The 118,675-nt window shown below is 45.9% G+C and overlaps 2 protein-coding genes and 1 long non-coding RNA gene across 3 annotated transcripts; all 3 read left to right on the forward strand.

Annotated features, from left to right (window-relative positions):
* Positions 1-30,678: 30,678 nt before the first annotated feature.
* On the forward strand, positions 30,679-72,208 carry LOC144098408 (cell adhesion molecule Dscam1-like). Its single transcript, XM_077631018.1, has 15 exons — positions 30,679-31,498; positions 40,176-40,463; positions 46,896-47,015; positions 49,450-49,617; positions 51,007-51,154; positions 52,610-52,758; positions 56,047-56,169; positions 58,025-58,189; positions 60,506-60,576; positions 61,480-61,708; positions 62,009-62,107; positions 62,912-63,097; positions 66,371-66,526; positions 68,172-68,347; positions 68,728-72,208. Exons 1-15 carry the CDS (start codon positions 31,360-31,362, stop codon positions 68,818-68,820), a joined length of 2,310 nt encoding a protein of 769 aa, XP_077487144.1. The 5' UTR covers positions 30,679-31,359; the 3' UTR covers positions 68,821-72,208.
* Positions 72,209-74,059: 1,851 nt separating this feature from the next.
* Positions 74,060-89,392, forward strand: LOC144098410 (uncharacterized). Its single transcript, XR_013307182.1, has 3 exons — positions 74,060-74,196; positions 79,152-79,228; positions 89,256-89,392. It is a non-coding gene; the product is annotated as an uncharacterized LOC144098410 (long non-coding RNA).
* A 10-nt stretch (positions 89,393-89,402) lies between these two features.
* LOC144098409 (cell adhesion molecule Dscam1-like) lies at positions 89,403-116,739 on the forward strand. Its single transcript, XM_077631019.1, has 15 exons — positions 89,403-89,787; positions 93,226-93,510; positions 94,586-94,705; positions 94,861-95,028; positions 97,283-97,430; positions 98,618-98,766; positions 99,259-99,381; positions 99,723-99,887; positions 100,348-100,418; positions 102,279-102,513; positions 103,534-103,626; positions 105,752-105,937; positions 107,192-107,338; positions 111,032-111,189; positions 111,881-116,739. Exons 1-15 carry the CDS (start codon positions 89,676-89,678, stop codon positions 112,016-112,018), a joined length of 2,298 nt encoding a protein of 765 aa, XP_077487145.1. The 5' UTR covers positions 89,403-89,675; the 3' UTR covers positions 112,019-116,739.
* The last annotated feature ends 1,936 nt before the right edge of the window (positions 116,740-118,675 follow it).

A 118,675-nucleotide genomic window follows, 5' to 3' on the forward strand; every position in this document is an offset into this window, starting at 1 on the left:
ATTCTCGCCAAAGCACGCGTCCGCTGTCCACCACTCCGTATTCACGCCAACCGTTTTCACACAACAAATCAACGATTTCCTACTTTCCGTTACTTTAGTCATTTAACGTCGTCCAGAAACAAATGGCTGAATCTACAAACAATCGCGAGTTTATCGTGCAATGTTAGAATCACGAAGCTACCTAGGCTGCGCAAAGAAGGAGTCCTCAGCAGCTGGCAATAGTGAACTGAGGCGTCCGCTCTCAGTTGTGGAAATCTCCTATAGACTTTATTTCTGCAGGAAAAGCTTATGGTATGGTGCGCACAATACACCTCTCAATCGAAAAATTGCAATATTTCTATGAAGATCACGCCTAAGAATACGAAAGAGCAAGTATAGTCAGCGTTTGTCGCCTCTTGAAGCGCTGGCCGACCCAAAGATCCGAGGCTCCCCACAGGCCCTATTTCTATAGAGTCTTGCACCATATCAACAATAGCGAACGGCTCTGAACTTTGTACGTTTCGACATTTTGAAAGAGGCTGTACTTTACAACTGAATTTTTTTCTCAAATGACTCAGCAACGTTTCAGTTATGACAAGAGGCCCTGTTGACGGATGTCATCAAAATCGTTCACATCGCTGGAGCTGTTGAGTAGTGCAAGTTTTCAACATTTGTAATCTATTTCAGTCTAGTTAAAAGGAGGCACGATTATGGCTTGACTTATCAGGCACACACAAACTATATCTCATCGGTGCTATCTCCGTCTCTGTTCTGCTAACTTTAGCTGGTTGGTCGCCGTCTCTTTTGCTTAATCCAGGCGTCTTTCCTCGACTGTATTGATGTTGCACATATACATCGCTCGAGTAGAAGGAATGAAACGAAACTTAATGGAAATGTACAGCGCAAATACAGACAAGGACACAAGAAAGAATGACATGGAACACACGAGCGCTGACTTGCAACAGGTTTATTTCGAAATTCGGACCAGTATTTATAGCAAAACCAGGCAATCATCACGCATGCGCAGTAAGAGTCAAATATTGTCTCAAATATAACAGCTCTTTGTTAGTTAGAGCAATAGATGACTTGGCCACGCAGGACTCACCCAACCGGTCTATCAATTCAGCCTCTACTATCTCTCGAGTTAGTTGGCAACTTCAACTTCGGCAGCTTCGGCGAGCCCTCCCTGAGAAGCGCTCAGTGTCACCTGGTACTGTCCATGACCTTGAACAGATCAGCTTGCCTCAGGATGTACAGAAGGCGCTCGCACTGGGACAAAAGTTCGCGGTCCAAGAGAAGAGGTCAGCCCCGGAGCTTGTGTCCTTGGTCAGACGGGTGGCCCGGTGTGCCTCCGCAGAGGAGTCCCTGCGCTGTGTGTCGGACGGCATGGACGCGTTGCATCACTGCAAGCAGCCTGTCCCGAAGGTACCTGTCAAGCGCGTTTTGTCCTTTCTGAAAGAACGCGCCCTTTGTGTTCTACCCGCTGACAAGGAGGGGGGCTTTGCTGTGCTGTCTCATGGGTTTTTTAAGGTCAAGGCCTTAGAGGCAGTTTCAAATGCCTTTAATCCCTGCAAGAACTTAGCTATGTCAAAGGTAAAAACTAAAGCAAAACAGCTCTGTAATAATAAGTTAGGAGTTAGTAAGAGTATAGATGCAAGTCGCCGTGATTTTCTTGAGGTCTTTTTTAGCGTAAAAGCACATAAGGTTGACACTCCTTTCAGGACAATTGTCTCAGAAAATGGCACTTGGCAAAAGTCCATTGCCATGTTTCTTCAGAAAAAGCTCGATCTTTTACGCATCGAAGAACCTTTCCAAGTCAAGAACTCTGAGGCCGTCTTGAATTACCTCGAGTGTTCACCGCATAGGAACCTCAGGGCGTTCTCTGTAGACATAAAGTATCTTTTCTATTCGTTGCCACAGTCAGGCTTGCTATCTTGTGTCCAGGACTGTATTGATATATTCGGAAACGTAGCCTTCATGAATGAAACAGGAATGTCATGCAGTGGCTTCTTAGAACTTCTTAGCTTTTATCTTCGGTCAACTTTTATCCAATGGGAAGGGCATCCATATCTGCAGAAGGAGGGAATTTGTATCGGCTCCTGTATCGCCCCGGTTCTTAGTGATTTATTTTTAGCTCATCTTGACAGAGCCCTTTGTAGCTGCCTACCAGATTTTAATGTTACCAAAATTTTTAGGTATGTTGATGATTTTCTAATATTCCCTGACTGCAGTTCGGACTCTTTTGAAGTACTAGCTACTAACACACTGACCTTCTTACGTGCAGACTTATCGTCTCTAGAATTAACGCATGAGATGCCTTTTGACGACAGTATTCGATTTCTGGACGTCAGGCTTTTATTTCGTAACGCACAGATTTACTAGAAGTACAAGCCACGCGCTAACAAGCCACTGCTTCCATTCGGCTTCGCGCATTCCAAATTGGTGAAGAGGGGAATTGTAAGACTATGCTTCAAAAATGCGCTTTGTAAATCTAGTTCTGAGCTAATGGCTGCTAGCTTCAGTGAACAGATCCTTCGTCTCAGAGCAGCGGGTTATCCCACTCATGTTTTGATCAGTGTCGCGGAAACCCTCCTTAAGCGCCTGTGCTCAACAGAGCCTCGTACGTCACTATCGCCTTCAACAAAACGGATTGCTGTGATCCCGTACATTCATGGCCTGTCCCATCGCCTTAAAAAGATCGGTGACCGGGGGAACGTAAAAGTTCTTTTCTCTGCACCCGATAAGCTACAAAAATTGTGCAGACTGTCCAGGCCCACTGATTCAAAAAATCAGAACTGCAAAAAGAAGCACCGAACTAAGTTCGTTGAATGTACGCAGTCCATCGTCTACAGCATCATTTTGAAATGTGAAAAGAGTTATGTAGGGCAAAGCGGTAGATGTTTGAATGACCGCCTCCGAGAACACTGCAATAATGTGTCTGAACGGCGAGGAGAGTTCCTGGACGCTCACTGCAGAAAATGTAAGAACGGTAATGATGACAGCGATTCTGATGAAGATTTTGTGTGTCGGCCTGTGTACAAAGATTGTTCTGTGATTGCCAAACACCGTTGCCAACTAACTCGAGAGATAGTAGAGGCTGAATTGATAGACCGGTTGGGTGAGTCCTGCGTGGCCAAGTCATCTTTTGCTCTAAATAACAAAGAGCTGTTATATTTGAGATATTTGACTCCTACTGCTCATGCGTGATGATTGCCTGGTTTTGCTATAAATACCGGTCCGAATTTCGAAATAAACCTGTTGCAAGTCAGCGCTCGTGTGTTCCATGTCATTCTTTCTTGTGTCCTTGTCTGCATTTGCGCTGTACATTTCCATTATGAATCACCAACATGCCCAGTCTGCCACCTTAGGAAACGAAACTGTTCTGCTGAAAATTTTTTTCCGGCCTTTTTTCTGTTTATTGCCGGTCAGGAGGGTGTTGGACTAGGGTACAGTCATACTTGAATTCTAAAGACGTAACGATGTGGCTTTTGGTTGGTGATTTACGGAATTAATAGTCAACCGCTATTCCCGTTGGCTGTTAGCGTGTTGTCCTATTCCGGGCCTGCCAAAATTTTTTCGTGTTAGGCAAAAGAACGCTGGAACGCAGAGCCCGCGTGATGTTCTGTACAGGGGCCAACGGCAGAAGCAACCGGTTTTGCTGTCAGCAGTGCACGCTCTGTGGCACGTTGAAAGAGCTGATAGCAGTGCAACTCTCCGCAGCTGCTGCTCTGGAACTGCTTGAAGACTTTGGTTCTTGGACATCCCGGAGAGCAGAGAAGTCATCAACATCAAAAATGAAACAAATAAAGTCTTCATCATGATCATCAGCCTGACTACGCCCACTGCAGGGCACAGGCCTCTCCCATGTCTCTCCAATTAACCCTCTCCTTTGCCAGCTGCGGCCACCCTATGGCAGCAAGCTTTCTAACCTCATCCGCCAACCTAACTTTCTGCCGCCCCCTGCTACACTTGCCTCCTCTTGGAACCCAGTCCGTTACCCTTAAGTACCGGCGGTTTTCATGCCTTCGGATTACATGCCCTGCTCAAGCCCATTTCTTCTTCTTGATTTCGACTAGGATGTCATTAACCCTCAGAAGATGGCAAATACGGGCTGGTTGGTACATGTTTTACGAATTGGAAAAAACAGCGCAATCAAAGACGACACACAAGAGGAGCACAAAACACCAGCGCTGTCTAACAACCAAATGGTTTATTGCTACAGGTGAGGCAGCATATAAATGAAATGGCACGAGTAACAACACAAAATAAGCATGAGAGAAAGATACCGCACAACCACACAACTTGACTAAAAAAAGGGGGACGTCACTGATTAAGATACGCAAGTTCCTTTGATAGTAGATTTATCGATGGGCTGCTGATACGGGTGTTGCCGAGCTTTCTGATATGGCAAGCCTCCGAAATGAGCCTTGTGGTCTCATCTTTATAACGGGCGATGATAGTGGTCCTATTGAGGTGCGCTTCGCACTCATCACACTCAGCACAGTGCACAGCAAGATGGTTTCTGCGAGACTTGTTCTCTATATCTTTTGCATGTTCACGCAGTCTGTCATTGATGCATCGTCCCGTCTCACCGATGTAGAAACTGCCACAAGAGGTCGGGATCTTGTAGACGACACCAACACGACACTGAACGAACATCCGCTTATGCTTCTTCTGGCAGCCTTTTCTGCTTCTATCTTCATTAACACACTTGCACAATCCGCAAGTTTATTCCTGGCTGAAAAAACCAGCCTGATGCCTCCTTTGCTCACTATCTTCTTTAGATTGTGCGAAACTTTGTGCACATACGGGATGCACACTGTTCTTTTTCTTTCTGCCAGACCCGCATCGGTGCCCTTGATCTTTCGCAGACTACATTCTGCAAGCAGGGACTCAGCAACAAGCAGGGACTCAGCGCTGGTGTTTTGTGCTTCTCTTGTGTCTCGTCTTTGATTGCGCTGTTTTTTCCAATTCGTAAATCATTAACCCGCGTTTGTTCCCTCGCCCACTCTGCCCTCCTTCTGTCTCTTAACGTTCCATCTGTAATTTACCTATCTGTGGCTGAAGGCTTTGTCCTTAACTTGTCATTAATTACAGAGGTGTTGCTGAAAAGTAAAAATGTGCAATTTTTCTGTGAAGGGTCAGAAAACGGCTGGCAACTTAATGTAATATTGATTAAGAAAGGAAAGTTCTGATTAGTGCAATCGGGAGGACGTCAAAGAAATAACTTGGGACGGCGACGGCCAGAAGTTTTAGGTTTGAAGGAAGTTTTCGTCTTAACTCTTAAAATTTGTTATGGTCGTGCATTTGAAACTACAGTTGTTTTGTTTCTGTTTCTGCACCACGTTTTCGTCAACACATCCAATTATCTGGCAAAGCACAGCGAAGTTGTTGAGTTAATTTTGGCTGTAAATCTTTGTTCTTTGTTTATATTACTTCAGATTCACAAGACAAAATTCCTGATTTTTGTTCTTTGTTTATATTACTTTAGATTCACAAGAGAACTTCTAAAAACTCTTCATTGCAACGAACGAAAAAGTTATCTGCGAGTGAGCACAATGTTGCTTGCTGGCTGTAAAAAAAAAATCGCACTCATGCCCGCAAGATGTCGCTACCCTTAAAGGGCGCTGCAAAAAACAAACAGACCAAGAAGAATACAGGATCCACTACTGTGATTTTCTGATGGATACATTATACGCCCCCACATTCTCCACAGTGCCACTGACGGACTGAGCAGACAACAAGCGTCACACAGTGTCTGAACCACGAAACAACAGGCTGAGAACGCTCCGCGAAGATCAGACCTCAATGCGATCGATTATAATTATTTTTTTTCTGAGGGAGGCGGCGGTTTATTTGAACTTTCTACTCCCAGATGGCACCACTACCGTGGTTTTTATATGAAGAACTGTTGCGAATAGGTGGCTCGGGTGTCTGCCTTATAATGGAGTTATTGGAATACTGACTCTAAGTTATACATCCATAGAATCTGCAGGTCAATCCTGTCAGTGAGCACGGCACAGATTATCGAATTGACTGCCAAGTCAAACATGCAGACAGAAATGTGTCGAATCATGTGCGTCTTGTGTTTACATCTAAATGCCTTGCAGTTTGTGATACTAGACACAAGTCCTTGTGCAAGATTGCCACGATAGATGGCGCCAGCTCCTCCCCTTAGTAAGAGGGGATTTTATACCCAGTCAATTCGAATGGAGGAGCTTTAATTTACGGATAAATCTATGTACGCCAAGACGAAATGCTAGAGGCGAGAGTTTAAACATAATTACAATGTTTACAACGATTACGAAGATACCCTGCGCAAGACAAGAAAAGGCCACAGTGTATTTCAGTGTCCTGATTATTTATAAAGGAAGAATGCCTGGAAATTCTAGAAGCTCTGTGTTCAAAGGCATTCTGCTTCGATAAGTGATGTGACGAAAACAGCTCTTGTTATTTTCACACAATACGCGCAGAGTCGTTTCACACTCAGAACATTGAATATGCCGTTCTGTTGTTGTTTTCTTGTTTGCCGCGACAGGATCCACATGATGGCAGGTCTGAGACCTGTCTATCATGAACTGGTCCACATCAATGTTCCGCTCTGTGCTGTCAAAGTACAGACAGACAGACTTCAGGTTGAGGTCGGTAGAAGAATACCTCGCCCACGCCAGTAATCTATCACGGGCGATGAAAAAAAATCTAATTAACAATAAAAATATATGGTAGAAACACTTAAAATTGCTTATGTGCGGAAATGCGAAAGCATTACTGTCTTTGCGTGCATTGCATACGCTTAATGCGTGCTTGCATACGCGTTCAAGTTCTTTTCTAAGAGTTTGTGAAATCCACAGCTCCGTACAGCGTTCCGGGTGGTGTCAAAGGGCGTATGACACCTACCAGATAGCTGTACGATAAACGGTTGCGTCACAATTTTGGTACGAATGTCGGGAAAACTAGCACCACATTGAGGCCGGTCATTGGGGAATATATATAGACGAACGACATGCATAGGATTGTCTGAAGTGGCGGTATTCGGCTTCCTGTGTGCGCCATACGGCCGTTTGATGACGTCACCCTATTTTTCTTATTATCACTCGGATTTTCTGTACCATCTGCGAACGCACATACACGTTCACGCCGTCGGCTTTTCGCGTAATGGGACTAGTAATGCTTTCACATTAAACGAAAGGGCACAATACCAATAAGGAAAATAAAAAGCAATAGTTTCTTGTAAATATGAAAAGGGGAAAGAGGTCAAGGGGATGCAAGTAGGCGAGAGGTATAAGGTTAGGCAACCATCACAGCCCCTCACCAGTAGTGCGGGACGGCCCCATGGCCGTCTTCTTCTTCTTCTTCTTCTTCTTCTTCTTCTTCTTCTTCTTCTTCTTCTTCTTCTTCTTCTTCTTCTGTCTTCTTCTTCTTCTTCTCTTCTTCTTCTTCTTCTTCTTCTTCTTCTTCTTCTTCTTCTTCTTCTTCTTCTTCTTCTTCTCTTCTTCTTCTTCTTCTTCTTCTTCTTCTTCTTCTCTTCTTCTTCTTCTTCTTCTTCTTCTTCTTCTTCTTCTTCTTCTTCTTCTTCTTCTTCTTCTTCTTCTTCTTCTTCTTCTTCTTCTTCTTCTTCTTCTTCTTCTTCTTCTTCTTCTTCTTCTTCTCTTCTTCTTCTTCACCCCAGGTATATGGCACATACCCACGCGGGGGCATTGGCCAAGGTGTAGTAGAATAAACAAAGAAGTTTCCATGGAAGATGACGACAAAATTGTAGCACCAATCGTGAATTTTGAAAAATCAATGAATAAAAACAATCAATGAATTAATGGCCGTCTAGAAACAATTTTTTCTTCTTTATTTCTCCTTTTCCCCCTCTTCCGTTGTTGAATTGTCGTTGATACGTAAGATGCCAGATGAATAGAATCCCGGATGTAGCTTGGTCTTTGTTAGGTGTCGTCTAGCTGGTTATAATCGAGTATCGCATCTCTGATTTGCTTTTCTGTATGTGCTGTAGGTATTTGCTTGGTTTTCTTGATCTACTGGTTTTTGCCTGAACGTTTGTGGCAGTATGTGGTATTTCATGGCCTTTTCTTGAAATGTGATATGCTAATGATGCATGTGGTGGGTAGATGTCAGCCGATTGCGCTGTACTGAGATTATGTTGTTTGGCGGTGCTGCACAGGTGGATGCATGCTAGCCCCCTGCCTTGCGGTCACACAGTTAGATGAGAATGAAAGGGTGACATTATATGATATTCAATAAAACTACAACATCGATGATGCCACTAACGACGCAGCGAAGAGACGAGGATAGCTAGCACTTCTTCCCTAACAAATGAAAAATCTTGCTTGTGTTCTTTCGCGTTTGTATGAAACAAGTAGTAGCCACTTCTGGGTGATCTTTCTCGTAGCAGAGCTCTCATGTTAAATGCGACGAGTATCCTCGACGCTGTTGTTTGCTCACTTCACTGAAGTGTCCTGGACAAAGACCTTTTTCTCCAAGCACATCACCTTGTATCACCCCTGAAGAGCCGGAGAATGCCTGTACACATGCGCACAAAAAATATTCAGAACACTTGAGCCCCGAAAAACGTGAATTCCTGCCCAGAGGCGCAGGGACGGGTGCATGGTGCTGGTTGCGCGGATAAGTGCAAAGCAGACCCTTTAGTTTGTGGCTGGCTGCTTAGACTGCCCGGCAATTACGCTTTCTTGTAACGTTTGTTTCCACCTGCTCTTATCTGAAAACTAGTAGGTGCTCAGTTGCACTGCAGATTGAACCCCGCACCTTTCATATGCGAGGCGGATTCTCTGCCACTATAGGCCACCGCTGGGGTTCTATGGTAACAACCAGGCGGAAAAAGGAGGATGGGGGCGACCTGAAGGTGGTTACCGTGGAAGGAGGAGGAGGAAGGTAGAGAGAGAGTGCGGCGGGAACGCAGGGGGAATGCGCAGCCGGAAAGTGATTACCATGAGAACCGCCCGGAAGGAGGAGAGTATGGCGAAAGCGTAGGAAGGCTTAACCACGAGGTGGTTACGATGAGAACCACCCGGATTGTTTTAAAGAAAGAAGAGGTGTGACGAGATCGGAGGAATGCGCCATCCCTCGTGGTGGTTATCATGGGAGGTGGTTACTGTGAAAGGAGAAAGGTATGGTTACAGTGGAGGAATGGATAACCGGATGGCGGTATGCAAGGTAATCATCCGGATGGCGGTTTTCGTGTGAGGAGGAGGAAGGGCATACTGTATGGCGGTCCCAAGATATATTCGCACAAGCACCGGATATTCGCAAATATATTCAATTCGCATGTGTTTCGGGCCTGCCACTATTCTATTTGTATCCATTCGCTGTCTGCCTACATTATTCCTATTCGATTTGATCTCGAAAAATTAACTTTTGCAACCCCTACTTATGACCTTCTTTTGCTTTGTACATCGGTGTCAGCGGAGCAGGCGATCATTGTCAGTTTTCCTGTTTTTGTACTCAGTTCGAAAATTTATCAACACGTGATTTAAAAAGAGCGAAGTAAGTCACTGAAGTAGAATGGAAAGTTGGGCTACTTGGGCTACGTTCATTTTACAGGAAAAATACAGCGCGAACAGAGACGACGGACGAAGAGGTGCACAACACAAGCGCTGCCTACGTATCGCCTGTGGCAAAGAAGGTGATAACCGGAGTCAAGCATGAGCTTCTAGAGACTGGACGAAGACTGCGGAACAGACCATCGAGTTCCTGTGGGCTTCTGCACGCCCCACCTCCCGAGGAAGAATCGGGCGGCAAATGCCAGCCAGGACGTCCTTCTGCTGGGAGGTGCCCAGATTCCACAGCAGCAGAGGGAATTGCTGAAGCTTGGTCCCAAGTACTCCCTTTGAACCAGTGTTGTCTCCGCCGGAAAAGGTGGCTCTGGTGAAGAACATTACTCGCCGCGTTACCGAGGAAGACCGTCATCGCTGTGTGGTGGAGTGCGTCGACGCATTGACGAAAACTGTAGGTAGGCCACGGAACCTGCGACCTTTGGCTACGTTCCTCAGTGAGAATGAATTGCGCCTTATGGTGTCGGATAAGGAAGGTTTTTTCGTTGTGCGCCCCGAGGCATCATACTCGCAGGAAGCCAGAGCGGCAATTGATAAGAACTTTAAACATGTTAAGGTGAAGTGTGAACGAGTAAGGGTTTTAAAACGGAACAGCGCGCACTTTGACAGGGACCACAGGAAGACGCGACACAGACGAGCGCTGACTTGCAACTGATGTTTATTGCTTGGAACGAAGCATATATACAGTTACAACAAAAAGAAGAAAGCACACTACCATTCATAGATTCAAGTCATCTACACATGCTGCACTGAACAAGGACGATAACTAAGATCATCATTTCCCCCCGCTAAAAATGCCAGTTCTTTGGAACCAATCGATAAAGAGGGGTTGCTGACGCAGGCGTCTTTTGACCAGGCGATGTGCGCTGCATCAATTATTTCACGTGTTAGTTGGTTACTGTGCTTGCTTAAAAACTTGTGTGCGATTGGATTCAGGGTGGCAAGTTTTGGTGTCACAGTCTCTACAGTGGATGCCGAGATGCCCTTTTACAGTGTTATGCACATTGTTGTTGTGCTCCTTCAGACGTTCGTTGAGGCATCTCCCCGTCTAACCCACATAAAGCTTGCCACATGACAAGGAAATGGCATAAACTACAGCTTCTTCGCAGGGTACGAATTGATTTTCATGTATGATGTCGCACTCTCTAGGAACGAAATCGGTATTAATCATTTTGCACATCTTCCCAAGCTTATCCGGAGCCGAAAAAATGACTTTTACACGTGCTCTATTTGCTATCTTTTTTAACCTGTGGGAGAAATGATGAATGTAAGGCACAGGCACAACAGTGGTTTTTTTTTTCTTTTTCCTTTCGCGTCAATGAGTCTACCCGTCCCCCTTTTCTGTTTTTGCTCGAACGACTGAGAATAGATTCTGACGCTGACACTAGCAGCTGCTTGGGATAACCAGGCCTTTATGAGCCGAACAGTTTGATGAAAGAAGCTATCTTGCATGGAAAGCATGCAAGATTTGTTAAGCGCATCGTGAAAGCATGATTTCGCCACGGCACGTTTAACCAGCTTAGAATGAGATGACATAAAGGGGAGCAATGGCTTGCTGCTTCGTGGCTCGTGACCAACACGTGTGAAGATGCATTAATCTGAGTTTGATATCTAAAAATCGGATGACATGATTCTCTGGCCCTTCAGTAGTTAGTATAAGGGGATGGAGGCGCTGAACAAAGATAGCTTTGATCTGCGTAAAGACTGCGTCAAATTTTTCCACACTTGTGTCCATAAGAACAAGAAAGTCATCAACATAGCGAAAACAAACCGGGCGCTGCTTAAATATCCGCCTAAAAGAACACGAACAAGCATCGTCAGATCTATCTAAACATTTCGCGCTGTGCGAAGATAAAGAGAACTGCAAGGCGATATTTGAGATTACCAAGGTACTGTACCGGCACCGGTGCCCAGCGTACCAGGAGATTATGGAAGCGTTTTTCATGAAGAAGAAAACTAGCGCGTGCATCAGCCAACCCTCTATCACATTATTTGATGCGGAGATACGGTTCTTGGACCATACCTGGTTTGCCATGGGTCATGGAAAAAAAAAGGCGCCCCGCGCTATCTTTTCAGTTTTTGAGTTTGTTCCTTGGGTTGATTGCCTCATGTGATCGCTGACTTCGCCGTTTTTTCGGTCGCTTTTATATGTGTTTTCCTCCTGAATAAAATTTTAGTTGCGAGCAGCGCTTGTGTTGTGCACCTCTTCTTCGTCCGTCGTCTCTGTTCGCGCTGTATTATTCCTGTAAAATCATTGAAACATCGCAATAGAAGAAACCGCAAGGCAGAAAAGGAGGAACCCATGTCGGGGTGCGTTACCTCTTTTAACACTTAAAGGGGCATTGAGAGAAATTGAAGTTAGCCCATATGGATGAATACCGGCTCGTAACCAAGAAAAAGAGAAACACTCTTACCGGGAACGAAGCTCTGGCAATGCAAAAAATAGCAAGAACTGAAATGCAGCTACCGCTACCACAGGCCAATCTCGCAAGTACAAGCGCGATGTCGAAATACCCGAGAAAACTCACGAACTCTGAGGCTTACAAATGTGCATGAAGGTTACGCGTCTGAATATTGAAGTGAGTTTAGTTTTGAAATCGTAGTGCACTGTTATCACACGAAGAAAAAGAAAAAAAATGACAACCTGAGTGCTGGAAGCCCAAGAAAACGTATACTCGGCGGTGCAGCCAGCTGAGTTTCGGCATGTTTTGCCGCTTCGCGGCTATGCGCTTTGAGTTCTCGAGTGGTTTTGTTTGTGACGTGCCTCGATTTAAAAGTGCGGAGCAGCACATGAACTCCAAGCGCCCCTCTATGTGCTCCTCGAAAGAAGTTCGTGCCTCAGCACGCTCCTGCGACCAGAAAAACACCTGTGGCTACGTTATGTTGCACGGGCTTCCAGTTAGGTGGTAAAAAAAAGAGGGTTATTTCGAATAGAACTCAATCGCGAGTCTGCGCTTCTTCTGCACCTTTAACGCCCCTGTTTGTGTTTGCGCAGTCATCTACGCGATTATGAACGACTGACTCGCCCAACAACATGTTCGCTTAAACACCGCAGCTAATCTCATTCGTACCACTCGATTCTAGGAAACTAGGAAGACCTATTTAAGTTGTAGAACTGTACTGTTGGACTAGTTCCGCTAATTATAACACCTTTCTAGGTTTTAAACAATAACTGGGCAGCTTATTTTCCTCCTGGTGGCGGTCGTCGGTCTGTCATAGGGCCACTGGATTTTTAACCAGTGCGTTTTTACCAGTGCGTTTTTACCAATGCGAGAGTGCGAGATACTGTTGACTGCGGAACGCTAATTTTTACAATTAAATTTGTGGGCTGCAGCCCTGTAACTCTAGAAGGCAATTCACGGTCGCCGCTCGAGCTATGCCACCCGAATGCGTGTGCGGCTTAGTGTGAAACGGTAGTGTTTTACAAGACGCGAGATGATAATCGCCCGTATAAGCGCCTCCTGCATTACTAATGTTTGTCATGTAAACCGAAAATGTCAAATCAAATACTTCCATGCCCCTTCGTACTGCCTTTCCCGGTTCATTTTATTTTCTGCCTATCACTTCTCAGGTTGTCCACGAAAGGTGGCGCCGGACTGCCTCGCGTCGCGTAAGCTGTGGGGAGCGTTGCGTTGTGCCTCACGTGTCTCGGATTACATCACCCCTCTGAGTAATTATTTTTATGATTAAACAGATGATTCTTGAGTCCGCAGTACTTCTGAAGATAAGGAATGGAATAGAGTGGCAGCTGCGTATGAAGGCGTAGAAAAGAACAAATTGTTTAATGGTGCAAACTAATATGCTTTGTCTAGCTGTTTTTTTTTCTAAATGACTATAAAATATTTTTCCTCGCATGGGAAAATTATCTAAGCCAAAAGGACACTTTCCGATGCCCAGTTCAGATTCAAGTACGCCCGTTCTACCGGCACAGCACTATGAACTTGGAAAGAATATCTGCTACAGAATATAGAAAAATATTTTTTTTTCACTCTCAGTCTGTTTATAGACTTTTCGAAGCTTTCTGTTACCTCGATCGCAATACTTTAGCCTACGACCTCCATGTGGATGGAGTTCGCGGAAATAGCTTTATGTTACTAGCATCCTGTCTGAAAAATCTGCTCTAATCTGTACTTATAAGTAACCACCAGTTCTCACTAATAACCTCAACGAACGGCGTCAGTTTGGAAAACGCCTTGGGCAAATTTCTTTATAATATTTATATAAATGATGTAGGCATTGATGAAAGAGCAACATTTGTAATATACGCATGCGACCGTAACCTGGTCATATCAGTCTCGGACGCTTCTGCTGTTATAGAAAAGTGCAACAAAGTTCTTAAGAAACTGCATCACTGGTGGTTCGTAAATCATATGAAGACTAATTCTAGTAAAAACAAAGCAACAATCTTCCAACCCAAAAATATGTAAGTTGTGCTTGATATTGTCATTAACTGTGTCACAGAATAAATCCAAATTATCAGTGAACGTGATGTTCCAGGGATTACCTCTTCGTTCTCACTGCTTTGAAATAATCCTGTCGAGCAGGTTTGGAAAAAAACTTTCTTTGGTAACTGCAGCTGTACCTTGTTTTCTTCGCATCACATGTCAATTAGTGCATTTTAGTTTGGGCTATCACTGCAAATCCTCACACAGAGACTCTGTGATCGAACACAAACTAATACAATATACTGTAAATTTCGATTACTTTGATAGGCCGAGGCATATCGCACGTAATATAACATTCTTAAAATTAACTACTTGTATGAATATAGCATTTTACGCTGGTTTCATACCTCACTAAGTGCTCTTAAAATTCTTTGGTGACAACGGCATGCTTAAAGTCCCAAATTTATGCCTTTAAGACGAGCAGCCTTGACTATTGGTTAATTCCTAGGTTGCGAAATAACTATAAAATGTCTTTAGAGCAAAACTTGCCATCTGCGCTTATCAATACAGATCAATTTCATTTCCAATTAAGGCACTTAACATACCTTTGTAAGCCTGCAGTAACAGATTAGCCATCGTGTAAACCTGCAATGCTTTATTTTTCAACATCGTTTTGTATTAACATATCTGTGTTACGATATTCTATGTGGCGCCCGTACAAATAATTTTCGTCATATTTTTTGTAATAGCGCTGTATAGTTTTCTCTGCCTGATTGATTATTTTATCAGTTCACAACATCCCCTTTGAATAGGCATGTAAGGTGTTTTGTACCACTTCTATGCAGGTCATTGCTGTTTGCATTCTCAGTCTGCGATGGTTTCCTATCTTGGTGCTGTGCCCTGCAAGCGGTCGCTTGGACATGTTTGTTAAAATACGTGTGTTAAAGTGTTTGTTAAAATATGTTAAAATGTGTGCTTGTTTAAAATACAAATGCGTAAAAAATAAACGACCAGAAATAAGGAAATATCTAGAAAGGAGTAAGATCTGGAGCATTTTCCGCTTGAATTAGCTCCCGAGGAATACACGCCTTGTACCCATTGCTCCTATGTGCACTCGATAAAGGAAATATGTATAAAGCATAGAATTCAGCCGCTGTATCCATCTGTAGTGAATAGATGAAAGTTTAACAAGGCAGGAGTTCTTTGGTAAGCTTTTTTCGTTCATTTGGACTGAATATATGCCTAACTCAAGCCTGTCATTTCGAACTCCCTACTTTCTGTTAGTTATCAGAACATGTCACTGATAACACTCAAGCCAGCCACTTAACTGCCTCGCAGGACCACAAAGCTAAATAGGCATCAAAGTCCTTCTTGAAGAGCAGATATCCCTTTTAGCTGCTTTCTGATGCAATGAGGCGTTAGAAAATTAGATCTCACTATCGCCTGACGTGAAGGGAGAATGACTTTTTTTTTCGTTCTTTCAGTGCGAGGAAACAACCGTTCGACCCCACTGGATGCTGTGCTATAGACACGTGTTCACTCCGTACCAGAAAAGAGCCAATCGCCCTCCACGACAAGAGTTCTCCTGAAAGAGAAATGCTGCGGTTACTCGGTGCTTTTAATATTAAAGGACCTCGCTTCTGGTCTTCCGGAAGAAATTAAGCCCATTCGAAGCAATATGTCGAGGTATCTGCCACTTCTTCTGGAACGCACGGAAGAAAAGAAAGTAGAGATGACTGCACTTATCGTCTGGGCACAAGACGAGAGTCGGCGAAGAAAGACGGAGCAAGAAATGAAGGAGAGGAGAGCCTTCATTATAATGCCATCTCGGACATAATAGATTAGCCGATTCCTCGGCTCATACCCGGTCGGACATGCCGGTATATGGTGAAGTCAAAAAAGAAAGGAAGGAACAAAGTCGAGATCTTCCCAGAAGCCGCATAATTTGCCTCCTTGAGCAGGCAGGGCCAGCGCATCCTTTCGAGTAATATTAGGGTGCCGCAGGAGAGAAGCGGCGAAGGAGAAGCGATCAGTGGGGCCAGGGATCGATATCAATTTTGGACCACACGGTGCCCGTCGAAACTCGAGGTAAAAAAATAAAAAAAAAACAAAAGAAAGGGAAGCGCGGACCACAGAAAAGAGAGAGCGGGAAAAAGCTCGTCCCCAACTACCGCCACCTAGCACATCGGGAAGGAGGAAAGCGCACTCACCAGAAAGCGGATAGAATGAAAACACGCGGCCGAGCAACATCCCGGTGGTGTCCGCGCACACACGCACGCACACACGCACGCACGCGCACGAACACGTGCGCTACTCGCTTTCGCAGCTCGTGTGTGTACTGGCATCATCGATTGAAAAGAAGGCGAGGAGAAGGGAGAAAAGGGATGAGTTGCACGACTCATCTTTTCCCTTCACCCCTTTCTCCATCTCCCTGCCTCTCCCTCTTTCCTGGACCCGCGGGCTTTTCGGACGCGCTTCTGGTTACACGGCTGCCTTCTAGCACACCGGTACATTTGCCTGCCAGCGCCCCCGGCACGTCCTCGCACGCGCATCGCATACCGGAGCTGCGAGCAGCGGCTGCTGCCGTCCTTTCCCCGCACAGGCCGCGGGGTGACCGTAATGGAATCAATTCTTTCAGCGGCTTTTGTGAGTGGACACAGTTGTTTAATACTGTTGTTGCTTTATACCGGGAAATATTTACTTATGCGCTAAGAGAACGGAGGCCGTGGAATGATTATAACGGTGATGAGGAAGCGAAGCACGGACGACACAGCGCTTATTAGAAAGATATCCTTCTCGCTCAGACGAAACCACTTTCATACATTTTACTCTCTCCAGGGGTGAAAGACAGACCGAACCGACTGCGGCGGCCATGATGTTTGTAGTTGATCTCTGCTAAGAGAAATGTTTAGGCATCCGATGATATTGACACTACTGGCCTTTCGGAACACATTGTTCTTGGTAACAGAGTGATTTTGCATCTTGTCACCGTTCCTAACCCACTTTGTTTCGGCAAGTTTCGGGAGGCTGCTGTTTAAGAAATGGATTCAGTAAGCCTCAGGCACATTATTTTGGAGGACCTGAATGGAGCACTAGTCGACACACACAATTCCTCTATCTGAACACTAAAATTTCTTCGCAAACAATATGTTATCTCCACAGGTAATGTTTTACAGAGCAACAAACGACGGACGTACACACAGACAGCAGACAGGATGGACGCTGTCCTGTTCGTTGTCTTTCCGTGCGTCCGTCTTCACTTGCGCTGTAAAGCTTTAACTTTATAAACACGAACCAATTAATCCCTGCTCAGCTAGTTTTAAGGATACTTGGAAATGCCCCGTCGAGGAAAATTGGACCGACTGCCTATTTGGGATTGTGCTTCAAACATATGTTGCTATTTGGCCCCCGAAGAAAAAATACAGTTGCCGACATTCACTAGGGGCATTTTCATTCGTTTCACTGCCTTCAGACAGGCCCTACTTCCCTCCCGCAAAGGCCAAGTCCTTCTCCATCCGATGAAATACAGCCCTATCATCGGTCCAGTCAAGTGTGAAGCCAACCAATTTCTGCTTACAACGGCAGGCTAGGAGGAATGCGCTGCGAAACGAAAGAAGGTCTTCTTATGCAGATGTCATTGCAAAATATCGCAGCGTATGAAATCTTCAGGAGCCCAGAGACGGCGGAATTAGTGCGACGCGCGATAGCACAAATAAGTCATCCTCATCATCATTTATTGATCCCTTAAGGACCCTTCACAGGCTATTACATTGGGGGGGGGGGGGGGGGGCGACGTATGTAGGAAAATACAAGAACAAAGCCAAAGAGGTTGAAAAAAAAGAAAAACAAATCTAGAAAACATATATATAAACATACAATGAGGACAATTAGGACAACGAATACAATAAGTAACATCAAATGAGAACACAATTAAAACAGTTACAAAAAAAACCAATCGAGTAGAGAAGGGGATTTACAAACGAGTTGCTCAAGCACGCGAAACTAAGGGCGAGAAAAGAAATATAGACAAATTTAATATTCAAGCACAGACAGTAACTGGTCTTTGAATTTGACAGGGTCACTTTCTATGACAGTAGAATCTGGCAATTCATTCCATTCCTGTATTGCAATTGGTAGAAATGACTTATTAAAAGCAGATGTTGATCCATGCAGGCGCTGTATACTTAAGCTATTGAATAAGCGTCGATATGAACGGGCTGGTGGGTGAAGAAAAGATTGGCGCAGATGCGTGAAATAATAGAATATCTTGCGAAAGAGGCATAGTCGTGATATCTTGCGGCGAAAGACCAATGAGGGGAGATCCAGTGATGATTTTATACTGCTGATACTGATTTTGTAGTCGTATTTTGAAGATATAAAGCGAGCGGCGCGGTTCTGCACAGATTGTAAAAATTTGATGAGATAAGTCTGATGTGGACACCAGATTGCGCATGGGTATTCGAGTTTGGATCGTACGAAAGTTTCATATGCCAGTGACGGTGAGTTCCTCAATGCCTAATGAGAGAACGACTCAACGTAAAAGCCTGGGCATTTTCTTCGTTTTTTGTTTACTCTCTACTCTCTCGCGTGTAATTCTACTACCGTCCGACTTTTACCTGAACACAAGCCCACAAAATCTGGACAAGCGCTTGTAGTTTGCGCGGATGTCACCATATGCTGCATGGCGCTGAACGCAAAAACTATCGCGAGAATTTCTCGTGTGTGGTACACCCTATTCATTTCCTATGACCGTCAGAACTAGTCAGTGCAAGTGCTCGTAAGTCAGATTCTGCACCGCATAGAAATGACAAGTCATCAGTATCAACATCTTCTCGAACCATCTGAACAAGTGAAAATATTTCCACTCAGTTACGTGGTGTTCGCTACATGCGGCTAACAGGTGGCGCTTGTTTCTGATGTTCAGAGGAAGCCGGGAATAGGACGCCTGGAGCCGTAAAGGAGGCCCGCACTTCTTTTTAGCTTCATTGCGTTTTAATCACCGCATTCCTCTATAATTTACACGGCAATATATTTATGCTGCACCGGCCGAGATAGCGATGCGTGTTCTTGTTTTTTTTCGAAAGCCAAGTTTTTTCCCACTAGAAAGCAGTTGCGAAATACAGTTGTCCCTATATTTTGGCATTCAAGGGAAGTATGTACACATACGGCTTCTGCCGTTTATTTTTGAATGCGCTAGTTCCGTGATAATGTTCTGCGCTACACAGTCACACTTTATTGTTTCTTAAAAATGAGGAACACTGTTCTCATCGAGCTCCAGGCTTAGTCATTCCTGGCAAAATGATCCTCCTGAGTTAAAAATGTCCATGACAGTTACCAGCTCAGACTTTGATCCGGACTCTCATCGTTTGATTCGATAATTTTCGCTGGATCCATAATGAACTACAGCGTTTAGCATCAGTTGAAACACACCCGACACACGTTTCTATGCTTGTAAACACGACAGCTTGACTGACTTTCAAATGCACGGTATAAGAGCGGGGAAAAAAAAACTTGTTCTTTGCCAAGCGCTCGCGTACAACAGCTCACAGCCCTGTACACAATTCACGCCCGTAGGAAGAACAATCCGCAGCCCCAGTAGCTACAAACGCGCGTTATAGGTCGAATAAAACGGTAGCAGCAGCGTTCTCTTCACGTGCCTCCCGTTTGCCTTTCGTCGACACGCTCGCATCGACGTTCCCATTTGGCGACGAAGAAGGCGCAGGAATGCGTGTACGACGCGCCGCGCTGTTTTCCGTCTTCCGCCTCGACTCCTGGCAGCCAGCGGCGCTTGAGGAGATTATCGTCTAACATTGTTAGGGTGGCGACACGGACACGCCGGCGCGACGCACGCTCAGCCGTCGCCGCATTCCCGTCCGCCGTGAGCGTGAGCGATGGCTTCCTCACAAGCTGCCCTCCGTGCTCCGCGAAGCGGTGTGCACGTGAATAGAGCGAGGGAAACGCCAAGCTTGAAGATCAGTGGCGCGTGCGGTCGAGAAAGTTAGCCCACGAAGAGCGCATGCTTTGGAAATATGCAGAGATGAGACGACGTCAGTCCTTCCTGCACTTGAGGGAGATGAGCTGTCCCCATTCTGGCAGAGGCTACCGCAGCATGAGTGCGGTAAATTGAAGTGGGGAGGAAAATGCGAGGGGCCTGTTTTGAGGGGCAAGGGAGATGGGAAAGCAGTTAAAGAGCTGGGCGGAGGGAACAAAGGAGGGCTGGAAAAGAGCTGAACGAAGCTGGGCTGCTATGCGACTGCTCCCTGTAGTAGGGACCACAGAAGGACTGCAGGCTGTGTGCCCGGGTTTGTCTTGTAGCAAGACACGGTGGGACTGGTGGCATTCAGTGTCAGACTGCGAGAGAGGCATTGCGCTTTTCAACCTGCAGGCGGGTCGAAAATAAAGGGAAAGAAGAGCCTTGCGACACGTGCGCAGCGCAAATAGTGCTGTTCTAAGACTCGGCCTGTGACGGAGTGTGGCAACGTCTCTTGTCACGGTAGAACGACTGTTTGTGGTACTTTTTGCAGTATTATTTGTATACGAGGGAATAATGGGCACGCCCTACGCCTTCTCTTCATTATTTAGAAGCACAGCGAAAAAAAACTTAGATTTAAAGATCAAATAACCTCAGAAGTAAATATGTTAGAGAAGACTTGTGTTATCATTTCTGCTGTTATTTTTATTCTCTCTCGATTGGTTACAGTATTAACATATATAACATGCTTGGTGTTTAATGTTGAGCACCTGATTACCTTTAGAAGCTCTGCGATCGTTTGTTTACATAACAAATAAAAACATTTCGAGCTTGGGAACCAAGTCTGCATTATACGGTATTGTTGAACTTAAAGCTGCTGAGTGAACTAAATCGCTAAAGGCAACTAGAGAGCATGTTTTCTTTCCTGAGCACATCGAAAAAAATAACCACTTTAATAGTTGCGAAAACTTGAAATTTGCTGCCTTTCGATCAGACAACATTCCTTACTTGCGAATTGCCCATACAATTTATTCATCCACTGACTCTTCGAAGCGCCGTGCATATGTGAATTCATGCTAACGTCCCTCACCACCAAAAAAAAAAAAAAACTTGGAGCCCGCATTCTCAAGAGTTGGCTGCACGTGAAAAAAGACGAAACGAAATAGCCAAAAAGCTTTCCCAGTTTGCGGGATTTCGGGAGCCAAATCAGAGCTATGGCTATGAAAATTAGAACAAAAACATTTTTGGTGCCCGCATCATTAAAGTGTAATTGATATCAAAATGCCCTAGCAAGCATAATACAAAAAAACCCTGGCTTTTTCACTACTTCGACCGATCCCCTCGTCATTCATTCATAAGGGTTGCCTTCCGCGCTAACCGCTTTACTGTTCCTGTGGTCGTTGTGACAAGAAAGAACAAACGATAATGCCGAAAGCACTGACGGCAACGCGATATACAAATCATTTTGATATGCAGCTAATATAAAGTAAGATAAGTGTTATGTGTAATTAACAAAGAAGAAGTAATCAGCTGGTCAGCTGGTCAGCTATCGCAAATGGGCAATAGTAAGTTGCATTTCCGGTTGAGAAGCACTGAAAAAGTTATAAGGCATTACAGACTGCATCTTCTATTACATAACAAGGGAGTAATTACTCATTGCCATCCACTCAAGCGCATTCATAGGGCTGCAAAGGAAAGCTATACAGATTCCACAGAAACTTCGTAGTTGAAAAACTGGTCCTGGTACAGGGTTCGAACTTGAGACCACCGCCTTAACTCAGATTGGTTCAGAGGGCAGCGATAAGTGCTTGTTATATACGATGCATTTTTTAGTGTCTCACACTAAAAAATGAAGCATCAAAGCATGAAACTTAACTTTACTAACTATTCTATACTGTCCAAAGACCCTTCATGAAGTTTAAATGGATAGAGTCGTGTCATTGAAAAACAAATAAAACACAAGTTTTGTAATCGCCGCCACTGCGTCGCTACAACAGCGCTCCCTAGGTGCCGCTCCTACAGTCTCTTAGACCGCACCGATAGACTAAGAACGTACGCAGAGTTTCACCACCGCATTTCCAGCTTGTCACATGCACAATCAACCAAACAGCTCGCCTTAGTGTGGTCGCCTGTAAAGTTAGCTTTTTTGCACAATTGCTATTATTGGGAAAAAGCACGCTTTACAGGCACAAACGCTGGTTAAAAGTGAGGCTGAGGATAATTCGACTCGGTGGTTACCGCTTGACTTTTTGCCACCCGATAATTACAACGTATCGTGCCTCATGGACTTTGTTGATTTTTATATTATTTAGTTTTTCATTTTTTAATTAACATGTTTGCTTCTTAACTCTAACACGCCGATGTGCTTTTACGCTTGAATTTGTATTACTCTGCACTCTTTACGTAAACCTGTGTTATTTTCCTCGCGTTTGCTTTATTTTTACTATGCTGTCTAACATATAAATTTATATATATCTGCGTTATAACAGGGGGTGCCCCTGAAAGTCTAACTTTGGTACTTCCCTCTGTACTGTTTATCTCCTATGTAACATGTATGTAGTTGTAAATAAACCTCAAATATGCCCCTTTCACTAAATACGGGGCTGTCTATAAGCTAGCAAAGTAAAAATAAACAAATTCGAGGATCGCCACCACCAGCCGTTTTAGCAAGCAAACAAAGCTGACGTAAGGTCATTCGAAGCGGATCTCTGAGGCTAGGCCGCACCGGAATTCACTTGCAAAGGCTGATTACGGAGCCTTCTCTGTCTTGACATCACGAGTCGATTGACCGAAAAAGAGCTCCATTTTCAAGTGCAATTTCGTCAGAAATAGACGCTGTCATATTCAGAAAGAATCACGCAAATAACTTAAAAAATATTAAATGGCAATGTCCTCAGTACCGCCTTAAGCACAAGCTGACTTGGTGTTTCTTTCTTTTATGGCAGCCAAACAAGAAAAAAGATATCGTTAGGATTCTAAGTAATGCATTAAATCGCTCCATTACATGTAGAACTACTATAATTTTAATACAATGTAAATGAGTTCAACCAGTTCGGTAGGACGTGAAGGTTAAAAAAACATAGGCATGCATCGCTTGTTGGAGAAAATTTGATTGAAACTACATTCTAAAGATCATTCGTCATTTTGAAAAACACTTGTGTTCGCCTATTAGAAGGGCAGCTCACACGATCTAACAAGTAGACGTTACAGTGAAATGGAAAAGTATTAATTCGGATAACCTGGTTTTATACATTTACACGGTGCAGTCATTCCTCATCTTCGTGTCGCCTTACGGGTAAGCAGGGCGAAGAGGTTGAAGTGCAACCGCTGTTCAGTTGACGTTGAGACCAATCTGCGCATGTGCTAGCTGTTCTTAGGTCAACAACAACAACAACAACAACAACAACAACAACAACAACAACAACAACAACAACAACAACAACAACAACAACAACAACAACAACAACAACAACAACAACAACAACAACAACAACAACAACAACAACAACAACAACAACAACAACAACAACAACAACAACAACAACAACAACAACAACAACAACAACAACAACAACAACAACAACAACAACAACAACAACAACAACAACAACAACAACAACAACAACAACAACAACAACAACAACAACAACAACAACAACAACAACAACAACAACATTAATAAAGTAATAATAATAATAATAATAATAATAATAATAATAATAATAATAATAATAATAATAATAATAATAATAATAATAATAATAATAATAATAATGCTTGTTTCGGAAAAAAATTGCCATGATTTTACGAGTGCTGTTGGAGCGAGAGAAACCTTTCCTGTTTTTGTATGTTGCTTTTCTTAGTGTTATACACAAGGAGTTTAAACGCCGATGTTAAGCTACCAAAAGGAGTATTAAAGCTTCTCTTGCGCAACTATCATCATGAAATTCTTACCGCAGGTGGCGAATAAATACTTGCAACGAACCCAAACACATGTTACCCACCACGCGAAAGTGTCGCTTGCTATAACGTGGCGGTCTGCTTGTGGCATCAGAACTCGCTTAATTAAAGCGGGATGCTGTCGGTCGCCGCCGGCTCGCGCGATGGGGTCACTCAACCCCAGCATCCGTGCCATCGCCTTTCGACCGTGTTTCGAAATGATATGCGAGCAACCGAACCGACGCGCGAAGCCCGGAGCTGCCGAGGAAACAAACCGACAGAGCAGCTGCCGCGCACTTCCGCGATGCATTCAAATCATAACCGCGGCCGGCGACCGCGCGCGTCCCGCTGGGAACGACGCCACACAAACTGCCGGCCAGGCAGCGCACCATCCTTCTCTTCCGATGTGTTTCCGCAAACATTTCAATAACGACAGCGTTGTCCCTAGTGTCCGTTCCGTCCCCCTCCCCCTTTTTTTTTGTTTTCCCATTTCCTCTTCCTGCTTTCGCGCCATGTCCGGAGACCTCAGCCTCGTTTGCTTTGCTAATGATGCTATCGGAGGCGGCGAATTAAAGGGCGCCAATTAGGGCTCAGCCAGGGAGTTCGGAGTGGCGCAAAAGGGCGAGGCAGGGGAAGCAGTGTTTGCACGAGTTGGTAGCGGAAATCCCTAGCGCAAACGATGTAGCCGGGAAAGAAGGCAGATAAAAAGGAGTAACGTGGAAAGATGAAAATGACTCCTGGATGGAAGGAGGAGCGTGTATGTACACAGGAATAAAGGACCGCCTAGCGTTATGCATCGTATCGGGTGGCCCTGATTTTATTTTTTTCTTTCTGACACTGCATATCCCTTATTTGTTGGGCAACTGGTGCTTCCTATTCCAAGGTGTCAAATTGCGCGAAGCAAATATTTTAGAGGTGTATGCGTGGTGACGAGCTGTCCTAGCTTTCGAAGTACGCAGTTTAGTGAGGCAGCGAAAACTTGGGCGTGTTAGTTACAAAACAGTCGCACACGCTGAATTTCTCCTGTTCAAGGAAGTGAAGGGTTTTTGTGTACTTAAACACTACGTTCTAAATACAAAAATCAAACAATAGAGACACGAGGACACTTTTGCTATTCATAAAATTTCATTTGATGTGCATACTTACTAATACTTACTACTCTAAGCACTCCATTATATATCCTATAATATCAGCCGCCGTGGTGGCTTCGTGGTTATGGTGCTCGCGGCTGCTGACCCAAAGGACGCGGGTTCGATCCCGGCCGTGGCGGTCGCATTTCGATAGAGGCGAAATTCTATAGGTCCGTGCGCTGTGCGATGCAAGTGTACTTTACAAAAAACCCAGGCAGTAAAAATTATCCGGAGCCCTCCACTACGGCGTCCCTCATACCTCGAGTCCTTTTGGACGTTAAACACCATGAAACCAAACTTATACTGCAAGAATAAAAACAGGAAAAAGCAGGGTGAACAAGAGCGGTGCTGCATCAGTTCAACGTTTAGACGAGTCTTATTTTATGAAGGTACTTCAATCAATGAATAAAGGAATCAGCTAATTAAGTAATTAATTAATATTTACCCTGTTCAAATGTTGGCTTCTGGTCAAAGTTTCACAATTCAGTTTCATACCTTAAGTTAAAGCGAGATCTGTTAAATTGACAGTTTTCATATATCCAAAACAAGAATTCCCGTTATGAATAAATGAATACCCGCCTATCCATGTGCACCTTACAAGAATTCTGATATTGCTTCAACTTTCTGTCGAGGAAAAACTCATTTCCTAAAAAAGCGCGAACAATAATAACGCGCGTAGTGAAATTATCACTATAAATTACAGCGCTGAAATATTAGACCGTCACGTTTCGCAAAATTTGCAAGTTTAAACACAGAAAATGAGGTTGTGTTAACCGAGATTTAAGGAATAGTGAAATGAAAATTCGACTTTTTTGTAAAATCGCTGAAGTTTCAATCTGAAGGCACGGTTATACAAAGGTGCAGTGTTTAGTAATTCGTTCAGTGTTTGGACATTTGTAATCCGTTCTATCACGAATGCTGCGACCATGTTCCCCCTCATTATTGAATTTGGCAAATAACAATTTCTGTGCATTCAGAAATTGAACGCCGCTTCTGAGTTTGCCTTCAGCAGTCATTTGAAATAAGAGTGTAAATGCTGATTAGCACCCATGTATAGGTGCATTATTTCAAGCGTATTCCTGTTCGAGAAATTTTTCCTAACACATTACACTATGACCAGTCCTTTTTTAATCCATTATTTCACAAGCGCCCAAACTCCAGTTGCCCCGCTCGCAGAATTAAGTAGGTAACAATTTATATTTAATGGCAAATTCAAGAGCTCTTTCTTGAGCGTCCCCTCATTAGCGGGAGACGCCGCTTTCCCTCTCAGCCTCGGGTTGACCGTAGACGCACGGTCAACAGCACTCCTGCGGGGTCGAGGTGCGCGTCTTCACGGGCTTAGCGCGGTGATCCAGCCGAGACGCCGGAATAACACCCCATCTCGGAGGCTAACGAGGTCTCGCATCTGCGATACGGGCCTCGGGTTCCACGCGCCGACGAGGCGGCAGTGCCCGCATCCCTGCCGTGCGCAGCTGCTGCACTGAGATTGAGAGCGGCTTGGAAACGGAAAGCACCCCCCCCCCCATTACGAACAGTGCGCCGTTCGTCTTGCGCGGAAACCCCCCATGCCACTACTTTTTCACAACATTGCCGGCCCGGGTCTCCGAAGCTGGTGGCGGCACCTTCTGGGAACATATGCCCAAGATCAGTTGCCGCTTCACAGCTGTTCTTGAAACGTGTGCCCGCAAACTCGTGACCACCGCGCGAAGATTTCTGCGTATTTGTGATATTTTTTTTTGCGTCCTATTTCAACAACCGCGTTCCGGTTCTCGACGGGTGCAGGGCTTTGCAACTTCCCGGTAAAGTTGGCTACGGGCGAGGCCAAGCAAAATCATCTTTAATGTGTACTTAAAGGTATTTAAAAAAAATCAATCTTTTCATAGATAGGTACGTTAATAGACAATCGCTTTAACTGCCTAGTACTGTATCAATATTTCAATATCATAATATCATTCTAATATTCTCGATTAATACACTGAAGAAAATCCATCACCCTTCCGGCAGCTTTATACTCGCCGCTGTAATATTCCCTCAATTTTAACGGGTTACCAGAATAAATTTCGCAGATATACTTCGCAAGTGCAAAAGTGGGGACATTATTTTCAGCTGTTTACAAGCCAGTTAACAGATGGGTGATTAATAGCTATTTATTTACATGCGGTGGTCACAGTAGTCGCCTATAGCTATTAATATAAATTCTAACTTGCGTTGTTTCAATTCATCATGCCAATGTTCTCTTTTTTTCCTAATTAATCTACCCTGTCACTCTCCTGGGGAAAAAATTAGTTTTTTATTGCTTACTTTCACGTCCTGAATGCTGACTACACCCCGGCTGTTTTTTACTCCAAAGCACGTTGTATCTTCACAGCCATCGTACATTGAGACAGCAGAACTTTACGTACACTGCATAACAAGATGATTTCTTTATTTTCCCCAAAGTTTGCACGCAACATACACCGTGCCATAAAATTTCTGGAGTTAGCATTACTCCCTCAAACATCCACACCAATGTTTCGTTAAGTGAATTCAACGCGTTTCTTATAGAATTTCCTCCAAAGATTTTCGTTTTACTCTTTCAGCCGCGAGGCGCTGGAGTCACCTTTTTTTTCTGTTTTATTTCCCCAATGATTATTTTTTGAAAAGCACGTTTTCTGTTTCAAGTTTATCCCAGTACCTTGTTATTCAATATCACATTTATATTAGCTTGTGAGCGACAGAGTTTGAGCAAAGCTTCATACTGGCCCCTAACCTTCATTAGAGCGCTGATTGTGCACCCGGCCCCTGCAGACTATGTATCGGACTAAGAAAGTCTATTAATTACTTGCATGTTCGTCTCAGGAAGAATTGAGACTTACAGACTATATGCTGAGTGTAGACTACAGTGCGTAAAATCCGGTATTTAAAACTATAGTCAGTTTTCTCTTATAAATATTTTGTTTGTTTCATGCAGGCTCATACCTTCAAACTGGCAGCAAATAAGTAATCATTGGATTTTCATTAATATATCTTATTGTCGGGCAGATACTTTCTGTATGTGATGTCTTTACAGACAAAAACTGCGTATTTAGTTCAAAACAGAGTTGAGATCAGTGCTTTTCTTTAGTTTTCATGTTTTTGCAGGCGACGAACGCGCCGTATAAAAGAGAAAACGTGTGCAAAGTCAACTAAGTCGAAAATGCGGCTGAACAAATGAAAGGTTTGAGATGCCGTTTAAACACAAAAAAATAGTTGTGAGTAATAAACAAAGACCATGCAAAGCAGACACCATATTCGCTCACTCGGAGGTGGAAACCAGCCCGGCCTGTTTTGTTTGTGATTGTAGTTCGGAAATATCACATTACTCATGATCTGCCCAAAGCCGCGCTCTTTGGCCCCACTCACTTCGTCACTGATCGAATGTTGAGCGCATTGTACTCTGATACGCGCTAATACGCAATACTTCGCGTCGGGCGAACTCAAAATGGCAAAAAGTGAGCGAATATATAGTTCGAAACGAATTTATCCGGACTCCTATTCAGGCGCCAGCAGATCCTTTTGCTTTCCCATATGTACATAATACACTACACCATCTCGGGCCTTCATTCCAACGCGGAATAGGCTCCGGTGACAGTGACGGTAACGCCCCTGCGTATATATCTTACGCGTCGCGAATCACTTCAATCACGCCCAGATCGATATGGACGGCCTTCAGTGTGCGGAAAGGAGGCAGCATACAGCTCCGGTTCACCTGCGTAGAAAGCGAGAGCTCCGAACGAACTGCGCGAGACAGATATCTCTTTGTCGTAGATAGAGAGAAAGGGAAGGTTTGCTCACTGTCACCGACTGGCCTGCCTCGCTCTATCGCTCACGCAACGTGGATGGAGGGAAGGTTGTCCTGACGCGCGACTGCGCTACGCCCAAGCGCACTTCCCGTCACGATATCGCTCTGACAGGTGCACAGCGAAGAAGGGTCGCGGCTTTGCGGATCTATACCGGAAGAGAGAGATGGCGAAGCGGAAGTTTCTTATCGCCCCGTGCCGCGGACCGTCATTCTTCCTAAATTCGAATCCTACGGGCGGAGGAAGGCTCACTCACCAAGCCGAGCAAGTCTAGCGATGGCGGCAGGCTTTGGCCTGGTTACCTTTTATGCGCGTGCCTGTGTGTGGTGAGTTTCTTTTTCCCCACTTCTGAAAATTCCTAAAAGAGAGCAAAACTGCTTTCAAGCACGACGTCAGGAAATGTCAGGAGCGTGGAGACAACAAACAAAATAACGTAACAAAAAGCAATCCGTCATGAATTCACGGCGACCGGAAGTCGAGCGCCCCCACTTTGTCGGGATCTTTTCGGTCGCGCTAAAAGCGGCCGTCTAGCGCGTGTTAACACAAACAGGCTTAATGGAGCGGAAAGATTTAATTTTCGAGCCGGGGCTAGGAACAAGCGCGGGCACTGAAGTTAAAAAACTCAAGAAAATTGACTCGCTGTACGCATTAGTCTACGTCCGTGCTGTTCTCGTTTCAAGGAGACCTAGAGAAATAAAGATAGAAAGAAGCACGATGTGATGCGGGAAACTAGAAACGTGAAAGTCACTCGGAAGAGCGGCGCGAAACATCTTGGCTGTCATATGCAGGCCCGACATGCAAGCGGCGCGCCCTAAAAAGATCGAGCGCACCGACTGCACTTGCAGGGTTTCTCCTCCTTCGACATAAGCATAAAAATCGAAAGCAAGTGGAGCAGGGCTTCGGAAAAGCACGCGAGGGACACGAACAAAAGGCTTCCGCGTTCGAATCCATCCGTCCGACAAAAGACGCGCGGCGCAGGGGCCTCGAGCGAAATCACAGGGCTCGAGCTCGAAGGCCCGGCGAAAAACACTAAGCGCAATAATGATAAAGGAGAAAGGAAAGGAGCGGTGAAGGGGCCGGCAACCTTCTTCCATCCATATTTTTCGCGGCGCCCTGCGATTTGGGAAGCCTTTTTGCTCCGCGGAACCCCAAGGATCAGGCCGCCGGTGCTGCATCGCGTGTAGTGAGTGCGGCGAAGCGCGCGCTCCCACCGCCCCGAGACCTGCCGAGTAAAGCACGCTCAGGCACGCAGGAAGGCCTCAAACGGCCGAGGCCTTCCTTCCTGAGCAACACGCAAAAAAAGGATGGGGCAGTGGTTTGGGGGGAGGGGGTGGAGGGGTGCACCGACTAATGCAAGGTGGAGCTGGGAGGGGACTTTGTGCAGCCATTCTGGTTTATTTCGTGCTCTTCCGGGCAGTTTTCTTGGCGTCCGCATTCTCAGGTTCCTTTTTTTCATTCTACCCCTCCCTTTCCTCACTGTGTTCTCGTGATTTTCCTCCTCTCTCAGTGTGCCAGGACAGCAACCAGCGCTCGTTCCAAGGTGTATACGCCCCGCCAACGCCGCGGCGAGCCGATGGAAATCTCTCCTGCGGCAGCAGCCAGCCGCCACCGTCGCCACACGCACGCGAACACAGCCGCCGGACGACCAAGGCGCGCCGAACGCACGAACAGCCTCCGCCGCGCGATCCTCCCCATTAATATTCCTACGCCGAAAAAAAAATGAAAAACCTCCTCTCCGCCGCCTTCATTATCTTCCCGCCGTCTCCCCAACTTCCCAACGCGCGCCTCAACTCCCTCCCTCTGCATCCCTCCGACGTCGCTCCGCCGCATCTTCCCTCCCTCTCCGCCCGACAGGCAGCTCCCTCCCCCTCTCCACTCGGCAGCGGCCAAGCGCGCAGCGCCGCCCCAGCCGTCCAGCGCCGTACAGCGCCGGATTCCCGCGCGTGCACTTCCCAAGCCGCGAACCGTTCGCTCCGGTTCCGTCTCCCCGCCACGGGACGACGAAGGGCGACGCCAGTTGCTCCTCCCGCGAGCGCGCAGTCGCCTGCTCGCCCAATCTAATTTCCGCCGCGTTTCTCCGACCCCGCGCTGCCCCCGACCCTGCGAATTTCCACTCCTTTAACTTCATTTATTCTAGCAAGTATCGAGACAGAAGTGGAGGCACCTCGTCACTCCCTTCTTTATGTTTTTCTACAACTTCCGCCTTCATCGGCCGCAGGTAGCTCGACGTTTCATTTAATAGAGTTATCCCCGTTCCTCTCTCACCTCTTTTAAGAGCATGGATAGGTTTTAAAGAGGCAAAAAAAAAGAATTTCCCTAAAGGAAAGAACGCGATATTAATGTACGGGAGTAGATAAAACGGGACATAGGGAGGAGATGCAAGAATTGTGGCCAGCAGCGAGCGCCGCGTCGCACGGCGAAGAGAACCGCGTGTCTGGCGGCAGCGACGGGATGTGAGGAGAGACCCCTGTCGCCGCGGGAGACGCATCGCAGTGTCGACGTCCGCTAGCATCACCACGAGCGGCCCCAGACAGCTGAGGAGAAGAAGAGGCAGGGGTGACGATGCCCGACGACAACACGGCGGCGGTGAGGAGAATGTTCCTCGCTCGCGCCGAAGCAACTGGTGGGGGAACGACAGGCGCGCTACTCGGTGTCGGCTCCCTGCTGCTACTCGCTGTGGCTGCATTCGCCGCCGGATTGGGTAAGTGGCCCGTCACTTATCCCCAACCGCCGCCACTCGCACATCCACCAGCCTTGCTGCGGATGCCCTGCGGCTTTGCGCTGGATTCATTATGTTAGCAGCTGCAGCGCAAGCTGCTCGCCAGACCTTCCCGCGGGTGTACCCGTTGCTCGTTATCGGCCGTGCGCAGACAGGCGCGTGTTTCGCATCACTCTATCGAATTTTAGTAGGCGGTGGTGCGCTGCTGGATGTCTGGCCAGTGTTACGGTTGGCTTTTCAGCGTCGAAACCTATATCCTTCGCTCACTATGGGAACACTCTCTCGGCCACAGCACAGCGCACCAGAGAGATCTGCATTGTCTGGATAAGAAGGGTGCAGATTACCGAAAAAGGAATGAGACTCTGATACAGAAACTTTTTCGGGGAAATTGCAGGCACGATAAGCGAAGTAAATACTAACTTTGCAAAGGGCATTCGAAGATAGGCTTTTTCTTAAAAGAGAAAAGCCGCATTATAAGGTTATAAAGCACGCCTTACTGCGTACTGTGGGAACCAGGGAGTCAATTCTGGGCAGTGCTTTGCTACTGGCTTTCTAAAAAATTTCATCACTAACTTACTTTTGTTTAAATGCGCAAGAAAGGGCGATCCAACTAAATCTGATTTTTAAGCTAAATTTTCCAATGCGACCTATTTGTATGCTCTTCTCTCACGCTTTCTCTTTGCCTTAAAGTGCAGGAGGCTGCGCGTACTGTTCAAGTAAAGGCAAATATTTGTAAAATACTTACTGCGCACAAACTAGATGATTAAACAGTGTGGGAAATATCATGTAGCTGCACTTCTCTGCAAGCGAAACGAGCACATTTTCTTAAAGTTGGTGTACCTGAGGTACTTTATCCAATGAGTAATCCAACGCAACAAGATCCTTGAAACACTGAGCGGACAGCCAAAAAGTGGCAGTAGTCATACCCAACTTGAAAAAGGCATAGGCGCGTACGCAAGACAGAGGTGTTTCATAGGGGCAGTACTTTCTCGATACCTCTGCCTTGTGTGCGCATCCTTTTGTTCCCGCTGGTACCCCTTTTTCAACTGGCTCAAGAGCTAACGTTTTGGCTGTAGTCGCATGTCCTCGAGTACACTTGGTAGTTACATACAGCCAGCTAGCAATCGCATTAGCAGTCATGAAACGTTCCGCAGATAGTCAGAAAGATTGAACACACAAGTGTCATGTATCCAAGTATGCAAGACAAGATGAGCACACACACTTTAACAAGCGAGGTATTATTTGCTCTCGTTATTCTTGGCTGTTGTTGCTCCTGAAGAAAACGAAATAATAGAAAATAAGCTGGTGATCAAGGATTGACATCTCCGCAGCATTTTTTTGAAAATGAGAAAAATGTGGGTCTAAGTCGAGAGTGCCTGCGTGCAACTGCTGAGGTCCGATTGGTCCAAACACTTGTCTTTCGGTTAGGACAAATAAATTAGACGCTCGCCGACTTCGCTAGAAACTGCAGCATAGTAACATAGATGCATAGTTTTGCAATACAATAGAGTCAATGCTGCGGGGCTATTGTATAAGCATTCCGCGTTTAAGACTTGGATGAAGATTATTTTACATGCATGGACTTAAGTGCCCAAGACACACCAAAGAAATAAGGTTTCAAAGAAATCAATACCCAATAATGTTTAATTTACTAACAACACAGACCATTTTTACGCAGACATTTGAACCGACAGACAATGACGCTATCAGCAGTTTAATAAAATACTTGACATACAGATAGACCATTAAGGGTGCATTTAGAAGAAGTTAAATCTTGCTTGGATAAAAAAAAAAATGTCGCTTGCATGGAGGCTCTAAATTGCAAACCTGCTTTGTTTAAATTGGTAACGGGTTCCAACCTTTTGTTCTAAGCTCTTCCATTTATATTTCTTGGTACACGTTGCAACTCACTGAAAAATTTAAGTTACCATTACCGGTACTTATCCCTCTCACACCAATGGCGGTAAAATATAACCCCTAGGTAAAAAAAACACTCCGGACACCATTGCAGTCAGTTTTAATTATTATCAAGAAATATGACTCAAGTTTTTTTTTTGGTGTTCAAAACTGTCCAATTAGCTTCAAACACCGAAACGAAGCAAATCTTAGCGATGTGCAGTACGCCTCAAAGTGCGCTCATTTTAAGACATGGAATAGAAACTTGACGACGCCAGAATATGTACATCTTCGGTCGAATAAAAACATTGCTTTCATTAACGAGGGCATTCAGCAACCATCGTTCCGGTGTTAGTAACCCCTACAGATTTAACTGATAGTGTAATACTGAAAATTAAACTGACAAAAATGAAGAGGGGCGGGGTGGGGGTCTTCCAACGAGGCCCAAGCTTCCTCTTCCTGATTCTATTCTAACGAAACCTGTTGCCTAAGACTTTATTTTTATCTTATCTCTTACGGCCACTTTTAACGGTAAGGGATAATTCTCTAATCTAGTATATCTAACTAGTCTTTTTTTCGGTATTTTCAACTTGTATAGGCTTCGTATGGAGCCACTAACGCAGACCAGTCGGAATAAGTGGGCGTCGCTTATAGCAGAAACTGCTACGTTCGCCCTTCTCCAAAGGCCTAGCCATCTTCGCCGGCGGTTGGAGGCGCTCCTTTCCGCGAGTCTTCCACTCTTCTTAAGCCTGCCCTATCACAGCCGCCAGGGCGAACTCTTGGGGCGCACACTCTGGCGCCTGACAGATTGACCTCTCACGCAGCGCAGACACGGCCGCAGCGGAGGCGGCTGGGGAAGGGCGCAGCGCCGAGGGGAAGAGTGCTGTGCGGAGGAGGAGAGAGGCGCGAACATCCTACAGCCGCCGGGGCGCTGAAAGGACGTAATTATTTGGAATGACGACGTGCAAACACTTCCCTCATCCCCGTGGCCGCGCCGCGCCGCGATGGCCTACGTGCCTCGGCGGAATTAAAGCCCCCTGGGAATTGGAAAGCGGACTCCCGTGCGCTGCAGCAGAGCGTGCGGCGAAGCCCAACACGTAGGAGTACACGTACGAGTACAAAGGCGCTCCACTCGCTTCGGTAGCGTGGTGCACTCCGGCTGAAACTGGGCGACGCTGGGGGACCTGGAGGGCGAAATCGCCGGGCTGCGAGCGAATGAAAAACAAAGTGCGGGACGATCAGACATCTGAAGCGACAGTTCTGCGAAAGCAGTTGGATTCACCCTGGATGATTACTTCGATGCTAGTGAATGTTTTTACTGTAAGCCGAGGGTTCACACACGGGGTGGAATTTTTTCGAAGGGTGAAGCTGGGTCGAAGGTGGAGGGGGAGAGGGAGAAGATGGCTGGTGGGTAGTGTTTCTGGAGGGAAGATGGCTTTCCCTCTGTTTGTGAATTCGATTTTGCCGTCATTTTTTTTTATTCCGCTGCTATCAGGATATCTATGGGTGGAGGTGTTGTGGATAATGGAGGTAAGTGGGTTGGCGACGGGTGGCGTTCTTGGATTCGTACTAAAATAGAGATTTTTCTATTCTTCGTGAGGTAGTACATAGTAACCTGGTAATACTGAGCAATTATACCCTGCTGTAGTGGAAAAGTGTAGACGTGATGCAGTAGACGCTCAGCTTTCAGCAGTAGACGCTCAGCTGCCTGAAACAGCCGACGCTCCGATGGACTGATTACTGGCAGGACTTTGCAAAGCAAGAACAGCGTGTCACGTACCAACAACCTACTTTTGTCTTTTCCGCTATAAAAGAGTAGAAAACGTCGTGTCTTAACCTGCCCCAGTTCCATACGCATTGGCTTCAGAAAAATTAGAAAACGTCTAAACAAGGACGTGTTAAAAAAAAAAAATTGGGAATTGTGAAAGCAAGTGCATTCAGTGCACTGTGCTCTTTCGTAGCGCACGCATCCAAGCTGATACGTGAAGTTCGTTCCCCAAAACTGCAGACGACGATGATCAACGAACATGCTGTGAATTTTGCGAATTCTGTCGCCAGCGTTAAGCAGCAGACGCGTCGTCCAGTGAGCTTGGTCGAAAGCGTGGGCACTGTTCCTCGCCCTCTCAGCCCGCCTTGTTGATTCCACAGCACTGCACGGTTTTCGCAAACACAGCGTGCAGACAGGGGGAGAGAATTTCGGTGAGGGTGGAGAAGTTAGAGCGAGAAATGCGATAAGGGGTAAAGGAGGATGTGCTCGTGCAAAAAGAGGGAGAGAGGGGAGACACTGCGCCACTACAGCGTGCGTTATTGCCACCAGCGTATATGCGAACCAGTTCGTTTTTTTCCGCTCCACCCTTTCGCTTGCCGACCGCCTTTCGTCCAAGGGGTATGCGCGTGGTAGGTGTGCGCGACGCCCCGGCGCAGCTGGCCGCGCAGTCCCCGATGATGAAGAATTCGCGAAAGTGTTTGAGGTGGCCTCCACAATGGACGCACAGAGAAGGACTGCCTCAGCGATGCCGCCTTCGCTTGCGTTGCCGGACGCCAATGCCAAAGTGTATGCGTAGTTCTCTCTAAAATTGCCTGCTCCTCTCAAGGCCGGCAGTGGCGGCCACATTCGCCTCGCGTCTTCCGGGCGCCGTCTAAGATGCTGGCGTCAGCTTGCGAGGGATTGTGATGGCCTCCGAAGGAGGCGGCCAACTTCTGTGCGTTCGAGAACGCTAGATGCGGAAAGCGTCGTGTCCGCCATATTCACTTGACAGCGAGTGCTGAGGCCGTAAGTGTTTGCCGTGGACATTTCGCACATTTGCGTCCCAAGCGATGATGTTACGCGTAAAAGTAGCATCGCTTTCTCTTATATAGGTCAACATACGATAAAGTATCCTCGAAATTATATTTTCTGTGCACTATATATGCCTTACGTTAGCACGAAATATCTCGTTGCTCCGGCTAATATTCACTGGTTATTGTTATTATTACGTAGCGGCAGAGCCGCCGTAGTCAATTGTACGTCAAGAGAAAGGGCGAAAGTCACAAAGTTTATTTTTTCTCCAGTCAACGAAAGCGACCGCTCATTAAATGCCTCCAGCGATGCACACTGACAGTTCATAGCACGCCGGAGAACATCATGCTGTAAAAACATGCTGATTGTCTGTTTGCAGCGCTAGCAAAGCAGATTTCATCAATAAAGGCGCCGATTGAAAAGGAAGATATTTCAACACCTGCACTCATAAAATAACAGGTGGATATAACGTGATTGAAAGAACTGAGTTCCTCTTTCTCGCAGATTCTGCAGAGAAGTTTTAAAATTTTCAAAATGACAGTCTATTATATATTAGCTGCCCTTTGCTGTTTGTGTCGATACTCTAACCAAATCAAGCATCAAATATTTATCTCACCTTGTATGCACTACATGTAAGAATATCAAACGGATAGTCATCCTGACAGGTGTGTGTGCCATTGAAAGCTCCTAATTATTAGAGACTGGCAAAAAGTTCAAGCGACATAGCCTAACAGTCGACAGTATGATCCCGGACTTCTTTCAAAACGATAAAGTCTATGGTATATTAGCTGTCCTTTGCTCTTTGTTTCAATATCCTAACCAAATCAAGCATCAAATATTTATCTGAACTAGTACGCACTACGTGCAGAAATGGGTCGTGGCGTTGGTGATGGTGGTGTTAATATAATTAGCCTTACAGTAATTAGCCTTACAGTGGCCTGTCGGCAATTTCTCCGCCTGAGTCACTGATTTGAAGTGATTGCGTCTCTGCCACTGTTCCAAAAGGCCAGCGTCCTCTAAACACGTTAGTAGTGATCGTGACACTAATCGCCGCTCAGTTATGGAGCGGTCAGGGTACACGATGCGTGAGAGGTCGAACATGGGAACGTTTAGACTCCTGAGGTTCCCCAGGAGTGTCTCACGCTCGGCACAAAAACGCGGGCACGCTAAGACGAAATGGTTCACACCACCCCCACAACATCACAGTGTGCGCACATAGGTGAATCCTGTATACAGGCAGAGTTCGTGCGCGGTCGATTCAAGAGAGGGACTCTGTCGTGCGACAAGCCTCGCGTAACGCAAAGGTGGCCGAAGTGCAGAAAAGTGTTGCACCATTAGCTATCTTGCAAAGTTCTCGTCCTTTGGGCAGCCACTAAAGGCGAATACGACCGGACTTCTTGAGCAAGAAAGTATGCCGCCGTGTTACCAACAACTCCAGTGTGATATTGTGTATCGATATTGGAAGCAAACTGTAAATCCTTTCAACTGTATCTTCATCAGCAAATGAGAGCACTGAGGCAAAATTAATCTTTGGGAATCTCTCTTTACAGGCGCTATAGTGCAGATTTGGAGTCAGACAGAATGGCGACTCCCTGTGGTCTGCAGAAAGATTGTAACCATGTCATGTGTATGTGCTATTTAGAGCTTTTAACTATCAAAGATTGCCAAAAATTTTAAACGTTATAGCCTAATTAACGACAATATGATCCCGGAATTTTCAGCTTTAAACGTTCGAAAAGATGCAAACGCAATGCAGTCAAAAATGCATTCGTTAGTTGAGGTTAAGATAGTTAATGCACGTGAGAAAGGAAGACTGAAGGCTCTTAGCCACACAGTAATAGATGGCTCCGAATGAGTTTTCACCACATGAATTTCTTGAACTTGGTTATAGAACTCTATATACAAGGGTGTTCTTTCATATGCTTGTAGAATTTATTTACTACTCTCAGTCGTCGGTGTTTAAAACTATTCATCACAAAATCTCGCTTCATCCTTTCGCCGAGTTGAAGCGGAAGTTCACGCTGTTGTTGCGCAAAGTTTCAGCGAAGCGAGACACCGCAATCCAGCGACTACGACTACACAGTTACCCCGTAAGCTACAACGTTGGCGAACCTCTCTCATCGTGGCACTGAAAAGTGACGAATGACAAACAAACGTGAGCACAGCTGCGAACGAATTTCCGCTCGTTCTCGGGGTAAAAGCTCTGGCGATGATGCTCTGCCAACATCCTTGCCAAGAAGACACGCGTCCGCTCGCGTTTCACGTCGACAACTTTTGAAGCGACGAGCGCGAGCGCTTGTCGGCGCCTCGCTTAACACGCCTCTTCTGCACCAACTGCGTCTCTCTACCCTTGTGTGGAGCTCAGAAACTTCTCAAAGCTGGCGGCCAGCAGGCAGCTTTTTCTCATTTTTATTTCAGGAACTCTGCTTGGAACGTGTTAAAACTTTCGACTTAAGCAGCCGTTCGCTGCTTTCTGCAGACAGCAGCCATGTTAGTTACCCCTAATGCGCTCCTCCGCATCGTCAGCTCGCAGCGCCAACGCGACGTGCACCTCGGCTCAGATAACGGAGGCGCAAATTAATTCTGGAACGCTAAATGCAAAAAAGAACTATGCGCGAACTACGTGTACTGCGATTGAAGCGTTTGATGCGGGACTACGTGCTCGGCTATAATTAGGAAGTGAGGACAGCGGAACACGGCTTAAACGTCCTTACAGCAAAAAAGCGGTGTGAAGGCTGAGCTGAATACACCACGCTTAACCATTTACCAGCAAAGTTTAAGCGCTTTCATCTAAAAAAACACACAAGAATAAAACATAGTGCACGCCGTCCGTAATTATCTTACAAATCAGTTTCACGAAATACCGCGCGTCGTAAGTGTTTCAAAACTCTTGTGAGCCCTATCAAGGTTTGAAAACATGATGGTGCGAGCGCAGTCGACTGCAGTCTAATTATTTTCGTAAAAAAATTATTTATGTATTTTATAAGGATTTCGACAAGTTGGAAATACAACATAGAAATAGTAAAAAGTACACTGCTTTTAATGTAGATGACACAACGTCGTTATTAAAAAAAACATTCTGTGAAAGAAAAAAAACAGGCATATTTGAGTTTGTAACTAAGTAAACTTTATTTCCTGTGTGACTTGATGTCACTGGGTTTGTGATGACTTTATTTCGTGTCATGCCGGCCCATGACATCACAAAGCTAATTTGCACGTGTTCGTGTCCGCGACTTGCCAGCACCCATGCAATGGCCACTAATGGCAGCAAATGACTTCTTAAGCAAAAGGCTTGTAAAATCCCAATCTCGTCCAAAGCTTCGTGAACCGCAGCTTGATCGGAATTTGGTACTAGCCACAAGTAAATTGACTTTCCCCTTTATACTTGGGCAATATGTGGCTATCTGAATTCTACTGAGAAACTCAAGCTTTCAAATTGAAACAACCTATTAATAGGAAGAAGTCAAATCTTTCCTCAAGTAAACAGTGGAGAAAAGGCTAATAATTAAGGGGACAAACTTTGATAATCAAAATCAGTCTTCACCGAAAATAGAAAAAATTATTTTTGAACCCAGTGCCTTTCGTCGTTACTGTTAGATTTTCTGATATCCCGTGGTCATTGTCAGGCAGTATTGTCAGTTTTTTCTTGACTTCTTGCTTGGAAAGATCCAGCTATTGTTATTTGGCTTGATAATATTATTTGGCAATATATATATTGATGTATTGTTTTGTATGATTTGTAGAATTCTTTTTTTTTCGTTTTGTAGCGGCAAAGCGCCTTTGTTACCTTTGTTTTTAAATAAGTTTCTTTTCTATATTCAAATAATTCATCGAAGATAGCATGCTAATCTTGGACACGCTGCTTTTTATCAATTGTTTTGTTTTCTTGGAAATAGTGGAGTGACGCAGAAATAGTTCTCCTTCCCGTTCCCCCCTTTTCGCTCTAACTATTCCCTACTGCGTATTTCTCGCCGCCGCCCGCAGAGTCCCCCGAGGTGCACGTCCTGATACCGAGCAACCTGAGGCGGGGCGACACGGCCGAGATCTTCTGCTCGCTGCGGCGCGGTTCGCTGCCAGTCGCCTTCCAGTGGCTGCACAACGGCAGGCCCATCACGGCCGACGGGGCAGAGACGCTGTGGAAGGTGGACCACCGCGACCGGAGGTCCGAGCTGCTCATCGAGAACATCGGCGCGCGCCAGATCGGAAACTACACCTGCATAGCCAGCAACGCGGCGGGGAAGACCAGCTTCACGGCAAGCATGCTGGTCGAAGGTGAGCCAATGCTCTGTTTGGCCTCGTAGTTAAAGTGCAGGGAATCAATTAACTAATTCATCAGGGCGCTTTCGTAAAAGTTCAAATGTGTTGCTACCAGCCTCTGTGGACCATTTAATTGTCAGATGAACGATCAGGACAGACTGTGAGTCGAAATGGAGCCGATATAGCATTCAAGCGCTCCGACGGTTGCTGCTGGCGCAGGGCAGGGTTTATCGGAGACTAATGGTGAGAGACATTCGTCTTACAATGAACGTAACTGAAAAGATGATGATTATGATGATGATGATGATGATGATGATGCTGATGACGACTACAATTCATGCTAAATTCGTTGACCCTGAGACCATAAATTCATGAAAAATTGCTCATGGCCTAGCTCTGTTAGGCCACGATATACGTAGCGAAAGCGCGGCAATTTCTGGGTCAGAAAAGCTAATATATGAAACCCGTGCATTCACTAGATGCGCCTATACTCATGATTGAACCTTAAGCCGTCGTGGCGGAGTGGCAGCGTCTCCGCTTCAAACGCCGAAGGCCCTGGTTCGATTGCCAGCCTCGACGCAGTTTTTTTTTTATTCAGTGGGTGTGCGGGGTTCAGTGGCTCCCATAAATGCCGCTACCGAATGCGTTGGTTAAGGACGGGTAAGGGTGGCTCCGCGGCGAGGCGCGCGGTGTGACGTCATGGCAGATGGCGCGGCGAGCGCCCAGCTGAGGCGGTTGCTAGGCAACGGCTCAAGGTCTGTCTCTGTGCCTCCTCGAAGCACCGCCATGGCGAAATCACAAGTTCGGGGCCACTGTAGCTTTCGCGACAAAAAATTGACAGACGATTACTATAGGAGGTAGTTCGAGGCTTGAGCGCAGTTCTTCACACGCTACCCGCTACCGCTGGCAGGTGGCGTGTTCCACTGCTAGCCGTCCTCCGGGACCTTCCCGTTGCAGCCACCTTCCGGCTGTTCATTCCTCACCGTGGCAGGTGGTGTTTCGCTCTGCAACCACCTGCCAACACGTCACCTGTCGCACGCCGTAACACGCCACCTGACAGGCGGCGTGTTACGCTGCTAACCGCTCACCGGGAATTTCCCTGGCAGCCATCTTCCAGGTGGCGCTTCGCTCTGCTACTTGGACAACCAGTTACGCCGACAACGGCGACGACTAAGCCGACGCCGAATACGGCGCGGAACGCAGGAACGTGCGCCTGAGAGCTCCGCTCTAAAACAATGAAAAGTAGCCTATACAAGTAATTCGTTAGTAACAGAAAAATACAACCGCAAGGCAGTCCTGTACAAGTCTACAGTACAAGCACAAGGCTGTATATTAGTATATATTACAACGCTACAAGTAAAGAAAGGGGTGCCATGGCTGTGAACAGATGTAAGACCGGTTGTTCATCTGAAGCACACAAAGCATGCAATGTTACAAAAAACAGTAAAACATTTTAAAATCAAAGAAAGGTTTCTTTCACGCAGCCCCACTGGAAGTTACTTACCTTTCGTTGATATACTCTACCTCATTCTTGCAACTTATCTTAACACTCTAGAATCATTTAGAACACTCCACCAATCGTACGACATCGTTTGTCTAAAAGCACTTCTCAATTCCGTGAACGCTTCACCGCGTCTACGTGCCACCACTCCAAATAAACTAAAAGAATATTGAGCGGCTTCCAGAGCACAATAATTAAATTCCAGCAACTCGAGGCCACCTTAGCAGAGTGCATTTGTTAACGGTGAAGGATGCAGCGGGTTTGAAATTCTCCTTGGAGAACTGAAGCATGCCCAGAATCTGCAGCAAGATGGTCAGGAACATCGCCGCAACTGGGAGCATCTGCTTCAGCCCGCAACGCGATGCAGTTTGAAAACCGAAAGAGAACAGTAACGGAAACAAAACTGACATGCACCCAAGTTCCCGTACCTCCTTCGAGCTTTGAAACTTCTCAACGTCCAGCGTCAGTTGAGAGCTATGAAGCAAAAATAGAAAATTTGGAATTTTACAAAAACAACAAAAACAACGCAAGGCGGCATCTGGCTGCGTCCACAAACCAGCAGGGTGTGCCATGTCAGCCTAATTTTGTTTGTGCGTTAGCTTTTTTCCCCTCTCATACGTTCATCGAAAGAATGAAAGCAATGAAAAGAAACCAACACGCGCGTCGAATTCTTGAGCGGAGTTTCTTCCCGGGTCTAGAAGCGAAGAAGCTGCGCAGACAAAAACTAAAACGGAAGCAGACAACTCCTTAGAATTGCATCGATTGTTCGCATCCCGACCATTCTCGGGGCCGTCCTTTTTCTTCGTCCCTCACCTGTGTCGTGCAAACTTGGCGCATTTTTGGCTTGTCTTTTTTCCCCCACTGAGCCGTGGGTTAAGTGAAAATCCATACATACCGCTGAACCGAGATCACAACACGTGGCAGACTAGCAAAGAGCCAAGCGATGAGATAAGCAAAACAACAACGGCAAAAAGAAATTGGAAAGCAAAAAAGTAGAAGGACGGTGGCTTCCCAACGGAGGGGGTATTAGCCCCAGGGTTGGTATAAGTTTAGCGCCGAGCCAGCAGCGGCGGCGGCGGCGAACCGAGCGAGGCGTAAAAAGGCGTCATTAGAATAAGCGCTGTAGCCCTCAGAGGCGATGATGTAGAAAGGACGGCTGGTATCAGCCGAGGAGCTCCACGAAGCGTGCGCCGAGAAGGAAGGAGCGCTTACCTTCCAATAGAAGAAGGGGGCGAACAGAGTGAAAGGGGGGAGGCCCCTATCGAATGTCTGCACACGATGGGTGAGGGAAGAAGAAGAAGAAAGGAATCATCGCGCCACACAACGTGGTTTCGATTCTGTTATTCTTCATTCAGCTCGTGTGTGCGGAAACGATTTAGCCCGGCATTTAGGTGGTGTATGAATGGTCCTATCCGATACGAGCCTATTGGTGATTGTGCTTGCTGCAGCCAAAGGGTTTTTTATGCGTGTTTATTTTTTTAGCAAACGAGGTAGAAAGTTACAGAACGCCGAGAAGAATATTCAACGTAGGTTTCTGCGTGGAATAACACACGCAGAATTCAGTTTTGAACAGAAAATTAGCCAAAGTTGCGCTAATTACTCAGAAGACGATAAACCCGCTTTCAATTTGATCTTAGCCCAGCGCATTTAGAAGATTCTCATGAAATCTATTAAATTTATAAGTGATTAAAATCCTCTATCGCTCTCTCCTCAAGTGGGTGTTACCTCTTACTTGTAACTGTTTTTTTCTTGAAGACGATCTTCTGTCAGTGACACGGTGCCGTCTGATGCTACCATTGCAGTGCAGTCGTATTCTTGCCCTGTTTCAGTGAATTATGGCAAAGTCGTTTCGACTAGCTCAGATGAAAACAAAAAGATCAGGCTAGTTTTGACGGCTGTGTTAAATGCGCCTGCTATGACTGCAGCCGCAGAAAACCTGGTTACTCGCTTATTTTTGTTCTATATTTACAAAAGCACCTACAAAAGTTTGCGCGAACTCAAAATGGTTCCAGGAGAAGTGGTTTGGTTTGGTTTATAAGGGTTTAACGTCCCAAAGCGACTCAGGCTATGAGGGACGCCGTAGTGAAGGGCTCCGGAAATTTCGGCCACCTGGGGTTCTTTAACGTGCACTGACATCGCACAGTACACGGGCCTCTAGAATTTCGCCTCCATCGAAATTCGACCGCCGCGGCCGGGATCGAACCCGCGTCTTTCGGGCCAGCAGCCGAGCGCCATAACCACTCAGCCACCGCGGTGGCTCCAGGAGAAGTGGGCCTTTATCGAGAAGTTCCGCCCGGCGAGGATTGTTTAATGAGAGCACTTCCTGAGCGCGCATCGCACGCAAGATTGTGTGACTGCGTACGAACGCGCGAAGACTCAGCACTCTCTGAGCGTGATGGCAAATGCATCTCCGCCTACCACGCGCAAGATGCAAAGGGTGATAAACGTTTTCTTGTCTATTTTGCTTTGAACCTCTCGCAATCAAAATTTTCGGAGCTGCATTTTCTCACTTCATAAAACGATTCAGACAGGAACGTAGATCAAGCGAAAAGGAAATAAGCAATATTTTCAGCGTCCAGCCCGAAACACAAAAAAACCGCGCACATCAGGAGAGCATTGTGAACGCGCCGTTGGTTTGAGAACATTGCTTGTTCACTGCACTTAAGGAGATGGGTTCCGGTCTTGGGAAGAAAGCGGGAAAAAAAAGCAACAAGAAAAAAAAAGTTGGCATCGGAGTGCACGGTCTCGCGGCTGCAGCTAACATCACGGCCTGCGCTTCCGTAAGCAAACCGGGCGCTCGCGAGCAGCAGCAATCTCGGGGAAAACCCAGTAAATTGCGTTACTCCGCTCCCAGAGCCCCGTGGAGGAGGGGAAAAAGATGGGAAGGAGGAGCCACGCGTTCCGCCCAACAAAACGGAGAAGCGCTGAACCATGTTCTATGCTGCAAACAAAAATGCTGGCACGTGTACGTAGCAAATATCCTACATGTGCAGCAGTGTGACCGCTACGAACAAAGCTTCCTTTTTTGGCCACTCAAACATGCAGCGAACGCCGGAACGTCTCTCTAAATAAGAAAAAGTTGGAGGTAATATTACATTCATCCAAATTTATATTAGTTGTTACCATCCATCGGGTGGAGCAGTATAGTGCTCTGTTACGTGTGTTGGAAGTTTGTTTCGTTGTGTTTGTCGCAAGACACGGACGATGCTCATGCATTCATGAGAGCCCGCTGGAATAGCCACTTGGACAAAGCAACGTCCCAGGAAAGCAGGACAAAGAAAAAAATGGAATATACATGAGTCGTGCGTCAGAGAAAGAAAAAATTACGGAAAAAGCAAGATCTGAGCTGGAAGTAACAACATCAAAAAACACTGTTTCTAGGTGCATTCTCGCCTCGCCAGTTTCATATTTTTTGACACTGTTAAACAACATACGAGGAAGGCAAAGAGCAGAAATATTAAAGAAATATGACTACCGCCACATTTTGTGACGCCGCTGCAGAATCTCTCACGCAAACAATCTTTCCGCGTGACTGTAGTAAATTTTGAATAAGCAAACTTATTAACCATGCTTAATGTACAGGTCGCAACGTTTGATCGTTCAAAAGTAACAAGAGAAAACAACTAGATCTAATACTTCTGGTTATTTATCTTTTTTTGTGTCGGAATTTTGTTTGCTGTATTTTTATTTTTACGCGTGGGAGTTCCCGTGGCAAAAACTAAATAAATTTTTGTTTCAAACTAGGTCGAGCATTTTTTTGACAAATTTATTTCTATGAACAACAATAGTTTGTTCTGCGTAGCATCAATAATTTGCGTCTAGTTACGAAAAATAAAACACTCTCGTTTGATGCAAAGCAGAAATCGGCTCCATTTATATGTTTTTAAAGGCGAAAGTGGAAAATTTCACTCAACATTCCGCAACTCATAACCTTGTAAAAGTCTATGTCTTGCCGGGTGAAAAGCACTGTTGGAAAGAAATTGACATTTTTCTAACGCGCATCGCAGTGAGATAATAGTTTGATGACTTCATGACTGGCATTTTTAATATGCGACGGTTTCCACGCACGTATTAAATAATAAATTTAATATTTAAATATTAAATTTAATATGTGCGTGCAAATAACATGGTCAGCGTCCTTATCTTCCGGGTGTTACCAATGGCATTATGAAACTGTAGAATAGATCACCTATTTAAAGGCGACCTCTGATTTAAGGTGATCAGTGACTACTCCAAACAACCTTTCGGCTGGCATCAATTTTTTCACCATTTACTAGTTTTTTTTCTTATTATTATGCTGTGTATTGGCTATACAAAAGACACGAGATATGACTCATTGGCTCACTAGCAGGCTCAGAGACACGCCCATTGTAATTGCACGCAGAATGAACTTTTTTACCGACATCCGTTTTGCAGCGCTTAATGGACAAGCTCACTTCAAAAAAAAAAAAGCTTCGTGGTACACGCATAAGCGTTTTGTCCAAGATGCGATTGTCAACGCCCAACCACGAACACAAATCAATCCGCAGATGCAGCTGTCAGAATCGGTCAGTGATCCCACTTGTAAAATGAAAAATAAAGAAAGCAAAAGATTCGAAACGGGTTTTTTTTTTTAGTCTAAAGCGTCATTTGTACTGTGAAGAAAAGGCAAAGAAGCACACCGCCAAAAAAAAAAAATCGGGATCACTTCCAGAAGTTTTCAATATTTTCGTTTAGTTTCAGTGCTTTTTGGGGAGCAACCAAGCGACGTCAGGAGCGGGCAGATTCAATCTGCCGCCCGTCTCGTTAACAAGCTGCCCTCATTCTTACTTGTCCCCCCTCCCCCTCTCTTTCTCTGGGCCTTAAGAAAAAAAAAAGGAAAGTGTGGCACTGTCTTACGGACTAATAACTACACATCGCTGCTCTACAAACACGACTCTCCGCGCTCTCTGTATTGGCGTTCGCAGTTCCGCCGACTTGGCTGCACATGCCCGGGGACCAGGCAGCTGTCGTCGGCAGCTCGCTGACCATCGACTGCGCCGCCCTGGGCCACCCGACGCCCGTGACCAAATGGACACGAAGCCAATGTAATTCCCCCTCCTCCTCGCGCCATTCTCGGGTTCGTTGTCGCGCTGCTTCCCGCTCCTTTACGTTCTCGCTTGCTTGGTTCCCTCGCCCTGCCCTCGAGTCACATACCACCGGTCCCTTTCTCTCCGCTCGACCCTGTACTACACACGCGCTCCCCACGCAGCCGCGGAGAGTCCAGGCCCGCGGGTCCCAAACCCACGGCGCACTTGTTCCAATCTTCTCCGCGTCCTACGCTTCTTCTTCCCTGCGCGGCCCGCGTTGGTTGGACAACGACGAGCCTTTTGTGCTGTTGGAGTGTGCGTGCGCGTGTGTGTACCATTGCGAGATGGACCCTTGTTGCACGCTTTGTTTCCCGGATGTGTCCGGTCGTGCGTCCTTCTTTGCACGCCTCCCCAGGCTGCCTCTCTTTTCCCTTTCTTCCCCTTTCCTCTCGTCCTCCCCAGCGCTGCAGCGTACGCATTCTGCGTGCGTCTTTCCCTTCCGTGTCCGTGCACGGCTTTTATAGCTGGAACGTTGTTTGCGCTTCCTCTCTTTGCAAGTGCGTGTCAGATGTCCACTTGGCATGTGCGTGCATCTGTTCGTGCGTGGGCGCCTTCTCGTTGCCCGGCACTTCCTTCGTCTGTCAATGAGTGCTGGGCTTCTAATAGAGCGTGTTTGTACGTTTATGCTTGCGAGTCGCAGCTCCCTTTCTAGCCGCTTGTGCGTTCAGCTAGCGTGTGTGTTTGCGCCTGTACTTCGGAAATGGCCTTCCGTGCATGGGCGCCCTGTCGGACCGCTATGACGACAGGGGCGTGTGTGCTTGGGCTTGCGTTCGCGCGAGCCGCCGCCTCCTGCCTGTGTTCTCGGCAGTGTCGACACGCCAGAGGGAGCGGGGGTCCGGCTATATAAGCCTGTTTTATGACTTCATAGATGGCCGCTGGGCGCGCTCGGTAGCGCAGGAAAATGAGCGTCGTTCCTTCCAGCTGATGCACACGCCGGACTTTGGGCCGGAGCCGCGCGTCGCTGTTGGCTCCAGCCCGAAGGCGCTACGTGGGTGCCTATTATTGATCCGCGCGCCACCCGTAAACGGTTCGATCTACGGCCTGCCGGCGCGCGTCTATGTACGCCTGAGCAAACTGCGATGCCGAGTTCGCCGAGCGACTTACGGCGCCCGCTTTTCTCTCCTTGGTTGCGAAGCCCACGGGAAGCAGCCGCGGGGCGAGAAAACACGGCGCGGCGACGTTGGCGCGAGGGGTTGCTTTCTACTTTATCGGCATGCCAGCTAAGCAAAAATGTGCGCTCATGCGATGCGAAGGTCATTCACCTGAAAGTTACGAGCTGACTTTGTTGTCCCTTCATTTTTCTTTCCTCTTCGTCTGGAAGTTGGCGGATCAAGTTATGCGTACCGTGTGAAGCTGAGATCTTTCGGTGTGACACATCACTCACCCCAGACGTTCCTTTTAGGCTTGGAAGGGGAGTGAGGAAAACTCTAGTGAGCTTTCGTTCCTAGTAAACGATGCTTGTTTGGCTTCGGCTTGCGTTTATGTTCGTCCGGCAGCAAATAGGCGCATCTATTGCTGTGAAAATAACGCTTAAAAATTTTTCATCACCCTATTAAAACTCCTGAAGTCTACTCCAAAAAAGACTGTGGTCGCCGTTTTTAAGCGAATGGCTGTGTGCCCCGGCCTCTGGGATCCACGTAAGAAGGAGTGTGTCTACGCACCGCAGTTTCCTTTCGAAATCGTTTAGAGGTGGCGACACTGTATTTCACTTTTTGGGTCTTTTTTAGCAGGTAGAAGCTTCGTTTTCAGTGAAACTAGCGTCATTGTCGTAAGAATGCGGTAATCTATCGATACAAGCGAACTTCAATTTCTCCCCAATGTCGCTTTAAGGAACTTGACAGCGGTCAGTATGCCCCATGACAAAGTTTCAGTGATTCCACTGAACAGAACAGAAGGAAAGCCTAAAAAACAAACAAAAAAGAATCTGTTGTTGATTTGAACATGGATTCACGTATGGCGCTGTTCTTTATTTTAATGCCAAGAATGATGGTTTATGGTTTATGGGCCTTTAACGTTCCAAAGGGACCCAGGCTATGAGGGGCGGCGTAGTGAGGGGCTCCGGAAATTTCGACCAACTGGGGTTCTTTAACGTGCACTGACATCGCCCAGTACACGGGCCTCTAGAATTTCGCCTCCATCGAAATTAAAATGCCAAGAGTGAATTTTACTTGAAAACTATCTTGAGGTTATCCGAAATACATACGGAAGTGACTGCGTCTTATTTTCGCTTACGAGTTAGATAGCCTAAATTTAGATATGGACTGGCAGCATATGCCAGAAGTGCTACTTTCGGAGGAGAACTTAGGAGGACGTGCCACGATTTCGCGCGTGTTATAAAAAACCCCGTGCATGCATACTGCCAGGAGTGTGAACTGCTGCCTCTGCGTTCCAGACCCTTCCGAAACGCTGGTAGGAAATAAGGACGAGCACACAAGTGTCCTTGCGAACGGCAGTCTGGTCATCTCCGGCGTGAGATCCTCGGACTCCGGCCTGTACCGGTGCGACGTTGAGAACGGCGTCGGTACGCTGATAACGAAGACCATCAATCTCACAGTAAGTGGTAAGTTTGCTCCCCGCTTCGAACCAATCACTCTTGTCGCGTGAACTGTCGGGCGACCCTTTAGATTGGGCGACACGTGTCAGGGCGCCCTTCCAACTCCGCTCATTAACGGCCGCAGGACGAGAGAGGGACGCACTTTGCTCTCTCTCTCTCTCGGGCCGCCGCTTCAAAGAGTCTCGTTGCAATACACATTAAGAAGCGAATGCAGCCGAGAGTTTCCAGGGTGCCCAATAACCTAGACGGTTTAGCTGGCACGCGTTTAAAAAGAGGAGACGGGGTGTACACATAGCGAGGAAAGGATACAGCCACGTAGTGAACGGAGTTTTGCCTCTTAAAAAGAAAAAAAGGAACATTCATTTTGGCAGGCATTGCCGACGCCGAGACTTATCACGTCTTCTTCGCATCAAGTTTAGCACTGATTAGAAAGTTAATAGGACCGAAACAAATTCCCCTGGTTAAATAAGAAATTCATTTAAGTCACATCTAGTCGAGCATGAAATTATTTACCAGGTTTATAAGGATCTGTTACATGTTCCTTTATAACAGTGTCGAAGACACAAATTAGCTCGTGCTATCTGGGAACGCTTAGTCCAGATTTGTGAAGTTTTATCTAGAATAAACTACGTTTAACCTAGCTGTGGGCGTGCCTAGACTGGTTTGTTCACATCTTTATTTTAAGGGCTAGTAGAAACCGCAATGCCTAAACCCTTCCACAAACTTCGCACATGTCGGCGCGCCAAAATGTATTTTGACCTATAACAAAAAATGAAGAATTATACGTTGCCGTGCTAAAGGCAGACAAATCCTGACTCGATGGAATAGCTTCTGGTAGAGTAATGGCAATGTCTGATAGTCTTATTTAAATAAGCTGTAAACTGCGGAAGTTAATTGCAATTTAAGGTAACAAATAAATAAAATAGTTTAAGACCAAGCTTCAAATTGCAAGATTCAGTGGCGTGTAAGACCGATCCATGATTCGTCAACCGTTGACTCGCTCCCTTTTGTTACGTGTTCAGGCCAATAATAGTTCTACATTCGAGTGGCTTTTTTCTTTTTCTCAGTACTTTTGTACACCATGTCCTTGTCACTGCAATCTAGCTTATCTTTGATGTCAACTCTCATTTGCTGGCATTTTTCCAGCTGTCTTTTCTAAGAAGTAAGACATTCTATATTTACGGGTTATAGGCCAATCTTCAGCAAATCTTTGTGGACACATATTTTGCCAAGAAACTACAACACTCCTTTATTTCGTTAATTGAAGCCCACTGCTCTTTCTGCTCCTCTCTTCGAGAAAAAAAAGAAAATAAAGAAGCAGTATTTCATACTCTATTTCCACGAAATTCGTTATGCGAGCTGATGTTTGCCTGACTTAAGCTCATTCCATTGCAGTGCCACCGTTGATACGAAAGCTGCACGAAACCATCAAAGTACGCCTCGGAAACATTGTGACACTCCACTGCGGGGCCTCAGGCGAAGAGCCACTGCAGATAGCGTGGATGAAAGATAGCAAGTCAATCGAGAAGTCTCTCAAAGAGCGGTGAGTTCTGCACTGTTCCGTTTACTGTGCAGTGTAACGACGAAGCCGGCACTGTGAGACAAAGATAAAGTGACTGAAAGTGCCCACAACAAAGCCGAGACTATAAAACACACGAATGACTGTCAATCTCACAAGTTTCGTTTTTTACTTTTATATTTTTTACTGCGAAACTTTCTCGCCTAAGGCAAATTTTTTAGTAAACTACCGCACAGTTCGTGACAATGTCGATGGAACCGACTGCATTTAAAAGAGAGGCTGGAGATAAGAAGTGGGATATAAACTACATAGACCAGTAATGAGAAATTGCTACAGCACTTAGAGATTTGCATGATAAATCTAAGTATCGTATCGAAAGAAACAAAAGTAGTGAACAAATGGGCTCGAGCACACACGCACTTTCTCGCTTCTGTTAACCTGAACCAGGCCGCGCAATGATCATTTGCTTGTGACACGTAGTATATGTAACTTAAATTTTGACACAGGTCACGAGTTTTCCGTCAAGGATCTGCAATACGTTGACGGTACTCAATTATTTCTGTTTTTTTAGAACCTCATTTAAACCGCGGCATTCATTCGCTCAGAGCGCCTTTTATAGAGTACGGTGTGAATTTACCTGGCAACACTCTAGCCAGCGTATTGCGTGCAGAGGCTAGTGAATTTTATGCTAAGATTATTTGTTGTGCTAGATCACTGTTCTTTTTACGCTAAAACAGCACGCTTGGTCTATGCTTGACGAAAATTACAACTCTGATGTTCGAATGTAGCTTGTAATTTACTAAATAAAACGTTAAACAACGCACTGTGTTTCCGGGCCGAACTTTGAACCTTCGTCGTCATCAGTCACTGATATTAAACGCGCCTATCAAAATTCTTTTAAGGAAACAAAAAGAAAGCAGATGCTATTGTCACTGAGGGCCCATTCTGCTTCAGCTCCAAATTAAAATCGACTATAGAAACAAGCACAGCCCTAAACTAAATATATTTAAAGTGTTAATACGAGGTTACAGCAGATGAGAGGAGATATTTAAGAATGATTAATGTGCATTACACCTTAATGAACTGCGCTCTACGTTCTTCTTGGTGTATTCATTGTTTTCTTCGCTGTACTGCGATGTGTCATCAATCACTTCGTTCTTTCGAATTTAATTAAGCAACGATTAAGAGTTACCTTTTTACGTACAGCTGTCTAGATGCTCGAAGTGGCTCTGCAGTGGCGTAGTCGAACTAAAAAAAAAAACAACTCCACTACGACCTATTTTTCACCTTCATGACTGGAAATACAAAAACGTGAAACGTCTAATTTCGAAGGTACAGAAACAAACACCAAATGTGTTTCTTGAACGGTCCTTACTTAAAAACATAATATGAAGCGATCAAAGACTATTCCTCTTCCAAAAAGACATAATACCCCAACGCAACGAAGCAACAGCATGAGTCGCTTTGCCAACGCCTTAGGTACGACGTCATCGACCGCTCCTTCCCGGGAGGCATCGCTTCCGACCTGCTCATCCACAAGAGCACGCTAGACGACACCGGAGAATTTGCCTGTCACGTCACGAACAGGTTCGGCACCGCCGCTGCCATGCGATCGCTTTTCGTACTCGGTGAGTGGGGCCATTACACGTTCTTCCCTACCTCCTCTCTCTCCCCTTTCCCCCAGAGCCCGTATTCATTACGTGCTGTTTTTTTTTTTGTTCCTATTATTCGCACCGCGTTTCACTTGCAGCGCCCCGTGTTTCGCCCCATCCGCGGGGCAAATTGTTATAACCCTGCCCTTACCGTCGTAACGACTCGCCTCGGCGACCGGGGAGTGAGTGCGAGTAATTTGGTGCCTTAACGTTATACGATCCCCGGAGGGTACGCGCTGCGCCAGCCGGGGCACGCGGAATCTTGGAGTTAATCTTTGATGCCGCGGAGTTAGGCAAACGTCTCATAATTATTAATGCTCGGCTATCAGTCTGAGACGCTGCTCCCCAACGCCTTGGAAAGCGAGGAAGTAGAAAAATGGGAGGAAGAAAAATGCTGTGCAAGATAATTACCTACGGTGGAATATGATAGTTGCGGTTACTACCCGGCTTAAAGGCTCGTCGCGGGGTAGAAAGAACGGGCTTTCTGGCGCGGTTCGTAATGTGCGCTGTCATCGTTAGTTTTCGTACCTTGTTTTAGATTGAACTTCTGAGTACATGTTTTCCCAGCCGATGAGCATATACTAAGTAATATAAGGAGGGTTTTTCTGAAGCGTATTGAATATTGTCACGTAGCAGTTTGGGCAGGGAACACGAGGCTTCTAACAGGCGTGACGCAGCTAGATGGCCGAGGAGAACGCCAGCAGCACCACGAAGCGGCCAGATCGGACCTTCAGCCTTTTCACCAAAATACTAGTGTAACCATCAGCAGAGACCTGAAGTCGTCAATGCTGTCCGGATGAAGCCCTATTAGACATACGTATTTAGTGGCTAAGTGCCGGACGCTAGCCATTTGCGTGCGTTTTTTCTGATCAATAGTTTCTTCTTAACGCATCGGTCCGATGCTTTTTCCTTGCGGGAGGGTAATGCCGCGTCTGGAACAATAGCTGCTAGGCTTCTACCTGGCACGATTCTCGAGCGCCATCAGCAAAAATTGATTCTCTGACTCTTTTTGGCTACGTTGACGTTTTTTTTTTTTTGGCAGAATGAGATGAGTTTATCGGCGAGAAAATAGGATTTAAATATTTTCCCGCCAGTCGAATCCAAATCGTGACATCCTTACCGAAGTGCCACGTACCGTTCTGAAGTCAATGACGGTGTGGCGTAGCCTCCGGGATCCTCGCAGAAAAGTCGGTGTTGACGCAGGCATTTTAATTAAGAAATCAGCCGGTGGTGGCCACACATGTGTTCGTTTTTCTTGGTCCTTTCTAGCTTATAAAAACTCTCTTTTTTTTTGGTGAGACAGGTACGCGATACCGCATCGATACAGGCGAACTTATATTTGTCCTGAGTGTTCCTCTGATGGACCGAACATGCATTTTCTCTTTAGCAGCAGCGAGCTACTGTTTCGATGTTCTTGTGTTCGTGATCGTGCTTTGTGTGGCGCTCTAAGTACGTACCACCCGTGGTGTGCGTGTGTGCACGCATACTATCACTGCCTCATGCCGCTATCACCACCTCGTGCGGACATATTTAATAGGTTGGGGCAACCAAGAAGATTGAAAAATAATGGACTCCTGCCTGCACCACATGATGCACAACGGGCTTAATCCAATTTGATGATAAACGAAGATGCCCAAGGGCGATGATAATGTTACCACCCGTAGGTGGGGAGAAAGAGAAAAAAGAGAAAGGAATTGAAATTGAGAGGAAGAAAGAGCTCAGAAGCGCGCCACAGCCGCCTGCGCATAAGCGACGACGACAGCTGCGACCCCCGGCCTGTGGTGGGGCTTACAAAACAGCTCGTTTTGGAAAGAAAAAATTGGCAATTGGTTTTGAGAAAATAAAAGGGCGCAGTATCTCTTTTCTCGAATTTAGCCCACAAAGCTCAACCGCGCTGTGAGGGAAGGGCGGAAAGACGGAGTTAAAGAAGGAAGAGAGAAAGAGGCGCCGTATTGGAGGGCGTCGGATAAATTTCTACTACCTGAAATTCTGAACGTGTTCAGTGGTCACTCGCGCGCGGTCATAATTCGGATAGTGCCTGGACACTCGCGCGCGAGCGGAGCAAGCTTGCTCACCTTTTTCTTATATATTTTTGCAAATAACATGTATAAAGCTCTCCCGTGTCCTTTCTAACGTGCACTGACATTGCACAGTGCACGGACTTCTCGCCTTCTGCCTCCTTCGCAACGCGGCCGCGGCATTCGTTTTGTAAAGCACCGCAGGTATGTGCCACCACGCGCAGTCGGTGGGCACAAACAGTGGCATTGGACCAACCCACGTGCACCCGGTCGGTCGGGTGGCGTCGCATCGCACCACACCCCCGCACACTGCCGGCACCTCTGCGGCCAATTCTCCAGCTCTTGCGAAACAGCCGGCCAAGTTGCCGTCTGCATGGCATTATTCCCTCGTTCAACTGTGCCACCTGACCGACCGCTTTAGATATTCCAGCGATATGTGCAATTAACTCATACTGACCAAAAAGCGCGGCTGCTTACTAAGTTTTTGCGAAACCAGCGCTTTGCCTAAAGTGGTGTTCTATTGGTAGTAGGCTTTGTGTAGGCTTGAATAAAGCAGTAATATTGCAGAGTGAATGGCCTTTCTGTGATCGAGGTGTCGCACCCGTATAGTAAGAATGACTGCTTTGCAGTGCCCACAGCTTGTGCTAGAATTAAAGGGCTACCTTGTTGGCGTCTAGGCATTACTGTGAGCTCTCCTTTCCGTGCCATTATTTACGACAGATTTCGACTGAAATAGTAAAAGCTAAAAGAATAATGCCCATTTTAAAACGCTTTGTGTGAGGTATCTTTGTTTTGTCGCGGTTTTATAACCGTACATTTACTCCCCCGGAGTGAAGCAGGATTTATATGCACCATTAGCGACGTATGGAGATTCAAATAACTAACAATACTGCACATTTCTGAGGCGAGCTAATCTTGAACATCCCATCACGGAGGAAAACGCTCCAATTTATTTAAAAATATTAGTTTCGCTCATGAATCAAGATTGCAACAAATTAATTAATTCAACAATATATTAAGCAAATTATTCATTATACAAACGACAATAATAATAAAGTAAACAACATTGTGCGCCAACTGGAGGGGGTTACTTTTTGAACCGAGAGCTGCTTCCTTCGCGCCGCGCCTCGGCCCCAAAAAGGAATGGGAGGCGATGAAAGTGGAACAAGAGGGTCGAATGGCTGATGCATCTAACGTCGCCGTTATCTCCGCCGGCGCTAATAAAATAAAACACCCCTGGACGCAGAGCTGCCGTCACCGCCCATCGGGGTCAAAGTGGACGACATCGGCAAGAGGTCGGTGCGGGTCTCGTGGAAAAAGCCATTCGCCGAGGTCACCCACTTCCTCCTGCGCTACTGGAGAGAGAACGGTGGGTGCTCTGCCTTCGCCCCCAATGTCCCGCCGTCTCTTTCCTGCTTCCTATCTGGCCCTGCCCGACGCATACATTGCTTTTCCCATGTCGGCCGGAGAAGGTACGTTTTCCCGAGCCCGTAACGGCCTTCGAAATCGCCGTCGGATTGCCGGCGTCATTAAAACAGAGAGAGATGTCGTGATAGGCGTCGAGAGGAAATACTGAGACAGTCCGCTCTTCTTCTTTTCGCCGCATGTGCGTTGGTGCTGTGTGCGTATCGTGAGACGGGTACAGCCTATAGCGACATATGCGTTGCCAGATACCATCTAGTGTTCACATGAACGTTTCCTGACATCGTGCATTACTCGCATTTCAAAGACAACTCTGGTGTTATGTCGTAAAGCTACATTCCTCCCAACTGTTGAAGGAAGTTGATGATTACTTACTCTGGAGGGTGAGCACGTCCTTGAAACCCAATGTTTAAACAGCAGGCAAAACTGGCCCACTTTATGTTCCTCTTACATAAAACTGAGCGCTCTACAAGAGATACTTAGTACCATCAAATTGGTTTATCTCTCTAACTGGTACACACGGTTTTTTGGAACATGTGGACGTTTCATTTTTCTATTCTTTAACCTTCAATATGCAAGGTTCCTGAATGAAAACGGCCGATGGGTATTGCGAGGTACGATAGCGCGTATTGCAGCATTGATATCTTTTTCCCACAGAGCACAAAAATCTGAAATAAATAATCTAAGTTATTGCCTCTGACTGCGCTAGTAAATTGATCTAGTCAGGCTTTCGTTTCAAGTTCTCTAGCACTTATGTTGGCGTCACACTGCAATCGGCTTAATTATGATAGCTGAAATTTTCGGCCACCATCTAGTGAAAAACAAGTACACGCTGTTGCTCAAAATCACTTATTTCTTGAAACAGGGCCATTCTCCTTTTTTTCTTTTGGCCGTTTTAAACTAGAGCAGCTGAGTTCCGAACAAATCGATTGTGATTTCTGCGTTGTCCGGTGTGTTCGCCGGCGGTCAATATATACTTCAAGCTTTTGCTTTGTCTTATCTCTCCCCAAAATCACGAAGAATGAGTGAGCGATAAAGCGTTGCTATGAAAGAGTCGACCTCAAAGCGGAAGACTAAACATGAACGTTCGTCCAGTGAGGGACGTGGGCTTTCCTGTCGAGGCGCTACTGGACGTTAGACTTCCATCATGAAAGTGCGACGGGTAGACCCTATAAGTGCTAAACCTTGATACTCTAGTCAGTTTATCTTCCTAGATTATTTAGTTTTTATCACCGCATAAAACACCACAGGACTGGTTGCGAACGGGCTTTTACAGGCGCTTAAAATTACGCCACAGAAAGCGTCACATCGCTCATCGCGTGCTCGCAGCCACCAGGACCAAAAGCAAACAGAGACCCCAAAACCAATCGAGAGAGCCCGACGCTCACTTGGCAAGCCCGTGCGTCCCTTTGCATGCTTATAGTCAAAGCTTGGCTCGTATTTGTCTTTCCGCTTCCCACTTCCTTTGCCGGGCCCTCCGAAGGCAACCGCATTCCACCCACGTTTAACCTTTGTGTGCCCCCATCCTTCCCTCTTCCTTTCCTTTGCCTCCCGTCATCCTGTCCCTCGGTATTTATTCATCCCCTCCCTTCGTCCCGAACGGCCAAGATCAATCATCCACAAGACCGTGTCCCCCGAACAGCAAACTTTTCCCATTTCTTTTTCTTCCTTTCTCCCATCACCTCTTGTCTGGCGAAGTTTCTGTGTTCTCGCGCGCGGACCCTCCGCATCCGCTCAGCGTCCACAAAGGAGGCAGCGGCGGTAAACGAATCAATTTCCCGTCTCTGCATCCGCGGTGACAGGCAGGGGCCGGAAGCTGTCCAGCGCCACCGTTGCGGGCACCGAGACGTCCACGTACCTCCAGGACCTGCAGCCGGGCACCGAGTACTCTGGACACCTCGTCTCGCAGAACGACGTCGGCCTCAGCGGGCCGTCGGTAGCCATGCACTTCGTCACCAGCGAGGAAGGTGCGTGCGCAACCGTTTCTCGCTTCGTTCTCGACCGCGTCGCCCCACAAGACCGCACCCCCACCCTCTGCTGCCCACCAACAAAACGAAATTGCCTCCCCGCTGTGCGATCTCGGGTTTCTGCTCTGTGTGTGTTTGCTGGACTCGGAAATTGCCAGCTCAGATCGAAAAAGATGGACGCCGCTACTGCGCGATAGAAGACGCATTTGTGTGTGCATGGTCATTTCGGTATATTGCTGTTCGCGTGCGTTCTTCGCTGCGTTCTCTCCTTTTTCCTAGCACAATGCCTCAGTTTCCCATCCGCCCCTTCGATGTCTCCCCGGTAGCCTGAAGCCATCCCGTGGCGCCTCGAGTACCTGTTTTGCTCGCGTGTTTTTTCCCAACCAGCATTGTTTCTAAATCACCGCCCGCAACCACGCACACAGTGTACCATCGTTTTCTTTCGCGCCGCAAAATCCTAGCTATCCATTGTCTCGCTCAGCCCCATGGCTATGCTTTGCTCGCAAAAGTCTGGTTGGCATGCATTCCTGATTCAAGCACCAGACGAAATAACGCGACCAGAGGACACTACAAGAAACGAGCGCTCGTGGTGTGCCGTTGTTTCTGGTTTTTGATCATTTCGCGGTGCTATTCCAATTATGTACGTGGAATCATCTGCAATGCTCGATTGTGTTTACACTGATGCGCGCGTGCTTTGCTCGCTTTTTTTTTTCCTTTTCTTTCATTTCGAGAATAAGTAGAGCGCGACCAAAAATTGCAGCATTCCGGTTCGCAGAACTAAACAATGACAGGACCACTATGAAGCCGAATTGATTAACCAATACTGCGAAAATTTTGGTCAGAACGGTATAACGCAGAAAAACAATACACCCCCGAGCGGGATTCAAACCAGCCGGGGCAAAAGCCTGGCTGCTTCGTATCCAGATATTTTGGGCCACTCGGCCATCGCCGCAGCTTCTCGCGCTACGTATTGTAACTGGTAGCCGCCCCCGCTCTGTGTCTAAACTTGTCGTCTTCGAAGTAAAGCGTTTCGTTCGCCCTAGAGATTTCTGCGCAGCAAAAGTACGCAATCCACTGCTTACGTCGGCGGCAGTCACCAAATGGTGCTGGTGCAGCACGGCTGTATATAGTGCTGGAAGGGCAGTCGAAATCTCCCGCCGCCCTGCTCCACAGAGTTTTCCGGTATTACCCAGACGAAGAGCAGTCAGCGTTGCACTTCATCCACCATGGAAAAGCGCAGGAATGCCGGGAAGACAAGGTTGCGAATTTGGCTTGGGTATTTCTGGGCATAAAATGTGGATTAAGCCTTAACAATACTGCTCTTCTCGAGGTAAACATCGCAGATAAGCTGTGAAAGTTTCCATAACAGCATAACACTTGTGATAAATTTATTGAGGAGATGAAAAATACAGTATTGAAATTACACAGAGCAAAGCATCACGACACAGCTACTGATTGCGAGGCAGAATCTGCGTTTACGGCCCTACATTAGCCAAGCCAATCAAGAAACCTTGTCTTGTCGGAGTCCCCGCGGAGGATATGAAGTGATCTTTAAGGAACTCGCATGGACGGTGGCACCAGCTTTCCCTGGGGTTAATATTGAGAATCTCTTTGGTTCTGCTCGACATGAGAAAAAAAGAAGCTTGACGAAGCATTAGTCACATGGCCTGGCCAGACGAGCTACCTGACCACGAAAGTAGTACTCTGTGTTCTTCTAACAAATGCTGCCTCAACTTGCATGCATTGTTCCGCAAGTTAGACTACCTGGCAGTCATGGTAATCAGCGACTACTGATCATCTTTGGGAAGCTTGCACCGACCCGTGTATGAGATTACCTCTGCAGATTGAAGGCCGAAACTAGTGCTACATCCTAAGCATGACAGTTACGGCCGTATGCCTGGGCTTATAGCTGCACTACGTGTTCACCGACCATCGTTGCTGGAATAACTTATGAAAAAAAAAGTTTACGGTTATTTTCTTGCGCCTGAAATACGGCTGTATTTTACTCACGACTATCTTTTAGACGAAGAATATATAGCACTAAAGTTTCCTTCAAAGTTTGCGCGTGTCTTATTTTAAGAATTAGCTCTTTTAGCCCGCTCTTTCTTCGCGCTGTGTTTCTGCGCCTTAATGTTTTCTTTTCTTTCAACTCAGCAAAACAATCTGTGCCTTAAAGAGATATCGGGCACGCAGTCACGTTCGAAGCGTTACGTTGACCGCAACCAGAAGCCACGTCGAACGTAATCAAGAGTCTCGAAATGTTGTGACGCGCTGTGCAGAAAAAGTGCCTCACTCACAGCCCTGCTTTTATTGCAGCTCCGTCAGCGCCACCGACAGACGTGCATTCGACTCCACTCGGAGAAAAAGAGCTGATGGTGACGTGGAAGGTTTGTGCCCTTTCTTTCTTCATTATCCTAAACTAGCACATTTGCTGCACTCTGATTATAGCTACGGGATAGCTGTGGGGGCTGCAAATTTTACCGTACATTTCATCGGCTTTTTTTTTTCATGCTTAACCTGGCACCTATATGCTTTTAAATCGAAATAAAATCTGCGAGTGATCCAAGAGAAAAAATTTTCGCGTAAACACTTCAAGTTTTCTTTAAAAATTTGCTCTCCCTTATTAATATCAACAATCACCCGGATGAGAGGAACCACATGAAAAGCTCCAAGCGCTGTGCATGACCATAGGACGAAAGGGGATTCTAAATGACTGTATTTTAAACGACAGGCCTTTTATGCGAAGATTGAAAGAAGTCGTGTCATACCAAACCGTAACTCTTCAAGTGGTTCCAATCTGTTCAAGGAACACCCATCGTGCAATCTATTTATTATCTTATAGCGGAAGCTTTTTTTTTACAAACACACGCTAGCCATTAGCGTCATTCAAATAAACTTAGCTCACTAGCGGGTTGAAATGAAAATGTGTCTTTCAACAGAAGCACAAGAAACCAAGGCTAAGACCATATATAAATTATTTTTTTTCCGCCACAGCACAATAAATCGAAGTATAAATTAACGAAAAAATTCGTAAGGAGAAATCGGCGCTTTTTTCACGATTGATGAATGAAGACGAACAAAGGGCGGCTAATGGCATTACAGACCTGGCGTAATTACGAATCCATTCAACTAAGCGTTCGATCAATGCGAGCTTAATGATACTGCTGCTGCTGTGCTGTTCCTACCTCCCCTTAAGCGCACACAGACTTTTCCCTCCTCCTCTGCCCCCTCATCGTCTCGGTTGGGAATCGCTTCAACTTGCATCCCGCTCATTACCTTTACGAAAAAAGGGACCTCCCGCCGAGCACCGGAACGGGCAGATCCAGGGCTACTACGTCGGCTACAAGGCGTACGACTCGAACCTGCCCTACAGTTACCAGACCGTCACGGGCGGCGCAGAGTCGGCGGTGCTCAAGGAGCTCAAGCCCAGCACGGCTTACTCCATAATCGTGCAGGCCTTCAACAGAGCCGGACAAAGCCCTTCGTCGCACCAAATCGCGGTGCACCCCTTCGCGGCCGGTAAGCCCCCCTCCCGGTGCCTTCCTTTTAACTGGCGTTCGCATGCGAGGCCAATAATCCTTCCCGCTCGATCTCGGGCACCAAGTCTGCCGTGATTTCTTTCCACCTTCTTTCTTTCATTCCTGTACATCGCTCTCTCCCTCGCGCTGCGCTAACCCTACCTCCGGCAGTCGGTGTACGCGCGGTTCGGGGCAGCTGGAATCAAAGAGGCCAGCCTCGTGTTTCCATAATTGAGTGGCGAGGGCGGGGCGCGCAGACACTGACTGGGCTCGTTCGTTTCTGTCCCCGTCGACCCGACAGGGATGCCGGGGCCGCCGAGTTTCTTCACCAGCGAGGTGACCTGCTGTTCGGTGCTGCTGACCGTCACTTCCAAGCACAAGCCGACGGACGGTGTGACGCGTGAGTTTCAATGGGCTAGGTCTATAGGGACGGTGAAGTTTAGGAATGGAGCTTGCTGCCAAATTAAAAAGCAGGGGCTGTCTTCGGGTCCCTAACAATACTCTTATTTAGCAGCGTACATAGTAAATTACGATGACCTAATATTGTTCTCCCCCTGGCAGAAATATAATGAACGTTGACAATAAATACAAATTACAAAATGCTTCGCGAAATGAGACTGCTTTTTTTCTCTCGCATTTTCACAAGACAGCACCTGCGTAGCTGAGATATTTATGTTTTTATTTTGCTCACTTTAATTATTGCAGTGCAGTAACGCACTAACAGAATTTCCTAAAAGGAAAAGAGAGGCCATCGTCTATGCAAGTTTCTTAAGGAGCTCTTCATCCTCCACGGAAACGCTCAGAAGAGCGAACTTCATACTTGGCTGGGCTAGTGTTTGGTTCGAAAATGTGGGTTCGACTTCTGAAACATAGTTGCGCCCAGAAGGATAGACAAAACGTTTATACACTCCCACAGAATGAAGTTTTTTAATGGCACATTTTTTCCTGCTGTATTAATGTTGTTGACGGTAAATTAGGAGCGTATGGAAATTACCAAAGGTTTTTTCTCGTAAGAAGATTCCCTCGAGAAGAGCCTTACTCTGATGGAACCCAATCCTCGTTTTCGGCTGTTCGCCAGCCAAACGGCAATCAGATGGCACGTTCATGCACTGCTGCAGCAGTTACACGTGCGTGGTAACGGGTTGAGTAGAGTTGAGTAGCGCAGCGCCACATCGCACGCGCACGGTCTGGTGCCGCGACGCAGAGTACCTGGTGATGTACAAGACCCCCGAGGGCACCTGGCGCTCGGTGTACTTTCCGCCGCACGCGCGTCGGATGCTGCTGCGTGGCCTCCAGAGGGACACGCAGTACGAGGTGCGCCTGGCCGCCTACAACCTCGAAGGGCGGGGACAGCTCTCCGGGCCAGCCTCGTTCACCACGCTGGGACGCGGTGAGTCCCTGCCGTCCGCAGCTCAACGGACACCGTTTTCGACGACAAAATGCTTCAGCACACAAATTGAGCGACTGTTACCGTGAGTGCCAGCAGTAACTGGCACCGTCAGTGCACTGGCATGCTTTGTGCCCTCCAGCACCGATAAGAGTTGCAGCAGTGTGTGAGACAAGAGTCATTTCGAACATTTTGATTTCTGTTAAAGTTTTCCCCCGAGCAAGTTAGTCTTCTTGCATTGTATAGGAAATAGGCCAGAAAACACTTTTTCTTTCCAGAGACCAAGACAGTGCGGTGGTCTGGGCTGCTTGTTTCTTGCCTTGGTCACTGGAAAGAAGTGTTTTTATCCGTAGTGTCGCCTCAAGCTATTTCCTTCAATTTCGTCTGCTACCTGGATAGCCTCCACGAATTTATCCAGAAGGTTTATGGTTTATGGGAGTTTTAACCTCCCAAAGCGACTCAGGCTACGAGGGACGCCGTAGTGAAGGGCTCCGGAAATTTCCACCACCTTGGATTCCTTAACATGCACTGACATCGCACAGTACACGGGCCTCTAGAATTTCGTCTCCATCGAAATTCGACCGCCGCGGCCGGGATCGAACCCGCGTCTTTCGGGCCAGCAGCCGAGCGCCATAACCAATGAGCCACCGCGGCGGCCTTTTTCTAGAAGGTAGCTATAGTGTCAACACCTGTTACAGTTATCTGTATTTGAGATTTCCAGCTGCTGAAATGTCAGCCATCTGTGATTGGCTAGAGAAGAGAGTAGTTAAGCCACTGGGCGCGCAGAAAGTTTCAGTGAAGACGTGTATGCGTATTGGAACTGACGCAGGGAGACAGCGGACCCGAAGTTTTCAAACCACTTTGATTCAAAATGAACGAGCTTGTCGTTGCTCTGTTCGCTACTACGCTCCAACTACGAAAGCGCTGATGCGCTCTTCAAGGCGTCTGTGCAGTTCCTAAAAAAATCAACAAAAAAAATTATCGATGCTCCAAGACAGCTTGGAGGTCAGCCGCGGCTGGTCAGCTGCCACTTTTCAAATCACGCACTTCAACACTGCCTAATTATTTTCGAAACTCAAAGTCTCCAAGCGCACGAAATCTGCGAGCTAAGCCAATGGCTTCTAGCTGGACGGTCCCAATCTTAAGCCGTCGGAATCCGGCCATGGGCGCCAGTAATGAAGCCGGTATAAACATCCACAGCCCGCTAATATCCCATACCCTAGCTCTCATCTATCATCCTCTCTCTCTCTTCTGACTCCGTCTTTTGTTTTCCGGATTTTTCCCTTTCTCTCGAAACCCCGTCGATGCGTGGCCGAAGGCAGGGAAAGCAGCGAGCGAAACTGGCTGCGCGTGGTTCAGATATCGCTGCTGAATAACGCGTTGCTATGACGACGTATGCCTCTCACGCATGACGCCCGGAGAAGCAGTCTCGCCGAAACTAAACTTCCTATTCCCTCAGCCCTTTCCGCCATCGCGCTGCTTTTATTTTGGAGCTTTCTTTTTGCACCCCCCCCCCCTCTCTCGGTTTACTTCTTCCGGTAGCAGCTGCAGGTGTTTCTTCCCGGTCGCCAGGCTCGAACAATATTGACGTTCTGCGTGTGTTTTCTTGAAGCAACTTGTTTTATTTTCTTCTATTTACGTTTTTTTTTATTCCCGCGTATCGAAGGATCGCCCGTTTTGATGCCGTTCGAGTCTCCGGTTGCTTTTCTTTCCCTCGCTCTCACTTCGAAGCTATCCCATCACACTTGGCTTTTCACGCGAGTGCGTAAAATATGAGGCCGACTACGCAACACGCGGCCAGATTTCAATGGAATTGCCCCCGAGCGCCTGAGTTATTCTGTAGCGCGCCCGTTCCCTCGCCATCTGCGGAATCTTTCACTGGGCATCTGCGCTGAGTTTGCGTAAGCGCATTCAAGATCCTCTGCAGCGGCCCAGCCTTTTCTCCCTTTTAGAGATCATGTTGCCTCGAGGCTGTTTGCCCGCGTCGTTGGGGCGCCGTTCATTCATGGCGCGGTCACGATTCAAAAGAGCGCAGGGAGAAAGTTGATTCCACTCGTGCGAGGCGCAGAAACTCCGCTGCTTTCGTTGTGTCTACAGTTACTCCCGCTGCTTCAAAAACGGAGCGCCTTGAATGCCAGTTTAGCCTAATCTCCGCTCACTGCTCGCTACTCTGACGCACGTGACGGACGAGACTTTCACTCACGAAGTGCGATGGGTGCCTGTCCGCGTTTCTGTGTTTTCCGTCGTTTGTCAGAGTACACAGCGCGCAGTGAGCAAAAGTGGGGGGTCATTCGGGGCAAGTACGGTTTCAAGCGGTCATGTGATATTCATCTTATTCAGCACCTCTCTTAAAATGGCGCAAATATCCGCTACGTTCTTGGGTGATTACAGCATGTTGGAAAGCCTTGTCTTCTGTGTTACGTCACTAGCTGCGTAGATCTAAGAGTAAAGAAAGCACAGTTCGCGCCTTTTTTAATAGATTCAACTTACGACTTCATTTGAGATAATTTTTACAAAATAGATTGCTGGAATAGCTAGTTATAACAAGTAATAAATAAACCCCTGCCCCCTTATTTATTTCTTTTCTTTATTTATTTATTTGAAAATACTGCAGCCCCATTCCAGGGGCTATAGCAGGAGTGGTTACATATATCATGCGGTACAGTTGCGCGCATAAAGGGGTGCATGGCAAAATGTGAAACAAACGCTGCATACAACATCATATAATGCTACGTCTCAATTTCGGACGCAAAATCAGACACAGAAAAGGCACGTATATTTCCATTTAAGAGTTCCAACTCTCCACGGTACGCGAAAAAAAAAAACTGTATTTGAAGGCGTTAGTACGGGCAAAAAAGGGTTGGATATGAGTGGTTTCCAACGGCAACGTGATTTTCTTTTTCTTTTTATACCATACCACTGGCCATACGAATGCCTCGTATGATTCGTATGCTGGTATAGAGTTTCCTTGTTGCCTGCATGCCGTTCGCTTGTAGCCACAGCACAAAACATGGTGGACAGCTCAACTGTTAGGTTGCAGTGGGTTTATTTTGACCACTTGGACCCCTGAGACGGTCTATATTTTCCTTGTCTGCCTGTGCGCGATTGTCGCGTCTATTATAATTAAACCCTAGGTTTATAACTGCGGCGATCGCTAAAAATCGCACTGACGATCTCGCGTTCGTGACTCGAGCACCTATAGGGTGATGAGCGAGCGCGGTGGAGGCAACACGAAAGGCATTGCAGACGTCACCTGACTCTGACCGTGAACCGCAGGCTCGTGGGACGAGGACGGAGAGGCGGTGGAAGCGGCGCAGGTGCCTTTCTACCTGCGCGCCCAAGTCCTGGTGCCCGTGGCGGTGTCCTTCGGCATCATCGTCATCTCGGTGGTGGCCGCGCTCGCCTACTACAGGCGGACGCTGGGCGGACACGGTAAGCGCGCTGGGCGAGATTTCATTGAAGAGATATATTCGAGCATGTCGTGCGCACTAATTTTCTGTCTTTTTTGTTTGTTAACAAATAATAGCAAGTGCGACAGCGACGGAAGCTGTCATGCCTGACAACGAGGGTTTACAAGGTGTTCCAGCAAAGATCGTCAAGCTTTCTAAAAAAGTGCTACGTATGTCGCAATCAAACTCGAACCGTGTCTTTAGAAATTGTTACAGACATGCAGAACCATTCCCGTTAGTACTAATAACTACAAAAAACAACAACCAATCAACCGGAGAAAATACACCGAAAGAAGCAGCAGTTGCCAAAGTTTCGTACCGCTAACGCTTTTGGAAAATTGTTTTCAGCACTCGAAAAAAAAAAAAACGTGCTATATCATTTGGTGCAGAAGTGCGTGTTGGACGTATTTTTCGCCTGACAGCGCTCTTTTAGTGGCCCTTGATTGGACGATTTCAGGCTTGCACAGCCGCGCTCCCTGAGAGATCGCTTCAGCAACCGCGGTTTTGTTGTCCTCGTCGTTAGGGATTTCGCGTTCAGAGCAGCTCCGAATAAACATCAAAACTAAAACTTCCATTTAATTCGTCATTTATGGTTTCGTTCGATGGTGCTAGACTTTAAATTACGATCTTGGCGTATCTCTACAGCTTCAAGAATTTTTCAGTTATTGTGCGGTAATTACTCAAAACAGGCCCAAAGTAAAAAAAAAAAATATGCCGCCACCGTCTGGAAGACGAAGTAACGAACGTTAGCTGTTTGGTAGCGCAATCTGTGGTCCATGCGATGTATTACCACGTGATTAGGCAACTTTTCTATACCTCACGGCGAGCGGGCGCCTACCGCCTTGTGAGCTACGAATATGACATCAATTAGATCATGCCATCATCGGGTAATTAATTATAAGCAACTAAACTTAAGCTTAATCATAAATAAATATTAACTTCATTAGTAATATTGGTATCTAACGTGTCCTACTCACCCAGAGGATTCCAAATATCTGATTCGTTTTATGATGACATCATTAACTACTGGGTCATAAGCGATTAAGTATAGTCACGTGACTAGTTAATTATTAAGTCACAAAATCAGTGACGTCACCAGTCAATCACCAATTCGATATACTAATGAGGTCACCAGTCAATCACCAATTGGATTTACTATGGGGGCCGCCATCTTGAATTCTGAAAATTTCATGCCGAAGGGAGCTGGCAGCAGAGCCCAGGAAATCGAGAAACGTGATGAATAGGAGCTCACGCTCTTAAAAGTATGCCTGTTTGCTCTCGGCGGCTACCAATAAGATTGTTTCACTCCCACTGCTGCAGTCCCAACGGAGACTTTTTCGTAACCCTTGACTTAAATTACCTGGGAGGCCTCGCATCTGTCCTGGTCTGGAGTGCTAAGCCATCTCCAGTTCTGCGCTAATAAAACAGAACGAATGCAATCCCCCAAGTTATATAGTCTTCAGGCGTTCAGCCGTTCCGGCCACTTCCAGCATTAGTTGCCAAGTCATGCCACTATGCAGGCTGATGCGCTATGACGCTATCGACTACACATTCACGTATTTTTACAAGTTGTTGTTTTGGAATCCATGCGCCTTCTTCTTCGTCATCGTTGCTCCTCTTCGTCGCAGGGAGCCACGTCAAGTACGAGAGTTGTGTGCAGAGCCGTAACAGCGGCCACTGGCAGGGCGCGGCCGGCGCTGCGTCGAGGTCGTCGTACGCGAGACGCAGTGTGGCCGAGTCCACCGTGTACGACACGCCGTGGGACGCACAGGCTGCGCTGGCCGCTGCCAACCAGACGGTGTCCGTAAGTGCGGCACCCTGGGCGAAGACGCACAGAAGCCTTCTGGTCCCGCCGCTCACTCTTGCTCTGAAAGCTCCGTTTTGGCCGATTGTTTGTTTGTATGCTCACTTTTATGTTAGCTGTTTGCAGAGAAAAAAAAAAAGGCGAGATGGAAGGTCCCCTATATGCCCTCAATGTAGTCTTGTGAACCACAAAGTCTGAGGATGTCTTGCGGCTTCCAGAGTGCATTGCGTTCAGTTTCTGAAGGAAAACAACAGTTGTCTGTTCTGATTGCTTAACTATATGGGTTCGTCCTTAATCTCAACGCATCCTCTGTCGTGCTTAACTTCAGTGCATGCTCTTTCGCGCTGATCGTACGACAACGATTCTGTCTTTTTCCCCAGATATACGACGGCAACTACTCACGACTCAAGGGACGTGGTTCCAACTCCCACCTCGCTCTCGACGCGTCTTCCTCCACTGACAAAAATCTGTGACGCCACTTAGCACGATGCCGTGATTTTATAACGTCGCACCTGTCTTCCTCTTTATAATACGCAGTGAGCGTTTGCGCATGCGCAAGTTTAACAAGAAGGAACGGGTTCCTTCAAGCTTACTTGATGCCGCTGAGATACATTTTTAGCACATTTACGTCCTCTTTCAACAGGTTTTGCGCCGCAAAACGCCCTTGTTTATATTTGATACTTTGCTTTGCTTTTTCCAGAGCAAGAATTTTTTACCACTCCAGAAAACTCACTGGAATGAATCTGCCTGCCGGCTTAAGCTCGTTTATTTCTTGCAAGATTTTTTTTTCTTTTGCGACAGGCCGAAACACATTATATGTATACCCTCTCAAGCTGCACTGTGCGCACGATATTCCTTTCCCCGACAATAGCTAATACCACTGGTAATGCCTATAAATTTTGCGCACGAGCCAAAGAGTGATAATTAGTACACAAAATGTTCATCGCAACCAACGTACGTGCGCTAAGTTAGAGAAAAGTCGTCGTGATACACTTTAAGCCTCCGAACGGAATTAAGAGCTTGGCTTGCCCGTTAATTTAAATAAAGCACATCTCCGTGTATATATGCCGAATTACTAAATTATACATAGCCGAACTGTTATGTATTTAATTATTTTGTGTCCGTGCTGTAAACATATCGATAGCCTGTTGATATTGTTCAAACGTGCGCGGTGTATTGAGCCTGCTTACAATGTTTGGAGAAAGTTAGACGTAAATTCTTGAGTCTTTGTACGTGTTCTATGCAAGAAAACTGTGTCTTGTGATGCGTGCCCTAGGTGTTTTTGTACGCACGTTTCCACTTTTTTAACGACTTAGCTACTTTTTCACAAAAATAAGCGCTTAAGCATTCCAAACATATCAGCTTGCACCGAAATTATCAAGCATTAAAGCCTTTCATTCATGCTGTTTTTTTAAACATATCGAAGTTCCTTCCTGCTATGTAGAGTTTGTGTCTTGTATGTTAAAGGGTTAACCCACGTGTTATGAGAAACTAGCAAAATCTATGTCCATAATTGATGCACTGGTGTAATCGTTTTGTGCGTGATAGCGTTAATTGTTTCAAACCTGACAAAAAAGTGCAGAAGTCTTGCTTCAGGGTAGGCTGAACACCATATAGAGAGGTTTCCTGTTAAGTAAGCATTTCGAAGCTAGCTGAAAAGTTAAACCAACTGCCGTCATTTCCTGCAAGAGCAGAAATCCTTGCTGAACCTCCCAAATAAGCCTGGAGGCAGTGGTATATCAGATGGCTAGAATTTCCGGCCTTTTGGGCTCTGAGTACCTCCGTAAGTTTTAAGACAAACTGTTAACTCTCTACGGAGGGCAATTTAAAACCTGAATGGTACACGTGCGTTAAGATGTTAACGACGAAGGCTGAAAACCTAGTGAGATCACTCCCTCCTTTATCCCTTCCCTTACGCGCAGTTCAGGTGTCTGACGATATGTATGACAGATATCGCGCTATTTCCTTTCCCCCCAAACCAATTTTCAATTTTCAATCAACAGATAAGCCTCCTTGCATTAGTCGAACTTTAATATTAAAAAATACACAGCTTGTTACGCTGTTCTGCAAATATAATGACGATGCCACCACTGTTAATATTTTCAGGGAGCGGAGTTTCTGCACAGCGTTGCAGACAAGACTGTTTGTTTCACACAGTTGTTTAACGACATAAAAAGTTTATACCGCAATAAATAGGGTTGTGGTAGAAGCTACAGCCAACGACAACCTAAAACAGAGACTGAAAGAACAAAATATAGCTTAAAGCGCTATGTCCGGTGATATGGCTGCGATGTTATGAAGCCAGATGTCCAGGGAACGTTACAGAATATCACGATGCCTCTCCTGTTGGATAAAAATGTGCTCCGCAAAGAATATTGAGCCATATGCCTCCAGTGTCGCCATAGAACTGTTTCTGACGTGTTTCAGTAGAATAACACGAGTCTGCCGTTTCCACTTAACCTAGAGCAGTGGGAATGGACCAGGAGAGTATTAAAAAGGTTTAGACATAGAGACGGCCGCCGTGAATTACTTAACACAAAAATCGCAGCTATTTTTAGATAACGATTCGTGCTGGGCTAACAAATGCAGACATTTAGTTTCAAAAGAAAACATTCGACGCCGGAGAATATTAACCGCTCCCTCGGAACACTTCCTCCCTTTACATCCACGATCTGCGGTCAGAGAACAGGCGGCTAACTATACGAGGGCTTAAGAAAGACAAGCTGCAACTCGCTCGCAGTCACATCTCATTAAGTAACCGAGTAGGTTCCGAAAAGTCGTGTTGTTTCATTTTTTTTGCGTTCTTCTCTAACTTAAATTAGACATTTAGTTTTTTCAAGAGGCCCGTTCGTAGCTTAGGCTACTGAAAACTTTCTTGTCCATTTCTAACGGAATAGGTTTTTGCGGGATTAGTCTCGTGTCCACCATTGAGCACAGCTATGCTACGGCAAATAGCTTCCTCAGCCATGACATAAGGCAGAGAGTCGTCGTATGGCTGGGATATATAAAGGACTGCTTCGCATGAAGCATCCCTTAAATCCACCGTTCCAGCTACTAATCCCCATAGCGAATAGCCAGCTCTTCGGATAGCGACAATATGCAACACTTCATTAGACAAACTTATGTCGGCGGCGACCGCAAAGACATGTGCATCTTCCATAAGGTTGTGATGCAATTCATTTACTGAAATAGCTAGGCCATGGTAATATATTTGAAAGCTAGGCCGTGACATATTTGAAACATGGGGGACCTTTGAGATGGCACCTTCATGTTATACGCAGAATTTGTAATTCAGACCTTCACGTTGTAATGCAGGTTGAGCTCAGTTAATACCGCCGCTCGAACTTGTAACGTTTTTAACTGGTCATGGCGTTCATTTCCGCTTGAAGTAGTCTTAAATCTTCAGTCAGATTAATCGTTACAAATATTTTAAGAATAGCCCGAATTAGCTTCAGAAAAGGTATCCTTATATAGGTAGGGTAACGACAAATTACGTTGAATTTAAACGCACAGCTATGTGACGCGCATTCATTTACATGTGGGCCTCGGCTATCGGACTCCATCGTTTTGCTCTCAATTTAGAACATATTACGGTTCGCCGTACCAGCAACTTCGTGCGAAAGCATCGAGTTCGCTCGTTAACATCAGCGCATTGAACTTCTTGAATCAATCCAGCTTGAAATTCTCCCCTCTTGCAAACGACGCACGCCTAGAGATGGAGCCCCGGGGAAATCAACTCCTAAAGGAGATAGATATCGTGTGAATTCAGAGGAACCGCTGCAAAAGGGCCACATTCCCTCGTCACGCAAACACATTCGAGTGGCAGCTCGACGATCGCGCTTCGGCCGAGTGCACACACACAAAAAAGAAAGAATTCGAATAGACACAGTCATTTGCGGTTGCCCTGTCTGAATAACGACATCGCATCCATCGTCCCCTCCACAAAGAAGTTTCTTTTTTACAATGCTGAGAGGGCCGTCGCCGCCCGAATTTGAAGAAGAAACGTCTGACTTGCTACCGATAAGAGCGGCCTCTGACAGAGTGAAGTGAAGGAAAATATAAAGAAAACAATATAAGCGGAAGCTGAAACAGCGTGGTTTAGAGTCGAATTCAAAAGGACCCCGGGAACAAATTCTGCTCACAGATATTTTTTTCCCTCTCTTCTCGCTTTCGCATATAAAACGTTGGAGACTGGAAGAGGCGGGAAGAAGGAAGGAAATATATCAGAGAGGAAAGAAAAGTTACAAGGGCTGCAGAGACAAGGTCCGGACGGCTCTTGTACCCTTTCTAGATTCGCTGTTTCTATTCCTCGAGTGCTATGTGAAAAAAAAAGTCGGATAAAAAACAACAAGGAGGGAACCACAGACACACTTTGCAGAGCGTCGTATGGCGCACTTCTCTATGTCCAAGCAAACCTCCACACGGGCGCCTCTACACTCACACAAGAAGCGCCGGAAGTGCAGAGCGCTTTCCTTCAAGCGTGGCCCATACATGCGCTGTGCCCGAGAATCTTGCCAATCTCAAGTTTTCAACTTGGAGCCCCATCTTGAACCGCTCTTTTTTGCGCTTTTCAATATGCCGCACTTTTTCGTTTCAATCAGACTGTAGCGCTTTTCTTTCCTTTATAATGTATTTGTGGCTCTTCTATGCCGGTGCGTAATGGCGATCGTGGTCTGTTATTTGCTACTTTATGTCTGTTCTTGGAAAGAAACCTTGCACTGGGCGTCGTTCCTCAAACGACAACGCTGTGAAAAAACATGAAATGGGCCGCTTCCACTTCCCACCCAATTTCTGTAGCCTTCACGAATCTGCTTTCTGTCGTCTCTCTCATACTTTTTTCTTTGGTTTTTAGCACAAACACTGGGCTTCTACAGTGTGCACTTATTTTTGTCTCAACTACATCCCGCTTCGTATTCTTTCAATGCTACTTATCATTTGTAACGAGCTGCTTTATTTCTTTAAGAAATGAGTTTCGTGTCCTGAGTCACTCTTTTAGGAAAAAAGGAGAATATTTTTTTTTCATTTTGCGCTTTCTTTTATCTAGTCCTCTCCTCTTCCTCGAGAGGCGCTAAGTTCTTCAAGCGTAACTGCATGGCTTTCTTTGTACGAGCTGTCAGCGATTCTTGGCGAAAGGACGTCTCTATTCAGTCTGGTGTACGTACTTATTTGCAACCGGGAGAAAAAACAAGCCGACTTTCATGTCTGCATTACTCTCAATGTCTGTTGTACGAAAAATAAAGTCGTCACCCAAGTGTAAATGTGAGCTCTCTGGACTCTCGGGCCGAACGTTAAAAAAAAAAAAGAGCAGAAACTACGTAACATAGATAATACGTTAGAAACCCAACTTTTTTTTTTTCCAAGTAAGCCTCACAGAAAGTAACTGTGAATAAAGACGAAAATTCGTTTTTTGTGCAATGGTCAGACGGCGGGTTTAATCTACAAAGCACAGCACAGATGCGGTCGAGTGCACGCAAAGAGCATTATCTTCCTTTCTTCGTCGAGACTCACCAAGACCTCAAGACTCAGACGCCATAGGGCGCAACCAGCGAATTTCTTTATTTGGCTTTGAAGGCTTTGCCTCCACCTTGCCTAAGCGAAGCTCCTTTTTGCAAAGCGCTAAATGGCGTCTTCTCGTGAGGCAGAGGCATTATCTCGAGCTTATCACCCGAGCCGAACATTGGCCTCCAGCAAAGTTTTTCACAAAGAGCAAACTCGGAAAACAAACGCAAAGGCAGCCAGATTTAAAACAGAGGAAGAACCGACGAGCGGAGTGGGAGTTTGGCTTCGACGTCGCGAGGACAAGCTGCTTTCGCAGGGAGCTTGGAGGCACTTCGCATCGTCCACGAAACGTAAGCCCCTCTCCTTGTACTGCCGCGAGCCATTTCGCCGCTGATCAGGTGTTTACTGTTAAGGGCTTTTGCGTGGGCTTTCTCTCTCAGTGCTCGTCGTGATCCTGAGTACAGAAATATATGACAGTTTAAGGACGTAGTTCCGTCGGGTGGTCGCAACTGTGTATGTTTTCCTGCACACTGATGCACAACTGTAAGGACGCCCCGCACGTACGCTGAGTGTGCATGTTGAAGAAAGGGATGCAAGAATCTAGGTAGGACGCAAAAAAAAAAAAGACGCGAACGGGACGAGCTAAATTTGCGCATTCCTTCCTTAAACGTGAGTGGCCAACTGGCCCAATGGTCTACCCTTCCGAATGCGCAGCTTGCCTGTAGTACGAATGAGAACACTGACATCCATTTACGTGCTACTGCCCCTCTCAGTTTTCTAGGGCTGTGCACTTTAAAGAGTAGTAATTGTTTCTGCTTAGTTCTTGTTTCACTTCGTTGAATGCAGACCCGTCCCACGAGAGTGAAATAACTCGGAGAATCAGAACTGGGCTGGGTGCTTATTCCAGGTACTCTCATGTAGTGAATGGCAGTTTACAAATACCCCTCAATAGAAAGATATGAAAAAGCTATCTCTTACCGGTATTTCCCTATGGCGCATAAACGTGTTTATAAGTTAAAAAAGTAGAACTTGAATTGAGGACAACGCAGCGAGCTATGGAAAGAAAATTGTTTATCGTAATCCTAATAGACGGGAAGCGGGCAGAGTGGTTCAGCGAACAAACACGAGTTAATGCAATTCTAGTCGAAATCAAGAAATGGGCGAGTTAATGCAATTCTAGTCGAAATCAAGAAATGGGCTTGGCCAGGGCTGCCAAGGCGCCCGTGTGCTGTGCGATGTCAGTGCACGTTAAAGATCCCCAGGTGGTCGAAATTATTCCGGAGCCCTCCACTACGACACCTATTCTTCCTTTCTTCTTTCACTCCCTCCTTTATCCCTTCCCTTACGGCGCGGTTCAGGTGTCCAAAGATATATGAGACAGATACTGCACCATTTCCTTTCCCCAAAAAACCAATTAATATTATTATTATTGGCCAGGGCATATAATGCGAAGGGAAGTTGCAACAGAGGACAAGTGCAGCAGGGACGGCAGAAAGTCAGGTGGGTGGGTGCATAATATTTGGAAGTTTGTGGGGATAGGGTTGCCACAGTTGGCGAATAGTGGGCGTAGGTATGGCGCTGCTGATCATGATGATGAGGTTGATGATGGCTTTTGACTCTCAAGCTTAGCAGAGCTCTCGAAATCTCTGTTCGCTTTAAAATTTCGTACCCTACGGGTCACTATAACAGGGTCGTCAATATCTTCCACGAAAAAAAGGTGTCACAAAAACAGATCGCAATATACGGGCGCAGTGGGAAAAATTGAAGTTGTAGCGAACAGATCATTTGTGTTCAAGAACTGCAAATAATTACAAGGAGGGCCGAGAGTTGTAGCTGGCCTAACCGCTTGGCATACTTCAAGACATCGCTTCATCTAGAAGGTTGACTTCCTTTTGTTCAGAACTCGACAGCGCCCCTGCTATAGCTAAGGATGACAAAACAATACAACTGGTAGAGGTCATTAGAGAGATTTTCACCCAGGAAGCACTGTATACCGGGAAGTGTGAATTTTATTTCGTTGTCCAAACTTTGCTTGCAGAAGATCCACTTAATGAAGTGCACGCGGTGTCCCAAAAGTTTAGATGGCTCACATACATTCAATTTCACACTATATAGCAATGCCAACTCCCTCATCGTGAATTAAGTGTTTTGATTGTCAAAGTTAATTACGAAGGATTAAAAACAATCGCTTTCGTCGCATTAACCCTGTTCCGTCACAGTTAATCCACTTAAAATAAGAATTCATTTATTTTTAAGCGAACAGTTTTTGATGATGGCTCTGAAGGAATAAAATATTCACAGCTTCTTGCCCGATTTGTTAAACCAAAGTGAAATTTAAATCTTTTTAAAACTTCGACCGGAGCTGCGCGAAGATCCTCAAATAACGCGCGCGAAAAAAAAGAAAAAAGGAAACAGAACAGCTGCAGCCCTGGTTCGCGTGCTTGGCTCGTTAGTGCCGCCATCGATTTATTGACTCACATGGGTGCGGAGAGCGTCGTACAGCCGGCACGCATGCCTCCAGTTGACAAACTTCTCTCCAAATTGCTCCCCACTTGATTTGTTTTGCTCCAAGTAGGGTTGAGGAGAGCGGATAGACCGCAGCAGCTATGTAAGTATCTACAAACGCATTGACCATACGGCATAAAAACATTGACATAAATATGCCCAAGCTAGATACAAGCAGCGAGTAACTGTCAAATAACGTGTTAAAATCTAGTAAAGTTCATAAACGTGAAAAATGTGCAAATAATATAACCAGAACATGCTAGATAGCATGCTTTCAAATGTGTACGAATCAGGAACAGTTGCGACTCAATCGAAAACGTGTGACTGTTTTTGGAAATTAGTTACGGTAGAGGCTTATCGGTTCGGCTTATTAGTTTCTCATTTTTCATTCAGACTGCAAAAGACTGGAATGATCTTCCCCCTGCTGCCATGCTCCACTCCAGTCCAAAGCATTTCAAAAGTTATATCGTCAAAATAATTACATGACAAAATGTTAACTAATATACTGCCTGGATGTTGTAGTGTTATCCTTCATGTAATAACCCATACCTGGGGCCCTTGGGGTGTATTCTAAATAAATAAACAAGCAGGAACACAAGTCTTCATGGTTTGGTGGGGGCTCAGAGCAAGAGAAACGAGGACACGAGAGGGGCACAAGACGAGCTCTAACTTGCAGCTGAAAGAATTGGAACCGAAATGACGGACTCCAAGAATCAGACGCCCCCTCCAAATCATGGTTTAGCAATTAGCGGAAACTTCCACTTCACACAGCCCTTCTTCAAGTCGTCATGTAAGGACAAAACGCATGGCCGTTGAGATTCATCATCACCATCATCATTATCAGTCTGACTACGCCCATTGCAGGGCAAATGCCTCTCTCATGTCTCGCCAATTAACCCTGTCCTTTGCCAGCTGCGGCCACCGTAACCCCGCAAAATTCTTAATCTCATCCGCCTGCCTAACTTTCTGCCGCCCTCTGCTACGCTTGCCTTCTCTTGGAATCCACTCCGTTACCCTTAATGACCAGCGGTTATCTTGCCTTCGCATTACATGCCCTGCCCAAGCCCATTTCTTTCTCTTGATTTCGACTAGGATGTCATTAACCCGTGTTTGTTCCCTCACCCACTCTGCCCACTTCCGGTCTCTTACCACTACGCCTATCATTTTTCTTTCCATGGCTTGCTGCGTTGACCTTAACTTGAGTTGAACCCTTTTTCGTTAGCCTCCACGTTTCTGCCCCGTAGGTGAGTACCGGTAAGATACAGCTGTTGGGTACTTTTCTCTTGAGGGATAGTGGTAAATTGCCATTCATGATATGAGAAAACCTAACAAATGAACTCCAGCCCATTCTTATCCTTCTAGCTATTTCCCTCTCATGATCCGGATGAGATTTCCTAGATATAACGAAGGGAAATATTTTGATAATTCGCATGGTACTGAAGCTTTGCCCTGTCTGTCTGCAATGATATTAGAGCTGTTGAAGTTTGAGCAGGATAGACTCAGTCAAAGAGCTGCTGTTTTAAAAAAAAAAACAACTTTCGGCGTATAGCTCGATAGTTAACAGGTCCCAGCAGTCACGATAGGTATCGTTATGATGATCCGGACGCCGGATGTATTTCTGAAATTCCGCATTGCATTGGGTGAAACAAAGAACTACAAAAGAACCGTTTCTCGCAAAGCTTAAAGATTAAGACAATGGTCACAAATGCGCACTGGTAACAATCACTGTCTTTAAATTGGCACCATAAATATTCGACCAATAGGCACAAACAGTAAATAAAATACAAACCTCCTTCTTTTCAAAGTATTTCCTTGTGAAAGAAAAAAAAATGAAAAATTCGCACAGTAAAAGAACGGAATAAGCACGACTCAGCCTTCGAAAACGATGACATGTACTGTTTTAAATCCAAATAAAAATTTCAATAATAGGTTTTTAAGAGAAAAATTAAGATACCTCGCCGCAGCATTGCTCTTGCCTACAGTGAGGATTAATACGAAAGGAAACATTTTTTGGCTTAACTAGTCGGCATAAAACACTCTAATAAGATTATGTTCGCAAGAATGCCTGAGAAAATACATAAGACCATTGCATCTTCTCTTCAATACGGACACTTTTCCTGGAAAGGAAGCCACTGTCAAAAAAAAAATATCATTAGTTTTATTCACTTGACGCGAAGCGACTCGATTTTTCATTGATTCTAACATGATAAATGGACAGCTTATTCTAAAATTACTGCAGCCTCTCACGACCCGTTTAGGCGACCGGAAGACAAGCAGTACAAAGGCTTCTCTGCTTACTATTCTCCGCATTCGCGTGATGAAAACATTTAAGTCGGCGCACTTTTTTGGATGTTATTCAAATTACCATCTGTTGGAAATTTCTCTCTTATTTTGTTAAAGAAAACGATAACATATTTTTGCAGCTTAATAATTGGCAGGGAAGTTAAGATCCATGAAGTCAACCATACACTGAACTATAATCCACCGCATTTCTTCTTCAAACACGCATATGCTCATTTGAAATGCATAAACGCCCGCTGCCTGCTTCCGGAACTTGATCGGTCGAAGTGCCGCAACATAAACAAGGCACCGCTAGCTTTAATCAAAGTGCGAAACAGAGTCGCCAAGTGTGCTCACACGTGCACCACACTAAGCAAGCTGAGAGAGGGGGGAGGGGAGAAGCAGAGAGAGGAACGAGAGGGGATGCTCTGCGCTCGAATAGCCAAGCAGCAGCGATAGTGGGTGTGGCCTCCTGTCCCTAGATCCCGTTAGCTCAATCCCCCCCTTATCTCTTCCCCAGGGAAAACCCGGAAATCGGATTGCGCTGGCGGATGCTAATGTACGCGGCCAGCCGAGAACGCCGGCGTCGCTCAACAGGTAAGCGCTCCCGGAAGAGAAATTGTTCTTCTTCCGCTTTCTTCGTTCGCTCATGAGAAAGAAAGCGGAAGAGGAGAAGAGTTCAAAATAATTCGCTTTCTCGTTTCTTTCTTCCTTCCAGCGCACTTACTTTTACGCGACGCGTTAGGCTCCTCACTATCATCTTAAGCGTGCAAACTTCGTCGGTTCTTCCCCGGGACCTTGTTCAGTATCGTCTCATTCTCCCCCTCCTTCTTCCCTTCTGTCTTGAATTCGGTTTTATGGCGTCCGTGTAGTTTTGATCCTTACGCCTCCCGGCGGCTCTCCGTGTCTTTTTCTGGTTATACCTTTTGCCGCCCTGTGGGCTTTAACTTCCTCCTTCCTCTCTTTTTTCTCTCTCTCTCTCTCTCCCTGCTGTCTTATGGTCTGAGCCAGCACGATAGTCCTGCGGGTGTTTAGCCGCTGCCTCCGGGCCCATTGCCGGCCTCAGCATGCGTGCGAGATACCACGCGCAAACGGCGTCGTTTTGCGGCTTTACGAGAGTCGGGGGAGGAGGCGGCAAAACGAGCGTCGGCGGCGGTGACATCGATTTTTCTCGCGTCCGTCTCCAAGACGACAGAGGGAGAGACAGAAGCGACAAAGCTGCTGCTGCTGCTGCTGATTCTGCTGTACAGTGTCAAAAAAAAAAAACAAGGAGGAAAGGGGAAAACCAAGATAGAAAATGGGAAGAGCGCGTAACAGCAAACTGTAAAAGAAGGAAAAATTGAAAAAACAAAAACAGGGCGTATATAAGCCGAGCTGCTCGGAACACGAGAATGGAGCGAGGGCATAATCACGTCTCGCGAAATAAATTTCGGGCTCTCGAAAGAAAAACAAGGCATCCGGGTGGGCGGCTCAGCACGAGCGTCGGTAAAGCTGGAGCAGCAGCAATCCTACATGCGCATTTCAACGCGCGCCTTCGCAAAGACAAATTGGCGTCCTCTCTTTTTCTCTCCGTTTTCTTCGCGCTTCCTTTTTTTTGCTTATTTATTCCACTTTCTTTCGCGCTTGTCTTTTCTTCTTTCCAGCGCCGAGCCGCCAAGGAGTTCCCTCTTTTGTTTGGATTGAGTTAAACGAGCCCCCCTCACCTTAGTCCCTAAACGGCCGACTTCTCCCTTTTGAGCCTCGTCCCCACGTCCCTCACTCTGTCGTGAAAAAGAATTCTCCGTGTTCGGTTCTCCGTGCTTTCCCGGGGCTCCGTTATTTATGGAGCCAAATTCCTCCTGAGAGATGTCCGTCCGAGTAGTGTTCCGTGTTCCACGAGCTCTTCTCCTTTTCCAACTCCCGCTGCTGCTGCTGCAGCTGAGACAACGGAAGGCACCAGAGGAGAACCACGCACGCTCCACCCTTAACTGCCATTTCCTTCGTGCGCGAGCGTCGCCTGGCGAGTTTCCTGCTCTTTGCTGCTTGTCACCGTGTTGTACAGTCCTGGTCACCTCTCTATTCCTTGCTTCTGCCTTTCAACTCCGCTCCCGTCTTGTGCGCGGTTTTACGCGCTTTCTTGTCCTAGTGTGACTCGTAACTTCCAGCACTGAGTTCATTTCCTCCTTGCTCCCGGTGGCCTGTCTTATCGCGGCCTCCACTTTTTCTCGCTTTTTCTTACCCTATCTTCAGGGCGCAGTTCAATTGAATTCAGCCTGGCGTTTCAGTAGTTTCCTTTATTTTATATCGTTTTTTTTTCGTTTTATTTCGTAGACTCGCAGGCGGAGTGACTTGTAAAGCTTGCTTTGAACTGCTCCTCCCCGCAGCGTTGTCACTTCCAATTCTTCCGGTCGGCAAACCGGGGTCAAGTATATAAACACAACATGCGGCTGCGCGGCAGATGTCGCGACCGCTATACACGGCTCAGATGGGTTAGGCTAATCCAATCTAAAGTTTCGTTTTCGACCTCTTTCTTCCTTTTCATTTTATTTTCTCCACTCGCCGCCGTCGATGCCTCTCCAGGCATGGTTCTCGTCGACATTACCCACACACAACGCGCCGTGCACTCAGTGTCGGTATATAAGAAATTCGGCGTCTACTTCGTTCTTCCGGCTTCACGCTTCTTGTCTTTCCCGCTCCGCGATCCACTTTCTCTCCCTCTTCAAGCAGAAAACTCCTCCAAGCAAAGATCAATGTCACCGCCGAAAGCGGTAATTCGATGTCCCGGCCAAACGTGCACGAACGGACGGACAGAAGGCGAAGAAGTCAAGAAATGAACAGAACAGAAATTTTGATAACTTGACAAAAAAGTGACAAGAGGCACATCGCAAAGCCCGCATCGAGACAAGTATAAAATGCGCATGAACGCAGATAGCCGTGTCGCTTGGCGGACAATGACTCGTTGCTTCCGATAAGAAAAAGGGAAGAATTAAAGAAAAGGTACAATTCGGGGGAAGGAAATAAGGGAAAAGAGGAGCGACGAACAAGGCTCTAGACAAAAAAGAGAAAGATGCGAAAGAATATATAACTTTGGAAGATTGAGCCGCGGAAGTTTAACGCTGGGCGTTCGTTCGAACTGCCGGCGCGATTCGATTCCCAATTTCGTGCCGGCTCAGTGGCTCCGAAGAGAAAATGAGCAGAGTGGATACGACGACGTTGGATGGCGACGGGCACCCGCCACAGACCGCAGTGCGCGGGCGACGATCCGACCCGGGCTGGGGAAGAGAGGGAGAAAGGCGAGGAAGCGACTGAAAACGTAATTTTAAAGGTCCTCGCCATCGTCGCCTTGCGCGTCACGCCCGCCCTCTTTCCCTCCTCGTAGCGCACTTCTCCGACAGTACGCGCACAGGTCCTTGATAAGTTTTTCGAAAGCTCGCGGCTTTCACGGTTGGTGAACGGTTTCGGGGCCCGGGTTTGAAACGTATATGTAGGTACATCGAACCAACCGAAATGAGTGCTCGCGAGGAATCGTTCATGGTCGCCAGCCATACATTCAAATTATCGCCGCCCGTGACGTATACGCCCATCGAGCGAACTTAGTGGGAAAAGAGGAGAGCGATGAGGAGGAGGAGGAGGGTGGGCCTCCAATAACGCGCTGTGTATTAGGGGCATATTTCTCCTCGGCTGACAGTCGTATTCGAGGTCGCGCGCCGCCCGGTCGTTCGCTCATCGGGTGCTCTGCCTCGTGCAAAGAAAAAAAAATCAGGAAATGAAACAAACAGAAATTATTACAATTCTTTTTTTCATATATACTCCGCAGAGACAGGGTGCATCTATCTTCATATCAGGAATCACTTTATATGCCGTTATTTGCCCCTTTAATATTGTTATCTCCTCTCTTCAATTCGTTACTTTATGATATTTTTCATTCGCGAGAAAACGAAAGAATAAAAGCGAATAACAGCGTCGGGGCAAAAGCATTAACCTTATTGCAGTGCGAAGCGTGGGGTGCTTTCGTAGAATAATATATGTCAACGTAGCAGGAATTGAAAAGCTGCAGAGTTCTGGCTTTTTTTCATCAAACTCAACTTAAGATCAACATAGCGCTCATAACTTCATGAGCGACCAGGCAAATAAAGTTATTAGCAAAAATCTTAAGGCGGAATATGCGACGTTTTCATCTCGATTCAATTACGAGGACTTCATAAAAACTGATATGCTTCTGTACTCATTCGCATGAGACGTACTTCGAAAAGTCAGCACTATTTACCAAGCGGGAGTGAGCCCCTTGTAATAGCGATCATTTCGGACTTGAGATCGCCGCGTCGTGATCCATATCGTAATGATAATAAACTGTACATAATAAATAGATATAATATTATAGTAGAGAACATTTTGTGTTCGTAGTATCACGTGCTTCGATTTTTTTTCCTGATTAATCATAGCTCTCATTGGGATCGGTCAGGATATGCTATCAGCGCAATAGTTAATAACCCAAGGAACAAAGAGTGATTTTCCATGACATAACCGAAAAATTTCTTAAATAGACACAAAATGCCTTTTTTCTGCACATTTTCCCCTGCAGCAGTTTGGAAACGCCAGCAATATGGAAAGAACGAGAAACATTAGGTTCCTACACCTTCCTAGTAATTACTAAAAATTGTGAAAATCCATGAGAATTTATTACAATTCTCTGAAAAAAAGAGAAAAAGTACCCCGTATATCACGTCCCTGGAAACGGGGGGCTCTTTTATTGACTTTCGTGACACGGTGAAAGCGTAGTTTATTATCACTTTTATGCCCCTCGCTGACTCGATCCACCTCATGTAAATAATATAACTACCGAAGGCAAGATAACTGCATAAAATAATCGCAACAATTAAGGGAGCAATTATTCAGTAGCATCCATCGAAGCGCAGCCATACGGCTACAAAGGGAGCGTATACAGCTTCCAGAGAAACTTCATACCTGAGGAAGAATTCATCCTGACTCAGGACCACAGCCTGTCCTGGGCAGTCGCTCTACAAATTAATTTCTTAACGAAGTCATTTGCGTCGCAGGATAAAATGTGTGAAATGCAGGCTTCAGAAAATTGCACGGGAGTGGCGCTAATTTTCTGTTGTGGGGCTCTGCCTGCAGAAAAAAAAAAAATTCTACGTGCTGTCATAAAAGCCACATCGGCACAGTTATCATCATATGCAGTACTACATCTGTAGTCGCCTTTATAAGGCCTAACCAGCTTTGGTCTGCTATGTGTCATATTTAGATTATTTTCAATGAACTTACAGCTCTCGCTGAAGCTCTCGCTGAAGCTATTGTCGATCGAACCTCTTCGTTATAGCAATCCCCTTTTTGTTTCTTTTCCTGAAACTGAGTATTATGTAATGGCAGTCCTAAGCCTCACTTTCCTTTCCTTAGAAACTTAGTTGCGTTTGCAAGGCATTGCTTTTTCTTTTCAGAATTTATTGTTTGAGAAGCCAAGAATCAAACATTGAATCAAAAATAAAGATATTGTCAGCAACGAGAACTAGCCTTTGCGGTAAAGTGACTGAGTGCGCATATTCTTCCATGCAAGCAAGTAGCTACTGTTCCTGCAGCTAAACGAGTGAATCCGTCGTCTGCTATACGACTAAAAAAATAGAAGCGATTGGTCAGAAAGCCCAGAAGCTTCCAGCCAGGAGAGCAATTTAACAATAATCGCAATTCGATATAAGCCAGAAATATAAAAGTTGAGAGAACAGTGGTAGAGTGACCCACCAAAAAAACCAGCTACTTGGCCAAATTATTGTCTTTCATGGATAGAACAGGAGTTTCCAGGCAGAAGCGGAGACTCGCGCAGACACAATAAGCCGTGAAGCGTTTTGTACGGTTTTCACGACGCGCAACCACAACGGGCCGCAAAAGGAGTCGGCCAAGCGCAGCAGAAGCCCATTCGCGAAGCCTACCACGGCACCACTCGCGTCCCTTATCTGCACTTTCACCGCTGCATTGCTTCTGCTCCCATTCACCGCTCCCTATCGCCCCTATCTCACCCGCGCCACGCTGCGGCCACGCCCGCTCGGGACCATAACTCAGGGCCTCGCCGCGAGATGACGGCACCTTCCCGGCGCTGCTCCCGTTTCTCTCCTCCCTTCTTCCTTTCCACTTCCCTCCCTTGTTTCCCTATCTGGTTTCATTCGCATCCGTTCTGTGTTATTCACTTGCCTCGGCGCTTCCATCCAGGCAGGGCGTAGGCGGTGGATTTCTTTGGCCGCTTGGAGTGGAAGGCTCTCTTTTGAACTATTTTATGCTCTGCACTTCAAGATCTTTTTAGATTGATAAGAATATATCATAATCTGTCCAGTAACTCCTTGACTATCAAAGGGACAGCAAACTGAATTTTAAACATCCTATATATATATATATATATATATATATATATATATATATATATATATATATATATATATATATATATATATATATATATATATATATATATATATATATATATATATATATATATATATATGTGTGTGTGTGTGTGTGTTTTAACCACAACGGAAAGCTTGCTGTCTAATGTGCTGGAGTCCGCAACGGTTCTGTTGGAAACTAGAAAAAATTTGGCAAGAATTTTAGGATCAGTGCATACGCTTGTTTTTATGTATCCCGATGCTGGAAACCATGCTCATTGAGCACGATGGCGATTGCGCGTCGGAAAAAAGTGCTGTACGAAAAACTAATATAAATTTCACCCGCAAGACAGTAATCGGACATTTTTTAGTATAGAGTAACGTCCATTTTAGTTTTCACACCTAAATCCGTTACCGCACAATGATGCACGCCTCATCGACGAAAGTTTTAGTGGACCGTGGATGCCGCTCTAAGAAGTGCAAAACACTGTGACGCCATCTAGTAACAAAACCTAAAAGCACATGATCGACGATGCAAAGGGAGCGTTTGCTTTTTACCAAAGGGCGCGCTGGTGAGAAAGTAAACTATAACAAAACATGACGAACACTAGTGAAATAAAAAAAAATGCTGCGCAGTTAAAACAAATAAGCAATATATTACAGAGATGTGGTCACGTGGCGGGATACGCCGATAATGGCGTCTTTCACCGCACGATACCTTTTTAAGCGCTTTTCAATGAGAAACTAACATTATAAATTATTGTTTATTCGATTTTGTAGAGCTCAATTCTTACAATGTGAGGCACGGTCTTTTCATTTCCTCCATAATCTCAAGACACGTTTTCGTCAGTGGTCGGTCCCTTTTACACTTTTCACTTTTTTTTTACGTATAGAATTTACTTGACAGAATGCATTTGTGTCCTCTCAAAGAGAACAATATTTATTTTAATACGCAGTACTACGTTAGTGGTGTGACAGCTAACAGTGAACAAAACTTTCCTGTAACCGTTCACATTGTTTACCAACACGTGCGGTTCCATGACCCGTCTAGATTTGATTGGGTTGTAAATTTGTCTAACAGATGTAGGGAACGCTTCAGCCTTTCCACCGGCTTCGGCCAAACGGACGGTCATGAGTTGAATACCCGGATCGGAGCTGAGGAATAAGGTCTCCCACTGGTTTTAAGACTTTATGCTTCTTCCCGTATAGAAAAAATATTCACACCTGTTTCGTACTTTCATGAAAGCGTAATAAATTAAGGCTTCCCGATTTGTGACACACTCATTTGAAGCAAAACAATTGTCCGCAATGTTTCCGTAATTTGCTCGAGTTTAACTGCAAAGCGCGGAGATTTACAAGTCGTGGAATTTATACCCCTGCCACACGGCAAATCTAATGTCATTCCCATCGAATGACATTTGTTCGACTTAATGTCATTTATTCTGCGTGCTGCTACACGGCCAAAAGTAATGCCATTTGCAAATGATGGCGATTGCGATGGAGAAAAAGTGCAGCATAAAAACATTTCGATCTATGCTCAATATGTTTCGAAAAGTATTGTTTTGCGAATGGAAACCGATTTCAAAATTTTAATCCTCGTTTCAATAACGCGTTGATCACTGCTATCCACCAGGAGTCCAAGCCAAGCCAAAGTTCAGCCAGCGGCGGCAGACAAATGGCGGACGTCACTACGTCGCTTTGTGCAATGGATTCGCGGCAGCGGAATGCGATCGCTGCGAGTCTATGCTTGCGAGCACAAAGACGCAGCAGGCTGGCCCTGTACAAAGGCAGATTAGCGCAGCTGAGGGTAGCCATCCTGCCACACTTTGATTAGAGCGTAAGTCTCCGACTCTGTCCACTGAGCTCGGTTTTTTGCTCCACCCTCGGCCATCGCGGATCCAGCAAGAATAAATAACAAACAACTCCGAGCGCACAACTACCGCAGCAATTGACACAGCCAGCACTCCGGACTCCGGCAACACAACGCACGCGCCTGCCGCTGGCTCATGGGCTGGCTACGGCTGGCTTTGGGCCACGCTACACAAAAAAGCCAAAAAACATGCCTGCTCGTCCATTCCGGTTGGCTGGTAGCGAGAGTGACAGTTTTATTTTTTTCTGGTGCTATTCGGTATTATTATATAAATAAATGAACGACCACAGAATTGTACGGGCGTTGAAATATTATAATGCTTGTGTCGCGTTTGAAATTTATGTTCGGTGCATATTCTCACCAAGTCTGGTGTCGAGGGAACACATTAGCTCGGAGTTTGCTGGCGAATGAGTTCCCCAAACTCATTCGGTACCTAATGTCGTTTTCATCAAATGTCATTATATTTTCTCGTGTGGCAGCAAACTAATGTCGTTTTGAACGAATGTCATTCGATGGAAATGACATTAAATTTGCCGTGTGGCAGGGTATAGTAATACATCGAAGTAAAACTGTACACATTGCTCGTTTTCAGCGAAACATTAACGCTTAGAGATGCGGCAGGGCCATTTTTGTGCAGCTTTTGACTTTGTTTAACACTGAGGTATGTTTCGTAGAATCAAAAGTTTACCACAGCGAAAAAGTAAAGAGACAGAGGTTCTCAGTGAAATTTGGTTCTGTGGCTCTTCCGGCTTTATTCTGCGACGTCACTCTGGCATCAAAAGGCAGATTTATACACGAGAAAATTGCATTTAAAAATGTTCCCTGCCAGTCGATTCACGGTTTCAAAGTGAACGGCGGTTTAGCGCAGCCTCTGACGTGTTCGAGAACTGTGGAATATTGTAAGGTACTGTTATGGAAAGATTGAAGGTAATCGTCCATTCTTCCGACGCGTAGAAAATCTCTTTTAAAGTTTGCCCATCTCTCGCATCGAGTTGTTAAGACTGTTATAGAGAACAAATGAGGAAATTTTTTGACACTAGCAAACGTTAAAAACAAAATGTAAGCCTGCTTAGGTGAGATCTGCGGATATATTGAGTGTTAAAGTGAATACTTACACGATATATGAAACAATTGCGTTCACAAACTATTTCCCGTTGAAAAATGCGCTTGTCCACAATTTATGTGTATGGTGTCTTCCTGTCTACATTTTCTATCTGCCTTCCGTGCGTTCTTCTCCCCTGTTCGCTACGGTGCCTCTAGTTTCTTTGCTTCACATGTTGCCCATCTAACTAACAGTCTAACTTAGGCTTTCAGCACTCTTTAAGCCTGGACTCCATGTACGCGAAAACTCACGCGAACGCGAAGGCGACGGCGGCGGCGACGGCTGGCGTTCGCTCTGTCGCTTGTGGGCAACCTCCATGCAAGCGAAGGCGGCAGGCGACGCGAACCCGCGACGTGCGCAGCGGATTCCGTGCTTTGCGCACTCAAGCTTAGAAACACGCCCGTAACCTGTTCTCTCTCTTAAAATTTTGTGAGTGTGCCTCATAGTCAGGGCCAAAGGAATATTTCCTCTACGGCAGCGGTGTAGCGGCAGTGGAGATAGCCAAAGGCGTGCTTGCGGAGACGAAGTCACATCACGGGTTCACGGGGGAGGTGTGCTTTCGTTCGGTGCCTGTGCACTCCGGCTTAGTAAAAACACTCCCATGAACTGTCACCGCAACCTGACTGTAAGTGAGCAAACTATAATATACCACTGAGAATGCGCGCCGCGAGTGTTTCTGCACAGTTGGAGCGCAGCGGCACGGTGGATCGAGCGCCGGTACCCGCGGGTCGACACGCATCTCTCCCTGCAGTACGCCCGCTCGCGTAGCCCGCTCCAAATGCTGTTAGCCCTCCGCACCCAACAAGTAGATTGTTTTAATTATTTAAATCGTGCGGGTCTGCCTCTCAGCTACAAAACCAAATATTTTCTCGACGGTGGCGATGACCAAGACGACGGGCTGGTTTCGTGAGATGTACCCGTGAGAAACCATGGACAAACCGGAAACGGCTTTGGGGGGCTCTGATTGGCCAGTCGCGTGGGGGACTTCCGGGCGACGAGCGAAATTTTCTGTGGGTGCAGATCCGAGCGACACGGCAAGCGACACATGCATTTTGCTTCGCGCGACGGCGTCGCTCGTCGCTTGCCGCCGTCGCCTTCGCGTTCGCGTGAGTTTTCGCGTACATGGAGTCCAGGCTTTAAACGGACCAGTACTGGTCACTCTTTACTGAAGCCACACAAGCAGCACTCTCCGGCTCGCTTGGCACATATATACAAGTACGTTCCCTCCAGAACAATGGCCTAAACGCGCAACCGTATTCTCTTTCCCGCCCTCCCTGCCACCAGTGCCAATCTACGCGGGCCGTGCTGAGCCAAGCCAGAGCCAAGCCGAGCCTGCAACCCGGCATCGCCCCGGATCGAAGTCCAGCGAACCCGGAATGCCGCCACGAGCACCGCAGCCCGCTCTTCCTCCTTCCCCTCTACTGCCTTTTCATCCCGCAGCCTGTGAGTCACGCTTTCCCGCAAGCCGGGAGGGACCGCTCCAAAACAAGCCCGCAGACAGCAGCAGCAGCGGGAGCGGCGGCAGCCGTAGCAGCAGTAGCATCAGTCTCGCGGCAGCGTCTTCTTCCCGAGGAAGGAGGCGAGGAGACGCCGACGGGAAAATAAGGAAAGAGGGAAGACGCGGTCCCCCGGCGGCTGCAGCATCCGGCGTCGCTGGATCGTTTTGCGGAGGCGTGTGGACTGTGTGCTGGCGACGGCGGCGTTATGGGTGTGGTGGTGCGTGAAGCCACGCGGCCGGTGTCGAAACGCTCGGTCGTGCTACAACTGACTGCGCTGTTCTTCGTAGGCGTCCTGGATGACATATGTCACGCTCTGGGTGAGTCATTTCGCTGACGTCACCTAAACACAGCATCCCGGAATAGCTCTTTGGGTATGCTTGATCTCCGCTGGCTAATTAGGTACTGAACTTATTAAGTGTGTGGTTCAGCGCATGCTGTTCAACTGAAACAAATATGCAGTAATAAACTTGCCATGCTTCTCCTTACGTTGTTATTCTCTAGTGAATGAAAACATCAAAAAATCCACATGTATCGTAGTTGGCACGCCGAGGCAGGGGAAAAAATGTTTTACGAGTAGTTGCAGCTGCACCCGTGCTAGTTTTCTGGTGTTTTCCCGGACAGCTTTACTTACAGATTTCATGCGAATCATGGAAGAATTATAAAGCTAAAGCTGCGCTGCAAACCTTCTTGGTTCGTTAACAAAGAACCCGGCGTGTACACCCAGTACAAAAACTACGCAAAGTCTTCCGCTTGATTTCATTTTGTTCTATTTTAACAGAATGTGCACAGTGCGACCATTTTGTACAAATTACAGGCGCCGTACCTGAAATGTAACATAAACGTTGCCAACAGCCCTGCCTAGTCAGTCCGAACAGACCGAGCTCTACAAACGAAGGCTAGGCGCCATGTTTATCGATCCGTGGCCTTCGGAGCCGAAACGTCTCTCCAGGAAACTATGCCTGATTTTTTTTTTCTCACATCCACGCACGTACAAAGTGCTCTCAAGAGATTTTTACAACAGTTACCAGTATAAGAACGCACGGTGATTGCACAAGAAACTCAGATGCCTCAGGGATCTCAGTTTATAGTAATCGCGTTAAAATGCTCTAAAATTCGAAACGAGGGCACTGTGAAAGAAGTATTGTGCGGCTCTTAACTGCGTAGACGTCGCCTTTCGCTCAGGTGCTGTTCGATAGTTGTCTCTTTTCCGCCACACTAGAGGACGCCACGTGCATGTTCTTCTGTCTGTAGTCGATAAGTAGAAAAAAAAAACAGTGCTCTGCGGTCTTGCCTATATGTAGAGATTTAAGCTGAGTTAATGATGCCCACGTCCGCGGCGTCGTATGTTGTAGCAAAAAAAGCCCGCGTTCGCCTGCAGGTCAATTAGGATGTTTATCAGCTTTTTTTTTTCAGCTGAAGAGCGTATAGCGAATTTCAGGCACCGGCCTGAGGCTCTGAGCTTTAGGTGCAACTTTTTACGGGGCTTGAACGGAAACTATAAGTGGTCCCCTCTTTAACCCTTTAGTTATTTTGATTTAAAACAATCATTTTTCTCTCTAAATAGCACATCAAGGCTTCAAGAATACCAGTCTCTTACAGGCATATACAAAATTTCGTACAAAGTGCCACGACGGCTGAACATTGCATTCAGATAAACATACGAAGACTCGTGGAATCAGTTTCTTTTGGGGAGATACGCATGACGCTTGAAATTTTGAAGAAAATATATATATATATATATATATATATATATATATATATATATATATATATATATATATATATATATATATATATATATATATATATATATATATATGTTTACTATGACAAAATCAGTCTGCATGAAAATGGCGGGGGCTCTGCTACCAAAGCAGATTTTTTTCTCAAATATTATTTGCTGCATCCGCTAGCTGGCACAAAGCACTATCCTATTTGCGACATGAAGGATACATAATTCATCCGAAACAAAGAAATCACTGCTTCGTGCAGCACAATTTCAGAAAAAGCTGCGAGTTCGCTGTGTGCTCATTCGCGCACACGCTAATAGTGATCTGCGAGTTGTTTGGATTTGCAATTGCCGCGGAAAATCGCACTGTTCATAATTAAAGCAATATGGAATACTGACACACACCTCTATGAGCACGCGATGCCAATAAATTGTCGTTGCTCTCGCGCAAGCATGTGTGGCGACATGCGGTGGGAGCACTGTGTTGCCGGCGGTAAACCTTGTCAGCTGCGGAGCTCAGGATAGGTTCTACTTGTCGGAGCGTTTATTCTGAAGAAATTGCAAGTCAGCATTTCCTCAGAATATAGACCGTTAGACTTGGGTTCACGCTTAAAAGTATTTTCGCATAAAGTAGGCACTTGTTATTAATGTCCAGACGGCAGTTACAAAAAACAAAATCAGTATGCATGTGCTAATAAGCTGTAGACAGGTTCTTTTGTTTCTACTCAAAAGCAAAAACCTTGCAATAAATTCTGCATTAAAATCAGCAAGCTTCACTGTCACCAGCACTTATCGCAATTCCGCATTCTGATAAATGGGTTCGAACCCGACCGCGGCGGCTGCGTTTTTATGGAGGAAAAACGCTAAGGCACCCGTGTGCTGTGCGATGTCAGTGCACGTTAAAGATCCCCAGGTGGTCGAAATTATTCCGGAGCCCTCCACTACGGCACCTCTTTCTTCCTTTCTTCTTTCACTGCCTTCTTTCTTCCCTTCCCTTACGGCGCGGTTCAGGTGTCCAACGATATATGAGACAGATACTGCGCCATTTCCTTTCCCCAAAAACCAATTATATTATAAAAACACTCATACCGTCATTTTTATGTTTTTACGGAATTCTGTCTGGTCAGGTTCTGAACAATGAACCTGTGCAGGTTCCGAAGCGTCAACCCCTGTTTTTTACATGGTCAGTGACCAGAGACTCTTTCTACATATTGATATTTGTATAAATAGCCAGTGGATGTTTTTTCTTGGTTTTATAACGTGACTGCCAGACATTCTTTTTTTCTCCAAAAATACTGACTTCGCTTTTAACCACACTCTTATCCTTTTTCATTCATGGAGAAAAGAATTATTATGTTTCTTCTAAAAAATTTATGCGCAAGAAGAGTGTCATGGAAAACTAACAGGCGATCTTACAATGTGATGCGGCATTTCTGCGCCAGCAGTAGGCTTTTAATATTCGCCTTTGAAATTGCGTCCTAATTACTCCGACGCGAGGGCTAGTTCCTCTATTTTCCGTTAGAGGCGCTATTGCAGAGCGTCTCCTCATATCCATCTCACCTCGCCCTCTCTCATTTGTTTGCTCTGCGCTCCGCTCGCACAACTCTCGGGTCATAAAGCCCACAACGAAGTTTCACATAAAAAGGCTGCCAAGGCAGTCAAAAGAAATGCCTCTTTTATATTCTCTAGTAGACCTGCCGTTCATTATGGTTAAAACCACCGCCGCGGTGGCTCAGTGGTTATGGCGCTCACCTGCTGACCCGGAAGACCGGTGTTCGATCTCGGCCGCGGTGGTATAATTTCGAAGGAGGCGGAATTATAGAGGCCCGTGTACTGTGCGATGTCCGTGCACGTTAAGGAACCACAGGTGGCCGAAATTTCCGGAGCCCTTCACTACGGCGTCTCTCATAGCATGAGTCGTTTTGGGACGTTAAACCCCCGTAAACAATCATTAAGGTTAAAGTATCACTGCACGCTCAAGCTGAACAAACTGTCTACTGTTCGCCGTCTTGCTCGCCAATCGCAGAGGCTCCCGAGATGCACAAGATGTACGTGGACTCGAACTTGAAGCTGGGCGACGGGGTGGACCTCATGTGCTCGCTCAAGAGGGGCTCCGCTCCGGTCCACTTCTCGTGGTACCACAACGGCCGCGAGATCCGCGCCGAGGACAAGCTGGGTGACGTGGTCAGCCTCCAGGGCAAGTCCATCCTCGTGGTCCGACAGATCACGCGGGACCACATCGGCAACTACACCTGCTCTGTCCGCAACCCGGCCGGATCGGACAGCTACACCGTCAAGCTCTACGTGGACGGTGAGTGAGAGCGGCGGGCCCGGATTAATGTTCCGCTCAAAGAACCGACTCTTGAAAGTTTTATCTAGCCGGCAAAATAGCGTAGGAGATGGTATGGTGACGTCACTGTGTGATAACAACGGTTACTGTATATACGAATGACGTCAGAAGTAAACGCAGCAGTGTTCTGATAACCGAGAGTGATGAAGCGCTACGCTGCGGCAGAGGCTATGCTTAGGTTAGAGCGTGCGCCAACATGGCTGTGCGCCAACATAGTGCGGTTCAGAACACGAGCGCGCGTACTGAGACCACGAAGCCCCGCACTGTTTCCATATCGACTCAACTAGGCTTTCCCTTTGTTGGTAAAATGTAGCTGACACTTCACATTACCGCCATTCGGCAAGTAATGTCGCCAACATATTTCGCTTGGCGTTAAAATGTTGCCGAAATTTTCATAAAATGGCGGTGTCTATAAAAAGCGGAATTTTCTTTTCTCACTGAGCGCATGTAGCGATGCAAGGTGCTAATGTCAGTTAAGTCAGGTGACCTAGGCGGCAAGTGAGCCAGCTGCTTTTCCGCTCACAACGCCGCCGAGGACGACGGTATTGTTGATCACACCGTGCTCGCGCACACATTCGCATTTGGCCTAACTGCGCAAATCGGCTGCCATTCTTTTCATGCTTCGCAGCATGGCCACCGCTTTCACCCTGTTGCTGCTTCAACACTGCTCCAAGAAACCACACAACCGTTGGAGCTGTACCGCAGCTGATCTGCACGTAAAACACGAGACTCTACCTGCATCAAATCGGGATCAGATAGATGCCAAGCGCACCTCAGTACAGCCTATTATTTCCATTAAACGAGAACGCCTTGATTATGTGAAGAGCAGTCGGCAACCCCGGCCGCGTCTACACGTGTAAAGCGCTGTAGTTTTAGGTGCAAGCTCACAAGTGCAGGTAAATCTTCGAGCAGCAGAACTTTCACAGTTCCATTGCCTAAAAATTGCGGCTCTAAAGGGTTCAGTTTTGCACTATCGAAAATTGCATTTCAACAATTCGACAAACGTTTCCTTTAGCTCGCCTTCATTTTCTTGCAGTGAAACCCGTGTGGATAAAAGAGCCGGAGGATGCTTCAGCGTCGACTGGCTCAAGCGTTGTCATTCACTGCAATGCCTTCGGTTATCCTGTTCCAATTGTTCAGTGGAGCAAAGAGAGAGGTACGTAAACTTCATACGCATGCCTGGTACTAGCAAACTGCATTTTTGAACGAGACAAAGTGCACCTATTCGCGACGGCTTCTGTCCCCGCAAGTATAAGTAAAAGCGACCCCCCCCCCCCCCCCCCCCATGCGCTCTTCACGCTTCCCCACCAGACGACAGAGACTTCGAACTCGTCCGGATGGGTGACAGATTCAACATGGCGCCGAACGGAAGTTTGCAGATCCGCTCGGTGAAGGCCGAAGATGCCGGCCACTACCGGTGTGACGCGGGCAACGGACTCGGAAATGGGCTTTCCAAGATCATCAACCTCATCATAAGTAGTAAGCAAATAATGTTCCACCGCCTTCTTAAGCATGTTTGCAGGTTCGTGCTATTCAGGTGAGAAATTCGGGTCAGATTAAAGTTCTTGAAGAGGTAGCGAAGCCTGCACGGAAGTAAATCTTAACAGATTACTGATAGGAATGACGCTTGCTTTCATGCACCCTGCTCTCGTGCTAGCTATGCTGATAAGATAAAGCAGGTTTGCGACTCTGCATCTCCCCTGCAGCATGCGTAATCCCAATCAATGTAATAATATTCACAGGCCTCGGTAGGTGCTAAAAACTATTTTGCTTAACTTGCTTTTAATACTGAGCTATTCGTGATAAAAATTTTCTCTGCACAAGCTTTGAATACAGAAAACAAATTGTGCATCCAAAATAAAAGAAAGGAGGGACGCCTATAAGTAGGGCGCCTAGAATTTTTCGAGCATGTACTACTGAAATAGGTTGCAAGCCTTTTTTTTCTGTTTCTATCTTCAACGCCGTATTCAACGAGCGTACCTCTCGAAGCGCGCTCAGTTTGTGAATGTCAATGGCCATGCCTCCAATGTGTTACCGGTTTCGTCCGGAGTGCTTCAAGGGAGCGTACTGGGACCAATTCTTTTCTTAATCTATGTTAATGATATAACTAGTGCCGTTCATCCTCATGTTAACATCAGGTTGTTCGCGGATGATTGTCTGCTCTTTAAACAGGTCACAGGTCGTGACGATCAACTTCAGTTACACAATAGTTTAGCCACACTTAATGAATGGTGCACGGCTTGGTTTGTGACCCTAAACACTAAATAAACGGTCTTACTTCGCGTCACGAACAAAAAATGGGCAATTTCATTTTCATATTGCATCAATAAAACTCAAATAAAGGAAGTCACAGAATACAAATATCTAGGCGTAACGTTTACAAACACTCTTTCGTGGTCCAAACACATTGATAAGATTTGCGCATCCGCTTCCCGAAAACTCGGCTTTCTGCGTCATAAGCTGAAAACAGCACCTCCTGATTTGAAAATGCTAGCCTACAGAACTTACGTATTGCCGAAATTAGAGTATGCAGCCATAGTATGGGATCCCTTTCATCTAAAGCATAAGCATAAACTTGAAATGGTTCAGAGGCGAGCAGTGAGGTTCATTTTCAACAAGTTCGGGCCCACTGATTTCCCATCACAACTCATCGCTGACAACCATATATCTACCTTAGAATTGCGAAGAACTATAGCACGGCTGAAATTTCTTTTCACGATGTAGGACAAGTCGCTAGAATTTAATGGACGGTCATACATTCAGCGTTACCTGCCACGCGTGTCAAGGCACCGTCACGCTCACGATTTGCTTCCTTTCCATGCCCGTACTAACTTGTATAAATATTCTTTTTTTCGTCGTACAGTTAGTCAGTGGAATGGTCTCCCTCTGAAATTTTTTCCACTAATGATTTTGACCATGCGCTGCTGCTGTATTTTGCGTCGTGACATTCTGTGACTTTTTTCCCGTAATTTTATCAGGTTATTATTCTGAGGGGTAGCGTATGCAAGTCGATTTCTGTTAGATTATGTAAAAATCATTCTACATAACTGAAGTGCGTGCTTGTTGACTTTTGTTATCTTCCCATGTTTTGTTCGCTTTCACATGTTAAACGCAAGAGCTTATTTATAATTGATGTTAATCGGGAGAAAATGTATGACATGCCCACCTGCTTGGTCTCGTTGAGACCGCAGTATTTGTAAGTAAATAAATAAATAAATAAATAAATAAATAAATAAATAAATAAATAAATAAATAAATAAATAAATAAATAAATAAATAAACATGTGCCGGGCGTGTGATTTGAACGTTAGCATGATTACCTGCCCATTTGGAAGCTTTCATAATTATCTGCCATTTGTTATCACTTGATCTCACTACTAACAGGGGCGAACGGTTGGCCTTTGAGACGTATTGTATTCAGAATGCAATATGTTCGCACCCGAGAAATTTATGCACTGTCATGGACAAACGTAACCAAATGCCGTGACTTCGGTAAGTAGGGCTCCAATATTGCTGCGGCTCGGGTTTACTGGCAATAGGGGGCCAGTGGTGAAATGTAACCGTCCCAGTATGCCGCTTTATCTACTACGCTTTTCCTATTTATGTCTCCCCATTTAAATTTGTTCCTCACTTTTGCATTCGGTCGTGGCGGTATACCCTTGTATGCAGAAAGTAATCGCGATTGAGCGGTGCTTTCTTCATTACCAGCCCTTTTTTTTCTTTTCTTGTGTAGCTCCACCAAGAATTCTGGAAAGAGTGGAGGAGACGACAGTCAGGAGAAGCCACAGTGTTCGCCTGAAGTGCGAGGCGACGGGAGACCGACCTCTGTCGGTTCGCTGGTTTAAGGACCAGAGGCCGTACGAAGCAACGCTGCGCGACGGGTGGGCATTTTTTTCAGCAACACGCGGGACATCCTAGACAGTGTGTTCAAAACGTCTATGCTTGTCTCTGCGCATCCCATACCAAAACCACGAACTCTCCCTGCCCAATGTCCACTGCAGCACATTACTCGCGGTGAAAGTATTGATTATTTCGCTCCTCAAGTTCTTAACTGATGTGTACAAACGGGTTTTACTAAACGTAGGCGTTTTGAAAAAAACAAAAAATTGGATTTTGGGGAAAGGAAATGGCTCAATATCTGTCGCACATATCTGCGCACACCTGAAACAAGCCGAAAAAAAAGAGATAAAGGAGAGAGTGAAAGAAGGGAGGAAAAAAGAGGTGCCGTAGTGGAGGGCTCCGGAATAATTTCGACCACCTGGGGATCATTAACGTACACTGACATCGCACAGCGAACGGGCGCCTTCACGCTTCTTCTTAATCGAAACGCTGCCGCCGTGGTCAGGTTCGAACCTGGGTACTCCGGATCAGTAGCCGAGCGCTCTAACGACTGAGCCACCACGGCGGGTACGTGCTGAACCGAAAGACGTAGGTTCGATTCCGGCCGCGGCGGTCGAATTTCGATGTAGGCGAAATTCTAGAGGCCCGTGTACTGTGCGATGTCAGTGCACGTTAAAGAACCCCAGGAGATCGAAATTTCCGGAGCCCTCCACTACGGCGTCCCTCATAGCTTAATCGCTTTTGGACGTTAAACCCCCATAAACCGAACCAAACCAGACTTCCTTATGGCATCTACTTTCGAAAGAAATACGTTCAGGAAAACCTGCGTGTCTTAGCGCCCACCATTATATCAAGAAGAGAAAAATATAGCTTCGACGCGAGGCATGTAAGTCATGTGAAAGATGTTTACTAAAATGTATTGTGCTCCATTATATATTCCTGCAACCACTGCTAGGTTGGAACCATTAGCCTTCGAGTTCGAATGAAGCGCTACCAATATTGTCTTGCTCTTAGAGTACAGTTCAAGAAAAATGGGTGACTGAAGTCCATACTTCATGTGTCACTTACCGCCAAGCTAGAATTGTTATCGAGTCACAGAAAATTAGATAATCTTAACATATTTTATGGATCTGAGAAAAAGAACGCTAAGTTTTGGCATTGATTTTCGGCCTGAGAAACAACCAGCGTTCCAAAATACTTCAGCTAAGTGACTATGCGATTTCCTCAGGTTCGACATCATCGAGCGCAACCTTCCAGGCGGCGTCATCTCTGAGCTCCTCATTCAGAATAGCTCCACCGCTGACACGGGTGCCTACGTCTGCAAGGTTTCCAACAAGTTTGGCAACGTGACGTCACTCACGAAGCTCTACGTACTAGGTACTTTGCTACTAGCGCTCCCTCTACGTCTGTCCAGTTTTCCAATATGTTGCACGTACGGCATGCATACATGTCTCTTCGCTTGCTTGCTTCGAACTCCGCGAAAAAACTGAAACCGAGCTGCTAGTCCAGTGAATTAATTTAGATATACTAGGAGGCAGAAAACTCTCATCCGAGTTGTTTTCTTCAGAGCTTAGGCATAAATGCCCCGCTGAATTCCTCAAAATTTTTTCGTGTGTCCATTTCTTGACTAATTTCTATAATATCCTTACGCATTCTGTCGTAGGAAGGTATACGCTGTTATGAAGTTTTACCACGCAGCAGTGTGATACCTAAATTTTTGGCTTGAACATTGAGAAAAAAGAAAATGAAGACAGCCCACGTGATGCTTACAGCTTTCCACCGCAATTGCTACCTCTGTTCTCGCGGAATAATGTAACGTCACACAGCTGTACACCTTCTTCACAGCTAATTTTCTTTCTTTTTCGACAGAGCCACCATCGCCCCCTGTCGGCATTAAAGTGTCGGACATCAGAAGCCGTACTGTGCGACTGACGTGGCAAGCCCCATACTCCGAGGTGTCCACGTTTCACGTTCGCTTCTGGAAGGAAAACTGTGAGTTGCAAGTATTCCGCATTTCCAGAGCTTTTGATATACAGTGTATTAGTATTGATGTTAGATACTGTTTGTGTAAAACATTACTGCATCAGCAAATTCGAGTTGCCTCGACATTTCTAGTCCTGTCCTTCTCTATTCACTTGTTCAACGGTGAACGGTAGGTGGCGACCTGAGTTACTTCATTAATGCCTTGCTCATGACACCAAGTAAAGTAATGCGCGTGAGCCTAAGCGCACTTTGCTGCAAGAAAAAAACATGCTTAACAACGATGTCTGTGGCCAAGCTACTACGTTAAGCTCGGCATAATGACCGAAAATATATTTTCTCGCACCGCGCAGCCCAAAGTCGCAAGCTTACACTGATCACAGTGTCTGGATCGGAGACCTCCGTCTACCTCAGCGACCTCCTGCCTGGCACCGCATACGGCGGCTACCTGCTGTCTGAGAACAGGGTCGGCATGAGCTCTCCCTCCACGTCAATCCACTTCTCCACGAGTGAAGAAGGTGAAAACACCACTCAACAGTATGGACGTATTAATGAGAGTTCACGTCGCTTCTTACAATGTTTGTGTAGCATGTGTTTATTTCCTTCGCAAAACTGCAGACATACCTTAAGGTTCGTTTAGTGCCACTTCTTAGGAGAGTTATAGAAGCTATAGCACTAGTTTAGAATGAAACCAAAACACAAAACTACTAATGAAACGCGACGCACGCCCTCAAGATTCAAAACGGTGCTGTGCGCACCAAGTGTAAGGTTTTGATCAATTTCGGCTTTTCGTCGTGTTCTTGTTTGTGTAGGCAAAATGTCATTCAAGCCAAGAACAAAATGTGCAAACCGTGCAATGAAACCTGTTGCGACGAAATCACTACAGAACTGCACCATGTGTTACTTCGTTATGGCCCACATCTTTGTTTCTTTAAAGGTGAATTCAAGAAAGTGTTGTGTCGCTTCTTGTTCGTGTAGCTCCAACTGCGCCTCCGCTGGACATCCGGGTTGTTGGATTAGGAAGCACGCACGTCAAAGTTCAATGGAAGGTGAGCACCCAAAAAGTACTTCAAAAAGTATTTTGAATCTTACTGGAGTATAACTAAAAAGTGGTAGTCAAGTCTGCACCTTGCGTTTCGTTTGGGAACGTCGAGTTTTGTTTTTCTTAATGTACTTAGAATTTTAGAAATATACATATTACACAAGCAAGAGCATAATTTAGTAAGAATCATCGGGTCTTTATTCTTCCTGAAAACAGCTCCACAACAGTCAATCCTTTGACTTCAAGTACGTCAGAATAAATCCTATGGCAGGGCATCATTCTGAACCACTCAGTGACAGATAAAACAAGAGCAGTAATGGAGGCTCCATTACGGCTTCATTACATTCACCCAAATGCCCGTCCTGTCCATGCTCGTGTCCTCCCGTCCAGTTAATTTCATCTGCTTTAACAGAGAGACTAGGGCGAATAGCAGTGGTTTGAACACTATTAAAAAAAAAAGTCACTCGGAATGTTTTTCAGCACAGGAGGTTTCTTTGCAAAAGCAAGGTGGTCTGCTCCCTCGCCACCGAGTATAGTAATATCCAGTAACGTCGAACGTCTGACATTCACACTCGTTATCGGAAAGGCTTGAGGTCATCGCCAGCTTTTTAGAAAAAAATTAAAATAATATCATACTTTAACATTTAGGCATGCTGCAACATACAAATGCAAATAACGCCGCAACACGCAAAAAATTCACAGGAGCGCTTAAGTCCTTTATATCTTGGCAATGCGGCAGCATTAACAGACGTTGACACCTTTTCAGGAAACGATGTCACTTCTGGTGAAATGGAATCACTTCCCTTTACGCAATGGGCGAATTTATGACCTATGGCGCATTTTGGCCCCATGGTGCTTCTAACGTTATCGCATTAATAAGTGCGTACAATGCCAGTCCACTCCATTGGTAGCTCCATTAGAAGCTTAATAGGGTTGTAGGGCAAAGCTGATGACTTGTAGAGACGAGCAGCCTTTAAACTCAGTGAACGCATGGAGTCTATTGGTCAGAATCTTTATACAGGGTGATCTTTTTAACCTTATATATTTTATTTTGAAAACTGTGAGAGATACGTCGGTGCGGTCTGTTGAGCTGGATTGTGCAGCAAGGCGGTCATTATGTACTTTATATTAATCAATACTTAGACGAATAATTAATCTTTATTAACTAGGAAACTTTTATTTTTGATTTTATGGGCCAAGTTTGTATTGCTATGTCGACGGCCGTCAACATCGAACTTCAGCCCTGTTTTTAAATTTTCTTAATCGTGAATGTCGAAATACCCCACGTCAAAAATACGTAATTTAAATTTTGTTGAATTCGCTTTCCCACATTATCTAATTAAAAAATGGCGTCGTTCCGCCTGGTATTATCGCCGAGATCAAGTTAACTTCTTCTACACCATCGAATACCCCAAAGCGCCTGCATCTGATGGATAATAAGATCGAGAGGCGCCATTTATAAATATGCAATGCGAGAAAGCCAACTCAAAGAGCTTTCAAATGCGTATTTTTTGACGTTTGATATTTCGAAACACATTGTAATTTCAGAAAATTTAAAACAGAGCTCATCTTCGGTTATGTTGACGGCCATCAATTTCGCTTATAACCTTACCCCCTGAAATCAAATAAAAAAGTGGTTCATTTAATTTAGTTTAATATTCGTCTAATTACTGATTCACATAAGGTACATAATGTCCGCCTTGTTGTAAAATCGAGCTCAAGAGATTCCACACGTATCTGTCAGTTTTTAAAACCAAATCAAAATGTGTAAAGATTAAAAAAAATTACCTCGTATAGTACCACTTATAGAGGTGTTATTAACTGTTAGGAAGGATAAACGCCAGAGCGCTTGTTTTTCCATGTCAAGGCCCCGCCCAAAGAGCATCAGAACGGCAAGATCCAGGGTTACAACATCGGACACCGCGTCTACGACTCCCCCATGCTACCGTACACGTACCAGACTGTGTCGGGGGCCGAAGCTACCCAAGCCTTCATCCGAGTCCTCCGTCCGAGCACCCGATACTCGGCCGTCGTGCAGACATTCAACTCGGCTGGACCGAGCCCTTCTTCTCATCAGCTGGATTTTACCACACTCGAGGAAGGCAAGCCTAACCTCGCCTTAATGTCATGTGCATGGAGGGAGAGCTTTGCCGGATATGAGACTTCCTAGGTGTAGAAGCTGCCGTACATTTCCTGTACATACGAATAATGGGGGCACGACAGACCAAGGAGACATGAAAGTTCCATCTAAAACTTGCACATTACTCTTGTAAAGCTATCGTTCAGTTTAAAATCTGCTAGTACTTAAATTACAAAAGTTGACTGTAAGTACTTAAATTACAAAAGTTGACTGTATTACCATGCATAGAACGCACATTATTGAAATCCAATGCTTACCGAAGAATAGAGGCCTGATTTACAACTTCTGCGTTTCATGAAACGATGTGCAAGCAAAGATAGATCACTCATGCCTACTTCTACACAAAAAGGTGGTGACGGATAAACGTGTAGAAAAAACGCTGTTGGAAAAATCTACTAGAGAAGAGAAGAACGTCATTTGTTTCGTTCATCATGTGGAATTTTTGCCGGCGTAGTAGCCTTTCGAAAATGCGCAGGAAATGGTGATTAATTAAAGGATAAGGGGCAGAAAGTAGAAAGGTTAGGTTTGTATAGAACCCACCCAAAACTTAAGCAGCGTAAACTAAGTACCAACTTCAACCGCGAAGATTAGTAGGGCTTTTTTGCGCATAGGAATACGAGCAAACCTTTTGCTGGGTAAAAGGCAAGTAGCTCGTATTTTTGTGAGATATACCTTGTTGATACTGTGCCATGAATAATTTGTTTATTGCACCAAATACAACAAAAATATACCTGTTTAAACACTTCAAAAACATACCTGATTCCAAGCACACCTCTGAAACGCGTTTCAGTTTCACGCGAATCGCGCGTTGCGGTCCCGTGCGGCACGGGGAAGCATCGTGTAGAGGACGATGCCAGTGATATTCGCTATGTGTAAACATTGTGACTCAATCCCTCGTATCATACGCCCATTCAATCGATTTTGCCTCTGTTTATTTTGAAAGCAACGCAATGTGATCTTGCACCGTGCTCTCTCTTCCTAGATCTGCCAGGAGCGCCTGCCTTCGCCGTCAGCAGCGTCACATGCTGTTCGGCAACATTCACCATAAAGGAGAGAAAACGAAGAAGTGTAACTCGTAAGTATTTTTGCTGCTTCCAGTACGTCCAGCAAATGTCGCCCACACCGCCGAATCAGGAAGAAGTATACTTCGAACTGACATATTCCGCTTCTTTGTTAAGCATAACGGCTTCTACTACACCCTGATCATATTGACATCATTTACCATAATCATTGACCTTATTCCTTAAAGATAAGAACAGTCTTAATTAGGCATGGTTTAAATCTAGATGAAGCATTTTCACTAGAGCTTTACAGCAGTATATTGAAGTAGGACATGAAGTTGGGCTTCGCGCAGTTTTTATTCGCATCAACTTTACAGCAGCACGAGGCGCACTTATCACTGACGTCGTCAGTGTAACTTCGATCTGAAAAACTACGGTCTTCGAACATTGTGTTCAATGCAGAGAAAACGTCAGAGTGCCCATGCGTAGGGACTTTTCAAATGGCGGGTATCAAGGGATTATCTTGCGGTTCAGTCCCCTCTAAATAAATGTTCAGCGGTTTATAATTTATCCCAATGCTCTCCCCTTTAACGGCGGGTTACAAGTACACTATAAACACGAAAAGTGTAAAAGTGAAGTAGGCTCTCACCTTGCGCACTCCCTTTTCTGCGCTAGAGTACAGCTTACTCACATATAGGCGTACTCGTGTTTAAAGTGTATACTATTCTCATCGTTGCGCTGCTATCATCTGCAACATCACATGACACAGCATTATGACGCTGCTTCATCACTTCCTGGGGAGTGAAACCTGCGCTTACTGCAGAGTTTTTAACACCACTACAAGCAACACATGCCATGTTTTCATTTAGCCCAAGTTCATTACTTACGCTGTATTTGTTTCTCTTGTTTTCGTGCTGGAATATATGTGAACAGCATAAATTCATGTTAGTACAAATTAATTCTATATAGAGCTATATCATCCACGTGTAGATCACTTTTCGTACGTACAAGCGCGTCCATAATGACCGCAAGCCGGCTGAAATGTTTAGCTCCACTGACACATTAGCCAGCTCAAAAACGAAAATTTGTCGTGTTTAACGCCACCGCCGACACTGACGCACATATGCATAACTATCAGCCCATAGAAACTGAATGCATGATTAGTAATCATTTCGTAATGTAGCACCGCAACAAAGACGCCGCTACATTTAGGCACGCCGCAGATTCTACTTTGAAGCGCCAAACTTTTTAAACCTATTTCGACATAATTTCGAAATATATTGGTGATTTCTCTTTCTCATTTCGTTACCCCATTATAAAAATAACTTACTCTTCTTCTTATCTCGGCTGAGTACAAATGTCAAGGGGCTAAAAGTGCAAGGACGAGTGTTTTCTTGCACACCATCAACCGCGCATGCTTTAACCCCACAATACTGACGACTAAGGCACACAGCTTGCCCTAGCCTAGTGTACTAGACAGCGACATTTATATCTGCCTTGTTCTGTGACAGGCCAATATTTCGACAGGTCTACCTCTCACGCATTACAGTCGATATTATATTACAAAAACTGCGATGTCAGTGCACGTTAAAGATCTTCAGGTGGTCGAAATTACTCCGGCGACCTCCACTACGGCACCTATTTTTTCGCTTCTTCTTTCACTCCCTCCTTTATCCCTTCCCTTACGGCGCGACTCAGGTGTCCCCCGAGTTATGTGAGACAGATACTACGCTATTTCCTTTCCCCAAAAACCAATTTATTATTATTGTAAGGGAAGACTTCACGGGAGACATTTATTCTCACCCGCTGGCAGAGACGAACTCTCAGCGAACAGCGCCAAGCGATGACGATGGGAATTTACAGGTGATAAGAGAATGAAGTCGCAGCCAGAGAGGCGACGACGACGAAGGCGCATAAAGTGCTCACATTATTTATTTTACAAGCAGAAATACAGTAGATTCTTTTGCCTTTCTTCCTGTCCGTATGTTTTGGCTGTTTAAACTTTAGAGGTGTCAAGCCAGTCGGGACAACTTTCAACCCACTGGAATAATTTACGTTCCCCAAACCAAAAAGAAGGCTCGTGTTTTTCTGTGGTAACTTATTTAGTCTCATTTAGTGCGTGAGAAGAGAATGGTGGTCACTTTAGGCTTTTTTTTCCTCCAACGCTAGTATATAACTCGGCGCCTTTTTCTGCCCCAGAGTACGTGCTGGACTACCGGGAGCGGGGCGGCTACTGGCGCTCCGTCTACTTCCCGTCGCACACGCACACGCTGTCGCTGGACAGCCTGAGCCGCATGACGCCCTACGAGGTGGTCCTGTCCGCGTACAACATGTACGGCCGCGGGGACCCCTCCGACCCCGTCCTCTTCGAGACCACCGGAGAGCGTGAGTGGACTCCCCTGCGGTGCACTCGCAGAGAGTACGCTGTGCAAACATCGCTCACGATGCGCGCTCTGCTGTATGTCACGCGCAATACCACCTGCAGCGACTTTCGAGTGTTAGTTCAGTATACGTGAGCGGATGTGCTTAACTCGGCTTCGCCTTGCTAGACAAAGAAAGCGCAGGCCTCCGCTCAGAGCTACCGCTTGCTTCGGGGCGCATATCAGAGCGCATTATACACAAACAAAGCGAAACGAGCGATGCATGCCACAATGTACGCAACTACGCACAGTCAGTGTGGTGTGCAATATGAGCGTCGAGGGCTTTGTTACTCGTATTTAATTTTTAAAGCTTTTCGGCGTTCATTTTCTTTTGCAATGTTCGCGAGAAGCGGCCAGAGTAGTCAACTAGATCACTCCCGCTTGATCACAGAATATTTCTCTCTCTCTGCGTGTTCGAATAAAAGTTGTCAGTTAAAATAGGGCAAAGACCTGCTCAAAGTTCATTAGCTGTTGAGAAAAGAAGTTGAAAGGTCTTGTTTTTTTGCGTCCTTTTAATTTACCAGCCTACGTCCGATGACATGCAAATACTAACTCTTATCTATAAGAAGGAAGTCAAATATTGCAGCAAATAAAGACTCTTTGCGAGAACAGTTGGAGAACCGTATCTTCCTTTCGGTTTATTCCATCGCCTCTGCAGATATAACGAAACAAAAACAAATAACTACAAAGTAAACACAATTTACATCCTTCGGGGTGTTACACCCCTGAAGGCGCCCTTTGCACCCTTTAATTTTTATTATAATTGTAGCGCCATTGCTGTTAACTGCCCCGTGAGCCTTTTAAGGGTGCAGGAGCGCAAGGGTGCATGGGTGTTGCAGCTGTAGCTGCAGCTTCATGCGTTGCAAGGGTACGTAAAGGTGTACGGGTGTACGGAACACGTAGAGGTGTACGAAAATCAATTTCAGATAAGTACAGTTGAATTATCTTTTGATAATTTGAAGGCCTATGTAAGCATGGATTTTCTGATCGAATTGTTTTTCTTGCAAACATGGACGAAGCCAGAAAGGTTGATGGAAACTAACCAGCAGTACACGTAATATGTACCCTACCGCGCCCTGTCCTGATGTGCCCGACACACCCGGGGCTAAGACTTCGTGCAAAGTGAAAATCTCCCTGAAATGATCGTGGGAACAGCTTTTAGCGTTCGGTTTCCACAGCATAGGATAATGCTCCGATTTAACTGTCGACACCTCCGCAGAGCCCTTGCCACAAAGGACGGATAAGGACGCCAGCTACCTGCTAAACGCCCGAGTCATCGGCCCCGTGTTGGCGTCCTTGGTGATCATTTTCTCTTCCATCGCCGTGGCTTGGATATTCTACAGGAAAATCACATCCCCCGAAAAAGGTAAGCCGGACTAAAGGCTAAGGAATACGCTTTCGCTATTCTGCTGAATGCGAATTTTTGTATTCCAGTTGTAACACAAATATCCTGTCGCCCACAATCCGTTTGCAGGTGCTCTTGATGCAGGTCGATGGTGTCGGCGCTTGAAATTTAACGACTGTCGACCGATCTGATAACCACTTTCCGCTTATTCCCCCCCAAAATGCCCAGCTATAAAGTCAACTGATGCACTGAATAGATGCCGCTATCATACGCGTCCATTGATCAAATGATAGAATTCCTTTCTTGAAGATGGGTCAGCCAAGGCAACAGCCGACTTCGTAAGCAAAAACGAATTGTATCCGCATGTCTATAGAAATAGCTGTACTGATCTGAAGACAATTGTGATTGAAGGTTCATCGTATGGGCACAGCGGACATCACGACGAGTACACTGTGTAATAAGGCGATAGCCTTTGATGGCTCATACTCGTGGTGTCCGTCCGTCCGTCCGTCCGTGACACTTTTCAACTCGATAAGAAAAAAATATTTGTGTACGATGGGATTCGAACCACCACCCTTCTGTTCCGCAGCTGAGCGTCGTAACGGCTACGCTACTTCCATTTTTTTGGTCTTTATTGCCTGACTATGCTACTTCCTGCCAACGCATATGTAGTTTTCCTTGTCTAGGACGCTGGAGAGTGTTTGCAGAAAGGCGTCGACTCAGATGGATGCCTCCAAAATGCCCTCCAGTGTCTTCAGAATTCATGATTCACAAACAATTGAATACTTAATTTACATATTAACCACACATCAGTGACACAAGCAGCAACACGTACCGCGCTAAGCACCACCGCACTTAGCATTTTTTTTAAGCTTGGAAAAAATCCACCTTGGCGGAAATAAATTCACACAGACAAAAGAGACAAGGAGACAATGGACAGGCGCCATTTTTTTGTCCTCAAGAGGGTTTGACTGCACCAAGTAGTATACTTACATCGTGAGGAATAGTTCCTTTCAGATGGCAAAAGGCGTAGCGTCTTGCTTGGCAAGCTGCATTCACAATGGAGCACACCAAAAGCTGGCGCGTATCACTGGGAGTAGACACTCAGAAAGAAGGGCCCGCAGTACTAGAAATATAGGTCAGTAATGCGTGTTGCTGGGCTAGTTGATTTAGCGTATTTTTAAGCTTGGAAAAAATCCACCTTGGCGCAAATAAATTCACACAGACAAAAGAGACAAGGAGACAACGGACAGGCGCCACCTAGTACTGTGGGCCCTTAATTCTTTCTGTGTGTCTACTCCCAGTGATACGCGCCAGCTTTTGGTGTGCTCCATTGTGAATGCAGCTTGCCAAGCAAGACGCTACGCCTTTTGCCATCTGAAAGGAACTATTCCTCACGATGTAAGTATACTACTTGGTGCAGTCAAACCCTCTTGGGGACAAAAAAAAAAGGCGCCTGTCCGTTGTCTTCTTGTCTCTTTTGTCTGGGTGAATTTATTTGCGCCAAGGTAAATTTTTTCCAAGCCTCAAAAAAAAAATGCTAAACCAACAAGCCCAACAACATGCCTCACCGCACTTAGGTCAACAAAGTGCTTCCTGACTTTTTTTTTTTTTGATTCGCCGGCGCAGCATTATCGGTCAATCACCCCGTACCAGAAAAGTCACGCCCTGTCTATACAAAGTTCATGCCTTCAAAATTTTCTGAAACTTGAGATAAAAACTGGCGATAAAAAGAGCATTGTAACTATCATTAGAAAGATACCTGGGTTACTTGCAGACTTTTATTGTCTTCGTTATCGTACCGCGTGCACTGAGACAGCGCGTGAAATCCTGAGCAGCACTCGATGCAGATAGGGACGGGGCGTATTTCACACTCGTAGTAGGTGCGTGCTTCCTTCCTGCCAAATAATGGAGCATGAGCAGCCTCTTTTTTTTTTCGAAGAGCTAGGTGGGGGGCGATCGTGTAAGACTGGTAGGTGAGTACCGGCGAACATATAGCGTTATTCTCTGCTCCTAGATAGTAGAGGTATTGATGTCAAAAACGGAAAATAAACTTACCAGGCATGTCTGAGAAGAACCAGAGCTGACGGCGTCCAGGAAAAATTCGCATGTGCCCAACTTAGAATAGCGCAAATTCATAGAGGTTTTGATCCTGCTTTTATCAAATCACAACTCTAGACACTATTAAAAAAAGCTTTAAATTCACGAGTCGACAGAATCAAACAAACTGGGTTCCAATGTATTCTGTGCTTGTCTGTAGGCGCTGGAAGTCAGCCCAGAGAGTGGGTTAAATTTCACCCCTCTCACTACAGAAGGTTAAACGTAGCAAACGTGTGCTGCAGAAACTGCATTGTGGCGCGGTTTAGCAACAGTGGGAGTACAGGTGGCGCCTTCTCTGGACTGTCCCTGCGGTACCCAATTTTGGTTTTCGTCTTATCCGCGAAACAGCGCGTTGCTTTCAGCAGTATGCGTCAGGGACGCTTCCGACAGTCCATGCAAGAAGTTATCATTGGGATTCATCTTATAATACCGGAAGACTAAGTCTACGTATACGCGGCAGAATATCCATGCAACCCAGCCTACGCCCTAAGCGTGGTGTCACACGACCTCAAACACAAGGCTTTGGGCTCGATAAGGGAAACCACCTCCCTCGAAGCGGAAGAAGAGGCTACAGCACTGGCCATAGCCTCTTCCACTGCCACACTCATAATGAGCGACTCCAAGACCGCAGTCAGGAATTTTGCAAAGGGACAGATCCATTCTGCCACCTACAAAATTCTCTAATAAAGCCCCCACTACGCCGGACCAGTTCAACTAGTTTGGGTGCCAGCTCACGCAGGCAACCCCGGAAACGAGGAGGCGCACTCTATTGCTCGAGAGTACGTCAACCGAGCAGGCCAAACAGTCGAGAGGGATTGCGCGCGGGACAGACTAATCACCTACAATGAAATCACGCTACACTAGAGAGAGGAAAGGCTCGCATATCCGCCACCACACCACACCCTCACGAAGGAACGACAGACTATATATATATAGGGGCAACTCCAGTCCAGAACGTTTCCTTCACCGGCCTATCTGGCACTAATACACCCGGGTCAATACAAGCCCGAATGCTCTCTTTGTGGGGCTCCGAGAGCAAACTTCGAACACATACTCTTCATACGCCCAGAACTCCAACCACCATCTCGCTGGAACCTCACAGACCTAGCAGGTTGGGAGATCGCGGTCTCTAGCTCAGAGCCGGCCTCACACAAGAGGCTGGTGGAATGGGCGGATAAGGTCGTCAGAAGTCATGGACTGATGGCCACCAGCCAGGATTAAGAACCAGGCCAACCAAACCTCCCCTAACGCCTTCTCTTACTCGGTTCACGAATAAAGTTTTTGCCTACCTACCTACCTATACCGGAAGAGTTGGTTTGCTACTGCTCCCTGCACTTTCTGCTTCGTCAAGAATGCAACAACTTTCAGACTATAGTTCCTAGCGCGCTCGCCGTGGTTCGCGCTTCTCTCCGCAGACATTCGCACAACACATGACTCTCGCTGCTGAAAGTTGCGCTGTGAGACACAACAATACAAGGCGCGCATCGCGCGCACGTAATCGTGAACCGCTGTGTTCGTCTTCGTGCGATATTCTGCGTTTCCCTCTCAACCTCCTGCCAAGCGACGCTCCGTCGAGCGCCATAAAGCGTGGTTGTTTCTGGCGCTCATTTTCAGACCCTCCCATCATCTACCAGAGCGCGACGCTCCGTAAGCAGATGTGGCCGGAGCAGGAGTACGCGACCATCGCACGGACCACCATTAGGAGAAGAGTCGAGGAGGCTTACGACGTCCCTTGGGACATGGATGACGTCATCGAACCAGTTACGAATAAGGTTGGTGTTCTGCCCAGCATGCCTGATTTTTTTATCTCTAAGCGAATCGCCAAAGTTCCGGTAAGTGAACTGTGCTGCATTCATCAGAAAGTGACGAAATCGGAAAACTCTGGCAACTCACAAAACTATAATGCCTAATTCCCTCGTCTTGCATCGCTTTCCTGTAATAAATAAATGTATAGCATTTTAAACGCTCTACAAGCGTTTGTAAACCTTATTGCACCTAATAGGGTTTCAAGTAACCATCGTCATCAAACCGAAGCGCCATTGTAACATAGTGGGTTCTTTCATTGACCTCTAGTTAACTTTATTGCTAGCTAGACGCAGGACTATATTAGCAATTTTTATAATTTCTCCGCACCACTTGGTTTCCTAACCGTAGCCTGCACCGTTTCCTTTCTCTTGCCATCCCCCTGTGCCACTCCAAGTGACCACCGATTGCCTGCTTCACGCATGACATTTCACCCAGAGTCCCCTAACTTTTGCTTTAACACATCATTCAATGTACCTATAATTACCTCCCGTTCGTTTTCTCGTCTATTCTACTTTCTTTGTCTTTTCACGTTACATCGATCATTCTTTCGCCCGCGACTCTGCGCTTCTCCCTGTTCTCACTTTGCTAAGTCCCACCAATAACAGCGTTAGGCCTACGGCTAAGCAAACGCTCGTCCTGATGGCGAACACACTGCAGGTTGTCGAGGACTGCTACACGCTGCTCAAGAAGAAGACGCCCGGGGAGTTGCAGAGACTGCCCGCTGGCCACGTCCTGCTCGACGGTCCGTCCTGCTCCAAGCTGGACGAGCCGCCCATCGACGAGCCGCCGAAGTGAACCCCGCGTCCCATTCTGCATCTAGCTGCATGCGTTCATCACCGCGATCACCTGACTCTCGTGTAAATTGCCGGGCCGTTTTTATTACAACAGCAGGCTCGGTCACACCGGCCTGGAGCGCGGGGCTGGCAGGAACTCTGCAAACACGGGGCCAAACCGCGGACATTAGGAGTGGATAAACAATGAAAGCAGTAAGAGACAGGGCAGGCAGTGACGACACTTGAGACAGCTAGGAAGCACGAATTGGGAGATTTAGCCAAAGCATCTTACGCCTGCGAGGAAGATCTCACCGACACCATAGCAGGGGAGGTACTCTTCATCGTGGTTGCGTTCGGGCTTCAACCGCGCGAAGCTGCCGAAACCAAATGAGAATGGGAGAAACGCATCAGCAAAATCGCCAAACAACTGTTTTCAGGAAACAAACAAACGGAGCTCTCAGTAGTGGTAACGGTGAGACTTCGCAAGGGAAATCAGAAAATTCATTGCTGACAACATCGCCTTTTTGTGTGGCGCGACACTACAGGGCGCCTTCAAGCAGGGAACTGTGATTAACAACACACACCTTTCTAGTAATCTGTTTTTAGTGTGAGACCCAAGCACGCAATGATAATGCATAAAACATGATGTATTTGTATCTAGGCATAACAAGTATGCGACTACAGCACTTCGAAGCCAATACAACGACATCCCACCCTTGTAACCGATGCCCTCTCGGCTACGAATGCTTCTTTCGCTTAAGTTTTCTGAGGAATCTGCAGTCCCGCAAACTGATAAATATATAAGGCCAATTTAGGGCCCTAATTCAGACTTATCAGCTCTTCACTGTGTTTTTAGACTCTTTATGCATTCGCACACCAGTCGTGGTAGCTTCAGAAAACAGAAGCACCACTGAGTGTGTCCTCCCACCAGGATAGGAAGAGCGCGTCCATCGTCAAAAAGAAGATAGCAAAGCTGCACGCAGAACTATGATTGACCGGGAGTTTCCCAAATGCTGCTCTGGTGACGTCGCACGTGTTGAACCTGGCCTGCAATCATGGCTTCTGGCTCGCTAGCGATGCTAGAGGAGAGGGAGACCCTATACTGATTATAAAATTGTACCTGGGTATCTAGAGAGACATTTATCCTCAGTCGCCTGTTGGCCATGAGGTAGTTCAGTCTTATCGATGCTTCTGCGATTTCGCAAACAGTGCGACGAGTATCAGCTGATCGTCACAAGCACGAACAAAAGGTCTGTGTTCCAAGCAGGTGTGACCCTGCACGCATCCATCATCGCGTTTTACTACAACTGAAGGCTGGGGACGTGCAAAGTATAGCTTTCTACGCTGCCATCTGTTCTCTGTGCTCGGGTGTCTATATTGTGCTCTGATGTCTTGCTTATAACTGAGGTCTGTGCGAATTGTCAGTGAGCGGTATGGACCAACTCTCGCAGCGCAAAAAAAAAAAAAGCGTTTAAACTTGATTCGCTTAAATGTTTTCACTGACCAGTTGAAGCAGACTGCAGTCGGCTTCCAACTGCGTGCTGCTTTATCTCCAAAGTCAGAAATGAGTTCTTAATCATTAGAAGCCCCCTTGGGCCAAAAATGCGCCGTCAGTTATAAAACTCGCCCATGGGCTGGAAGGAAGTGACGTTACCAGACCGGAGCATTCCCATTGGCTGGGGGGAAGTAACTTCACAAGACGGCAGCATTTCCATTGGCTGGAGGGAAGGACGTCACCCTAACTTCACTTCCGGTAAAGGCATTAACAGCTGCTAACACTATCATGTTGCCAACACAATATCTAATTACGTTATGTGTGTTTTTCTTTTACTTTTACCTCACAATTTTGTTGTTTACAGACCACAAACGCTACTTTCATGAGGTCTCATATGCGATCGTGTAATACATTAGGCATCTCAGAGCTTCCAAAAAGCGATGCGGTGTACAAAGACCTCTCGCGGTATTTAAGTTTTCTGCGTAAATACTGTGACATTTACGTTTTGAAAGGCGCTAAGTAGAAACGTGACTACAGAAGCTAACATGCAGCTGTGACCGGATATTCACCCGCAAGGTTGCTTCGTTAAGCTTCAAAGCACAATGGCATCTTCGGAACATTATGCAGCGAGTTTTACATGCAAATGAAAAATTCAAAGCGCTTTACGGTGAAAAAACATTCAGGGCTTCCGGAAAACCGAGGTGACCACCCTCCCTGTCAGTGATACAACACTGAACATGCCTGTTTCTTGTGCTGCTACGCTTGAAATATCATGTTTTTAATACTTTTTAGAATGTAGAGCTAGTCTTTTTATACTACGTGCAGGCTGGACGCACATTTAGCTTAGCATCAAACGCTTAAATGTACAGATTTTATAAGACCTTCTTTGCTTCAACTTCGGAATGCAAATTTCTTAAAGATCTTCCCCAGCCACCGTGGACAGCTGGCATTATTGCATTTATAAGAGGCATTTTGTCGTCCCAGCACTTGGCCCCCGCTCAGTTTAGAATAAAGGCAAGGGACGTTGCCTGCAAGAAAATGCATTGCCAGAGAGCGCACGCGGACGCTGACTTTCATTCCCTATGGTTCAAATAGACTGTAGAGCCTACTGACGTCAGGTCAGTTTTTGCTCCTCTGTTCGAACAATGATACATGTAGCAAACATTAAAAATATATCCTCAGACTTCTAAGATACTATGTAGCAAAACTAATAAGTGTAGCCGAAAGCTTCAGCTATAAAGGAAGAATCCTTAATACCGTAGTTATAGTGTTGAGTTTCTGGAATTAAACTTACCGCAACCAAGTAGCAGATACATAACGCGTGAACAGCGAGGTGACGTTCAACTCTGTAAGGCATCGAGTACCACGTACAGCCTTTGTCAAAAGTTTAGAGCCCAGTGGGTTCGCTTCTGGACTCAAGCCGTGTGGCCCTTTATGCCTTCTCAGCGTTCCAAATCTCTTGAAGTTAGGAGGAACTTTGATCCGCAGCCCTCCTAAGGTTGGGACTTCCACAGATACTACAAAAGCACTATTATATGGCTAAACAAGCAAACCCCCTGGAGTCTAAGCTTTTGACAAGTGCTGTAAAAAATATGTCATGCTAGCGTCAACAGTTGTAGCTTTTACACGCAAGCGAATGACAAATCCTCAGCATTATGTAGAAACAGCATTTCGCTGCATATTACCGAAAGCAAATTCAAAAAGTTTGCTTCAAGACTACTAACTGCAAAAACTGACCCCCTGACAAAACAAATTAGAATATCACATGGCACTCCACGAGGTGAAAGAAGTATCTTGAGTTTCGCTAATAAGCAAATGTAGGTGCGTTGGTATGTGTTTTTAGTTTTATAGCTGTAAGATGCTCATAAATTACCTTGACATCTTAGAATTTCTTTATGACTTCATGAGAACTTTTTTCAATTAGTCAGCTATTTTTTTTACACTTCTGCCATGTAGGGGCCGAAAGCGGCAATACGCTGAAGGCGCGGAAAATCGCATATTTTCATTGCCTGGGTATTGCATGGTTGTAGCATTGTGACAAAAAATGTCAGCATCGACTGCCGAAGCACCTGTATGTATGCTTCCATGTTTGCTACTACACATTCTCAACATTCGCTCCGCTTGTGGATAATCAAAACCACAACTGGTGGTGTCTATGTATTGTACTCGACATTAACATGACAGATTCAAATTATCAGTTTATTCCTGCCGTGACTCTATCAAAACATCGCACTGGGGAATATAAAAAAAGGAAAAAGGCTTAATACCAACTTTAACCTTCTATTACAAGCATAATTTAAACATTTTTGCATTTATGCGATCTTCCATTTGTTTACCAAATGTTTCAAATACATAAACTTTTTTTCAGTGCCTTGGCAACTTCTTTTCAAAGGGTTGTGACAAAATTAGCACGCAGTTGTGATCTATCATAAATATACCCTGAATGTGACCTCGTTTGCAAGTGTGTAAGTGCTAGCTAGTCATGTACGGCGTACGCTTAGTGAATGCGAATAGCCTTGCTTGAAAGCGTTGAATTTCTGTACAGCTTTTCGAACTGATGGTTACAACGCAAACGTGACTTCATACAGTTAATCTCATAAAGCACGCGGCACAAACACACAACACCAAAGCATGATCCCAGAGCTTCGACGCCCTAATCGGTGTTTTTACTCCACTACCGCACCTCTTTATTCCTTTCTTCTTTCAGTCCCTCCTTTAATTATCCCTTCCCTACGGCGCAGCTCAGGTGTCCGTCGATATATGAGACAGATACTGCGCCATTTCCTTTCCCCAACAACCAATTTTCAATTTCCTTTTGACGCGTGTTTAACGATTACCAAAGACATGTTCGTATTTTCGTTTATACACAACGGTTAAATGCGTTTTTCGCGTTAAGTCCTCGAGGAATGTCATGCATCCCCACACCATTCTTCCTGAGGACTGAAAAAATTTGTCTGCAGTTGGCAACGAGCATTGAAACATTTTTTTGTATTTTTGCTCTCAACGAGAACGCCTAAAGAAATGGATGTAAGCAAATGTTCATGGCCTTTTAACTGGGGAACATGTCTGTACGTCCGCGTTCGACACTTACATTTAGTAAGGCATTCACCCCTGAAGTTTCAGTGCGCAGATTTTTCCTTCTGCCTGACAGGCCGTGGATTGCCTCTTGGATGATGTGGTATATTTGTATCTGTCTTTATGTGAATAAAATGGTACTCAACGAGTACGCCATACGGCGCCTGGAGTTTGACGTCATTTACGAGCTTCGATTTTTTTTATTAAACCAGTCCCTGTGAGAAATAAGTTGGATTCGTCGAATAGCGGTGCTTCGCATTACCGCAGGGCTTCGCTGAATTTCGGTGCAGTGGTGACTTAGGACGCAGCCCTTGCGTTGACGCGCGACAACCGAGCACGGAGACATTATGAAGAACGCCGCGTCGACTGGCCAGGCGCCAAGATGCCCAAGTTCAGCATTTGTCATCACAATACAATGGCTTTGGGTGCGAAGTTACTCAGCGGCTCCTGCAAGGGCATCCTCCGCGATTGTTTAGCACATCGAATCTGCTGCTGAGCACAGATTCCATTTTGGGCCATGTGGACTGCCGGATGTCTGCGCGGAACGCAAAAATTTTAGCCTGCTGGAGTCAAGGTTCTTGCCATCCGTTCACTGGCTATGCTTTCAGAACAATTAACGCAAGGTACGTGCCCAATATAGGTCACATAACTCCATAAGGCTGTCTCGAGTAATCGGAATCGAGTAATCGTAATAAAGGCGATCGAGTAATCGGGTGCAAAGGAGCCGGTGCAAAAAGCGAGTAAGCAGGTGACACCCTTTTACTTCCGTTAACTCATTAATAAACCACTAATAATAACAATAATGATAATTTAAAGCCGACAACCAAAAAAAAAGATGCTAGCTTATTATGAAATAAACATTGTAATTGTAAAGCATGCGGCTCACGCACAGTATCTGCACTTCCGTTGCCTGAATTTTGGAGCCTACTCGGTACTCAAAAAGGTGCACTGAAGAGGATTCTGAGCTTGTCTTTTTACCGCGGGAACTCGATCTACACTCTCCGAGCATTCTTAGAAACTTCGAATTACTGTCTTGTGCGGCCGATCTCCCTATTATATATATATATATATATATATATATATATATATATATATATATATATATATATATATATATATATATATATATATATATATAAAATAGGGAGATCGGCCGCACAAGACAGTAATTCGAAGTTTCTATATATATATATATATATAAAATAGGGAGATCGGCCGCACAAGACAGTAATTCGAAGTTTCTAAGAATGCTCGGAGAGTGTAGATCGATATATATATATATATATATATATATATATATATATATATATATATATATATATATATATATATATATATATATATATATATATATATATATATGAGTGGAATGGTATGAGGACTCCCAGTGATCTATGACTGTAAAGTAGAGAAAGACCAATTCCGCATATATGGGCAATCAGCCATTATCTTTGTCCGAACAACTCAATTCCGCGAACACTGGATTGGAGCACCGCAAACCGAAGTGAAAGCCAAAGTGCTGGCGCACCTAATTCGCATTCGGCGTAACTACGCATATCGACCACCATTATCTTGACGTACGTTTCACTATTACCAATGGCATTTTTGCTCCGTTTAAACAGCGACAGTAGCCTCTTTGACACCTCTCAACCTTTAAGACATCAATCTCATTCGCGCAAAAAAAAAATCAGACGTTCCCGTCAACCGTCGCTTTCAGCTTTAGCAGCTAAATAAACAAATATATTCAATCGCTCGATGTTTCTTAAAACTAGTTTGACGGGAGCGCTGCAGCCACAGTTGTCATGTTTTCGCTGCTCGGTGGAAGACCAAAAGCCTTCAAACTTCGTTCGTTCTCAAAAGCGTTGTTGAGATCTTCTACTAAGCAAACAATGCATGCTTGAAATGATATGTGGATGGTAACTGTCGCCCACTTCGCGTCAGTGCGCTATCACAGTTCAGCTGCTTCAAATGTCATGAGCACAAACATACCTTAACAATGGTCCTAGCTTACCCCCACGAAGTGCTCAAGTACAATTCGCGTTATATCGCATAAGCGAATGTTGCCACTAACACCTTCGCGATGTTGTGCTTGAATAGTGAAATCATAAG

Source organism: Amblyomma americanum, chromosome 7, assembly GCF_052857255.1.
Source record: "Amblyomma americanum isolate KBUSLIRL-KWMA chromosome 7, ASM5285725v1, whole genome shotgun sequence".
In the NCBI taxonomy this organism is placed as follows: domain Eukaryota; kingdom Metazoa; phylum Arthropoda; class Arachnida; order Ixodida; family Ixodidae; genus Amblyomma; species Amblyomma americanum.

Excerpts from the sequence above, each read along its gene's own strand:
- LOC144098408 (XM_077631018.1), top strand. The coding sequence starts at position 31,360 with ATGCCCGACGACAACACGGCGGCGGTGAGGAGAATGTTCCTCGCTCGC. Across the intron at positions 31,499-40,175 it reads TGCATTCGCCGCCGGATTGG|AGTCCCCCGAGGTGCACGTC; the intron begins GTAAGTGGCCCG and ends CGCCGCCCGCAG. Across the intron at positions 62,108-62,911 it reads GCCGACGGACGGTGTGACGC|AGTACCTGGTGATGTACAAG; the intron begins GTGAGTTTCAAT and ends GCCGCGACGCAG.
- LOC144098409 (XM_077631019.1), top strand. The coding sequence starts at position 89,676 with ATGGGTGTGGTGGTGCGTGAAGCCACGCGGCCGGTGTCGAAACGCTCG. Across the intron at positions 97,431-98,617 it reads GAAGCAACGCTGCGCGACGG|GTTCGACATCATCGAGCGCA; the intron begins GTGGGCATTTTT and ends CGATTTCCTCAG. Across the intron at positions 103,627-105,751 it reads AAAACGAAGAAGTGTAACTC|AGTACGTGCTGGACTACCGG; the intron begins GTAAGTATTTTT and ends TTTCTGCCCCAG.